Consider the following 120542-nt stretch of genomic DNA (forward strand, 5'->3'; position numbering starts at 1 on the left):
GGCAGGCCGGGGGGCGCCTGGGGGCAGCCCTCAGCCCAGAGCATTACCTGTGGGTCAGGGCACGGGTGCAGATCTGGGGGAAGGCAGAGCTCTCATGAGAACTCAAGCCCCACGTGGAAAAAAACAAGCAGGAGAAAGTCCTCTCCCCTCAAATATTAAAGCATGCCAAAACCCCAAATGCAACCACACAAATAATCCCCCCAAAACACCCTTTCAGGAAGTCTTATACACAGTAAGCAAAAAATGGTATAAACCTCTCTTTTACCTTTGCAAGTTAAATTTAGTACGGTGCTATCAAAGGACTGTCAAGCAATATTAAAACATCAATGTTTTCTAGTGTATTTGCAGTTCTGCACTTTTTAAAATAAAATGGTCTAATAAGCCATACATTTACATTTCTTAAGTTACCCTGTCTGGCTCCCTTAACAAAATGACTGCAATACAATACATAATAGCAGTGTAAATCTGTAAAACTGTAGACCTCCAAATATTAATCAAAAGCTTTCATAACAGAAATTAATAAATGGAAGTCCAGAAATTTAATAAGGAATGAAGTTTCACAAGCTGCTAAAAGACCAGCAAAGACAGATTTAATAATATTTTATAGGGCATCTAAAGTAAGTTCAATACTTTCAATGACATTATGAAACAAAAATCACTTAACTGACTGTAGGGTTGAGACATGCCTCAGTTCAAGGTCGGTATTACAGCACAGCTTGTCTTGTTTGCTGAGGTGACAATCTTGAACCTCAGCTGGTAGTGCAAATGCCTCTGGAAAGCACGGGACCTAAAAAGAAAGAGGTAGCAAAGGAAGTACTAACACCCAATGGAGATGACTCTGGGATAATCTGAAGATACAATCGCAACCGAGACAATTTCAGAGGAAAAAATTGCAAAGCCTATATAAGCAAGCATGGAGAATAATGTGGAATATGTCTTTCAATACTCATCACTATGTTCTCATCTATGATACTGTGGAATAATTGAGATTATTGTAATAATTGCCTCTCCATTATACAGATTTTCTCTCCATTTGCTTCTTGCTGTCATATACAGTTGCTGACAGGGTGCTGATAAACACTTTCTTGAATGGTTGCAGCATATCTATCCTTCTATTAGCCTGACTCATGAGTGGGGCCACTAAGATGCAACCACAATACAAGTAAGTAATGAAACAATCATGAAAAAATAACAGCAACTTGTAGCAATCCTTTCTTTAGTGCAATAGAGATATTATTGGTTTTCTTTGTACACAAAATCAGAACTCAGTCGTATTTTTCCTTCGGTTTGGATTAGCCCACATGATGGCAATCTCTGTCATTAACATACGGTGAGTTCTTCCTTCAAACACTGACAGTTTAACATATGCTTCGTTTGTGCAATACCAAAAAATAAGACAAGAAAATCTGCTTGGCTTTCTTCAAGTATATGAAACAGCCAAGAGTTTTCCTGACAAATAACAAATAGCATGTAACACCACAAAGGTGAACCTTTCATAGAGACTTCAGCACAATGCTCCGGCATAGAGGAGAGAAAAGCAAACGGCGGGATCTGTAGAAGCTGTGCCACTGCTGCACCCATTTCACGTGCTGTGCTTCACCAAAACTGTCCCTTCGGAGCTGGACAATGACTAGAAAGCTGAAAATGCTACAGATCAGGTGTCTTGCTGCCATCTCAGCCTTCAGGCAGGAGCAGTTGAAACAAGTGAGAAAGGGAAAAAAAGGCCAACTACACACAGTCGGATAAATCAAAGGAACTGAAACGGAACTTTATTATAATCTTTTTAAAAAGTATTCTACAATAATGGCTCAGAATACTACCACAATGTACAGGGACAAGGCAGTGCTCTGGGCTATGACTGTAGATTACTCTAGTATATATATATTTGTAAGAGCTTAAGAAAGGTTGAAGCTGGGCAGTTCAACATTTCTTAAGCACATATTTAATAATTTTAACATTTTCTAGATCTCTCATAGCAGAATTTATCAAATGCAATGTAGTCACAGAAGTCTTGCATAAATACAAATATCAATACTTTACCTTGAATATTGTATAGGCTAGAAATTCTTCCTGACCTTTAAAAAAATCTCCAGATCATTATGTGACCTGAGAGTCTTTCCTTTTCTTTCTCTTTAAGAGTTTTTAAATATATATATTTTTATATATTTGCTATCATACATCAAAGTATATATGAATCCCATCATTTCTGTTATATTTTCTGCAGACATGGTCTGAAACAAAATCACCAACAACTAAATCAAAAGCTTCCTGGTTAACATAGGAAAGCCAAAGAGGATCTTTCCTCTTTTTTTTTTTCTGTTTCAGTAGTAGTATTTTTTTTAAACTTGTAAGGATTCTTCATAAACTAGAGGTCCATAGATCATTTAAAGCAGTCTTTATAAGCAAATATACACACTTTGACATGCTTTTGTGAGGCAGTTAGTATCAAAATCCAATAGTATTTCTTACAGAACCACATGACATTCTGCGATGCAGATATACATTTCTAAAAAGCCACAGTTCTTTTTCTACATCTGCTCTCATCAAATCCCCAGGATTCATTCATAAAACTGCTGCTGTTCCAAATGCTGAGGCTGTTATCCCTGCTGTGGATTAAGATGTACACCCAATCTGGTGACATCAGCGTGTGAAAGATTGATAAGTAGGAAAATACCCTCCCCAAATCCACAGGTAGTCTTTTCTATCTCTAAATCCGCATGTTTCATGTCACTCAACAGTGCAATGCAACGAAGATGTGTCTCTGTGCAGGCTAAGGGTCTTCTTCCATCAAAGGAATCTCTAGGGGAAAGAAAGAAATAGCATTGATTGCTGATTGTAACTTCCCTTTACACTTTTGCAGAGCATATTAGCAATTCTGCAAAACCAGAAATTGATGGTGCAGAAATCTGAACAAGACATATGGTGTCTCCAATTCTAGACTCAGGCTCTAACACCTATATGAAAACTAACCTATTAATATCAAAACCACACAGATTTTCTAAAACAAGTTAGGCCCACAAAAACCTGAATGCAAACATCCTTTCTACTACATTAATCCCTGGAACAGCATTCACAGTAGGCAGAGACTTTTAGTGGCATTATCGTAATTTCTCCCTCCTCCTAGCTGTCCTCATCCCCTTGTGATGCCGTTACAAGTGAGCCCCAGCCCTCTGGAGCAGGAAGGCTTCCTCCACCCAGAGCTTCAGCTACACTGAGTTGAGGACACTGAGCTTCAGCTTTTTTACAATGAGGGTGGTGAAACACTGGCCTAGGTTGCCCAGAGAGGTGGTAGATGCCCCATCCCTGGAGACATTCCAGGCCAGGTTGCTCTGAGCAACCTGATCTAGTTGAAGATGCCCCTGCTCATTGCAGGGGGTTGGACTAGATGGGCTTTGCAGGTGCCTTCCAACTCAAACTATTAATGATTGATTCTATGGCACTCTCCCTTCTCATACGTGGTCCGGTGGGTACGTTCCCCTTACTCTGTGACTCCCATGTCCATGGCTTAATGCGTACTTGCCTCAGACCGAACAGTTTGCTGTATGCACAGACATGATAAGTTTGTTAATGAAGGCTGCTAATTTTGGCTAAGTATGAAAACATAATTTGCTTTCCATTTTAAGGAGAAAATCCTGTTCTTTGCTGTGAACGCCATGGTATGTGAGGGAGTTGTGAGAGTTGGAGCTGAGGAACAGATGAACAAACCAACACAGGCAAGCTTTGCTACTGACATCGCTGTTGATGACACTGCTGTTACGGGGTCTGGAGAGAAACCTGGCCTGTCCCACCCTCCAGCAGTCAAATCCCTTGCACCGCAGCTAGCAAGGACATATCTCAGACATGAAGCTATATGAACATGGAGTAGTATGGTTTAAAAACAGATGGAGAAAGCAGGAGCAAGTCAGCTGGGTTTATTCCTGCTCTGGCAGTGCAAACAAATGATGGCTCCTGTTTACAGACTCATCTATTGCACCTTTGCAAGACTCACCATCTGCAATATCGATCCGCGGACTTGTGGACGCAGCATCCCCGGCAGCACTATGGGATACATCAGTTCGATCTGAACCGGGAAGCACTGCCGCTTGGCACGCTGGGGAGAGGTACAAACTTTGGAGCAGTTCAGAGGAGCCTGACCTATTGTCACAGGTCTCAAATTCACTAGGCATCGTGTCTGTAATCTGGGGACCAGGGTAAGCAGGAGGATTCTGATCTTCTGTCTGCAAAATATGCCCCTGGTCTGTGGTAGCTGAGTATCCGGGTGCCAGAGCATTCAAGCCGCTGCTTACAGCTTCATCGTAGGAAGGCAGCATGACAGGAACGCCATCCACCACCACAAAGTCGGGGTCACCCATGGAGCCCTCCTGGTTGCCTCTATGTCAAACACAGACAAGTTATCACAGAGAGCAGGAGCATGTCAGAAGCATCTCAGAGCCACCACTGAACTTAAGTAAACACAGCACTTTCCTAATCATCCAAAATAAAGCTACAGAGTCATTAGCATTCACAGAAATGTTTGCTTCACAGGTTTGCAAAAGTCAGTTCAGGTTGACAGGCGGAATCTGTTGCAATTGGAAAAATGAAACCAGTAACGTGAAGAATGGTTTTGGGAGGGGAAGGAAAGCAGGTGCTTGGAAGAGATAAGGAGCACCATTTGCTGTGCTGTGCACAGTGGGTATCATGGATATAAAACCACAGATGTAGTTCACCAGTCAAAAGTGTCTGCACGCCTGGAAAGATGTGTGCTAGAGAAAAAAAGTGTCTACAGCCCACGTAAACAGGCACTGAGATGACTACTACTGGATGACAGGGTTTTGGTGGCCAGATCTGTGGCCTCCTTCAGGTCTTACTTCCAAAGATGAAGGCTTCCTTAACCAGTACTAAGCTGGCTTCTTTTAAAACAAATCTTTTCTATTATATTGGAAAGGTCTGTTAAACCCTAAGGTATCTGTTTAGTAGCCAATTAAATCACAGTAGAGTCCTATCAGGAAGGAATTGGTCCCAGGTACCTGTAGGACATGAAAACCTCTGAAAAGGAGAGGACAGAACGCCATTTCAATAAGCCAGACAAGTATGAGCTATAAAGCTACCCATAGTGCAACCTGCTACCCTTGAGATCTTCCTAGTTATATACGTATATGTATACTACTCCCCCTTTACTGTATATATGCATATAAATTCACACATTACATACATAATCTGTATACTTCTATGTACACATTTCTTTAACATTAAAATCACCAAGTCCTTTCTGCTGCATGTATTTAGTGACATACAGCTTTTTTACCTCTGTTTTCTGCGTGTGGCAGAATAGACACGAGAAAAAGCAAGTGAGGCAGAGGAGTCACACAGTAAAGGTCCATAGCAAACTGAGCAGACTGAAAACCAAAAAGAAGTCTAAACCCAGATATAGTAGTAGCTTTGCCTAAAACTCTGCATGCCTGCCTTTGTTTTTCCAGTTGTAAGATAATAATAATACCCACCTAACTCTCTCATGAGGAGTGCTGTGAGAATCAATGACAAATGCTCACAGCTGCATGATATTTTATGGAAATAAAGGAAGATGTAGGAGATATTTATGAATTATGATGAAAATAATACTTATGAAGGGAAAGCAAACTTTTAATATAAATTTGTCCATAGAGAAAAAGAAACTCACGTTTAAAACTTACATTACTAAGTCTACAGTAGTTAAAAAATTAATTCCCCCAGCACCTGAAAATGAGTCTTTAAAAATATTGTCAGCTATTTTTACAGGCAGAAGCAGCAATTTTCAGTAGTAGAGCTGTAATTATTCCCAAAGTGAATCTGGCAAACTTTGCCTATTATCTTAGTTGCAGAATGGACTACTGCAGGTTTTTGGGGGTGCCTTTCCACACTGGGGGTTCAGAGACCTCTGCTCAGTGCAGAAGAAGGTATCTGCAAGGCTCGTGAGCTGCTGTGTCTCCTCAGTAAGGAGTGTTGAGTGTAAAAACTGAGTCAAGGTCCTCAATCTTTTTTAGAAAAAATAAATTTAAAAAAAAGAGTACAAACCTTGGAAGGAAATGTGTCTTAAATTTGGTCTGGAACATCCTGGCTAAAATAACCAGTAGCAGTACTAATAAAACGCTGGTAGCAGTAAATGCCACTATTTTCCATGTAGTCAGGAGAGTCTCCTGTGTATTTGGCCAGGTTTGTTCTGTAACATAAAGGCAATACAAGAGTTGTGCTTGATTGTTACTGTTACTATTTTGTATTAATACTTCACAATACTCAGATCTTTTATATGTGTGCTGTATAAATACACATGAACCCAATCCCAGATACCAAAAGCAACCTTAACATTAAGCTTGCTTTTTCTCCTTGACTTTTTTTATACAAGCAATCATGAATTTAGCTTTGATACATATAAAAATATCCAGAAGATGCTAAAAAATACATTTGAAGAGCTTACAATTGAAATGGTTTAGGATCATTCTTGGAAATAAAAATATACTGTATTTAATAACATCTTAAAATCAATGTTCATCACTTAACCCTAAAACAGATGAAGTTCACCAGGCATTATAGACCAACAAATTTGCTCTAAAAAAAAGGGTGGAAATAATGCCATTGCTGTTCCCTTACCTGTTTTGACACAGTATACTTGGTAGGAGGGGAACCACTCTCCGTACTGGCAGGTGATGTACTTGTAGTCGTTGGTGAGGGTGTAACCAGGATCACAGTAGAACTCCACCACCGTCCCGTGGTTGTAGCGCTCGCAAGGCCGCGGGTGGCAGATGTAGTCTCCATGACTCACCATTGGAGGTAGTGGACAAACTTGGGCAAGGAAACAAAGAGAAAAGGAGAAAGACGTTAACGCCAGCACCCCACTGCTGGGTAGCTTCAGTGTGTCAAAATACATAGAATCCCTTTCAGGGTCACAGCAGTTTTGGGGTTCATCTCAGCAGTACCAGACCGCTGCTGGGGGATCACCAGCGGATAGATGTACACACCTCCGGGAGGGCAACGCCTGTTGGGTGACTTTTGGCTCTCACCGACACCAGCAAGCTCTGCTGTCACCTGCTTATTTAAAGGCCTCAGAGATGAGATCTGGGAAGATTCCCAATTTCTGGGGGAAGGTGAAGGCGAGAGGAAAATAAAAGGGGAAACATATGCCTATATGGGGATGGAGGGGGACAGTCAAAATAAGGACAATCCCTCTCCTTATGAGGCATCTCGAATTCACCTGTAACATCCCATTTTTTGTTTCATTAACATAATTAAATTGTTATATGCACTAATTAAATTTCTAAATATTCACTTTTAAAAATCAGCTTGTCATCAACACAATGCACAATGTCGCTTAAGCACTTACAGTCTGTACCACTGTAAAATTTTTAAGCTGGGCTCGGACTCTACCAGCGCTATTTGTGTTTTGTTATCTCTGAGCAGCCCTACGGATCTTGGTGGGATCGCTGGTGGAGTGAGGTCCTAAACTGAACAGAGGCTGAGCCTGTGTTAATTAAGTACAGTGGTTTACATAAGGTCATGTAAATAAGACAGAATTGCAATATAAACATGTGGAACTTTAATTGTAGGCCCTGAAATGATAAGAAACGTCTGAGCAGACGAATTCAATGGAGAGGCAAGGGAGTACTCTCTAGGAAACAGCAGTGGGAAAGCAGCTCGCAAGCAGTATTTTTATGAGAGGAAACTTTGCCACTAAGTGTTAGTTGATAAATATTTTCTTAAGTGCTCCTAACACAGAGGAAAAAAAACCCTACAAAGTGTAATGATGTCTCAAATGGCTACATACTGACCCGAAAAGGGCTTAAATTACTGGTTGACTTGTTTTATTTCCCTTCAGAGGCAGGAACTGACTGGCTCAGTGCCCCATCTACAGGCTGTTCCCTTCGCCTCCTGCCTGCCTCATGCAGGCAAGACCTACTGCATTGATTTAAATAATCAAAATGCCATCTCTCGGAAGAAGAATCTTCCCAGAAATTACAATTCAGCTGCTTCTCTCTGTGAATCTTGTTACATGAATAATGCATTTTATAAAAAAAAATACACAAGATATTAAATGAATCTTCAAGAGAGGCTGATTACGATGTGTACCAATGTCTATTCCACATCCCCTGGAGACATGGCTTTGTTTGCATTTTCACTGGCAAGGCTTAATAATAACTTGAAATCAGAGCAAGTAATTCACATAAAAATTCACATCCTCAATACTCTGCATGCTTTCCAAACTCTCTGGGGCCATAAGAAAGAGGAATGCTTTACTGGGAAGTCAACTCAAGATTGAAAACAATTTTCTTAAGACTAGGGCAAAGGTGTCAGACTGAAATAGTAGAAAAGCACCTGTTGTCCATATCAGGGCTGGCTTCTATATGAAAAAGAAAATGATCAGTGAAAGCAATGATTCTGGCTGGCCATAAGGAAACCTGGTATGGTTTTATTCTGTACACTCAGAGCATGAGAACGAAGGAAGACAGCAGTCTGAGCTTCTTTGCAACTGAGTTTTGCCAAGCTACAGCAGGCTGCAAGAGATGTGTGGATGCCCAGGACCTTTCCAGCAATGAACAACTAGAGCACACCTCATCACAAAGAGCAACACTCGGAGAAACAGATTTTCCTCTCCAGCAATGTACCTGATGTCTCGTCCCTCACCTCTTAATGTCATTAAGAACCAAAGCAGCCTGCTGAATAAAAAAAGCCTCAAAGCTGGTGTCCCAGCAATGTGGATCAGATCAGGAATGACACATTTCCAGGCAGATTGAAAACTACACTCTGCGGACAACCCAGGTAGGGAACTGTCTGTCTGTTTACAAATAGAGAGCTATTTTATAAAACCTGACAACAAGAGCATCACTCTTCGTGTGGAATATGTCTCCAGTGCTAAAAAAGAGTGCCACTCCTTCCCTTGACACCCGCCATATTTCAAGGGAAATGCTCACGTGGTTGGTGCTGCCTGGAAACTTCTGCAAACATTTATTTAATCGACTGCCAAGCAGTCATCATGAACTGCAGTCAAGTTTTAAGCAGTCGTACGTGCCAACAGCTCTGAATTCAACACACTTAAAACTAGCAGATGCAATGGAGCAGGTCTGAAAACTTTATGTTCATCCAGTTTCAGGATTTCCCAACATTATCATGGGCAAACTGGCCCCCATGTGCAATCAATAATGCTTGAGTTCAGAGCCTCTTTTTCCAAATCAAGTCAAATGAGATACATCACAACCAAAAATGAATTTGCTTTGAGCTTTGGGCAGTTAGTTGTACCCGCCCATCCCTTTCTCAACTCGCTCCACTCCCATGGTCACCCTGCCCAAGATCCTTTAAAATCAGTGGACGGACAGTCATGGAATGGCCTTGGTTTCGATCATACAAAAAGCAAGATTACTAAAGTCTGGAGGGCCACTGAACACTCTTGGCTCCCAAAGACAGACGATTTTTTAGTGCAGAACTAGTAATTTTACAGGGTCACATCCCTTATTTATGCTGAATACCACTGTATGATACTGGTCCCACAGGTTAAAGGAATGTGCCAGATCAAACAAGGAGGAAAACCTAAGCCCACTGAAGTTTTCTAGGAAAGTTAAAATTCTAGCATTCCCAGTGATCAACCCTAATTGTATTTGGAAATTACAGGCCATGGACTTCAGGCAAATGCATCAAACTCAGAGAATGAAAATAGCCACAAGCTGATTAAAATAAAGGTGTGTCTGACAAGTGCATTTTAACTGTCAAAGCTCACAGCAGTATGAATGGTAAATAATCATAGAAACAAGTGAATTCTAATTCAGGAAGTTCTTACACCTTAAAAATGCCCTAGGTGCTGTTCTTAAATATGACACTAAATCTTTACTACCAATGGCTTTCAGCATCTTCACTTTACCAAGCTTCTGAGACTTTAATGCACTAATTACAACATCCAGCATGGATAATTCAGTATTATCTTCTGACAACCAACATTAAAAGACCACATGTGTGTGTCCTTAGCTTTGGAGCTTGTCAGAGTGATGGACATAATTCAGGCAGTGTTTACTGATGGTTCTGCAGCACATGATCCTGGGTGTCCGAACCTGTCTTTGTAGAGTGATTGGCCCCAGACTGTAAGGGGACTTACAGGAACTTTACAGAGCAGAATTCTCAGCTGAAAAGCTGAATCATTAATTGAAAAGAAAGAACAAGTGTGTTTATATGGCAAACAGATCCCTTCCGGGATGCTCAAGATACCTGTTACTCCAGGCAGTTGGAGGGACTCCTGATGGATTTGATGGACCTCCCTGCCTGCTCTTAGGAGCTGCTGAAGCTGATGGCTCTCCTCTGAGAGGAGCTATAGGCTTTCTGCCCTGATTTTAATGCAAATTTAGTCTTCTTAGGAAGAACTTAAAACCTGGAGAGTTACAAACATACAGCGTTACAAACACTGTCCCATACTGGCTTGGAACAGCGGCAAAGGCAGGTCTGCCCCACCATGTGCTCCCTTCATCACAGCCTCCGCAGTGCAACAGCTGCATCCCTTGGACCAGGGTCACAGCGAGGGTGACACCAGCCGCGGGCACCTAATGCCCAGACACTGGAGGAATACATGGGGTTCACCCAGTAATTTTTCCTACCCATTATGGTCAAGAAGCTTTTTAAATGCTGCCCAGAGCATGCCACAGTAATTCTGTACTGTTGACACTGGAACTGTAGGAGGGAGGGAAGGTTTTTTGGCATTAGCATATTCTCAATTAACATTGATGGCACAGAATAAAGATGTCACATCACTTTTTAAAAGCGACTGGTAGAGAGATAACAGTGGAGTTACAGATATTTATGGTGCTTAAAACCTTCTTTTTAGTTAGTCAGTTCAATTACTAGTTGGTTTAGTCTTTTGTCAAAGTAGGCGGGAGGTAAATTATTCAGGTTTTGCCCAGCTTTTACACATGAGCCAAAAAATAAAAGAAAAATGTCTTGAAATATGTTCTATTATAAAAAAAGGGGTAGGAATAAGCAGGAAGCTTATTTTCTACTTTCGATTTTTTGAATAGCAGGTTTTCCTCTCTAGCTACTAGTCTGCCTTTCATGCAGTACATTAGTTGTTCATCTAGCTGGGTTAGTAGATAAACCCAGCACGAAACCAGCCATTTTCTGCTTGACACAGGGCTGGACAGAGTTAGCGACATTTGTACGTAATCAAAAATAACACTTCATCCAAACACATCGTGAATGCCTGCTTATTATGCAAAGAGTGAGAAAATATTAAGATGAAACTTCTTGATGAGAAAGACACAGATAAAAACCTGCCAGTTCCAATGTGCAGGGAAAATGCTTGTGTATCTTGCTAGATAGCAATCAGAAAGGTGGGCCCACTGGTTCCTACACAAACTGGAAGAGAACAAGAGCTTCTTCTGCCCCTCACTTGTTCTTGTACATATCAATTAACAGCAGAAGTCTGGACACCTGTCACCTGGCTACTGCCATTGATTCTCCATGAGAACGCAGCAGTATGTGTCCCCAGCAAGTCTGACTCTTCCCATCCAGGGTGGCTTGGTCCCCACCTGAGACTTTACCAGCTGGAGTCTGAGGCCTCAGTATGGATCCTTTTCCAGATATTACCTTCATACAAACACATGCTTCGGTACATAGGATCTGAAAATTCTTTTTTTTTTTTTACAGGAACACAGAAGATGAAGATTATTTTTGTTCCTTTTCCTGCTTCATTATGAATACTGTGCTAATAAGACTTGGCTCCTTGGTTACTTCAGGGTCATCACCCTTCAGACCTTCAGAATAACATAAATAATCAACCAAGAAGCCTTTCTCTCATATACCTCAACAATTTCTGCCCAGTTCACCTGTCAGACCTGGCCATTTCCACAGCCGTTACCAGCACATGAATCACACTGGCACGCACCGTAGAGAGCTAATTTCAACATCTTTGTCCTCTCACATATACATAACAACACATTATAAGATAGTCAGTATGGAGGGGAATGTAATGCCTATATCCTATATTCAGTTGACGGAACACTGGTATCAGCACCTTTCACAACGGAAAATGTTTCTTAATAGTTACGAGTTTGCGAAAAACAACAAACAAAAAGAAAATAAATTAGTGGTGTTCAAAAAAATAGCTGTTAGTTGTGGATTTTTAAACTCTATATACTGTTTAGAGAATTTACCAATTTATTTGTTAGCCAAAATATCTCAAGACAAAAACTCATAGACAAAAATTGGTATTTCTAGTGCAATATCAAATAGGAAAATTCATGGGAGAAAGAGGAGTGGATGGCCAACAGGAAGAAGAGGAGGCAAAGGAAATTACTTCTGAATTTTAAATATTAATTAAAATGATTTCTTATTATTAGATTTCGATTTATAGTAATATTTTTTAAAAGTATTTTAATTCTAAAATTGCAAAACAAAAATTGCCATTAAATTGTCCGATATTGTAAGTAGGATTGAAGAAAAACTGTTGGACTCAACCACTTGTATCTAGTTGAGAGCTTGAAGAAGAAATTAAGAGGTTTTTTAAAGGAAGGAAGTAGCAAACCCACTTGCTTTAAAATAAGCCCTGTCAAAACATCTCTGTCTAGAACAGCTGCTTAAGGAGACTTTATTTTTAATGACACTCTTCAGAAATGTAAGCAGAGCAGGAAGCATTACTAAAGTAACTTTTCATTTACTGTGAACATCAGCTTAACAATATCCTAATGATACATTCCTATAACAAGTGGTGCTGGCATTGTGAAGGGAGACACAGTGCTTATTATAGCTGTACTGGAACAAGTGAGAAAAACATTGAGGTCATTGGATGTGTGTTTTGAAAGTGAAGACAGGCTTTGAGGAACTTTTCTAATTACTTATTCCCACACCAAAACAACAGCACTCATAGTAATACCAGACTAGAAAGTTTAGTGGAAACAACTAAGTGAGCACTAATATATAGAGCAACTCCTATTAAGCCTGATGGTAAACATAACTTAAAGTAACAAAGATACAAGATGCTTATTTTGAACTCTGAAGTTGCCAGCAAATTTATTTCTTGAAAACCTACAGCAAGAATTATTTAAAATACTGTATTCTTAGCCAGTAATTTCCAAATTCTTTCCAATCTTAACCTTTCTCAATTACTTAAGCCTTCACAATGCCACTTATGTGTTTTGTTCTGAAAAGACACCTAACAGTTAAGCAAATTCTTCTTGACCATTCAGCAAGTCAATGTTCAAGCAGCGAGGAATATACCCCAGAAGTTGCTTGGTCAACCCTAGATGACCATCCCTGGGTAATTCTGTAATAGCTACAATAGCGAGGTGGGCCTTTCAATGTGTGCACAGTGAGAAGCACTTTTCACCTTCTATGAAGTGTGAAATGAATGGAACAATTAAGTTTTTAATGAAAAGCTACTTCTCTGCTCTAGCTTTGACAAACACCATCTTGCTGTAAATTGCTATCACTGACACCAGCTGTATGAGCCTAAATGAAACATTATAAAACTAGTTTCAAGCTTATTTTAATAATCGTTTAACATTAGTTGATTCCTAAATAGAAACAGAAGGTGATTTACAATTACTTATTGTACACAGGGCTTCCTCGTTACTGGAGTTACAAATTACGGAGCCTGTTTTGCAGTTCCATTCAGCCGAGTTCCTGGAGGAGCATCACACCAAATTCACACTCATCCTCAAGAATCCTGCTGTTCCCAGCACAGCAACCCGTGAAGTATTGATCTTAATGCCAGAGTCTTCCGTTTCAAATGCATTTCACAACAGACACAGGATGAAACACACCCCAAGTGATCCTATAAATTTGAAGTTTAAAAGTGCAATTTTCATTTAAACTACAAAAAATGACAAGCTTGCAGCAATAGAGAGTGAGAAGTTCTTTTAGCAAGAGGCCCATAATTAAGGAAATATTTACACTCGTTATTCACATGGGAGTCCTTGGAGCACTGTGGTCTCATTTACAGCAGACCATTTAAGCTTTCTTCATCACTTGCTTTTAGGTTTTTTTTCTTCCTTTTCTCATGAGTGGTTGACTTTATGATCAATAATGGTCTTTTTAGGACATTGAGAAGCAGACACTGGGGACTGCAGAGACACCTAACAGGAAAGAATCAGAGAGCTTCAAAATAATTCAAGGCTTGGGTATTTGACAAGCAACACACGATAACCCCAGACCTGGAAAAGGTCGAAGTGCTTAGAAGTTGAAGGGAAGTGGAGGAGGGAGAGAGAGAGCTGCTGGGAAGGTGGCTTAGAAAACCAGGCAGATAAAAGCACCTGACAGGGGTGTCCAAAGAAGCCAGTGCTCACCGTGAGCTGGACAGATCGGTGTTTTTATGTTATTTTAATCCCTCTTTCTTTAATAGCCTCTTCCTCTTTGCTTATAAACAAGAATCCCTTGAGCCTGTGTGTGGTCACCTATACCAGTCATCAGGGATTGACAGAGAGGAAGAATGCCAAATCCAGCGGGACCTGCTGGCGTAGACAAACTGTATTCCAGGGCTTAGCTGAAGGCTGAGGAAATCAAACTATACCACCTGGGAGAAGGAAGAGCATGAGACCACATTCTCAAAGGAGTGCTCCTAGGGAAAAAAACAATGGGGAGGAAAACCAGCAAGTTATTCTAGCACCGTAATACCACAAGCCAGCTCTCAAGACTAGGGAGGTGTGGAAGAGTATCCATTTCTGTTATTTATGTTATCAAGTGCCTGCCTACACTAATTGGTAAAAATGCCACCCTTTAAATATCAGGTTTTACCTCTGGAAGTGAACAAACCTACACAGCAAGTAGGCTTCCTAATGCATAGAGACTGTAGCTACATTTCCCTCCATTTCTGGAAGATGTTCCGTGATTGCACTGTGCTGCCACTTCTAATGAATGTGTCCATAAAGCACAAAGGTACTTAATTTCAAGGTATACAATGCAGTGTGCCTTTCCTTCCCAAAGAGCCCTGCCACATACAGTTAAAGATTAATATTATAAAACAGGCTTCAGGGAGAAATTTTGTCTGCTTTCCCCCACCTAATCATTAGCATATTTAAAGCACCGTGAATAAAATACCACATGCATCTGGCAGCTAGTGTGGAACTTCAGGGCAGGAATTATGGCTCCATAAAAAAGTTGGGATGTCTGGCTGATTCTGGAAATGCTAAAGAGTTTCTGAAGTGTACACAGGCGATAGAGCAGGTGTAAAACAGTGATTTACTGCCAACAGTTCTGTGCATCGAGCAGAAACACAAGACATAAAAGAAACAGATTACAAGTTGTTGTTCTGTTGCTTTCTTGAAAAACTAGGAACAGTGGAGAAGGCATCTATTTCAATCACAGCCAAGATCAAAGAAGATTTCTGCAATGCAGAAGAGGAGCAGTTACTTAGAAATACAATAGTATTTATCTTCTTCAAACGATGTCTTCAACTTGGAGACCGTTCTCTAAACCTCCATAAAAAGAGCTGTAAAATGGCCACAGCTGTGTATCATTCTGTCTTGAAATGTGGTCTGGTTTTCTTTCCGTTCCACTTTGCAATACGCTTGCTGGAGCTAAGAGATTGTATTAAGCAGTATGTCCACAGAAGAATATGACTTATCTGCCTAGTATTTCATGTCACTGTGCTCTTTCTGAATTCAGTTCTTTTCCATGCCTCTTCAGCTGTGGGTAAAGGGATACAGATGAATTTCAGCACAAAAATCCAAAAATTCCAAGTCACCTATGAGCAGCTCCTTAAAGTGTTAAACTCACTCATAGAGAGTGGCCTGACATGTATCATTTCTGCAGTCTCAGGTGATGAATGAATTAACTGTCTGCAGTACAGAAACACGTAGAGTTATTGACTGACTTTTTTTAAAGAAAACTAACCTTTAAACTTTCTTCATCACACTTGTTTTCTGTGACTCAGTCACCCCCAAGGGTGAAAGACTTTCAACCTATTTCATCCTTTGGCCATCAGTTTAAAGGTGTCACCATTGTTGAGGTGTTGCCCAAGTAAAAGTGCTTACAAATACTGTTGGCTGCTGCTGTTTGAGCGTTTATTGCCGGTTGTCATTCCTGAATTGCAAGAAGTATTGCTGTAGGCAGTGAATATATTCTGAAACGCCACTCTAGTCACAGCTATTAAAACCAAGGCCATCAATGCGTCTTATGTTAACATTAACTCAGTTAACTTGGATGACCTCTTTGGCAATTGAGCAATATTTATTCTCCCTCCTGCCTGCAAGCTGAGTAGGTGTAAACATAGAACAGAATCCTGGTATCTACCTGTCTTAATTTCTTAACACTACAATGTTTCACAACTGGCTTGTGTTGCTGCCCTCTGCTCTCTACACGATTTTCATCTGTTGGAGATCTGCTGCATCAACATTATCTTCCCTGAGGATACGCATCAGTCTGTCATGTTGGAATTTATCTAAAGCCTTCTCAATGTCAACAAAGAAACACAGAGAGAAATCCATTCATACCAACGTACAATATCTCAAGCTTAGGATTGCTTACTTTATTCTGAGTCCTGAACATAAACTGATGACAGGCTGACTTGTATCTTTTTTCTCAGTGTATTGGTGTATGTTCCATCAAGAATATAAAATATTTTAAGGTCACGGCTTATCAAATGTATAGCTTGGTGTCAACTACAGTTTATGGCATTAGCAATTGTTATATAAAATGAAGATTTTTTTAAGCTTTCCTTCAAAGTATCCTGCATGTAGTTGGTTAAAAAGTTTAAGCTACTTTGTTTTGAAATATTACACGGTTATGGCATTTCACGTGTAATATTGCCCTCCTCCAGTGCTCTTTCACGCTCTTTATTTTCCAAGGTCTATGTCAGAAATATCAGACCCTCCCTATGAGTGTCCTCAGGTTTATGAACAGAATAATTTTAAAGCTGTCCTGTATTGTTGCCTGTCTTTCCAGAATATTTTTTTATTTGTAGCATACTTTGCTGGTTTTAATTCTCATATGACTAACCCTCTCTTATTCTTCAGAAATTTCCTGGTGCTCTACGTGGGGTTTGCCTTGCACTTCTTCTGGTTTGTTGTGCAATTTTCTTAAACCCTTCCTTCTCCTATATTTCTTTCATAGTTTCTATAACTTTCAGGATCCCTTCTGTAATCAGTTGTTAGCTTAGTGTTACATCTTTACATGTCCCCCCACAATGAGGTGGTTTTATATACCATAGTTCTGAAATGCCTTCAGTTTTCCTCTATGTTTTTCTTCTCTTCTACTCATCAAATCTCCCCTTTGACGTCCAGTCTTCATGTTTGTTTCGTTTTTATTTTGAATCTACCTGCAAAAATTTGAAATATTTTCTATTTAACATTCTTTCAAGCCTAACCTCAGCTAGAGAGTCTGTTGATTCTAGGATGTAGAATGAAGTTTTGATATTGCAATGTATCTGATTTCCTGCAGGACTGGCTTTTGTATTCAGCTGGGATGATGCTGAAACCAGACATTCCAGATAACAGGATCATGTCTGTTGCTTGCAAATTCCATCAACCTGTTTTTCCTTTTACTCTTAAATACAAAGTCAGGAATTCCCAATTACACTATCCATGAAACTGCTTTATCTCCTAGGATTAGCACAATGATCAAATTCTCCCAGCCTTTCCTCTCTCTCTCTGCTTTCCCCCTTCAGTTCTTTATAAGAACTATTCATTAACATCTTCTTGGAAATGTTCTGAAGGGCATGAAAGATTAAAATGCAGAGTCCAGATGGCAAGGTGTGTAATCATATGCAGATCACGTTCCCAAAGTAATAATGGCAAGACTTTTGGTTTTTTAATTTCTCCAAATCCTGTGGTTTTTATTCACCTTAAAGTTATCATATCATAAATAATCTGCAGTTTTTTACGTTTCATTCCACAGAGTTCCATAACAGCATGTTTTCTAGTGTTTGCTCTCCTTCAATGTTTCTGGAAGCCACCTGATTTTCCAAATAATGTTTATACTCCATGTAGTAATCTTCAGTTTAAGTTCTGCTCCCCCTGTCTTCTGCATATCTGATTTTACAGAAGGCAACCACTACCTCACATTAATTTCTAGAGATGAATGATTAACCCCAAATTGGTAAGTTAAAAATCATATAAATAAGTAAATTAACATTTTCCTTAGATCCTTGAAGTGTCTAACAAGTTTCAGTAGAAATTTTAAAAGCTTTTGCAGAATTATGGAATTCCACTAGAAAAAAAGGATATTAAAAAACTTCAAGATGTAAATCAAGGAATTAAAGGAGAAGAAAATTTAGTATTAAGATGCGTCATCTTATTCTCTAAATGATTGTAAAATTTTCTAACGCTGCTAAAACAACACAATTTCCTCTACCGTCATTCTTAGAGGTAGCTGAACAATTTCAACTGAAGCTTCCCGAATGATCCAGCTTGAGACAGGCGCTCAAAAATTAATCCGAATGGTTTAAATTTGGCAAATGTACAAGCATTTAAGAAGAGGATCTCATACCAGTAAATACTTGGCAGTCTGAGCTAGAGGCATCCTTATTTGCCCGAGCTACAACAACTTCCCTGCAAACAGCTGTTTCTGAGAAGCCGCTGCAAAGCACGGCAGTGTTCGCTGCACTTCAGTACCAGGTAACACAATTTTTTTGCACTGCTGTGAATAAAGCAACAGTGATAAAATAAAGTCTTCCCTATCAGCAAAAATTAGTGTCTCACAAGGGCTAGTGGAAGCTCTGTGCTTGGTAATACTGAAAGTAAGACTGGCCTGAGCATTAGAAATCATGCTGTAGGATGGGAGCTGTGTGGTCTCTAGTGTAACTATTTATTTACATGGAGCTACAAACCCTTCATTCAGAATTTATTTGGCCTAACAAAGAGCGAAAAATTCACGTGATTGACATATAGTATTTATGTGATTTATGTGATTACACGCACATTTAAGGAACTCTTGCTGTGAAGGCTTCAAGAAGAACATGTATCAAAACGAGAAAGCTGTGAGGAGCTTACAGCGGAGTAAAAGCTCTAAAATAGTCTGTGATAGCTTCAAAACAACCATTTGCTTTTAATCATTGCTGTATTAAAATACTGAGCAGGAAATGTCATTAGAATAAATTTTGAATTGATCATGGAAATAAATAAATTGAATTAATTTGTTATTTGCAGATTTCCTCTCTGAAAAATACTGCTTGGTGACCTTATACCTCACACGTGAAAGGAATGCTGAAAAATGAGCTTGACATCGGCATGCAAGGTGCAGCATAAAAAATATGCAGGGAGGGAGTTTAGTCTGCTAATTGAGAGTAGTGGATTGCAACAGGATTCCTGGCGTCTAGCACTCCTTGCATAAATCACTTGAACAAACACTTTCAAACGAGGGCATCCCAAGTTGATTCACCCTATCTGGATTTAATTTTGAAGTCCTCTGCATGCCAGCTGAAGTGTCCCTACAAAAGAGTTCACAAGGGAAGTTGCCAGGGGTGACCTTTTAGGGATGCTGCTGCCTGGAGCTCCAAAGCTGAGGAGAACCTGCTCTTGCAAGCATTATCCTTGTGCTGGTTTGACTGAAAACGGGTTAATTTTCTTCATGCAGTTAGAAGCCTTTCTTTTTCATAGCTAGCATGCTCATTATTTGGACTTAGTTTGAGAGCAAGCAGATAACACCCCAGCACAGAGTTAATGTTTTTAATTGCTCTGGTCTGAGAGCCAAGCACATTCTGAGCGCTCTGCCCACAGGTGTGAGGCAGCTGGGAAGTGGGGCATGGATGGGGCAGAGCTTGACTGACATCCAGACTGATCAATAAGAATATCCCATTAGCATCATGCTAATTATTTAAGGAGAGTTGGGAGCTGGGATCTTCCAGTTTTGCTCTTCCACTTGCTTGCTTGCTTGCTCTTTTTTTGTCGAAGCCAGGGGAGTTTTTGGTGCGGGACGTTTACTCCAGCTTCTGCCGTTTTGCAGAGGCTTCTGAGCCTTTCCGCCTTTTTCCTCTCTTTTCTATCTCTGGGATCGGCTGTTTGGACCAGATGTGGCTTGCTGGGACTGGCTGCTCAGTTGTGGACAGAGTTCGTGAGGAATTGCCTTGAGTATCTTTTATTTCTATTATATATATATATATATTTTTACTAGTAGCGTATTAGTATTTTGTTATTTTATTAAACTGTGTTTATCTCAATCCAAGTTTCTCCCTTCCCTTTTGATTCTCTCCCCTATTGGGAGGAAGGGGGTGGAGGAGGAGGGGGTGAGCGAGCGGCTATCGTGGTTATATTGCTAGCTTGGGTTAAAACCACGACATCCTCTAGACTTCGGTCTCCTGTGGTTCACTCAACACATGGACAGATGGGACGCCAACACGAAATCACCACAGAAAGTTTTAACATTTAAAGAGAGCAGTAAGAAAGTGATTAAAAGGGAGGCTGGATCTAAACCAAGACTCAGGAGGCCTCCCAGATGGCCTTGACCCAGCGGCTGACATACACTGACTCCCCCCATCACAAATCATTGTTGTTCACTGGGCTGATAACTTCTGACATGTTATTTAAAATGTAGAACTGTCAGGGCAGCAGTTCTGATCTCATGCTTTAAATTAGCAAGAAAAAAGAGCCTCTCCATGACTTTATAATACAAGCAATAAACAATGAGCACATGAGTTTTCTCGGGAATTTGATAGGAGCTGGAATGCTCGCTTGTGTTAAGAGAGAGTAAGACTCAACTTTTTCTGCTTCATACACTTGAGCTTCTGTATTTTAATGCTCTTATCTTCGTAACTGGCTAATTGTCATTTTTACCAAAACAGTTACACTGTTTGGATTAAGCCTAACAGGGCCCTTCTGATTTTTAAATGTATTTTCCATGCTGTGAACAACAACAAACAAACCTTCCAAAAATGTCATACACAGAGCTCATTTGGGATTAATCAGTTATGTCATTCCAAAATTGCAAAGGCATTTTTTAATTTTGGAACTTGAATTGTCAGTTAAAAGTAAGGATCATTTTATTACTTTTGTGCAGTATATCACGTTGTTGATGCTGTTGGCAAAGTTCTACACTTCCCGACTGCTTAGCATTTAGCTCAGTGACATAAGCATCACATATGAATTCCTATAATTGCTTTTAGCTAAATTCTACATACGGATAGCTTCCTTATGGGCTTGAAATAGAGCAAAAATGTAGTCCTTTTAGGGGAATGAAATGCAGAGGATTCTGATGCCTTCCTAGGGTGTTTCATTCAAGATGCAGTATGAAGATGGAGGAAGGCAGTTAACAAGGTTTTGACAGTATATGGAGCAATCCATTTGGTATCTTTGTTTTAAATGTATGGGATGCAAATACAAATGCACTACAACATCCTCCATTCCAGCACTGCAGACAGAGTCACAAATTATTCCTTTGGCTTAGTACGATTTAGCTCTGTTTCACACTGAATGCTTTTTATGTTCTTAATCAATAAATTAGCTCAGTCATTTTAGTTTCAAATCCTTCCTTAAGGTTAACTACTATGAGAGATAACAAATATTCAAACGTGCAGCATCACGTAGCACTCCGACCATCTGCACACAAATGTGAATGACATAACTTCCTCAGTATTTCAATTAGAAAAGCTGCAAAGAATTTACATTTTGAGGGCAAAGCAATCATTGTTAAGAGCTTCCCCTCTTGCATGTCGGACACCGAGAGAGCAAACATGAGTTAGGGAACACCAGGAGCTAACAGTGCAGTGAGCCACACTAGGTTGCACGCAACAAAACCCAGATACACTCTGCATGGCCTGCAGAAACATTATATATAGCATAACTGTGTTTATAGCCCTGAGTTAAAATCATATAGAGCATGCTGATTTTTCAAAATTGAAAGAAAAACAAACAAGACGACATTTACCTTCCACATCAAGGCACCTAGGTGGGCTATCTGACCAGATAAGGTTATACATGCACTCAAGGAACTCTGCCCCTTCTAGTTTATATCCAGGAAAGCACTGATAATACACCACTGTTCCTACGGGGAAGGAGGACTCGAACTCAGATATGTTAATGTAACTATGAGGAAGAACCAATGGCCTCAGGCAACCTGCAAATTAAGAAAAGGGAGGTATCTTTTATTATAACGTGCTTGTCTCAGACATCTTAACACATCTTTGTTACAATTCCTAAATCAAGGAGTGCAATACTTTTCATCTTTCCTACTATGAATGGTATGCCTGCATGAGCTCCCTCAGATACATGTGTCTCATTATCCTGTTTCAAACACTTTTGTTGTTTAGCCAACACGCTTTGCTAGCGTGGAATTCACTCTCAGCATTTTGTTTCACAAACAGTCACTGCTTTAGCAGATGGCAATTTCTTTTTGAGGTAGAATCTTTAATAAATAAAGATAGTCATTTATATAAACCATGAGTTATATTCTCCTCTTAAAATTGACAGGCATGCCTAACAACTTTAATATTAAAACTACTCCTGTGACAACTGTAAAAGATTTGAAGACAGAATTAATGATTTTGAAATTCCAGTTCAAGAAAGTCAAAAGGGACATGACTTCCTATGAGCAGTCCCATGATAAACACTGAACGAGGTCCCAGATTAGGTTATCAAAAAGTTAAGGTACCTGTTATCACCAGAGATTGTAAATGTAGTCAGAGACTACGTTCTACTTCTGGAATTATTTCTGAGGGATTTGTACCATGTATGGCACTGAGCGGTGACAGTTAAATGGTCACCAACCCTATTTGGTGCAAGAAAGAGCAGTGAATTAAGTAGATGACATGATTTCATAACATGTCATTCACATATATTCAGAATCTGTTTTGAGCTGGTATTTAGATAAGAGTTTGTACTAGAGAAAAAAAAAATCCTCATGGTCTTAGAAATGACCCTCTGGGTAATACTTAATACTGTTGATTTTTTAATTTGCAGCAATGTGAAGGAAAGATGATTAGTAATCAGGGAATGAAAAACAATATTATAAAGCTATGAGACTAATAGGATCTGTGTTATGGCAATCCATAAATAGGTCTCTTGCTACTACTAGGAATTTGTGAAGGATGTTCACAGGACTCTCCTAATTTTAAGTCTGAAGGGGAAACTAAAACCAGTCTGAGAACTTATTTTAAGATCCCAGCATCTACCTTGGCAGCACTTCAACAGGTTATTTCCTTGCAATGGTCTTTTGAGGGAGAGGGATGAAAGCAAAGAAAACGACAGAAAAAGCTTGAAAGGTTTTTATAGTACAGGGTGCCACCAGCGCAATGGTTTTGATAGCTGTTTTACTAGCTGCTCAAATAAAGCTTCAAGCATCCTATCTACAGGCTAGTGCTGGTAGCCCTGATCAAGTATGCCCCACACGTAACACACCAGCTCCTGCAAACCGAGCAGCCCACTGAGCAGGACGATATAAACAGCCTCCAGTGGGACAGAAAGAGAGAGCGCAGGCTGCCCAAGCAAGGCTGAGCTTACTCTCCTCTGAACTGTATCAGGGAAAATTTCATCCTGCTGGCTCAGAATTTTAATGCTCATTGAGAGCAGGACAGAGATTGACTTGAATTCGCATGAGAGCCAAGTGTTTGTGCAAATCCCCGGGCCTCCAAACACCTCAAGCTGCTTGAAAACTTCATTTTGACAGTTTTTTGCCAAGTAATTAATATTATTCCAGATCAGTAACTATCATTATCTCGTGGCAAAAATAGTTTGAGGTTGGATCCTTATGCACCGAACAACCCTTTCCTACTGCTCTGACAGAAAAAAAGACATCTTAGTGTCATGAGACTCCCCTGCCTGTTGTAATCAAAGGGCCACAGAAATGTAATGGACAGCCTGCCTAGTGAAAGTAGACAAGTGCCTTTGATATTATTAGTGCTTGACATTGCAAAAAAAAAAAAAAAATCTGGAGTCCATTTTGGAACAGGTTTATAGAATTTGGCAAAATATGGCAGATACTTGAATCTGAATTGCCTATTCTCTACCTGTTTGGTAGTTACAGCACTTTGCTCTTGTGCAATTGATTTCACAACTTCTGTTAGCACTGCTTTTATTTTTAAAAGCAGTTAATGTTGAATATTGAGTAGCAGCAATTCACTGTGTTTCATAGTATAAATACAGCAACAGAAGAAAGCAACAAGCCAAGGGGCACTTGGAGTACTTTTTCTTACATAGTTAATACTCTCTTCCACAAAATTTCCACCTGGATCTGTGGCAATACAGTACCTACAAATTAATCTTATGAGCATTCAGCTCACCTAACTGCAAGAATCTTCAATTTACCTTAATTAGATGTGAGGTGCACCCACTTCCAAAAATGGGCTGTGTACTTCATACTGCCACACCCTATGGCATTGCTGATCAGATACCCTAAAACTAGCGCCCACTTTTTAATGCGTTTGTGAATCCTGTAATATGCCTAAGTTTCTACATGCCTGTACCATCGGCTATGACAAGACCTTCAGACACAGTTTGACATGCCCCAAACTGAGGGTGCCAGCTGTGGAGACCCATACAAATGAAGCTCCTGTAACTTCGGACTCTGGTGCCCATCAATCTCATCGCTTCATAGCAGAAACACCAGTCCAGGACTTCTGTGTCTTGCCCTGCCACCATCACTCCTGAGGTGTCCCAGCTCCCCTGCCTGCCCTGACTCTGCAAATTGATGTGATGCTGTAGGTGCCTGTAGAGTACTGTCAGCTTTAGGAGGCAGCAGATGGGTTTGAGGAAATTTAATCATAACTCAGTCCTCTTCTTAGCACAGATAGTTAAAATCTCTCGATGCTGTTCAGCTGGTCAAGCTTGTTACCAAAAGGTCAAGTGATTAAAACCAAGTCAATGGTACTAACCCATGCGTGTTAGAAACACAGAGGTAACAGCAGTGCAGGGTTATGGAATTTCCATTCACTAAAGCTGGCTTACCCCCAGCCACCGCAGCCTAAGCAAAGCTGGGATCCCATGCTACGAATACTACTAGTTCTGTGGCTAATGGATTTTCTGGCCAAAATCACTCCTGTGCACATCCTGAATTTTCAGTCAACATCTATGGGTTTAATAGACTGTGAACCTCATTGACAACTCTGCTGAAAACTCCAGTAGAAGAACAAGTTCCACCCTCTCTCCTCTACGCCTGCCCGCTGCACAAGGCAAAAAAGGTAAAATTGCAGTCAGAAGCTCAAATCTTTCCAGAAATTAATTGGTGCAAAAATGTCAGGTGCCCATCAGATCTTTTGCTGAACTTTTGGCCAATTTAACCCTGATTTTTAAAAAAATGCACTGTATCTGTGTCAGATTTTAGACTAGCAAACAAAAAGCAATATTTAAAGTAGTATTTTAAGTATTGATATGTTCAGAAAGTGGCATCTTCTTTCCTTCAGTGAGCAATGGGGAAGAGAAATAAAAATCTTAGCAGCAGCAGCAGCACTATTCAAATACAGTACAGTGAAGCTTATCAAATCAGTGACATCCTTACAGCTATAGAGAAAAATATTGGCAAACTATCACAAGGTGCATGAGCTATAAAACAGGATGTGCTGGTGTACTAAACCTTGACAAATGGGCAGATTATCCCATGTTCCATCGTCTTGACATATTGAAACCATGTTGTCTAAGTCAGGGTAACGGATCTGGAATCCTTCATGACAGCTGATTATTAACTTATCGCCAGTCCTGTATGTCTTGTTATGAATCTCTGCATCTTCAACATGTGGAACAAGGCAATCTGTGACTTCATGAAAAAAAAAATAGGAACTTCATTAAAAAATCATGACTAGCTACTCAATAATCAAGCTCTTAAGCAAAAGTTATCAGTTAAAGTAAGTGGTCTGCCTTAACTGCTTGGAAAATACATGCATTTCAGTAAATACGTCCTTTCCCTAGTTACAAAGTCTATAGCACTGTAGTAGAAGCTGACATGCTGCAATAATGGATCACTCCCCCAGACTTTTTAAACAAACAAAATTAAGAGCATTTAGGAAGACTTTTACATTTTGTCCTTCCATTCAGCATTTGTGCAAATTACACCACAAAGTCTGACTATCCTGAAGTCTCAACGAAGGCAGATTCTTTGACAGCACTAAGGACAGGACGAAAGAAAAGATAAAATACAGACACGGCATGAGGAACACAGAAAAACTGCTGTTTTGGCAGAGAGACAGATGAAAATCTGGTACATTTACAAGGGTTTATCCAGCTCCATTCTACAGAGTTCATTATGACAATGTCTTCACTTTAATCTCATTGATTCTGTTTTAAATCAGATAATTTTATGTGCCTGAATTCATATGCCTTCAGAAGCCACGATTTTTAAGGCTCTGAGCAGCATCTCAAGTGCTGGTAGAAGACTCTCAGCAAGGGAAATAAGTGCAAACCTCTAGTGATGTACAGGAATGTACCTGCCTGCGATACGTGTATCCGACAGTCTTATATTTCACTATATATACCAGTGCCAAAGACAACGAAGTACAAAATAAAACCCAGGAGTCTAAAAAAATGAAAGGTGGTGTGGGAAGTGGAAGGAAAGGGTGAGGCAGGGTAAAAACCCCTCTTCTAATGCTGAATAATGAAGAGAGAAGCCAAGAGGATATAAAGGGATAGTCCAGGTGACTCAGAGTTCATCGTCCTCATAAATACAAAGTGAGATTAAACAGAAGAGAGAAAAAGACTAAATATAAGGAAAATATAATCAAAATTATAATGTGTTTGTCTGCCAGCGAGCAATCCATGAGAGAGATAGTGATAGAAACTTCCAGGCATCAAAACCCATGAAGTGTTTCAAATAAAAGCAAGACAGTAAAAATATTAGCCTGTTTTATGCTGGCTTTTTTGTTTTTTCCCCAACACTTGTGGTAACAAGACACAATTGTCTTCATTTAGGAATGCAATATTTATAAAAAAAGCTTCAGAAGTCCTTTGAGACTTGCATGAAACAGAAAGATTCTGCCATTTTCATCGGTAATTCTCACTAAAGATGAAGAGGTAACTCTAAATTTGTATTTAGCAATTAATTGTGAGCATCCACGAAACAAAGCGAAAACAACAGCTTGCTTGTTTGCTTCAAAGCGCAACTAGAAGCAAGATAAACTGTCATTTAGCACAGCACACGCAAACTACTAAGAGAAAATGTATTTCATAATGTATTTATTTATTTAGGCAAACTAGGGGATCTATTATTCTGAAAACCCATCACTACATTTCACTAATATGAAGTGGAAGAGTGTGCTTCCCCAGCTAAAACAAATTTTCCTTTGTACCTTCCTGTTACAGGGATGTTTTCTAAAATACATTGTACTTAGTTAACTTTTTTATGGGGCCTGGACATATTATTAGTCAAAAATTCTCCCATTTCACTTGTTACTGTGAGCTCCTTGGCTGCTGCTGCAGGTACCTCCTGCTGCCTGTACCAGGAAGGGCTGGCAGTCTGCCAGGTGCTCTGAGAACCTGCACCAAGAACTTCTATTAGAATTTATTCATTTATTAATGCGCAAGTCTGGGAGGATGCATACGCTAACAGAAGGATATAAAATGCACTGTGATGAGGGTGCAGCCATCACCTTTGAAGACTGCACAATTTTCTCCCTCTCTCTGGCAAGTTAATCACAGAATCATGGAATCAGGGAACAGTTTGGGTTGGAATGGACCTTCAAAGCCCATCTAGTCCAACGCCCCTGCAATGAGCAGGGACATCTTCAACCAGATCAGGTTGCTCAGAGCCCCGTCCAGCCTGGCCTGGAATGTCTCCAGGGATGGGGCATCCACCGCCTCTCTGGGCAACCTGGGCCAGTGTTTCACCACCTGCATTGTAAAACATTTCTTCCTCATGTCTAGCCTGAATCTCTCCTCCTTTAGTTTAAAACCATTACTCCTCGTCCTGTCGCAACAGGCCCTGCTAAAAACTCTGTCCCCATCTTTCTTACAGGCCCCTTTTAAGTATCAGCAGAGAATGCTCTGTAAGAGCAGTCTGATGCTAAGCCCTCAATGCTGTCACGAAGAGGCTGCCCTGGGCACCCCCAAGGATGGGATGAGATAGGTGGGGGACCCTGCTCTGTTGCCACACAGGAGGAGGTCGGAGATTGATGTCAGAAGATATCAATGAACAGCTCACTTTCTTGGCGTAACAGCTTTCTGTTGCTATACAAACAAAAGAGGTGTGTATACACAGACTACAGTAAAATATGAGATTTCACTTTCGAAGCGGGGCAAATTGATTCTGTAACAATGCTCTATTACAGTGACTTCATCCCCATTATTCCAAGTAACAGCCATAGATCGAATCACTTTAATCGGCTCGATGTTGGCATGGAACAGCGATAAGTTGCTGACTGCACCATCCTTCGCCCACGACATCCTGGCTGACGTTGATAACAGGTCTGTCACAAGCCCCGGCTAAACATGAGACCAGTGGGCCACAGTATTACAGCTCTTTTTCCTCATGCCTTGTAAGCAAATGCGTTCCTGCTGGCTGAATTTGTATTGTTTAGGAATTAGCCAGGCATAAATTGAAGTAGCCACCTCTCCTTTAATAACTGGATTAGGTGATACAAATTCTGCTTGGAAAAGCTGAGAATAAGTGACTGACTTTTAAAATATCCTGTCCTAGAAAATAAACCGCTTTATTCGAAGGACTTTTCAGCAAATCCCTGGAAGCTGCTAAACCATTCAAGGGAATACATGGTCTTTAACCAGCATCAAACAGCAATGGCTGTGACTTATGCTCCTCTCTGGCAGTTTTACACAAGCTGCTGATATCTACAGTGGATCAGCCAAAAGAATGCCCAAGTTAGGAACACATATCTTATCTTGCAGAGGCACAAAGAGGTGGGGTGCAGCCAGATGCAAGAGCTCATGTTGACGTAACTTTCAAGTAGATGCAGCTTTGTACATTAGGAGCTCTTTGCTTTAGCAAGCCACATCTCCCTCCATCACAGGAGGATTTTTTTTTTGGTCTGAAGAGTAGAATTTGTTGAACATTATAGTCATAGTGCTTTAGTTTATGCATATGTAAATCATGCATCATCTCTCAGAACTGTTTTTTCCAGCCCATGGGGAAGGAGGACCATCCTCCCTCCTCACAAGAGCAGCTGCACCATAAAGGCAATGCAGAAGAAAGGCATGACCTGGACACTATGGAGATAGCCACAGCATCCATGGGTACCAGCTGGCTTGGCATGGCTTCTGTCTATGCAGGTGAACTCTTACCCTCCAAAAATTGTCCCGGGTCCATGCTAATCCACAGGGTGCTTGCAGGAATTGCTTGGGAAGCACTGCTTGACCTTGGCCAAAACCCTGTCAGGGACCCTTCTAACACTGTAACAGTATATGCAGTTGCACAGCTGTGCCCTGGCCCGTGCTCTGCCACTGTTTTGTGTACTAATCTATATGTAAAGTCAAATGCAGAGGTTCAGTGCTCCTATGTATCTCACTGTGGAGCGGTCTCTGAATTAGTCTTGACCACATCTAGCCACAACACTGACAGGCTGGAACGGAGAGCAACAGGGAGGAAGGATGAGAGGAACATCATAAAGGATGGGTTGGATGCTGGGACAACTCAAATGCACCCTGTCCTTTTAAAAGTAAACATTGAAGATCAATATTGTCTGTTTTGTGGTTTGGTTTTTTTTGTTTGGTTGGGGGTTTTTTTGTTTGTTTTTGTTTGGTTGGTTTTTTTGTTTGGTTTTTTTGGTGGTTTTGGGGGGTTTTTTTAGTAGTGTTAAATCCATAGTACTGTGTTAGTACAGTAGTTCTGTGGATGATAAACACGGTATTTCAGCACCTACTAAATAACACCTTCCCTTTATTGTCTTTGCTTGTATTACAAGAGTGCACAGAGGCTTCGCCTGAGATCTGTGGCCATTGTGCTAAGCACAGGTTACAATCATTGTATAGTGCTTGCAACCAGGCTTAAGAATCAGCAAACACTGGGCAAGACAGACAAGAGATGGAGAAATAAAAATATTTCAGTTGTCTCTCAGATCCAGCGACAAAGAGAAATGAGCATTAAATGTCATACAGGAAAACTGTAGCCAAATGATGCTCTAGTCCACTACTTTTATGGCAGGTTTATCATCCCTGTCAGTGGGAGGATGAGACACTGAGGACATCTCACAGGCATCTGCTTGCAGAAGCACTGGAAGAGAAGGGGACAGCTCTTTGCTTGGTTGCCAGCCTCATGTAGACTGTAAATTTAGATTAAATCTCAGAGGGAAGAGGTCACATTTGTTCCACGTAGGGCAACAGTCTCAGCAGCCACATTATCACAGTGGAAGAAGATTAGATTAAAGTTTGAACAACATGACATATTGTTCTTAAACACTAAATACAAAATTCCTACCTTAGAGCTTTGGTATTTATGTGCACAACCTTATTAGAATTGATGGAAGTGACAGTCACAACACGGAGTAGATCAACAGGAGAACATAACTCTAAGCACACGGATTTTTGACGGGGCATTTATTGGGCACCCAGTCATGCAACTTCATTCTCATACTGACACTTAACATCTCCCGGCTCTTAATGAGAAATGACAGACCTATAAAACCAAATTGGTTGGATGAAGAGCTCCAGGCAAATGTATTAGTTTTAAAATCAATTACATTCTGAAACAGGTTGCTTTGCTTCCTTTAGTTAATAGCATTTGTTTGTGATTAGAGATCGTTCTAGTAAACACATAACTACAACTAAATATGCATAAGATATAGACATAAAATTATATATAACCATCCTTAGTTGAATCCAAACTTCTGAGATTAATTTAAAATGAACTACAGTATCAGCTGGCAATATCTAACATCCGCACATACTGTGATGAGAGGTATGTATAGCACACCACAGCACACATGGCAATCAGCCCCTGCCTTAAATGAGTAACTGCAACACAAAGTTTATTTCACCTTGTGATAGCTAACGATGAATGTCAAAACATTAACTTCTTACTTCTCCAGTAGTTGCTAAAAATTTCAGATTTCTTTTTATACATCATTACAGAATTTCTGCAATGAAGACTTTTATGTATGTTATTAGGCAGCTGAGAATTACAAACTGTTATAATTCCTCTTTAACTGCTCTCCAGATGTGCCACCTCCCTGCTGTGCCCATCTTGCATCATTCTTCTCCCAGTACACAAAAGGATCACTCTAAAAAGCACTTAAGCAAATGCTTAGGTCTCATGGATTGCCACTGAACCTTTGCTTAGTATTTGTTCTGAATCGATGCTTATATTGTGCTTTGGAAAGAAGAATTAATTCCATCTTCTATTTTTTTTTCCCATTGCTAAACCCTAGGATTGTTTTAATAATACCTGAGGTATTATTCTACCATTAACCAGGAAAGTAATTAAGCACTTGCTTCACTGAATCCTAAATCAGGTTTCTGCTCTTCAGTCCAAATAATTTTGAGCACAGAACTTTAACAAGACTAATCACATAATTACAGTTATGCTCAAGCTTAAGTGCTTTGCTTGATCAGAGCATTGGCTTGCAATCTTTTTTAAGTGTTCTGTGCTGCAAAGTAATGATTATCTCTTAAGCAACTGTTGTCACATCATCCATCACATCCTCATCTTCCAATTTCTTCCTTTTTTGAAAACACCTGGCTTGAGCGTTGATCACACTGACATCAGTGGCAGTTCTGCTGTTGATGGCACCGTGATCAGAAGCTTCTCCACAGATGTCCACTGGACTGGGTGGTCTGGGAAGAGGCTTGAATATTCAATAAAACATGCTAATGCTTATTTTAACAACTGCAGTGGATGACAGAGGTACTATTTCAAAGATGCGCATCAAAATTCCTAGAAGTTACCTGCAATGGTAGATTTTTCCAAGCATTACAGCTTTTTCTAGTAGTCTGAATACCCAGTTTAGACATATTCTGCTGTCACTCTACATGTATTTTTTCTTAAATAGCCATGAGGTGAGAGACAAGGGTGTTTACAAAAGGTGGCTGTAATGGGAATGGGCATGAATTTCATACATACATTATTTTCCAAGGCATCAGGTTGTTTCTTTGACGTTGCCCCATGCCACCATTATGACCAGATGTTATTGGCCCCAATTGCCTTTACGTTCTGCACATCAGCTGTCGTCTCAGTGCATACCCTGAGACAGCTCCAATCTCTCATGCACCCCTTTCACACAGACCATTGTTTAGGCTTGTGTCCTTCACGTGTGTCTCCTGAGCATGGTCCTCCCAGACCCTGCTTGCTCCTGTTGTGGCACATCCCTTCATGCAGCCCTGTCCTGGCACAGAAATCTCATACCCACCCACCCATCAGCATGAACAAGTACTTGCAGTTTTTATACATGCTGAGTGATGCGTGATCCTATGTAGGAAATGTGGTTATTAGCCCATAAGTCTTCATTTACTTTTGAATGAAGTCCATATATCTATCTGACTTTAAATGACAGAAGGCATCCTGAAACAGACTTTATCTTGCTCCACCTTGAAGACAATGAGGCCATGGCTAATGACTTCAGTAGAGAAACCACAACACTAAAATGTATGCACTTGATTTAACTAACGCTTTTCATGTCTGTTGATTTTAATAGCTCTGTTGACAAAAAATAAATCAACAAAAATAACAAGTTATATCTATAATATACTTAGTGAAATAAATTGTTTGTGCTGCTATGTGCTATTCTGGCCAAAATTTACACTTATGACATTCAAATTAATCCTGCCTCTGTCTAACTCCTAGAAGAAGAAAGTAATTTAACATCCTAATTATTTAAAACCAAATATAATTTCAAAAATGCAATATGATAAAAATAAATTGGTTTATGCTATAATAGTTGAATTATCTCAAAGTAAACTTCTACTGTGACCTTAAACTTCTGCAGTCCATGTGTGTTTGATTTTACTACTTGAATCACACATACATCATAAAATGTAGTCATTTAAAACTGCTGATTAGCAGGAACGGTAGTACTGGAAATTACTTATATTTTCCCAGTAAAATATTGCATAAAGGATTATTAAGTGGGTAGCTTTAATGAATAGTTACAAACAGTTTACTTATACTGGAGGATGTTTTCTCTCTCTGCATCAATTTTTAACAAGCTAAAAGGAGAAATGTATTATCTTTTTTTCTTCAGATTTCTTTATGTCCCTTTCAACACATGCATGCACACACACAACCTCTCACGGTATAAATTTAACTGACAAATGGGGATTATGGATGGGATGGATGGGAAACTAAAACACGTATCAGATAAGACACAGTAAAACGGACTCCAGTCTTTTGTCCTGAGACACACGGACATGGTACATGGACAACTGAGAAGAACTGACGCTGGTGAAATGCTTTAAGAAAACTGACTTACCTTCTTGTAGGCACACAGGTTTATCACTGGGTTTCCAGCTCAGGGAGCCATTAAAGTGTCTCACACAAAGTTTTTTTGAAGTACCATTAAGCCTGTATCCTTCTTGGCAATGGAACCGGACTACCACGCTTTCAAAGAAAACACCTGCGCTGGGTGTCTTGTATCCATGTTCAGGAGCTCCAGGATCAGCACAAGCATGTAGGTCATCAAACCCTGTGTCAGGCAAAGAAACAATCAAACTGTGTTCACTTACTCCACATGCAGCTGTAGCTGCGCTTTTTCTACTTTTTTCCATTTGATGTTTAATCTGCATGGGGGGCTCATATCTTCCATTACTGACCGCTAGCAAGCCAGGGGAGGTTTAGGCTGGACATTAGGAAAAGGCTCTTCCCCCAGAGGGTGCTGGAGCACTGGAACAGGCTCCCCAGGCAGGTGTCACGGCCCCAAGCCTGACAGTGTTCAAGAAGAGACTGGACAACACCCTCAGACACATGGTGTGAACTGTGGGGTTGTCATGTGCAGGGACAGGAGTTGGACTCGATGATACTTGTGGGTCCCTTCCAACTCAGGACGTTCTATGATCCTATGATACTTGGTAATGGGTACTCCAGACTCAGGAGAGGAGCAACCTCCAGCTACAGCAGAAATACTCCGGTGACAGAAATATTCCTGTTGTGTTGTGCAGCTACTGAGGAAGCAAAATCAACCACACTCCTCAGCAGCTGACCTGGAAAAAAGATAAAGCACTTGACCCAGCCTACCAGTGGGGATTGCACAGTAATGTGTCTGTAATTACTCTTGGGAACTATGGGATTTTGGAGGTCTAGTACAGTCACTGGAAAGAATAATAGTGTGTCAGAAGCAGAGAGGAAGAGGAAATAAAGAAAAGAGTATGAAAACTAACTGCTATCCAAAGGCATAGTAACTAAAACAGAGGATGAGCTGCTAGGTACAGGGAGATTTTGAGCTGGGAGGGAGCTCTATCATAGGGAAAAAGGACACTGTAATGTTGGATGTAAGTGATCCCCCTATCACCTTGGCTTGGTGGTGCTACCGAATTCTTAAAATACTGTTATGGGAGCTCTGTATTACTGCACTGATACCAGAAAGGAGTTTGTAAAGCCCTTTACTTCCACAAAATTAACTGTAAAATAACAAACAAAAACCCAACAGTTGCAATCATAAAGTGTGACTGTGTATCACTTCATCAAACTCATTTCAATGACATTTGCATAAAATGAAACTTTTTTTACTGCAAAGCAACAAAGGTTTAGAGCAGCACTGAACAAGTACTGCACACTGAAAGAGCAAATAGCTTTGCAACAGGAACAGCGGGGGGGCAATTAATGCCAGTGGGAGGGATGCCTGGAAATTTGAAAATCATTGCACTGTAACTTTAATATTTTGATTTAAAAGAACAGTATCAGGGAGCTACTTCCTGCATTATAAGGATGAAGTGCCTCCATGGTACAGTCAGAGTGAAGGATGATATTACAGTAGAAGACTTTTAAAAATAAATCCCTGTTTCCCAAGGCCAAGTCATTCCCTCCGCCAAAGGGCTCGGTGTGACGGTGTGGCAGCCAAATGGAAAGCACTGAAGGTGATAAAGGGCTCTAGCACTTGAACACTTAATTTCTCCCTTCAGCCCCCTGGCTGAAGGCTGTTAGTGCAGAACACAAGAAGCACATGCCGAGCAACTGTGTTGTACGTCTGACTAGCTGCTCCTGCTCGCAGAGGCAGGGCACAGCGCTGGGTCACCAGAGGGGTTTGCATCTTCCCGACTCTATCCACGGCTGATTTTATGTGAGTCTGGATCACTGCGCTGAACTCCCCAACCAGGCTACAATTTCCAGAAGGTGACCTGATGGCCAGAACTCAGCCCAAATACCTACGTGCCATGCCATGGTGAGACCCCACCTGGAGTCCTGCATCCAGCTCTGGAGCCCTCAGTACAGGAAAGACATGGACCTGTTGGAGAGGGGCCAGAGGAGCCACAGAAATGATCAGAGGGCTGGAACAGCTCTGCTGTGGGGACAGGCTGAGAGAGTTGGGGCTGTTCAGGGAAGAGAAGGCTCTGGACAGAACTTATTACAGCCTTTCAGTACTTAAAAGGGGCTTATAAGAAAGATGGGGACAGACTTCTCAGCAGGGCCTGTTGTGATAGGACAAGGAGTAATGGTTTTCAACTGAAGGAGAGGAGGTTCAGACTAGACATGAGGAAGAAATTTTTTACAATGAGGATGGCAAATACCGAAGCAGGTTGCCCAGAGAGGTGGTAGATGCCCTGTCCCTGGAGACATTCCAGGCCAGGCTGGACGGGGCTCTGAGCAACCTGATCTGGTTGAAGATGTCCCTGCTCATTGCAGGGGCGTCGGACTAGATGGGCTTTGAAGGTCCCTTCCAACCCAAACTATTCTGTGAGTCTATGTGTGCTGGAAAGAGCCATCACCTACAGCCGCACTCTGCACCTCTGCAGTGCCCCAATAGCCAGCGCTCTTCACCTACAGAGATTTCACTTTTAACAGTTTCTGCTTTCTTTGCGGAAGCAGCACAAGAACAGCAGAGCAGCTGCTCTTAGGTGGTTTTACTCCTCCAGCCAGTGAAGTTTATCACGAGAAGCGAAGGGTCAGTGCAGTAGCCAAGTCAAAACAATCAAAATCTCTGAACTTCACATCCCTCATCTGCCGCATGGCTGAAGATCTCCAGTGCAAATTGCCCAAGACCCTCTGTTATTTGCTAATATGACAAACAAAGAGAAACACAGCATTATGTTCATGGGAATACATACTGTAGGCAATACTTAATAATAGAGGAGGGCTGTCCATTTTTACTGGAGATTAAAAAGAAGCTTCTTACGCTTCAGGCACCAAACTCACATCCTTCAATAAAGTCAGTGATGATCCTAATTATTTTCCACTAAACCAAGGGATAACATGACATTTAGCTCAATTTTGTTACTTGGGTAATCTCAGAGTTTGCAGTCAGGCAAGGAATATCATAACCCACCTTGAAATATGTGTCCTTTCTTATTAGCTGCATCGGGGAAATGTACACAACTGCCTAATACTGTGACTCTGCAATAACAAAACAAAACAAAACAAAAAAGGTGCCGAGGTCACATAAAATTTGCCAGGTAAAAAAATGAGCCCAGCTATTTTCTCAGTTTTCATTAAGTCAAATATGCAAAGTTAGAGATTTTGGGACTATCAGCACAAAACTCAATATAGAAGGCAAGAATGTCTTTCTCCCTGGTGCAGCCTTATTCAGTGACCATGCTGCCACTTTTCTGGTGACCTTTGACAAGCAAAGATTTTCATTCCTCCTAGGAATCATTTTGCAGCAGGTTGATCTCTTAGGTTATTTTCTTGAGCACAGTTTGTGAGCAGACAAATCTATCCCCAAGAGGAATTCCCAAGAAGGAACTGGAACATGAATAGAAAAATTGAATTATGTACTCCCTAGTTTCTACAAAGCCAGCAGCCAGCTGTTATTCAGCTACTGAATAAGAGATGACACATAGAATCAGCACAGGACCGCTGCTTCTGTGCAGCATTTCCACTGCTTGTTCCTGAAGCAAGGAAGAAGGAAAAAGCCTCAGAGAATAGCCAGTTCGGTGGATTACACAAAATATGGCAAGTTCTCATGCTAAGACCATAAAGGCAAAGCAAACAAAATCCCAGCCCCATCTTTTCTCCACCTATATCGACAGTAGGCTTGACCCAAATCTTGGCCGCGCTACAATCAGTGGAAGTTACTTCCATGGCGATCTTCTTTGTGAAGATGTGCGTGATCCAGGCGCCAAGCAGTGAAGCCGGTGCTGGCCGCCTTTTCCTGCAATTTGCCTGAGGAGGAGGTGAGGACCTGAGGGAGGAACACCGATGCTGGCATCTCCTGGTACTCTGAGGGTACCACAGGCGTTTTGAAGGGGCCACTACAACCTAGAGAAGCCAAGAACTGCCCTAATTTTCACCAAGGTTGCTCCTCTCTTGCACGAGAGGTGTGTTGAGTATTTGACAGCTTAGTCAGCTGAGAGCTAAGTCCATCAGTCATCTCCAATTTAAGTATGAAACTTCCAGGACAATATTCAAGAACAACAATGCTGAAACAACCCTGAGAATTGCCATCTTCCAGTTGTCCTTAATGAGATAAGACTTGGACCTTTACATAATAATCCTTTTCATATCATCTCACCTAGTTAAGTTCCACCCTATCCTGTTAAAAATGAGTAAATGCATATCTTCAGTGAAATACAGCTTGGTATATTAAGTCTTTTATTCCCATGATCTTTAGTTTCTTTCCTTTTTCAAAGCTATGCTTTTAAGAGCAGCTACTCAAAGTTACAATATAGTATTTTTATAATGGTAGGAGTAATCCCTTGTTATAGACAGGACATCTTTTGCTTTTGTCCCTTTAGAACCTGATTAAACCAGCCAAAATAGTTTTCAGCCTAAGTCATAAGATAAGTCTTCAGAAAGAACCACAAAAGTTACATAAATGGGAAAGCAAATCACTTGATTATAACAGAAAGGTGTTATCCTGCAGGAAAAAATATATCAAATAAGATTTAAAAACTACTTAGAACTACAATGGATTCTATTTCTTTATAAATCCTCCAATTATTCTTTGGGGAGGAAACGAATGAAATTTTACTTTGACTTCTGCACTTTTTCTCATGGTTACAGAGGGAAGAGGCACCTACTAGTAAAAATTATACAACACACTTGTCCTATAAAGCAGTAAATTTTCATGTTACCTATAACAGCAAAAAATCAGTAAGGTCAGCAGCCATCATCATAACACTGCATCACTAGAACAACTTTACGGGATGCTACTGTAAGGCTTTAAATCCCCAAAGTAAAACTGCAAAATTAGTGCTGAAATGGACTATTTCAGTAATCAGAACAACTTAATATTCAATCTGCCTTGAAGTTTCATGGTACCTCTAAGGGATGTTGTATAAATGAGCAATAACACCTTCTGGCAAGAGTCTGGTCATCGTCACCAGTAACACATGCAGTTGATACAGAACATATTTCTACTTCTGGACCAACAGGAGGTCATCAGAAAATAGTAGCACTCTTAACCTGGATAAAACACAAGCATTTTATGTGGGTTCCTATTTTACTTAAACTACTTGTTATTGTCAGTCAGATAAAAATGATGTCAAATTAATCAGAAGACTGAAAAATAAGCAATGCCCTCCTTGGGGTGTAAAATGAACCATTATAATGCATCTGACTGGACTGTATTTCTAGCATTCTGCATTGTATGTTCTCAAACATATAATGATTAATCTTGTCCCTGATTAAAAGCTTGAAACTTCAGAAGCCAGGGCAAAATTACATATTTATGATCATAAGAAATGATGATAGCCACAGCTGAATTTCAGACACTCCTGAAAAAAACGGAGGAGGAGGAGGAATCCCTCAGCTTTTCACATCATTCTATTTCTCTGCACCTTTTTCTCACTTTCCTGTTTTGTTTTTCTTGTTTCCCCTCTTTCCTCACCTCTGTTCTTACAGCTCTCTGTAAATTCATGGTGCTGGCGAGGTGATTTGATGGACTTCTTTGCTTCTAAAACTGTTATATAGCATTTCACTGACAAACTGCTGATGCAAGTTAGGTCAGAAATGGCTGCACTCATTCCTGAACAGAGACATCACTCTCTTTCCAGTTTGTTACATACACACAGTGAAGGAAAAGTGACATATAATGTGTAATAATATTAAAGACATAGCGAATTTTCAGCATTTGTCTTCAGTACGATGCAGAATGGGCTTCTGGTACAGCAACACCTGTATTTGGGTTCACTAAATCAGCAAGTCTTTTCTCTCTCAGTCGGTGGTAGGCAGAGGCTTTGCAGCTTGTGGCAGGACCAGGCTGCCTGCACGCATATTTGACAAGGAGCCTGTAAACACTGCAGGAGCAGGTTATCTTAGGCCAGCTCTCAGTTAAAAGCTATACTAGGACTAAAGCAGAAGGGCCAGAAGCGCAAACATGCTGAGGGCTTGCTTGTCTCTTACAAAGGAAAAGTCATTTCGATCCCTTTAAGAGTTTCTGCCCTGTTTTTGCTGAAGCCACACATGCACCGCATTTTGTGCCATTGACTGTTCATGCTTCCTCACTGTTGATGATGTTAATTGAACTATCCACGTACCCCATAACAAGAAAAGGAAGGATGTGGTTCAGTTAGCATCTAGCCTTGGAAGTGAAGTGAAATGAAATTATAAACCTGTGATTTCATTAGTGAAACGCCTGCTAAAATCGAAACTCTCTTCGATCCCTTAAGGGTCACTAATGCTTAAGCTTCTCTGAGACTTCAGCAGCTTTGTAAAACCCTGCCCTGTTTAAGATGTGAATCGCAACCTCTTTTGCTATCCTTGCAAAACATACTCCCAACTCCCAGCGCTGTTGGACATCCCTCCTCACTCAGCTGAGCCTTCTCCAGGGCAGCCTAACAAGCCACTGGAAGAAAGAGAGAAGTTCGAATTACTTTGTAGGAGAAAGAAAAGAACAAATAAGACCTCCAGGGGGTGAGTACTTTGCTTAAGCCACAAGCAGATCTATAAGATAAAGAACACCATTAAGCTTCATTCTTCATATAACCCAAGAGTATCGTAGCAGAAAAAAATAAAATCAGAGTGTAATGCAGTTCATGATCACCAAAACCACCCATATGCAACAAAAAATGAACACGCAAGCCCTGCATGAAGGGCAACAGGCTCCAAGAGAGGCAACTGATCATTCAAAAGGCTGAAAGGTTGCCTCATTTGCAAGTCCCCATTTATCTTATTTTTCCATTTCGCACCCTCCCACCTGTGCTCTCCACCCTCCTTCATACCAATCCACCCAAGCCAACCCACCACCTGTCCTTGCACCCTCCTACTAAGACCTCCAGGCTTCCAAATCTTGCCCACCACCATGCTCACCACCTCTCCTCTTCCCAGCGTGTGCTTGGAAAGGAGCTGTCACTCACAGAGGCTCCTGAGAGCGATGGGTCAGCTCAACCTTGAAATCCCTACTCAGGCATGACAAGTCCCTGGGCATTTCTGTGCTAAATCGAACTGACATCTCCCTGGAAAGCCCAAGGATTGCTGCTTCTTCCAGAGAGGGCACAGGAGAGGGAATGCAAGGAGCTATAAGCAGGACAAAGCACATACCGGGGGGCAAAAAGAGTTCTCCAGGAGCCAGGCTGGAGCTACTTCTGCCTGGGAACCTCACCGGGAGAAAGGGGACAAAGCCGCAGTGTCAGCAGGGCAGTTCCAAGGGCCCTGCATAGATGATTGCAGATGTAACAACGGCATCTTTATTTCAGGTGTCATGCCTCCTATTAGTTACTCCAATTACCGTTCAACACTCAGGGATGATAGCACACCCCAGCTGGTGCTTGACCTGAATTTTCTACCCATGGAGGTGATCACCATTTTTAATTTTGAATGTGAACCTTGATACAGGATTCATTTATTGCCTTGACATTAGGCTAATGCAGGAGGCAAAACTGCTTAAGACTGCTGGGAAAGGAAGATGGTTTAGAATATAGTTAGCAGAGCACCTCAGCAAACCCACAGCAAAGTAAAAAAGAGATGCATTTGTTTCTTCTGGAAAATGAGTTTCTTCTAATTAACATCTTAAACAGCACAGGCCTGCCCCTTTAATCATATCTTCTCACAATTAATATAGCTATGCCATCTTTGTAAATAAGCCATTTCATTTATAATGCAAGAAGCACTTGTTGCTTCCAGCCTTTTGTAATCCAACAAGTCCGACTGCATAATTTATGAACCCTTATGAAATGTCATATGCTACTGCGTGATCCTCTGAACCTCCCGTCACTTAAATGAAAAACAAAGGGCAGAAAGTACATCCGCTGGTGGTTCTGCTGGCAGAGCTCAGCTCTTTTATGTTTTTATTACAGAAAGTTACCGTGGCTATCCTGAGGTATGATTTAGGGTGAATAAAAGCCAATTTACCACACCAGAAATCCCACGACCTCCTCCCAGTTCCTAAATATTTAAACTGGAAATACCGTTTTTGAACAAAGCCACTGAAAATTATAACACTTCCACACTGAGGCCTAAACTGAGGCCAGTTCCAATCCAGCATTAGGCAGAAAAAAACCTAAAAACCTGAAGCCAGAGTTTGTTTTGCCTTCTGCAAATATAAGGTGAATATTTTCTTCATTTCCATTTATTCAGCTAGTTTGGCTTAATGACTAGTCCTATTCAAGCTGCAAACTCTACCCGGAGTTCAAAACATATGAAATGATGTTTTTCTTTTCAGTTCTGTGAAAAAGAACCAGGTGAGAGGGAATGACTTCTTCCATTTTCTTGTTACAGACAATATTTCACAATTCTAAGCCAATTTTTAATACTAAGTGTGCTTAGATAAACTTATTTTAATGCCTATTTACTACACTTAAGGTAACTTTAATTACTTTTAAATGGTTATTCTTTAGAATGGTAGTTCCACGCTTATTATCTGAACCCTGAATATCTATGAATTCTAACTGCACAATACACAGTTTGAAATAGATGATGAGCTTTTGAAACAATCAAATAAAAAAAAATCAAAATACATATTTTACCATAATAGAAACAAGGATACAGTAAATGCACACTAAGCTCTATATACTTCAATAAATGGGCAAATACCTAACACATCGTCCTATTCATTATGCTGATTACGCACTGTAATAAAGATGATACTTGCCAACATACGCTTGTTGACTGGTGACCCATAAGAAACATCATAAGGAATATGTACAAATCCAAAACATATTACTGTATCACTTATGCCAAGATTTCTTTTTTTATGATTTAAATTGATATGTGAGCTCATTTAAATCAACCGATCTCACTTATATTTTCATCCTCATATGTAACATTTCATATATTATATGTCTAAGGATTTCATTAGGGTTGCAATATTGTTGATGTGGGAATCCAGCCTTAGATCACTAAACAGGATTAATAACAACATAGAAACTACTAATAAAAAAAGTGCCTAGTAAAATAAAACTATACTTCCATAATTTCAAGAATGTTATGGGCCTGCTGTGTTTTAAAAAGCAGTATCTAAGTAGTGTTGTTTATCAGTCCCATATTTTTAGCACTCTGGAAAAATTAATTACTGTTACTAAGAGTTAGCTTAAACATTTGTAGTCTAGACATGCATCCCTTAGGAAATACAGCAAAAAACATAAAAAATGAATAATGAGCTAGTTACTATAGTAATATTTCTTCTAGGCCGATAGCATATAATATTATTCATCATAGCAAATCCAAAGTAATGAAATGTCACACTGTTCAGCAGAGGTCCTTGTTTCTGTAAGATGCAGGAATCAAAGACTCAGAGGTATGAGTTGGGGGTTTGATATTTATGCTCTAATCGACTACAGACTTCCCTAGATAATGCTATATTTTTATTGCACGCAACAGTATGGTAATCCAACCATTTTTGCTTTTCAGCTGCAGTATAGAAATTGATCTTATGCTTTCCAAATAACAGGCAGAATTGGATACAGGGACAATCAGGATTAATGTGTGAGCATTATAATATTACACTTCTAAATAATGTGCTCTCTAGAGAAGACTGAGAGACAAGGGATTTTAAAAGCTGGTACATACTTAAAGCAGGAGAGCAGAGAGACATATTTTCCAGCTTTTGTGCTTGATTCCTTATCACAAATCCTCTGATGCTTCTGGATATTCTGACAGCTCATGCCCTACAGTGATTTTTCTCTATATGCACCTACCCATGAAACTGTGCCCTCCCCTCTTAGATGGGGGACCTCACTGCAGCCATCAATTTTTTATTCACCTTTTCCTCTCTGGATGTTTTGCTTGCTGGTACTTATTTAGTTAGCCTTGCAAAGCTGGGGCATTATTTTGCTGGTTGACTAGGTATTTTCCACATGACAACTGCAACTGTGCCTTTTATATTTGATTTGGATCACACCACAAAACACTTCTATGCAGGTAAAGCTTTTAGAAAGCAAGCAGATAATAGTAACTGGAAAAAAATACCCTGACTGATTTTAGTCCTAATCTGGACTCAAGGAGAACTTTTCATTTTCTTCTATATTGAAAAGTGGCTTTCCGTTCCTATATTTTGCTAGTACTGTTAGCATTAAGCACAGGTTTCAGTCTGTTTTTTCCCTTCATGAGAATGCATTCACTGACGAAAAATGAAACAATGTTGGCTTGTTATTTTCCAAAAATGAGACAAACCCGCAAAACTGTATAGAAAGGAAGCAGGAATCCAGTTGGGTACTGACAATTAACCGCTGTCATCATACCAAAATGCTTTTTACTTAAATTACTCATTTAAAATGCTCTGTCCTGTGAGTTATTATTTCCATACTGAAAAGACTGGAAAAATCAGTAGTAGGTTAAGATGATACAGAAGCATATTTCTTTTCCTTTTGTTTTGATTCATAATTGTGTTCAATTGAATACCTCAATACAGGGTGAAACCCCTAAAATTTGCTCTGTTTAAACAGCTGGTCAGGAGTGGGACTGTAACAGCAGAGAATCCAATTGCGGGGCTGTCTCCACTAAAACTCCTTTCACAGGTGCAGTCCTACCCAAGGACCCCCAATGGCTGGAATGTGATGGCAGCCTGTTCGCAGCATCAGAACAAGCAAATTAAGCAACAAAGTCACAGAAGAGCTAGCGAGCAAGATGGAAGCATTTATAATTAAAACATTGTGCCACTACAGAGCCATCATATTTAACGCCCTAAAAACGAAAAATCAAGCAAAATGTCTGTGACGAATTTCACCGGTGTGCTCTCAATTCTTGAAGCATCATCAAAAAATCATCAGCCTGTCAAGTCCCCTCTGGTCCAATATTTCCCCTTTCAACACAATCTGTTTCCTCTCTAGCCAGTTTCTGCAATTCTTCTATTAATCCAAATCTTCACATATACTTTCCCTGGTGGCAGTTTACCAAAGTCAAGATAGACAATATCTTCTGCATTACCCTTCCATGGGAAGCCAGCTGCTGTCTCAGGAGATTAACAGATTAGTCTGACACAATCTTTCTTTAATACATCTATGCTTTATTTTATATCATACTCCCAAGACCTTTAATCTCTCTACCTTAAAATACATCTAAAAGCTTGAGAATTATTGAAGTGAGAGAGAACCAAGTCCCTGATTGCCTAGATCATGGGGTTTTCTTTCTTTTTAAAAAAATTTTATTTCTTTAATCTGTGGGTATTAGAGGTAGTGTCTTAGGACACTACTGGAAGTCACTCCCTTTCAGTTATGGATATGGCAGTGAAGGAGGAGGAAAGAGGAGGAAGCTGAAGACAGAAGAGAAACTGAAGAAACTGGAGCAGGAACAGCAGGAGCAACTTGGCAAAGGTACAGAGATGGGATGTAGTGACATACAACCATGTTAGCCTGGAAGCTGACTGACAGCTGTTTGGATGGTGACATCACTAGAAGATAAGAGAGAAGGAGATGGGAATACAAGCAGCAGCCCAACAGGGTTCCCAGTAGGCTAAAATGGGGAGCTAGAGCGGGACAAGAGGGAAGAGACGGGGAAACCCCGAGTCACAGGCAGCAGGAGTGAGAGGATGGGCAGTGCCTGGAACAAGAACAGGGCATCAATGCCAGGAAGATGCCTGGCAGAACAATTTTGGAGGCTGGAAATACCCTATGAGAGCCTTCCCAAGGGTTAATGGCCTATCCTTTTGGAACAGAAGAACCTGATTTTTTTTTTTTTATTCTGCTGACACCTTTGAAAACAACCGACTCCATAATGTACTCTGCATTGATGACACTGAAGTTGAGACTGCCAGATGAAATCTAATACACTTTATATAATGTACACACACTGCTACTAGTCAGTTGAAAGACTGGGAGTTATGGCATTGATGTGCACAGATAATAGGTAATGCTGAGCTACCTGATGCTCAAAATATTTTCATAAAAGCCAATCTGAAAATCACGTATACTAGTTAAATTTAAAGACTATGGGCTTCTGTTCTTTAGAAAGTATTCATATCCCTTTCTGTCATGAAAATAGATTCTCATCATTTTGAAGGACTAGAGGAAGAATGAGCTGTTATTAAATTTTTCATGGTACTGTACATTGGTTAGCTGGGAGCTAGGAAAGGTTTAGAACTAGCAGAGAGATGGTTCTTTGTTCTTTTCAAGGGGTAAGAGTTTTAACCACATAAACAAGCAATATATTTTAAACTTATTTATGTTAACAGATTATTAATTTGAGGATTTCTGAGGCTTCTCTTTCCCCGGAGTGTTGAATTGTTCTTTTCAGAGCAACAGCTGCAGCAAACCTAGTTAAAATAAAAAGCAGGCGGTACACAGATCCATACATATACTTTGCAAGAAATAGGCAGCATACGCAGATTTATATGTGTGTCAGTCCCCTAGGATGTCATAATTGTGTTTGTTCTTTTAATAACATTAGGCTCCAGTGATCAGAATAAAAATTCTATGCTGAAGCTAATGCTTCATCCTTAGTTCACCTCACTACCCTGAATTGTATGGTAAGCAGACTTAAATAAATGCGGGAGTCTGGCTCTCTCCTCACACCGTAGACTCCAGCCACGCACATAATGGGTTGCCTGATTTAATTCAGGGTCTCTCTTTTCAAATCTTACTTTGTTTTTACAAAATATTTGGCTCAGCCATTTCTTTTTATAACTGGACAGATTTTCAAGCCTGCCTTCCAGTGTTAAGCAAATTGCAGTCTCCACTGATACAAGCAACACATCAAGCTTCCTGACTTGCAAGAACAGGTGGGTTATTTAGACAATTATGTTATTCCTAATTATTATATCTACACTTACCATCTACATCCTCTTTCTATAAATGTAGCCCAAAATACTGAGTTAGTTAAGTAGCTTATTAAGTAGGTATGGCCTTTCAATAGCTACTGTGATTACAGCATGCCAGTACTAATTTTATGATAATAAATGACTTTTTACTCCTATAACCAGACTCCAGATCACCCTATAATGAAGACAGGCACACATATTACTAGTTGACATGAGGGGCACTGAGATAAATAGAAGTAGGTCATAAACAGCACAGACTAATGGTATAGCCAAACTCCAGTCAGCCACTACCTTGTCCAATATTCCTTACTACATGACGGTTAAATATGAGCTGAACGTGCCTAAATATACTGCCACTTTCAGTTTCTGACCACGTTAGAAATATTTTTTTCATAATCTGACACCATCTTGAGCCTCATTTGAGACTAGAGGTGAACTGCTTTAGGAAGATCAGGTGATTCTTGCAGGCCTCACTGGATTAGGCAAGACCAATAGCCTTGTTTTGTTATGCACAAAATTCATGGGTATTTTTTGCCTCCAATAACTCAAAACCAGTTTCACGATAAAACTCTGAAACTGGCTGTTGATAATGCTGGTGTAAGAAGAACATTGATGTCATCTCTGCTCCAGTTCCCTGAGCATTATGCTATCTTTCCCCTTTGCTCTTCATCATTACCAGTTTAACTGTCCTCTCAAGAACAATAATGACCCTTTCTTCCCATATCTCCTTTACCCTCACCCAGCTTTCTTTCCTGACTCTCTTGGGTGCCACTTTCCAAAAACCTCTCTTAAAATCTTTTCCTTTCTGTCTTCCCATTATAACTGGCAGGAGTCATCCACCATGACTTGGCATATAGCGTTTGGTGCCAAAAAGGCCTTCCTAGAGCTGCCCCAAAGCCCACGTCTCCTCACTATTCCCACTAACATCTCTGCTCTTGTGTCAATCTCTGCCAGGACCCTGAGGGTATTGATAGGCTTTAATGGCACTGACTGGCCTCACCTGGGACCCCCACTGACACCCTCTGCCCATGGCCCAGGAGCTCCAGGTCGCCCAGGCCTGGGCACCCAGACCTTGCCTGGGTTATGCTGTAGTTGTGCCTGTCTCCGGCCCTGTCTCTGGCCTCATCTTCTGGGTGGACCTTGGATCCACGTTGTAGATCCATCTCCTGCTTCTCTGACTGGGTGGTCCCTGGACCTTGTTCATCCCCTGGCTGGGTCTGGAGCTGTTGATGGACCCCAGTACCAGCACCCAGCTCTGCTGAGACCCTGCGGAACTGCATCCTGACCAGTGAGGGCACAGCCGTGCTGGGGTCACCCTTGGCTCCTGGGTTGTCCTCCTCTGTGGAGCAGCCCCGCTCCCACTGCTCCCTGACATTCCAGCCAGCACACACATACCCCCATCTCCCTTCACTGCTTTCCTTTCCTTTCTTTGTGAAGTTCAAGGCCCTCATCCTGTTGTTCCTCACCATACGCCTCTGTTCTCTATTCTTTCTGTACCCTGCATTTCTTCTACATTCTCTCTGGGATATACTTTTTTAGCTGCTTTGTTTTTCTCTCGGACTTGAATTTATCTTTTTGTGACACCTCCCTATCCCCTCAATTCTCTCCATTCATGTCCTGTTTTCTTTTAAACTTCTTCTCAAAACCCCACTTATTTCATTTATCCTTCACCAGGCCCAGCTGCTTTCCACTTTGAGGGTTGTTCTCCATGAAGTCTTTGAGTTTAGGCTATAAAATCCAAAGACAAGAAAGCATCTTTCCACACTTGGTGGTCTCTTACATAGTCTGCCCTAACTGTGGCCTGAAAATGTTCATCTTTTAATTATTTTGTGTTCCTGAAAAAAAAGCCACAGGCACCTTCTGAAATTTCCTCATCTGTCATTAATTTTCTATGAATATGTTGCAATACCTAAAACCAGAGAGACTGCCATTGATCTGATCTGCCTTATTATTAAGAAATACTTGTTCCCAATATGAAAAGAAGTATCTCTGCTCCTGATTTCTGACTCAAGCCATTTCATAGCCCACATGCTGCTCAGCAAAGATGCATCAGTCATCACACATCAGGCAGGAGTGACCTCCACACGTAGTTACGAGTTCCCAGGCTGAGATGTTGTTATGCGGTGTGAAGCGTATAGCTTGACCTAAAGATCTTTCCCACTCAAAAAAACATGCCTGTCCACCATGCGTGTAGAACTACTGCTCTCCTAAAATGCAGTGTCTTGTGCCCCATCAGCGCCATGTTGAAACTAGGCATGGTTATAGGAAGGAGAACTTCAGATTGTTTTGATAAAGTTAAGATTAAATGAAAGGCTAAAGGACATATATACAACACTGTAAAGGAATAAATGCCAACTTCATGTTTAGTAGCTGTGTTAATATGGGAGAGGCAACTTACCCCTTAGTCCAGATACTACTCAGCCATTAAGAATAGGGCCAATGTCATTTATTACCCCTTGTCAAAGCGGTCTCTTGGAGGAGCAACCTGAATGTTTTGATGTGCTAGGATTAGGCCTGACTGTAAGCACAGCTCTGCATTGTCTCATAGAGGGCCTGTGATGAAGATCAGAGCATGCACACCACATGTGCACATACACATGCACATACATAAACATACCCTGGGCTTTAGCTTAAATCGAAACAGAGGATTGAAGGATTCTCTCAGGGACCTCACCCTTCTTCCTGCCTAGCTAATTCATTTATATTGCACATTTAAACTTCTTAAACTCAGTTGAAAAGGAACTTCCTCAGAAAACATGCCAACTAGGCAATGTTATCAATTGCACTTGATTCTCTGAGGGAAATACAAAAGCTAAGTTCTCTTGCACGTCCAGCACTTCATAAACCAATCCACTCTGTAGCTTACTTGATGCCTTACTAGACATAATGCCTTATAGCTCTGCTATCTTAATGAAAATAACTATGTATACATATGTCCTTATACGTCTTAAAACTCAGCATGCTTCCTTTGTCATAGATACAATTATGCATACAGCACAGCACTTACATAAGCCTAAATGGAAATGCAGGGAAGATTGAGGTAAACAGACTGTATCCCACGGAAAAATCAAGGAAACTGCTACTCCTCAAAGCCTCTGTATGCATTTCTGGCTTGAAACACCTCAGCTTTCTTTTAGGTGGCAAGGGATGCTGTTTCAACATTATCAGCTGTTCTACATGGTATAGAGAAGGTACAAGAACAAACAAGCCAAATTGAGATGAATTCAGCAATTTTAAAAAAATTCATTTAATCGGTAATCAGGTAAACTTAATCTGACACAAAACCCCCACATCTTGCTCACTTACTTTTGAAATACAGCATACCCAAACTGGGAGGAAATTGTTTTAGTGTGATTTATAACAGTACTGAAGAGTTATATTTTTTTTTGTAATGACATTGTGAGATACATTTTCTCTTTTGGGAGTAAGCTTCTGAAGTATTTTAATCTGTCTCATCTTCCGTTACAGACTTCAGCAAAACTGTGAAATCCTCATGAGAACCAGGCCTCTATATAAATCTGATAATAACCCATGATCATCTCTCCATTTTTGTTTTATTTACGTTGTAGACACTAGGCTTCTTCAAACTTCCACCAACCAGTGGAAATTAGCCAAATATATAACCCAGTGGGCCATTTAAAGGGATTTTGCTGCAAGTTATGACTGCTACGTTTGTGGGCAGCTTTCAGTACCAGAGAGTGCAAGGTGAGAGGCAGAATCTGAAGACCGGGGAGTGCAGCTTCCAACCTGAAACCTTCCGAGTATTAGTTCATGACCTACAGAAAATGGATGAACTGGACAGCATGAGGTCTCTGTGTACAAGTGGGAAGGGCACTACTTAAAACCAGTCCTTGCTTTGGCAGCTGGGAGAGATGTCAATTCTGCCTCTTAGGCTGGCAGAGGCTGCCTAGAGCCTGGTTTAAGCTGGTGTCTGTACAATCAAGCTATCGGGGCTTAACTAGGTAGCATGTGGCAGCTGAGCGGCAGCGACAGGCTGTGCATGCTCTTTGCACATGAGATGAAATGCATTAGCTTTAACTTCTTGCATCCAGACTATTTGCCAGATGGATTCCTAACAAACAACAGAACCAAACTGCTGAATTATTTTACATATGCTTGGAAAGCTTGGGAAAAAGTAAGCACACAAAAGAAGTAACTAATGGGAACTGAGTGATGCATTTTTGAGCGCAACGGACTCCATCATTATTTCGAAAAACATCTGTACATTACAATTCTATTAAAAAAAACCAGTCAAAAGTCAAAGTAGTTTCCCATTTCCAAGTGAGAAAACAGGTCCAATTTTTTAGATAATCAAAAAGACAGGCTGTATTTTGACTGAGTAGATCTCACGTGTTGTTCCTATCTGAGCATATTGCTCAATAGCAATGGTGTACGAATGTGTTAAATTAAAGCTCATACTGTGCTGCAAATCCTTTAGCTATCTCTGCAAGAAATCACCTTTTCCCTCTTCAGTATGAATCTACATTGCTGCTCCTGTACAACAGATGTGTTATTATTATTATTGTTTCTTTTGGTATGGGCTTCCAGTCCTACAGGGTATTCTGCCCTTTTAATCTTTCTTTAAAAAAAAAAGGCAAAACCCCCCCCAAACCAAATTAAGATAACCAGCCACCAGAGGGAGCCTCTGATATCTTTCTAGAGAAGAAAAAAACGATTGAAAGCGACAGACAAATTAATGAAAATAATTATAGTTGAGAAATTGGGTTCCAAAGAAGCAGCAGATTTGCCTTAGGACCAAATCCTATATCAGTGTAAGGTTTTGTAAAAAGATGTAATTTACAGCATAACTGGCTCCTTTCAATTTGGAAAGCATGCTGAGGAAGGACAAGAATCAGACTGGGATAAGAACGACTTTGATTAACAGTTGCCTCACCTAAAAATACAGCAACTCTTCAGTCTCAATGAGTAGCTAGAAGCAATTCAGATTACTCAAGAGAGCTAGCCTTTTGCAACCAAATGTTAATATATAAATACACTAATGTAATAGATTAGTATCAAATATTCACTACCCATACATAAACTTTTAAATGGATTTGCAAAACAAAACATATAACTTGTGTCCTCTGTATGGAACCTGTGTGTACACAGGTTTTATATGCACCACAGCTGCCTTGCCGAGCAGATGGATGAAAGCCGCGTTCTTCAGAAAAGGCAGCAGAGCTTTTTCAGATCTCTCATCATCTTCCACAATCCCCCTCATGTTCCCTAGACAGCTGACCTTCAAAATGTCATTAAATATATGAAATATTAAAAATACGCTACTACAGAGTAGCATCTGTGTTTTATATCCCATTCCTTCCATGGCTCTTCAGAAGAAATCTGCCTTAAAGCATATATTGCTTGGAGGATGAAAAAGGATACAGTATGTTTGTATCTGGTATCTCCAAAAGTACATTTATTGAAATATTCATCACTTGTTCCAGTCCCTGAACTACTTCTGAATTGCTTATGCTGTCTTTGAATAGATGCTTGCCATATAAAGACTTTGTGTTGTTATTCTTAACTATCATCCTTCTAACCAAGAAAACTTGCCAGAGGGCAATTTACTTCACAATGACAAGAATTTATGCTTTAGTTTACTTAGTCTGGAACTGGGATGTTTCCCTTTCTCTTCCTACTAATAGAAGAAAATGTTGCCGAGCAGACCGATTGCTAGATAATGCATGGTATTTAGCCTCTCAAGATGCCTCTCTTGTATGCTAAGGGACTTCGGTTCTGGATTTTTCTTTTCTATAACTGAAGAAAATATGCTACTGGAATCAACACTGGTAACACTGATCATTTGAAGTTATCTTTCTTTCACATATCTGAAATAACTCTACACAGGCAACCTGGGTTAAAATAAATGATAGCCTTGAGAAAGATCACACATGTCTGTAACAGGCTCAGATATAAAGGACTGGAAGAATGGCCTTATGAGCAAGCCTAACTTCAGCATTTTGTAACCTGAGGATTTTGCAGTCCAATGTCCTTTCAACCTCTTCAGGTATGTCTTTAACTGAGTATGACTTTAAGAAGGCAGACTGATGCTTTCCTTCATGTGGCTCCGTTCTGACCAACACTCTTCTGAGTACAAGAGTAGCTCCGGCCTCAGACTCAAGCCCAGTTACTCCTTCCCTCAGGTTACAAAGGGGAGGCTACACCTCTCTCCTGCAACCTGAAGCTCTAGGTGCATGGGGCAGGATAACATGCAGTCTAGGAATACTGACATACTTTTGCAAGCACCTAAATGCCTTTTGAGCATTTGCAAACTCTGACAACTAATTAATGCAAAAAAGTAACACACTGGGCACAATTAGGTATTATTAAAATCTTGTTCTAACATTTCCTGAAATCCTAAGTTATGAAGTCAGAGCTAAAACAAGCATCGAAAATTTCAGCTTAACACTTATGAAGTTATAGGGTTTATAATTCTTTTAAGGATTCGTGCTGAAGCAGCGCTAGCTACAGGCATCACCACCAACTCCACCTTTCCAACACAGCACAGCACAGCCCCTCTCGACAACACAGCAGCTCATCACACCTAATATGATCATGGTTATATAACCAACCCCAGCACAAGGCACTTGCTATAAATGTTGACGTCACAGTGATTTTGAAAAACAACATTTCTATTAACATTCTGTCTCCAGCTTTCCCAGCTGGCCAACTGCAGACCATTTCCCAGGATGTTCCGGTTCCTCCCTGCAGAGCTCTCTCATGTATTTTAATTCACAACATTTCTATTGCACCTTTCACTTTGACTCCCACTGACATATTCAGCTGTGACTTTCAGAGCAGCAAGTAATACTGTTGTAGCTGTGATTGCCTTCACGACACATCACAGCAACATTTGTAGGGAAAAGAAATATATTTTGCTAGACCAATTAAGTTAATTATAAAAAAATGGACCATCTCAGAGTCATACAAGGCCCTCCTCACAAAGTCTGCTGTATTGTCTCTACTACAATTATAAACTAGAAAATACCCATTTAATGCCATGCTGGCCAAAAGATTTAATTGATTGGCAATATAACCTAAAAAGGTTGCAGGAGTTAAAAGTTTGCAAAGATTTTATATTTAGAACCAGGAGCAAAATCTAATCAAGCTAGAATCATATTTTCAAATGCATCTTTCCTCTCCCTCCCACTATTAGTCTCTTCAGTGACCTTTTCCCCCTTTTGATATATATATGGATCAGTGAGTAATTACTTAAGTTTTATGCATAAAATTAAGAGACTAAGAAATATGTGTCAGAACAAAGACAGATCAATCCAATGCAACAGCAATAAAAATGAAAACGAGAAGAAGTCAGATCTGTTCCTAGCATTTTTTTCCCTGAGTTTCAGGAACAAGTACAGTAAGCAATCACATGCTGACATATATTAGTCTACATCTAGCAGCATACATACAAGGCCAAAATAAGGTAAGCAAACATCAGTGAATATAGTCCAAAAAGCATAAAAAGGATGCAAAGTGCTAGAAAGTAAAATACTAGCATACTTAGTGGATGGGGATTACATATTTCTTCCACAGCCTCAGCAGCACCTCTCCAGCCCCACGTAGTTAACTTCTACGACCAGGCACTTTTTTGACTTCCAAGATCTCATCTAAAACTGGCATCTCTGCTGAGATTGTGAAAGGTCATGAGGAGAACAAGTGTGATCCAAACACTTGAGCAACCATAAAATCCATTTTACGTTTGTGAAGTCATTTAATACCTATTTAGATGGCAGCAATATTTTGTCACTATTGAACTAAAGTCACTGAATCAGGAGCTTAATATATAATTGTTTCTTTAACACCCTCGCCAGATTCAAGGTTTCAAGGCCATTGTGGATTTTATGTAAGCAAGTATGAGATGCTGCCAACAGAGCATTTTATTGCTATACAATGAAAATATTGGCTCTACATGTTCAGACTGAGATCTGGGAAGAAATGTCTCAAAATGCAGGTCTCTGAAACCAGATATTTTGTATCTTACTTTTAAAAACCATTCAATCCATTTCTGTGCCACATATGCTTCCCATACTGGAGAGACCTTTGATCCTCTATGGGCAAAGGAGGAGAAGTACATCTAGGATTGATTGTTAAACAACAAGTAACTGTAATAGCCAGCATATTCCAACAAAAGCCAGTTCATATGACCTTTTGCATCTTTGTTTCAACCAAGCCAAGAACACTCCTGCTAAGCCATCTGTTCCTATAATGAAAGCAGCAACACAAGGACGTTGAAGAATGTGAGCTGTGCCGTAGCAGTTTGGTCCTACTTGCGCCAAGGCAGCATACGGTCACGTTGTGTGTTCATGAAGACACCAATGCAACAAACTGTTCCCCTAATTTCAGTGGAGGATAGTAGCCAGGCTATGTTAAAACCAACTATGTCAGTCATAATAGCAATAACAGTGATGATAATAGTAATAACAGACCACAATAGCACTGCCATACATAATGTCTCTATAGTTTTCTTGTTTTCTAATGGTCATTCGCTTTACTTACATTGCACTATAGACATTTAACTCTGTATTGAAAGGGTTGTTACATTATTTCACCTTGATCCAGTACTACATTCGTTCTAGACTGAAGTAAGAAGAGTTACGAAAGAAAGGGGAGGAAAGGAAGATTATATGCTGCCAGAATAAAGTATTTCTTAGACCATATTTTCAGTTTGGAATCATTCAGGCTCTTGAACATAAGCAAAATGTCCACATGTGTACTATACTTGTTGGATACACTTCAAAAATTCAAACAGCGGGTCTCAGATTTTCAGCTGCTTCTTTGTGTTAGGAACACGCCTCAGCCTCGCACTCAACTTGCTCCAAGTCCATGCACTTTGGACACGACCTGTGCATCATATTCAGTTATTCCACGACTGTATAATGTCTGTATAACAGAGTGCGTCTCACACACTTCCCATGTCCTTGACAGGATTGATAGACAAGTCTGATAGGGAGGCTTCCTCTGATGGGTGTTGCTACGTGGTATATCACAGAATAACATGCTGACTAACAGGATTTGTAAGCACCTGAAAATGAACTCCCCTTTAAAATGTGTGCCTGTGTAACACCAGACGTGGATGTAGATGCACAAATAACAAAAAAAGGTACTGTACACTAGGGTGGGCAGTGGAATTTGTTACAGCTGCCTATGAACTGTTGATGAGTCAAACATGAGCCAAAGTGGAGAGCTCGGCTTGCACTACCCTGACTTACAACATTCCTCTCAGACATTCGCATAGGATCAGAACAGACAGCTAGTCTTCTGCTTTGAAAACATCTCCCTGGTGTAGTTTAGTAAGATTCAATTCTCTCCTGTATAACAAAAGGAGATAAATTTCCAGTGAAGGCTGTGAGGTTTTATGTCTCCTGTGACACACAGCTGATACTCTACTTTGTACATCCATCATTTCAAACACGCAGATGAAACTTTCACTGAACTATCCTGATTCTCAGGTCTGGCCAAGGAAGAATTGAATCCTTGAAAAGGAAAATATTTTAAAGAAGTTGCTATATTGTGAAGGTTGCTTCCTATCAGAGGCACATGGTAGGTAGTCTGTTGCAGTCTGGAGTGTCTTCTGGATTCTTTACTTGGTATGCACACGGTTTCTGTAATTATAAATACTTCTTCCATTGTTGAGTCACTTATTACTTGAAGTCACTGCCAAAGCATCTTTCTCATCTTCTGGCTTAACTACCATATCACACTATACATGGAGACAGATGAGAAAGCTACAGAGATTATAACTAAGGGGAAAGAAGAACATATTCCCAATGACCCAGCATGCCATGTTTGTTTCAGGACCCCGAATCAAACTGATCTTCCAAATCTCAAAGTGAGAAGGTTCCACCCTCTCCTGCAACTGCCTCTATATGGCCACAGCAGCTGCAATCTCTCAGTGTCCCTAGGACCGAGATGCCAAAGACAAGACCTGCGACTACAAGAGATGAGGGTGACAAAGGCTGTCAGAATTTCACCTCTTCTGCGGAGCTCTCACCTATGGAATATGATTGTGATCTCAAAACTTACTGTTACCAGAACAAAACAAAAGAGTCATGTCACAATATAGGTTTTTTTCTATAGGAATTTTCTCAATGAGAACAAGTGGAAAAAGCATCAAGAAAAAATATAGCCCTGTTGCACTCTTGCTTTATGCACTGCAGAAAAGGGGAATATATATGGTCAGTGATTGCTTTTTTGACTTTTTTCTGCACAGAAAGCTTTAGTATTCTGTGTTTAGTATTCTTTAGTTTACAGATTAGACAGATGCACAAGGGCAAATTGAGCTTAAAAATGTTAAAGCCAAAGTGCACGATTCACATTACTTCTGCAGTTCTCTCTCAATGCAAAATTCCACTGCAAACCAGTCAGATTAAATCTTTTGTTGGAAAATGCATGCAGGATTGATTATGAATGACCTCAATGCATCTCAAACAACTCAACCTAGTACAAGGACAGATGGGAAGCTACAAGTGATCAGATCCTCCTTCCAGGAGATTTAGAAGACTATGATGCACAGAGGGTTAGTTTTCAAGAAGCACTCAAAACAACAAATAGCTTGAATCTTAAGTTTTGAGGATGTTCCTAAGGAAAAATGTGCTTTATTTCAGCTATTTCACAATTTAAATCTTAAAATTTCATCAACTCCTGACCCATTATACAAGGCAGAACTTTCCAGCGTCAGAAATAGAACAGAAAGAAACCAGATGTGTGAATGATTGTTTAGAAAACCAAAATGTTGTATGAAACACATGCAGGGCATTACGGAAAATGAGGCAGGAGACCAGCTCCACTAATTTCTTCAGCCCACACAGACACATGCCCAAAGGATGAAACAATCATCTGCTACATGTTATATCTATTCTGTACCATTATAATTCAGAAACAGTCAGATATTTTGCCTAAGGAGTCTTCCCAGCTGGCAATGCTAGCACATCACTGAAAAATCATATATCCGTTTCAAAACTAAAGAGAAATACAATTTGGTAACAATTACTTCAGCTATTTATTCCTCCAGATTTCACATATGAAGACACAGCTTTCCATCCCTGAAATAAACTCACCCTGCAGGCAGGACATGGGTGAGGGGTTCTCACCACTGTGTCCCAGTGAATGGAGATGCACAGAGACATCTCAGCTGCTTCTGTATGACAAGTCCAACATGCAGTGGAATCGCAGTGGCTCAGCTCATTTGAGGTAGACTACGGGCAGGCATTGCCTTTATTTCACACAGCAGCTTTTAGATGTGGTCGTACAAGCTGTAGAAGGAGACAAAGCCAACGCTACGCCTACTGATTCCAAGGGTACCTGTAGCACAAGCAGTGCTTGAAGAAGCCACGTGGTGAGGCCATAGCAGGGACAGTATCTGGGAGCAAGAGTGGTGACCACTTTGGAATGAGAGGAATGCTCTCCTGCATGTACAGAAGACACACTCACACAGGCTTTGAACAAGGGAGAGATGTTCATCCTGAATAATCAGTCTTAGGAACTGTCACCTGCACTGGCAGAGTGGACAGAAGATCCATGCTTAAATAAATATATCTTGTTTGATTTCACTGCCTCCAGCAAATGCTTCAGTATATATTTACATGAAGAACTGAGGAATGAGTAGGTAGATTACAATACTCCACTCCATTCCAGAAGTATGTTGCATGAAAACCCCACAAACCCAAGTGTGGAGCAACGTTAAGACTATTTTTCTGCCTACTAAAACCCTGTAACTTTGCTGTTAAACTTGACATTTTGAGAAGATTCATTAATGGTCTAACAAGAAGTGAATCCACTCATATGGCACATGTGTTTTCAGTAGCAAGGGATGCATGACCTCACCCAGAGGCTGTGGGAGAGGTTTTCAGTTCAGAGCACCCGGGGGACAAACCCAAGCGTCAGGAGCTGGACTCCAAAGCAAGAGGACAACATTAAGGGCCACTACGGTTAAAAGAGCACGATGATACAGGCACTGCCCTCATTTAGCAGGCACCCAAGTCTCTGAGCAGTTTTGCAGCCAGAATAACCAGGGGATCAGACTGCAGCTCTCGTGTGTAGCTCCAGTTCTTAAACTTTACCCATTTAGAAACCTTTTTGTCTTAGCTCATTCAACTCGTAGCATATACAGCACTATCTATTGACAAATAACCTTTACAACATATAGGCATAGGAGAACATATACTAACAAACTGTCAGATTCAATATTTGCTTGGTTGTAGTTGACTCATTATGCAACTTGAACTTTTTATTTAAATACAGTGTGTGCGCACAGTATGTCTCTTGGTATTTGCTTTGTTTTTTGAAATATGCTGTTAAGTGAAGAATGTTCTGCTGTACAAACCAAAGATGTTGAACACAGTAAGCTACTGTCAGTCTTAAAATACATACTAATTTTTCTAACAGCTACATTGCATAAATAGATATTTAGAGTCTGTTTAAAAACAGATTATTTATATAACAGTTCATAATAAACCCTGTAGCAACAGTACCATTTTCATGCTAATTTGTACTCCTTTTGTCTAATATTCTTGTTCAAAGGTAAAACAGTTCCGAAGACAAAGCACTATTTAGTGATGTAGTTTTTCATCTACATAAATTCTTACCAATATCAATGTTATAAATATAATGGACTAAATTCAACTGTGTTATAAATCCACAGCTTTCAGAATATTCTATAATTAATATTTCTTGCCTTTGCAGAACACTGGGCAGATGGTCACATTTTAAAGAAATTTCAGTACAGTGGCAAGAAGTCATTCCCCACTAATGGTGCCGTATGATTAAGGTGTCTTAGGTCAGGGTCCAGTTTTGAAAGATGGTACAAAATCACAACTTTCAAGGACTTTTACTAGAAACTTGGGGTAAACCAGCTCTGAAAATGAAGTACTTTGATTAAACTGGTGGTCTTCAGTGCTTCTCTTTATGTCAATAACATTTGATCGTGGGATGCTGCCTCATGTGTCAGGGCTCAGCCCCAGGCAAAGATTTTACATTAAATGGTAAAATAAATGCTTAGAGGACAAACTCCAGAACCTAAAAGAAACACAAGCCACCAGTTGTCCAAATAAACTGCGGTCACAATACAATCTTCAGAAGGCCAGTGGGTCTCCCCTGCTCAGTTTTATAAGTTACACGATCAGGTAGGGCAGAAAAATTTTGCTGTGTAGGCGTTAGCCTAACACAGCTGAAGTCTATTGAATAGAAATATGAATTTCTAAATTGGTATTAAGATTTTAAAAAATGAAGTAAGCTAAATGTTATATTTTAAAATGTCTTCAATGTTTACACAGTATCTCCAGAAGTATGATCCTGCAAGGAAAATTTGGCAATTGAACTCCTCTACTTAATTGTGACATTTTACTTCTGATGCAATCCAAAGCATAACTCCTCTGGTCTTCACTGAACCAGGTTAACATTCAGAAAATACATAGGAGAGGCCACAGCACCAGCCTTGTGTGACAACTGGCTGCTAAATGTAAAACTTTCAGGCGCAGGTGAAAAATTCGCTCTCTTTGCCTGTTCAGTACTGGCTTTCCCTTCAAAACTGACAGCAATTATCAGGATATTAGTGCCAAGCGACCTGGGGCTATGAGACAGGTAGGTATCCCACAAGAGTACAGTAAGAGAAGGCCCTCAGGTGAAAGCAACTTCAGATTTGGAGCTAACAAGCGATGACCTATTGAAAGAAAAAGGATCGATGACCAAGTACAAATCCCTGTTGTACTCAGCCCTCTTGAACATATCCCATTCAATATTCATTTTTTAATTTTTTTACAAGTCAAAAAGTCCTATTTCTGGCTGCTTAACTTTGCACTCTGTATTACGCATGTGTAAAGAACATGATTATTGTGTACAAGTATATGTTTTCCTCGAGCAATGCATGAAGGAGTTGGTGTTCACATATGTGTAAGGCATATGTGTGAGCATTCATCCATATTAACATTTTTGGTTTGTCAGTGACTAGGTCTGTGTGCAAGTAATCAAAAGACAGGTTGAGACACAACAAGGAAATCTGTCCCTTCTGCAAAATTGAATCAATCATGTGCTGTCAACAGAGATTTAGCTCACAAAGAGCTTGAGTCTTACAACATGTTATTGCCTTAAAGGCCATGCTGTTAAAGAAAATTATATAGATTAAGTCATTTCTCACCACAGTATTACATCCTTTATTTAAATGTCTAACAAAGGAAGAAACAAACGAAAACCGTAGCTGTCAAAAAATTTTACCATCTAGGTCTGTAACTCAATGACCACTGCTAAAACCAAGGTGGCTGGGAGCCTTTCTGTAACCTGTCATACACATGTCAAGGATATTATATTTTTTTTTTCCTGACAGCTCTTTTTTTTTTTTTCTTGTTTTTTTGTTTTGTTGGGGGTTTTTTTTGCATCCAAGCAGTGTATTGCAGTTGACACAATTTCTTTTCTCTGAAGAGCAGAGAGAGCAGAAGTCATCTGAGTTTCGTTTCTCTGCCTGCTCAGGGGATCTGAGGAAACAGGGAGAACAGATGGGCAAAGTAGCATGTGCAAAAGTATCTCTGAACCCAGCAACTCACTTGACAGAAGACCTAAAAGAGACACTTCAGCTGTCACACTCCCTAAGGTATCAGGTAACATTTTTGGTGTTGTTTTTTTCGTTGTTGTTGGGGGAGATTGTTGTTGTATGGTTGCCTTTGCTTGTTTTCGGGGTTTCTTCGTGGGTTTTGTGTGTGTTTGTTTTTGTTTGTGGGTGGTTTTTTGTGTGGTTTTTTTCCTGTGGTTTGTGGGGGTTTTGTGGTTTTGTTTTGGTTGGTTTGTTTTTTGTGTTTGTTTGTTTGTTTGTTTGTTTTAAATCACAGGCATTTTAATATATGAAGCCTGAAAGGAGAACATCTGTGGGACTTTTGGTATTGACAGCATTCTGTTAGTCCAAGAAACCAAAAGGCTCTGTCCACCGGGCCAAATTCATGACCTTCTAGAAAAGGGCTTGGATTATGGTGTGACTGAAGAGCTGCCCAATTCCACTAATAGAAACCACTACAATTAGTGCAGGGTAAGTACAACTGAGCTCTGTTCCCACCATGGAACTTTATTTCCTGAGTCTGGGTAGCTCCTCATAAGAAAAAGGATTTACATCCTAGCAGCATATAACACCCACGGGCCCTGACAGATTTAGTAAGAGGTACAGTGATTCAGTACAGAGAGGAGGGATTAAAAATAGTGACGTTGTGGCTAAATTGCCTCCACTGTGTCTCTAAACACTGACAACCTCAAAGCAGCCACTTATGACACTTAAAAACCACCTGTGCAATTGCAATTGTGTGTCCACAAGCATGGATCATGAAGCATTCCCTGGAGGTGAAAGCAACAAGGCCAAGAAAAAGACGACCCAGAAAAAAAGCCCGCTTGTGCAGGAAGTTAGTGAACTAAACCAATATTTTGTGTTCCAAGCACTACAGCTTTAAAAAGGAATGAGTCAAAAAAGCAAGAATAGAGAGGCATAGCATAAGCTCAGTGCATCACTGTGCCCCAGAATATCATTTAATGGATACAGAAGAGCTCAAATATACAGAGAGACTGATTCTACTTCCACTACCTGCAATCAGTATGTTTGTTCTGGGATAAAACAAACATCCATAATCAATACTGAAGGAATACTTGAGCAACTGATCAAGGAATAATTCATCCCTGTGCAAAGCTTACCCTTGTAAGTCTGCCAAGGTCAGTGTCACTTCAGGTTATCAGCTGCTAGAAGTGCTGGCTAAGTTAAAACTGCCTAGAGCAAGCTTTGAACTTACATACCCGACTTCTTTGACAAAATGTATGTCTTACTTTATCTGAGTTTGCAATCCCCTGATAACGCAAGGCACATTCTTCCCCCATATTCCTTATTCTCTGCCTTTACTTCCCTTTTCGGCTCAGACAAATCTTCCACGTGTAGCAGAACAAAGCTTGATTACAGAGAACATACTAGTATTGCTCAGTTGACATTCACCATCATATGTCCTTCTTAAGAAATAGTTCAAATTAGGTTTAAATACTACTAAGTTTTTGGTGGGTTTTGTTTTGGTTTGTTTGTTTGTTTTCCAGGAAAAGGTTTCTGTATGTGCAGTTTCCCACTGTGATTTAAACCAAAAAAAAAAAAACAACTTTTCTTCAACTTAACATTCAAGCAGTAATCTCCTTATCAAATATGCTGCATCACCATTATGAGCTACAGTCTGAAGAAGACGGAAACCTCATGTAATCTGAACGCGGGTTTTTGCTTTGGTCATACTCTTAGCAAGTACCCCAAAGGCAGCAGCACCTCTCTGATCTGTCCCCTTCCTTCGCAGCAGCTCATGGCCTTTTTTCCACTGAAAGTTTATGGACTTAAGTTTACTTCAGTGCCTCAGCCAATTCTAAAGCAGTTCTTAAACTTCAAAGTCACTTAAGTGCTTCTTTTTTAAGATGTAAGCATGTTCTTTTTCTTCCAAATCTTGACAGTACCACTGCTTGCCTTTACTTAGAAATTCAGTGTTAGAAGCTGGAACTGCTTGGATACCACATGAGGTTTTAATGCCAGTTAATTTCCCAGGTAATCCAGGCACGAACGCAGAGGCCATGCAACCTGCTGGGCTTTGCAGCACTCTGCAAGACTAGGAGCAAAAGCTTTCCAAAATCAGTGTAACTTTCCAAACTGAATCTCGATCACTTATCCCACAGGAAAATGTGATTCTTCTTTTATTGCATCAGTACTGCTAAACATTCCATGTCTGAAAATTACTCTTTAAACATAAAATAATTAGCATTCTGAAGAGAAACGGAGAAAATATTTATGCTTTGACTAGCACAAACCCAATCCAAAGACTTCTGTGTTGCTGTTTCAATTAAATCGGTCACCTTTTCTATTTCAGCTATTTCTAGCAACAGTTCAAGTTGCAAAGTCTCTCTCCTTAGAAATACTAAGCAAGGACCCATACTGTACAAGAAGAGCAGAGAGACATTCTCTCAAGGAGCGAGCCTATTGTGAAAAGAAACCAGATACATAACATCTTGCAGAAATCTGATTAAAACAGAAACATGAAGGTTAAACCTCTCAGCAATATCAGATTGTTTAACAAAAGACGCAGCTGGTATGGAAAGATGAACCTTTGCTCTACTGTCTCCCCTTCAGAGCTAAAAATAATAGCGAGTCATGCCAGTAGCTGTGTTGCTATTTAGCTTTACAAATTCAGGTCATGAGGCTTATATGTACAAAATCATTCCTTTCCTACCACGAATCATGAAATGATAGTAAGGACACAAGCACTCAGGAATTGGGCACCAACCAGCCCTTGGTTTTAAAACCGAGCAGGATAGTGCAGGAATAAACAAAATTAATACAGTCAAGTTCAATAAGAGAGTCGAGACTGAAATCACCATTACAACCAGGAAGAAAAGGGAAGCCGTACATAAACCTCTGAATAGTACATCACTCAATCCCTTTTTTCCCCATCTAGTACATCGCTGTTTTTCCTTTTCTGGCATTTTTTGGTATTTCAGATCAAGGCAAAAGGTTACAAAGTGTATGTGAATAATTTTTTTAAAGCTAGCTGATCTAGACAGATACACCAGATGTTCTGTAGAAGGCTGCACAGGAGCCAAATTACAAAAGAAACATATTAAACACTTTTTAAGTGCCTTGTAGCTTCACAGAGAATCTCCCAGAAAAGGCACTACCAGTCCACCTGTTCATTTTATTTTCAGGGAAGTACTTTTGAAAATAGGTCAGAGGAGGAGATAAGCATGGACTAAGGCTGTAAGGGAGCAAGAATGAGTGGTCTTCAGCTGCTGAAAGGAGAGGCTGTATATCCAACCAGAAGGACCAGCATCATCTTGTGTTCTAGAAATATGAGATTTTCTTCATCCCTGCATGTAAACTGAGGTGAGGCATTGTTTTAGAACTGTTTCATAAGGCCAAATATCTTCATCTCATACAACCTCCGCTTACCCCTACCTGCTTCATTCCCAAGGTCATGTGTAGGAGATAAAACAGAGGATCCAGATTTGCTCTCGTAGGAAATTTGGCAGCATCCCTGGCAATCAGAGCCCCCATGGCCTGAATGACTACCTCGGAACGAGAAAGGAAATTCACTAGAGAAATGGAAAGCTGATGAATAGGAAAATCCCTACATCATCCGATTTCCAAAGACATTCAGATTAGGGAAAAAACGTCAAATGGTATTTCCAAGTAACAAACAGCAGCATTGTGTTAATATTCACAGTAAGCTGTCAGTCTCATTGGCTCCTGAAACTCTGCTGCAGCTCCCCGGACTGCTTTGGTTTTGTAATTCAGAGGAGATTTTATTATAACAGCATCACTTGACTGCAAAGACAGAAAAAAATCAGCATATGGAAAATAATGTTTTTCTAACAATATACATATAGATAGACTATCAAAGGACTTTTTCCTCTCCATCAAAACAACCGAAGAATTAAATTGAGATTAAGTATGCCAAAAAGTGATCATAAACAACAGTTGCTAAGATGACTATACAGTTGCAACTGGGAACTGTTACTTTTTTCCTTGGAAAAAAATATTATCAGACCTCAGATCAGATTTATAACTATTTCATCTGAAAGTTTGCATTTGTAAATCAGAGCTTTAAACAGGCCTGAATGGCAACTGTAATGAATCATTTACCTGTGATACTAATGCACTGTGGCAAAATCTCTTCAGCTGACATAATCCTGAGCTACTTTAAATCAGTGTCCCCTTATATTTTTTTATATTCTAATAATGCTAGCACTCTTAAAAAAAATGCTTTCAGTAAAATTTTTTGTCAGTCTGCTTTATCAAGCTAGATTCCTGTAAACTTGGCCTGGCCAACAAACTAACTTTCTGAGCTGCACAGATCTACTTGCTCTGAGCACGAGGTTTCTCAGATGGCCTGCACAAATAACCAAGACAACGCTATCACATGCAGAACCCAGAGTTAAACATGTACCCATTAGCATCCAGGAAACACACCTCCCATCACATCAAGGCTACTGCAAAAAGGCATCTTTCATCCTGGTTTTGACAAAATCCCTCTCCCCACAGTGAATGCAATTTATCTGATAGATTTCTCTTTGAAATGAGGAATGAAGTCCTTCTCTGTAATGTTACTGTATATGAAATAAAAATGAAATAGAATCTAAATATACGCAACACTACTGTGCTCTCCTTCCCTCATATTAATGCAATATCATTCTTGCACCTAAACAGAAGCATTAGAAGCAACACTCATCCATTTTGCAGGGTAAAAAGCAACCTTGTAAATGTTAAGAACAAGCATAAGAACCTTGAAAATGACTGTCAGTGAGAGTAGCATATACTTTACAATGTCATTGTTGTTTTGGTTTGGTTTGGTTTTTCTAGTTTCTTACTCATGTCCAGCATATATGCAAATATCTATCTATCTATCTATCTGTCTCCATGTGTGACAACCTTGAAGCACTCCCCCCCTTAGCAGAACAAAGGACCGTGTTATGCCTTAAACATCTAAGTTTTGTTACTTTGGGAGGATCAGACAGATGGCTGTGGAGGCAGACATCTTGTCTTTCCCAAGGTTTTGTGTTTGGTGGAAGAGATAGATGGTTGTGGTGGCAGACACCTTGTCAGATAAAGGCAATCAACAGTGTTGCTGTGAAGGCCTCACGGCCTAACTGGAATGATAAAGGTGAACCATTTGTCAGACAACCAATTATCAATAAGAAACCATGAACCAACAGCTACTCCTGACGGGCAAAACAACTCACTTCTGGTCAGTACCGTGAACTTTCCCCTAGTCTGAAGACCCCACACCCATTTCTAGAAGAGTCTTCCTAATTAGCATGAAGAGCAAACAGAGGGAGGAGATGAACCACCCACAAGTAAATGAACTGGGTTATAAAATGACCCCACGTGTGGCATCAGTTGTGGCATGTATATGCTTTACAGCGTGACCGAAGTCCTCAACGCGACCACCCTCTCTCCCTAGGACATCACCACTGGACCGATAATCTGTGCAGTGGTGATATCTTTCTCTCTGATATCTTAGTCTTCCTTCTCTCTCTTTTTTTTTCTCTTGCTTTTCTTGAACATATACAAGTAATATCATTTTAAGTTCTGCTACTGAAGTTTTGTTAAGTTTTGCGTTACAGTTACTAATTGTTCCCAATCCACCATTTTTAGAAGGACTTTTACTGTCAATGTATTGATAAGTCTAGTGATATTATAACATACTTTTGCCAAGTCACTAATCACTGTAATTTGTATTCCACTACGTGCTTTTAGTAAATTCATAATTGAATTGGACCCCTGGAGTGATTGTCTGCCATTCACTTCGCATTACCGTGCAGAAATACCCAGAGTTTACTCACACCTGATCTCATCTGTTGGGTCAGGGTGCGTGTCACTTTCAGAGTTAACTCATCCCTCATCCCATCTGTTGGGACAGGACACCATGTAAGATTAATAAGGCCACACTTAAGTGTATCAGAGTATGGGTGCCTTCATCCCTCCTTGATAAGCAGATGCCCCTGCTAGACCATGTGCCCTTTCCTGCAATTTCTTCCACTGCACCTCTTACAGCTGGTGTGCAGTGGTGTGTCCCATCATGACCCAGTTTCAAAGAGAACATGGGTATAATGGAGTTTGATTTCATCTATACACATTTTACAATAATTTGCAGATTTTGTTTGGTGAATATTTTCACTGGGATATTCCCTTTGGATTAAAATATCCTAGCCTCTGCAAGCCAGCCTAGTCTTGGTAAAATCAGTCCCAGACTGTACTTTCCTCATGCTGGTCTGCAAGACAGACACACTGGATAAGGGCAACAGTGACAGATGACACACAGGCTATCAGCAGTGAATGGCTCTGCTAGATTTGAAAGACTAATTCTTCCATCTGCGCAACCATTTCTGATTGTCATTCTTCAAAAAGAGAAGGGGCTAAAGCCTGAAACAACAAACCTGCTCTCAGGGATGTGAATCATATAGGGAGAGAGAGAGAGAGAGTTTTAAAATGTGGGTAGTACACTGGGAGAGGTACCTGAGTGCTGTCAAGTGACCAGACTACAGCGGCATAAATTGCACAGCACCACACAAGACACAAAAGTTTTGTAAACTAAGGATTTTGTTGCTTCTGATAAATCTACAACATTGATGCTTCCAGGCAGAAGTAGGGCTTATTTGCTCTGTTTCTTGCCTGCTGCTGTGACTGAAGGGCTTGCTGAGGAGCTCAAAGGAAGGTGGGACACCAGATGATTGCACTCCTAGGCTGGCTACAGCCAGGTGGGGTGGGAGGCTGTGCTGCCACAACCATGTCACACCCTTCAGCCCACCCCTGTAAGTCCAGGTGGTATTAACCTGGAGTTACATTTAATTAAAAGAGAGGCTGCATACTCCATACATCACAGACTGGTTGGGGTTGGAAGGGATTTCTGGAGATCATCCAGTCCGACCCAGCTGCTAAAGCAGGTTCACCCAGAGCAGATCACACAGGAATGTGTCCAGGAGGGTTTTGAATGTCTCCAGAGAAGGAGACTCCACAACCTCTCTGGGCAGCCTGTTCCAGGGCTCTGGCACCCTCACAGGAAAGAAGTTTCTCCTCATGTTTAGATGGAACCTCCTGTGCTTCAGTCTGTGCCCATTGCCCCTCATCCTGTCATTGGGCACCACTGAAAGGAGTCTGGTCCCAACTTCGTGACACCCACCCTTGAGATATTTTTAAGCATAAAAAGATACTTCTTCCCTGGCCTCATAGAAGAACCTCAGGTCTCAGAGAAGAGAGCAAACAAGGAGCACAAAAATGGGAGCATGTGCTTGTTTGAGTCAGCAGTGGGAAGAACTGCCCAGGATGGTGTCTCTGAAGCTAAGGAGGGATAGAGTGGGAGTTAGTGTTGCAATCAAGCAGTGTGGTGCTCCCCCAGAATGGCTGCGAATGTACTTTTTAGGGGTTGTGGTCCCCCTTCAGAAGAGAGAGAGATGTTCTGCATTTTACAAGACCAAGACGAATATCTGTGTGTTCTCATTTTTGCTATTGCTCATGATAATGCCATTTTATCCTCGTTCCTTCAAGATTACTGCAAATCTGGTAATTGCAATCAAGCTATTTTATAAGCCAAATTTACAGGAGATCAAATTATTTTTTATTTATTTTCAGTTCTAAGTAGATCATTTGTGTTTTCGCTGAGTAATATGATGTGTACAAAATATCCCTAAAAATGTCAGCTGAGTGGAGAGATACAGAAAAATCACTGTCTGTCTCATAAGTACCCATGGCTTTCAGAATACGAATCATTACTATGCAAACACAGGAATACCATCGCAGGCTTACACAGAGTACTAGAAACAGATAAAAGACATACTCTATGCCATGAAGTTCTTCGAGCTAAAAGATTTACTCAAGGAAGTAGCCCTGTTGACTTAAATCCCACATCATCACAGTCCTCCTCCTGCTAATTCAGCTTTTAGCATACCTCTAAATCTCTCAAACTTCTATTTTAGCTGAAAAAAGCCACTCCTCCCTGCACACTCCCTAATACACCCCCTGTGCCACTCCAGATTACAGAATGACACAATCTTTCTGGATACCCACCAGCAGCACCCATTTTACTGGGAATGGGAATGCAGGCACTGGAGGTGACAGCTGTAAGTAGCTGCTTGTCAAATTTCCTGTTAAAATTGTTATTTGCAAACACACATGGAAGTCTTAAGCTACTGATTGGCTTTTGTGTGGATCTAATCTATTACCATGGGGCTAGTCAGTATACACAACTCCACTCAGTCTACAGAAGGAAAATATGAATTCACTTGGGTGCAATTTAGTGTGGCAATAACCATACTGTTTACATGACGATCAAGTACAAAGAGTAGGTCTAATATCCCCAAGGAGAACAGACTGTGTAAATAAGCATCTTTTACAGGAGGACTCTGAGATTTATTCCTGATTCTTTCCAATAGTGACTTTGGAAAATCCTTGCAAGCCTTTCCAAACTAGCAAGACAAAGCTGACCTTTCTGATAGCTGCTGGTAAGACACCTGATCTCGTGTTAAATATGAACTTAGCTGCGACCTTCACTAAACTAGCGAAACATAAGTTCCACCCTGAAGAATCACAATGGTACCAACGTATGAACAGAGGGCAGTTACAGCTAAACCTCAGCTCCCAGACCGTTAACTAATACCTAACTTTTCAGAGACACTTTGCTGGGCTGGAGCAGCCAGGATTCTTCCCACCCTGCCCCAGGGCAGGAGTAGCTGGAGTCAGGATGGCCAAACACACAGCACCAGTGGGTTTGCACTGACAGGCAGCACAGTGGAGGAAGTAAAAATTGAGAGTCCTACACCAGAGACATAAATCCTCAGAGAGTCCTATGTTACAGCAAAGCAGATTCAAATTAGACTTCAGAAAAACCTTTTTGATGGCTAAGAGAGTGAAGCACTGGGATAGATACTTGTAGAGTTTCCAACACAAAGTCTTGAACGATAACTGCCCTGAGGTATGTATGCGGGTCCTGTTCTGGGCAGGAGGATGAACCATACGTGCTTCTGAGGTCTCTTCCAGCCCTATTTCTGTGACGCTGCTCTCAAGTCCATTGTCTCACCTCCAGAAAGATGGAAGTGAGTTTTTTCTTCCATAGCTTTTTTTCAGTCCACGCATTCACTGGTGCTAATGACAGAAGTGAGAAAAGAACGCCACGTTTACAGCCTTCCACTTCTGAGCATCTTCTCCTCCCCCCAGCACGTATGGGAGCTTTACTTGAATCTGTATGGTGCTCTCCAGTCTCCTGACAGACCAACAACCATACATGCTGCTGCCTTTCTGCAGTGTCAAAAAAAGATCTGAAGGCTTTGCATGTTCAAAGACAACCTCTTCTTTTTAGTGTATTCTCTAGGTCTCCGGAATGGGAGTCCAGTGATATAACAATTCCCCTGTTTCATGTGCATGCTGTATTCCACTTTTTCTTTAGCAGTGTACAAGAGAGTTTATTTTTAGGACGCTATCCCACGATACCCTTAATAACGCAACTTCTACATAATCTAACCCTCAGTAACTTATTTTCTTCTTCAATCTATTGTAAGCCCTGTCTCCTCTTTTCAGTTGCCAAGCAAACTTTTTTTCTTCCAGATTTAGTAAATTTTTATGAAGTGCAGAACTTGGCTTTACGCAAAAACTCTGCTGCACCCTTAGCCCTGGTATGCTTCCCAGCTCTGCATTTTGCACAGCTTCACCATCAGCAAACGAACCAGCAATGGACTAGGCACTATACCTATTTCATCCTTCTGTGTCCTTTACATTACACCTTACGTTTTCATGAGCAAATGGTTGCAAGCTGAACTCATTTTTGACATTTTTACATTATATATCCACTGATTTCTAAACTGCAATGAGCAGTATAAGGCAATGGCACTCATGACACAGTCTTCACAGAGCTATCTGGTCATGCAATGCTCTTCTCCTCTCTAACCACTCAAGTATGTTAGAATTATTTAAAAATGATATGCAACACTTTTCTAATGTTGCCCTTTCATGTAAACTATGGTCACAAACCACATGATTGAATAAAGCAGAAATATTCCTGCCAATGCATGCTTTTCACGATGAGAAACTGCATGAGACCATTTTTCAGTGCTCAACCTTAACTTATAACATTTTATTTTCTTTTTCATTATTCAAAAGAAGATGTTTTCAGTGTCTGGAAAAATACCATGTGCTATCTCAGACATAAAGGAGTAAGGCAAAAAAAACCCCACACTGGAAAAACTCCCTCTGTGATTTGCTTAAGTGGCAATTTATGTGGATAGAAATTCTGCTGCTCATTTCAGTTAGAAGAGAGTCACAGCCTAAAAAAATCCTGTTATAAAGGCCGTATCACACAAACGTGGATTAGGAATTTCCCTAAATTCTATTTACAGAAGAACGTGCTGGATGAAGATCCAGAGGGTCTCTTCCCAGTCTATCGCGAGATCTGTTTCTTACGTGAAAAGTGTCTTTAAGTATTTTATCTTTCTATAGTTATTTTCCCATCTGCAAAGGGACATAATAAAACTTATTTTTTCTTTATAAAGTGCTGTGGACCCTATTGATGAAAAGGGCTATACTAAAAACAAGTCACATTTGTACCATTACCATTACTATTAACCTATTACGAGCAAGAATATTTGTCAACTTCTAGGTTTAATGGGATATGCTTATCAAAAGTAAGTAGTGACACTGGCAGAAAAGACCCATATGCTACTTTCTAAAGCTGGTCATACTGACAAAAACCAAGGTTTGTTTAATACAAAAATGTTCCTGATACATTCTGGAGCTTCCCTACAGAGCAAAAACTTAGTATAATCCCTTAATAACGAGCAGAAGAGCAAACCAGCTTGGCCACTATCCAATTTAAAAGCTGATATGATTCAGGGGTCATCCATCACAATCCATCCATCGCACTATTTTTACTATGTAGAGAAAGAAATGCCCCGACTCAGATAAACCCCATCAGCAGCCCGGCTGTTCAGGAAAAGCCATCGGGAGCCCCCTGCAAAAAACAGGTGGCCAAAGTGGCTGTGGTCAGAAGGTGTGGACATCAAAAGCTGCTGCTATAAACCACTCCACTGTGAAATCTAGTCAATGCACAGCCTGTAATTGGTTTCAGAATGCTATGCTTGTGCCACGCTGAAGAAAGTAGCTGAGAAGGTGTAAAACCAAGTGAGGAGATGTTGGTTTCACAGTTAAATTGCTGAATTCGGTAAGACGCATGTACCTTCAGCCCACTTAATATGTTATTAAAGCAAATTTTTACACTTAACAGAATCAAATTGTACACACTACACCACTTCATCCCTTGAGCTCATTTTCTGACTAAGTTACATTCACCACTAAGCGCAGCCCAGGTTTTCATTCACATTTGCACCAGCATATGGCAAATATGAATTCAGGCCACACTTTGTTGTCTTTTTCACACCTAAAACCTCACTGAAATGCACAGCACAAGTGCAAGGTTTTCTGCTTTTGTGTGTTGTAAAAATACGAATCGCAATCCAAGGTACGCAATATTTAGAAAAAAACTGAAGTACACGATCAACACTATAGAAAAAATCCACAAGCTGTAAAAGTCAAAAAGGATAACATCTTAATTCTGGTAAGTATATTAGATTATGAATCCACACAGCAAAAAAAATGAATGTTAGAGAACCTGCTACTTTGGTAAAATTTAGTTTATACTTTGTTAAAATCCCTATTTCTCACTCTGTAACATTTTCTTTGGGAGGTTCTCAAACTACCTCATAACACGCCCATGAAATACATCGCTTATCTGCTTTACAGATGAGAAAATCAAGCAAAGCATAATTAATTAATTCTTCTAAAGTTGTAATCATCCCTAATACAGAGATCAAAGATACTCTACTGTAACTCTGGGAATAAGGGAGCAAAGTAGAGAAGTGAAGTTCACCTCAGTCTCTGAATTCCATGGTAAATCAGAAATAAACCTCCTGCTTACGTGGTGCTAAGTAACCAATTTCAGATTAATTTATCAAATATGCCCACCTCTCACAAGGTTGTAGGCAGAAGGATGTGCCACTGAGACAAACAATGAGCCACCTATGATGTCGGTGGCTTTGCCGCTTGCAATCAGAATAGCTACAAAATGGTACTTAACTACTAACTTAAATCTGCAGAGAGGGGGTCAAAGGTTGTATGACAGAGATCTGGGATTGAGAATAAGATTGTGTGATGGTGTGAAAAACCTGTTCCTCCCAAAATCCTCAACACCTCCAATAAGCTGGAGATTAAAAACAATCCTGCAAAATAACTGATGATTCCATCAAATATACAGAGACCTCTAGGCTGAACTGCCTATTTGACTTGATAAGTGAAGCAGACACACTGAGAGGGAGGAAGTAAAATACATTAGCCACAGACTTAGCAAGAGGTATCCAAAAACATTCTGATTTTTCAGAATTTTTTTTTATAATGTCAAGTGTATGCAGTGCAGTTAGAGGGAATCTTTGGTTGGGTTCTCTTGCAAAGAACAACTGCAGGTGGACAAAAAGTAAGGCCTATGGTGGGCCCATCATCAGCACAAACAAAAACCTGTATGACCCCAGGGAAACAAGTCCACCATCCTTAGAAACTTGAGGGATGTGGGTTTGGTAAATACTACATCCAAAGGCTGTGGTTAGATACTATAACCAAGGCATAACCAAGACTTCAATTAAAAGCAATAAAACCATGGAGCAGTAAAAATTCAGCTTTGGTCTAGAAAAAACAAAAACAAAAAACCAAAACGAAACACAAACAAACAAAAAACCCTTACCCCTCACTATTTTGCATGGTATTGCATTCAATATCAAAGTCACATTCGATGCATGGTAACATCCAATACAGCATTAAAGGCTTCACAACATGCCAGATTTCTTTACCATCATGCACGATGTACAGTACTACCCATCTTTAAAGCACCCACTGATGTTAAGGGATGCTGCCTGCGGGACATGAGACCAGGGTTACCAGGCAAACTGATTGCAACACCAAAAAAAGCAGAAATACGGGATGGGAACAACTGCCAGGTAGCAGCCCTGCAGGAACAAGCCTGGGAGTTACAAGGAATCACGAATATAAACCAGCGGCAACGTATAATTACAGCAAAGGTAGCTGGGATGCCTGAATGGCAGCAGAGCCTCTAAGGCACGGGCGGCTACGCCTCCGCTCTGTTCAGCACCGGTGAGGCTGTTGGGCAGCATATTCCACACGGACATGGCTGCACAGGAGCAAGTTCATGGTCTGAATGATCAGCAATCCAAAAAGTATGATGTAGATTTAGGAAAAGTTTGGAGAAACTGGAGCCATCCAGTCTTTGGATGAACTGGAGTCCGTCTTTCTGCAGCAGAAGACTAAAGAGATGGAACAGAACATGAAAGAGAGACACAAAGCTGAGGAGGACTAGCTCTGCTGAACATCTGCCACGAACAGGATGGGAAATAGCAGGCTTAGACAGCAGCAAGGATGCTCCAGGTTAGACCTTAGGAAAAACTTTATAGTGTGAAGGACGATAAAGCAGTGGCAGAGGGTGCTTAAAGGAGAGCTGGAGACTTTTAAAGAAGGTTAAACAAGCATCTTGCAAGAAGAATACGAGTACACCTGACCCTGCTTGAGGCCAGCAGGCAAGATAAGGTGACACCACGCAGCCCCACCCCAGCCTAGGGAGAAGGGTGTTGCAGGCCTGAGCCTCTCCAGGGCGCCATGCAGAAGACACTGCAGGCAAACAGAGCTCACCCAGCTGATATAGGACAATAAAGCAGCCATGTGCCCAGGAGACATCTGGGTACAATGACAAAATTCTAAGGCCACATAAACCTCAAAACCAGAAGCTTACTGAACTTTTTCCTCTCCTACTTTTTTGACTTCCCTCCCTTGCAATTTTAATATAATTCCAGGAATTTAAAATATATGTAAAAACGTATCATTCCCCTGTACTCGGCGCTGGTGAGGGCCCACCTCTAATCCTGTGTTCAGTTTTGGGCCCCTCACTACAGGAAAGACACTGAGGTGCTGGAGAGAGTTCAGAGAAGGGCAACGAAGCTGGTGAGGGGTCTGGGGCACAAGTGTGATGAGGAGCGGTGAGGGAACTGGGGCTGTTCAGCCTGGAGAAAAGGAGGCTGAGGGGAGACCTGATCGCTGTCTGCAACTGCCTGAAAGGAGGTTGGAGCGTGGAGGGGGTTGGGCTCTTCTCCCAAGTAACAAGTGATAGGACAAGAGCAAATGGCCTCAAGTTGCTCCAAGGGAGGTTCAGATTGGATATTAGGAAAAATTTCTTCACAGAAAGGTTTGTGAAGCACTGGAACAGGGTGCCCAGGGAAGTGGTGGAGTCACCATCCCTGGAGGTGTTTAAAAGATGCAGAGATGAGGCTCTTAGGGACATGGTTTAGTGCCAGAGTTAGGTTATGGTTGCATTTGATGATCTTGAGGGTCTCTCCCAACCAAAATGATTCTATGATTCTATATCCTTACAGCTACAACAATGTTCAAACTCAATGATCTCAAAGGTCTTTTCCAACCAAAATGATTCTATGATATTATGATTTTATTATCTCCATACTACAGGTTTAACACTGAGCTCTACAACTATAGAACTCTGAAATAACTTATCATCAGCTTCATCCACTTGCGCATTTCATTTTTCTTCTTACTAGCCTTCCCACTCTGCTCCTATTTTCTTACTTTTTTTTCCCCCTCTACATCATGGAATTATAGCAAAAAGCAAGATACACAAAAATGATTAGACAAAAGCCGCAAGCTGAAGTATGGGAGATTTACTTTATCCTTGGTATCAGCAGAGTTAAACACATCAGGGAGGAATGAGGTATATCGATAGCTGAAAGGTTTTTTGATTTGAGTTCTATTCTACAGAAAATTTTCTGCTAGATCCACTTTTGAGAAAGAGTGTAATAAACAGAGTTATTCTCCGTAGGGTTATTGACAAGAAAAAAAGGGTTATAAGTAGTATTGATTTAGGGTGGAATGGTAGAACGCAACAATCAATAGAGCTTAGTCAGATATAAAATAGGAGTGACACAAGTCATGACAGGATTATTACAAGAGCCAAATCCTGATACCAGCTAAGAAAGAGAGGAAGCTCTAAATGGGATCCAAAATGTAAGCCATGGATTGCTTTATAGAAAAAAAAATAACCCTAAACTATTTATTTTCATTTTGTAATATGTGAGATAGCTTTTATTTCAGCATATTGTCACTGCTGTTTTTCTAAAGCTTTTGAAATAAATTCTTTCCACCTCCATAGTATTTTCATTAAATGTCATCAAAGCTCTTTTTAAATCTCTGAGAGAAGTATGATTATCCTTATTTAACAGATAATGAGAAGATAGAAAGAGATTTGGGCTACATTTTCCGAAGCAGTAATGTCTCTGCCTTCTGTCTGAATACACAAATCCATAAACCAAGAGTCCTACAGACATGAAATTTTCAAAAGTCCTGGGAAACTACAACTTTGGTTGATGCCAATGGCTGCTTACAAGTTCTCAAACTCTGGGTCACAGGCTGGGAAGTCAAAAGCTGAGCCTTCAGGGCAAGCTGTGTGAACACAGCAAGCTCACTCACAGATACAACAGAGCCTAAAATGGGAGGGATTCTAATTTACAGTCCTCTATTCTAATTACAAAGCTCATTATTTTTATCACTCAAATGACTCAGGGTGAAAAAACCCCAACAACCATATATTCTACCACATGAAAGATCTATACATTTACCAGTATTTATATAGTACTTAGCTTCCGAGCACAATCACACTGGGAAATAATAGCAATAATAACTTGCGAACAGCAATGAATATTTTTCACTGGTTATTTTAACCATGCACAATCGTTCAGTGCATTCCCATTTCCTAGACTCTGGACCAAAAAACCCCACACCTCTTGAAAGATCCTGAAATGCCTCGCAAATGGAATTTGATATAAATTAGTTACACTACCAAGGCGTAAGGCAGTGGTGTTAATAACGATCAACATCACACATGAATTTACTGCAGGCATTGATGAAAACATTCAAGGGAGACACAAGCCATATTTTGAAGAACCTCTTGCACAAATCAGCTACATAAATGCCAACAATCAAACTGCAGGATATACACAGCCTCAGGGAGGAGGGGGCCTTGAATCAGTCTCATTTTTATGAATGGAGCCATTAGAAGGGGGCTAGAGAACGACAGGAGCTCACGCAACTCCAGTTGCGAGGAACGCACAAGACAGGCAGAATGGCATCACCACACTGAAACACGAGCTGGCCAGGAAACCAAGGGTAACGCAGTTGCAGGGGGAAAAAAAAAAAAAAAGCCATCGATTTCTAAAGAGGGATTCTTAGAGACTGCAATAGTTTAAAAGCTTGTTTAGCTGGAATCACATTTGCAGTCATGGGATTTCTATTGGAAAATGGCATTATAGCCTCGAGATAGAAAATTAGGACTGAATCACATCAGGAGGAAGATGGACAAGACGACCTCTTGAGGTCCTCTTCAGCTGTATTTCTGTAAGTCTATGTTTAGTGACAGAAAACACATTTGGATCAGAGCTGCTTGGGCTTAGGCATTCAAGTTAGAAAATTTTGGCATAAGTCTCTGGCATGAGAAGAAGCGCTTGCAATTTTTATATTGGACTCTGCCATTAGTAATGCAATTCAATCATAAAATGGCTTATTCCCCCAACGCAAATATATAATACCACAGTAGAAATGTGAAGCTTCTTTCATTATCACAGCTAAGTTCATTTTACAGCAAAGCAGTTTACTTTAAGACTTTTCCAGCAATCCAAGTCTAATTATGGAACGAATTTAAAGCAATTTTGTAATTAAATGTACCTGCTGAAAATATCTCACAGGCTCAATAATTTAAAATGATAGTGTAAAAATGTAATTAAAATGAAAAAGGCCAAATAAGACTGGGTCGCTCCTCCACGAGGAGAGCGCTGAAGGACGTTCCGATCGTTCTGTTTTCAGACCCAAATCGCCTGTTTCCTCCCCAAATTTCTGTTTTCCCCAGCTGCGTGGAGATTTAGCACCAAGAGTCACCTGAGAGACCTCCGAGTGGACCGCGGAGGAGGGGAGGCTTTTTTTTTTTTTTTTTTTAAATAATAAATCAACACGCTGTTTCAAAATCCTGCTGTACTTACACGGAGCTACTGCTCCCTAGCAGGGGCCAGGCTGAGGCTCCCTCCTCCCGGGGGTCCGTACGCGGGGGGCCGGAGGCTGCGCACCCCCGCGGCGGGCAGGGGGGCCTGGGATGGGGCGGGGGGGGGGCACAGGACGGAGCGGCACTCCGCTCCCCTCGGAGGGGGCGCCGGGCGCTGGGGGAGGAAGTTTCCCCGCTCCCCCCACCGCGGGGCTGCGGGGCGGCGGGGGTGGGGATGGCTCGGCCCGGGTACCGGGTAGAGGAGGGGGCCGGGGTCGCTCACTCACCGCCCGCCGCCGGCCCCTGGCCGATGCTCAGCGCCAGCTGCAGCCACAGCGCCGCGGCCAGCGCCCGCCGCCGCGCCGCCGGGAGGGCACCGCCGCCGCTCGCCTGCTTCCCATGACACATCTTCTGCCCGCCAAAGGCATCCGGTTCGCCGCCGCCTGCAACGAGAGAGCCGCTCCGCCTCGCCGGTTGCCCGGGGCTCGGCGCCGGTTTCGCGGCTCGCCCCCGCCGCCCCCTCCCCGCCCGCCCCGGGGCACGCACCTGCCCGGCCCCGCAGCTCCGCCGGCCGTGCGCCCCCGCACTCCCCCGCCGCACTGCCCGCCCCCGCCGCCGCTACCTGCGGGGGCCCCGCCGCCAGCGCCGGCGGGCACCTCCGCGGCTGCTGCCGCCGCCTCCGCCGCTGCGGCTCGGCAGCCTGCCGGGGCCGGGCGGGCGCGCACAGACACGCACACACACACACAGACACGCAGAGACACGCACACGCAGGCACGGCTGCCCCCGCCTGGGAGCGGGGCAGCGGGCAGCCGCAGCGCGCACCTGCCCGGCCCGCCCGGCCGCGGGCGCGGAGCGGAGCGCCGCCGCGGGGAGCCCTGCGCTGCGGGACCGCCGGCGCCCAGCGGCAGCGCGGGCAGCCCCGCCGCGGCGCACACGCATGGCAGCCGCGGGCAGGGCTGCGGCGGCTCTCCGCGGCGCGGCGCGGCGCGGCGTGGGTGTCCCGCCGGGTGGCAGCCGGAGAGGGGGGCTGCCGGCGGGGAGGCCGGGCGGACGCGGCGGGGGGACTCTCACTGCCCTGCTCCGGGGGGCACCGAAACACTTCCTCGTAGTTTCTGGTCGTTTTCAAAAGGGGGTTCGTGGTGGGCAGCTCTGAGGGAACACCTTTCAGATGTCTTGTGCTTCATCGGATAGGCATAACGTTAGATATGAGATAGGGCTTATCAACGCCGATGCCAGTGCCGCATCATTCACAGTTCGTGGGAGTGAGAAGGGGTATAACACAGCGCTCTCGCCCATCAGCTGATGTTGAGGAAAGGCAGTACGCCCAGGCCTGCCGGCTGAAGCAATTTCCCTGTTGGGAAGCAGCACCCAGCTGGATTTAGTCAATCTGTGAAATTCACTGCCACAAATCACTGAATGAGACACTGTCTCGTGGCTTAAACAGCTGCAGTATAGCTCCGTGCCTCCTGGTGCCATCTACAGTGACTGAGTCAGGGGTATTGCTCCTTCATCCTCAGCTGGGCATTCCAAGCCTTCCCTCAGTCAGAGGCAATTGAAGCTCTCTGCTAACTGAGGAGGTTGCAGAGATGGTGTTTGTGAAGTGGATTAAGGTGTGCGGCACATTCCTGGGACACAGAAAGGGGAAGAAAACCAGCGACAAGAGAAGGCACATTTGTGACAAAACATATCTGGGTTCAATGCAAAATCATGCCCAAAGATACACGGTGCTCCTACTTACAGCACGTGGAAATAGCACATCCTGATGCTTCAAAGCTGAGAGTCAATATTGGTAAATGGATATGTACAGGTGGAGTTGCTTTCGAGTATCTCAGCTACCTGTTGCTGTCTCCTCCAAGTTAAAACTTAAGGCTTTTCAAGAGGGATTTTAGCTCAACTCAGTGCATCACGTGTCCGTTCAAAGAGCAGTGTAAACAGCATAGTTCTTTCTCTCTCTACTCTCCCCTGGAGAAAAGGGACATCTTGTAGTGAAATGCAGGTCTTCCATTAAGAAAGGAGAAAAGTATGTGGCTGATTTTCACCTGAGAGAGTGTTTTGTCTCTGAGATACCTTTGCTGCTCCTTTTAAACAGGAAAATTTGGGAACTATAGAGCCTTTGCACCCAAGCGTCATTACCTGACCAGGTGAGTTTTCACCTCCCCAGTCCAGCCCAAAGATAGAGTTCAGGTTAGTAACAGGCACCTTTAAGCCAAGCAAATACAACGTAGAGACAATTACATGATAGAGGTGGTTCTTCTAAGGCAATAAGCTGCTGGCTGCTACAAGTGACAGGACAGAGCAATAATGCAGCAATTCCTATTATCTGTAATAGGAGGATATTTATTTTTATGTCACTGGTTTGATAACTTTAATTTTTGAAATCAAAATAGCAAAAGATACTGTCCCTAGTGAGCTAGCACTATTCCTGTTTTGCACCGATTAAAATGCGAAGTGCTGGCTGTTCAATCTATGTTCAGCATGGATGGGAGCATTACACCCTGATACACTCACCTTCTGAAGAGGAAAAGACTAATGAAATAATGCCCATCAGTGTCGATGGGTACTACTTAACTCTCGTTACTGCAGTTTGCTCCTTTCCTCACCTGTGTGCGGCTGTGCTCCTGATGCTGTTCAGACTGAGAAAGGACAACCAAGCACTCTGGGCATCCATCAGCCACCCCAGGCGAGTGGGAGTACATTTGACCTTTGCTTGTGTAGCAGCTCTTCTTCAAAATATTAATGAGTTGTAAAAATTTACCTCTTGCCAAGCAGCCTGTAGATGCAGGATGTAAGATGGAGATGGCAGTTGAAGGGCTGGAGGGGCTGGCCCCCAGGGCGTCAAGTAGTTTGGCGAGCATTCCTGTCAGCCAAGAGTGGGAAAGGACTCCCGCAGCCTCGGAAAGCCCAAAATGAGGCAGGAGCAGCAAGAGGTGGAGAAGGATGGAGCCTGAGGCAAGCATGACCACAGAGAGGCAGAGGGGAACGAGCTGCTCCTCGTTGGCTTGGACTTTGTTTCTGGAAAGTTTAGATTGCCTGAAGGGCTACAACAGCTCAGTGACCAGGACTGACGTCTGTAATCAATTTTAGTGCATCCCCCTGAGCTGAAGCGGGGCCAGGACAGTAATCAGCAGGCCAGATCTAGAGCTCTGAGCTGCCGTTACACTGCACAGATTGTAAAATACAGGAGGATTTCTCCCCTGACGATCCCTCCCAGTGTTTCACAGCCACAGATTTTGTGATTTTGTGCCTTCCCACACTTGGTCGCCCCTCCGCTATTTACTTTAAGCAAGTTTGTAAACTGTGCCTCAAACATGTAGGGTCTAATTGCCTCTGGGGGAAATAACCCCTCATCAGCGCTGGCACAGATAGACTGGAAGTAAGTCAGAAACATTACATGAGGTTGGTTTTTTTTTTTTCTCTGTACATCCTCAGAGCTGCCTCCATCTCCCCACACCACAGTTGTGGCTAAAATCGCCTCTCGTTAGCAGCCATCCCCCAGAATGAAGAAGAAAACACCAGCGCCTATCTGCGCCCACCAAAAGCAGATTCCTGCTATTTGGGTCCATAAACATCAAGGTGGTGGTGGTGGCAGGGGGAGATCTCCGCTTCCTCTCAGCAGGTCGTAGGTGCTGCCATGTGATGTGAGGCGTTTCTAGCTGGCTTTGCCCTCGTCGGAGGGAAAGGGCTTCAGCTCCCCTCCAGCTGCTGCGCACAGCCGGCTCCTGGCTGCTTCTATTATAGCAAGTGTGGGGTGGGCATCCCAGCTAGATTCTGGCTGTTTGTGGACTTACCGCTTATCTTCTCCCAGAGCTTCATGATCTTCTTCATGAGTAAAACATTGTGCGCATATTTCAAGTCACAGGATTTTCTTTTTATCTTGCCGTGCACACTCATTTATTTAATTTGCTTATTTTTATCTGCGCACTCAGTTATTTGATTATCTTATTCTGAGATCTATGCTGAACAAAAGGCTAGATTAAAAAGTGCAGCTGAGTGCATCCAGCCCAAAAAGTGGCCCCTCACTCCAGGCCAAGTGACAAGAGCAGTCACATTGACTCTTCTCAGGAGTAGAGAACGTGAAGACCATGCCCACCCTAAATAGCACTGGGCCCTGAATCCTTAATAGAATATAATTCTTCTCTCTCTGTGTGTGTGAACGTGGAAGAAGTTCCGTTCAAAGCATCCAAGACAACACAAGAGTCTGTGCCGTTGCCCGTCGGAGTGGTGCTCCTGCAGCGTGAACCCGATGGTTGGTGTTGCATAGCGGTGCTGCAGCACAGGAAAGTGCTCAAGGATGCTCGAAGATGCAAAGCCAGGACAAAAGGGGGGCAGGGGGAGCAAAATCTGGTGTAGTTACATTCACAGTGCTTATTGGGAAAGTCTGTGGAGTAAATTATTTTCAGAACTGCAGACAGGTATTGTTTCAAAAGGAACAAATTCATTCACTCCAAAAAAATTGCAAGGGAATGAGTTAACATATGTGCAGTATGGACAATCTGGGACCAAGACCTGTGAGTGAAAATAGAGCAGACACATCCAAAGAGCTCTTCAGTACCTAAGGTAGGAGTCAGATGGAAGGGAGGCATTTAAGTCCAAATTTGCAATACAGCTTTCCTCCCATAACCAAACCAGCTATTTCTTAGCCTGGGATATGCCAAAATTCATGTGGTTCTTCCTTTTTTTACCTGAAGCTTTGGACACTCACTGCTGCAGTTATTCCAGCATTGTCCCATGCTCAGCAGCTCAAGAGCCTGAACCTGTTCAGGACCAGGAGACACAGATGGGGCCACGTGTGACCTGCACCATCAGCGCCCTCCTTGATGCCAGACAGCTCGCGCTCTCCACAGAGCAAACTGTGTGCAAACTAGGTGAGAGTAATGTGGTTCTGTCCATCTTTGCTGGACAACATAACAGTTAGAGCTCTCATCCAGGCACTGGGAAACTAAATTCCTTGGTCTGATAGAGCTTAAATCTCTATCTCTTTGCTTTTCTCAGTGTACAGATGCTATAGACACTGAAGCTACATCTACATAAGTAAATTAAACAGTTCTAGGACACCCCATCCCTGGGAACATTCAAGGCCAGGCTGGACAGGGCTCTGAGCAACCTCATCTAGTTGAAGATGTCCCTGCTTGTTGCAGGGGGGTCGGACTAGATGACCTTTGAAGGTCCCTTCCAACCCAAACTGTTCTATGATTCTGTGACACCAAATGTCATTTCTCTGTATTGTTAATTTTTTATCGCAGCATTAGCTTGGGCTGCCTAACACTCTTCCAAGCCTGGTTCGGGAGACGCTGTGCGCCAGAGACTGTTCCCCATAGGTGGTTTGTGTACAGCTTCTCAATTCTGGAAAGCAAAGAATTTTAATGATATGGACATGAACCATTCTGTGCTGGTTGGCCTCACTGCATGAGAGCAATCATGAACACCTTTAATTTGCTAGCAAAAATGTAACCCAAAATGTTGGGTACTGTGTCTTTGTGTGATTAATTATTTGGCGGTGGTGGTGGTTTCAGATTGTTTGTTTTTCATTTTTATATATATATGTGTATATATATATTCCATTAAGATATTCCTTCTCTGTATTTTACCTGCTCAAACACATGGTCAGAAGGAATTGTCCTAGTGATGTGGCTGTTTGCTTGGTAAGTTTAGTCCTTTAGTTAGATTCCAGCTGGGGTGAAAAGGATGTAGTGATTGTAGCTGAGGGTAACGAGGGAATTTATTCGTGACAGTATGAGACAATAAAAAAGACACCAGGGCAAGTTAGTTGCAGTTGAATGAGTGTAGGGGTGGTCAGTCCATGGGGAAAAGAACAGCTTAACACACAAGTCTGCAATTAATTATTTCAAAATATAAAATGGCAATGACTAGCATTGAGATTTGGCTGGCAGAACATCATTCCAGGCTCTAAGTACATATTGTTGCAATACATCCTCCAGACCTCCTGGCCACAGCCCAGCTTCCTTTTCATCAACCACGAGGAAGGACTATTGCTTCCCAGCCCCTCAGCCCACAGGTATCATGTTGTTAAACACAATTCTACATGTAAAAGAAGAAAAAAAATTCAAGCATCATCAAATGAAATGCAGGAGTGTGTTAAGGGGAGTTCTGCATGCGGTGTAAGGCACAAAACTATTAAGCGCCAAGATTTAATAATGACCTTTTCATGTCCTTATGGCAGATAAAAGCCTAAGATATGTGGCATTTCTTATATTTTTAACAGGTTCAAGTTTTCAAGCATTTTCAAATAAACACGTGACTGCTGATGTTACTCATTTGTTAAACCCCCCTATAAATCAGATAAGCCATTCAGACAATTTCTTCATACCTAGAGTATGCTAGATTTCTGTTTTAACTTAAAAATATTAGTAAGCCAAGATGTCACAAAAAGAAGATGTGCCTGGGTGACTCAGGGAGGCATACATTATTAAACACAGATGCTTTCAAAGAAAGGTTTTATCTTCTTAGGTGTTAATGTCGATGTCTTACTGTTAATATTCACGAATGAATGAGTTCCTGAATATTTTCCAATATATTTCCAAGTGTACTTTTGTCACTACCTGGAGACCCTCCTCTTCACTGTGAGATTGCCTTTGCTTGACTTTGCAAGAGGATACCCCTCAACACCTCTCTGGGTAGATTTGTATCAGAAATCTTGATTTCATCACTCCATTTCATCCCCGTCTAAAAAGGCCAGCATTCTCACCTACATCTGCCTGAAGAAGGTGATTGCCGTCCATTCAGTAATTGCAGGAAAGCAATTATTCTAAACAGAATACTTTAAGGTGATTGCTTAGAGAGAGGCTTGCCTCATAAGTGTGCTTTCAAGAACAGGTATGCAATTAGGAGGATAATTATTTTGATAAATTCTGAACCACTAACAATTATGATGGCTCAAGAAAAGCAGCCCTAAAATAGTTGACTCCTGGTTCTGCAGATGCTAAGTACGGGCTGCTTTCAACTCCTACCAAATTCAGATGAGAGTTGAAGGCATTTAGTTTCTCACAAAGTCAGGATTCAAGAAGCAGCTTTCCCTTCCCTAAACATAATCACTCTTTTTTGAAGGTGGGAGGACACCCTGAAGGAAATGACAGGAATATGAAAGGAGAATTATTTTTCCTTCACTGAGCACTGACAGGCGTAAAACCACATCTGGGACCAATACACAAACATTAATAACCAGCCATCGGTGTAGTTTTACCAATTAGTGCTAATTACATTTCATTAGAAAAACTGGCAGCATAGGGAGGGTGGAGTTTGAACTACTTTTTTGTTTTGTACTGACCTATATAACTAATGAAAAGTTTTAATTAACAGAAAAATATACTTTATTTTTATTACCGTCAACACAGTTTGGAGGAGATTCCAGGAAAAAAATGATACCTGGCTAATTGGAGAACTGGACTACATAAGACTTAGCAGGACATCTGTTCTTCAGCTGAACATGTGGAGATTTTTGTACTTTTCTGATTATAGCTAAATTGTACTTGCCACTAGTCCTCTGACTACATTTGGCCCTTGATTTTCATTAGACAGTAATTTACAGTGGAAGAATGTGAAGTGAAAAAATTCCAGGACCTGAAACAATTTAAATTGTTTATGACTGCCTTTCTTTTCATCCCCCGGACAAGAAGAGGCTAGCAAATATGAAGTGCAATATGCAGTGTTTGATTTGCAACACCATTCCGAGCATGAATGGTATTCATCACCCTTAAGTATAAACTCATGATTAATTTTTCTATGCCTACAGCACACTTGACACAGTTAATTTTCTTCGTATTATGATACCTGAAGTTCTGCTTAAGGGTGCCCAGCGTCTTTCACCTCCAGCTCACAAATTCATTACTGAAGGCTGGTCTGTGTAAATTAAGGTGCTCAGCCCCATTCATGTTCCCACTGGAAAAGTTCCAAAAATCACACTTTCTGTCCCTTTTTGCCAGTTTGGCAGAGGCAGCCAAGAGCAGAATGAGAAGGCACACATTCGACTTCCACCACGCCGTTGGGGTGGGCAGCACAGCCCCGGTACATAGGGACCCATACAGGGACAGCAGGACACAAATCCCTTCCTAACACTGAACTTACAGCTATTATACAAGCAAGTCCCTTGGACTCCGCTCCCCTAAAGGACACTTAAATTCAAAATTGCAATCTCCAGACTCCTGCTCAGCTGCAATTTGACTCAAAGGCACTTCACTGTTTCTTAGAAAAATTTCCCAGGGGTTTGGGGGTTGTGTTTCTGGGTGTGGGCTCAGCCTCAGCAGCAGGGATCTTGTGCTTGCCTAGGAAGTGCTGTACCTCCCTGTGCTGGATTGACAGGAGCATGTAGCAAAATGCAGTCTCTTTCAAACCAGAAGGGATGCGCCTTCCCTTATCCAAGCTGAGCAGCTGAGCTTTCCACCCAGGTGCAGAAGAAATCTGCTTCCATGGCCCAGGGGGATCCAGGCCCTTGTGTCTCATGTCTCTGCAGGGTTGGTGTAGACACAGCATGTTTGCCTAGAGGTATTTAATTAACCATGTAAAAAGCGAAAAAATGGCACTACCTTTTTCCTCGCAGAAAGAGCAGCTTTATATATTCCTTCAGGACACAAGGAAAGAAGGAGGAATCGGAATGGAGTCCCCATGAGAGAGGAGAATGAAAGAGCTGAAGTGGGTGCATTCACAAGTATTCTTGGAAAGGCTATGGCATGAATAGAGCTGATGTTTGAGAATGCTTCCCGTGCAAATACCTCTACCTTTACAATCCTGAAAGCAGAATAGCAGAAAAAGGTAATGATACAATTTTATAGCACTACGTAATAGCTCTTTAAGTTGTTTAGATTTTTTTATATTGGTTCCTAACCAAATGCCATGCAAATCCGTAGCTTAATAACATGTGGTCAAATATGAATTTGGGAAGAACTGATTTACCCGCATCTTATATATTCCATACCTATGCATTTTTATGTTTCTTGATAGAGATACAGCAGTTTGTGTTAACTTCATTTGGTAACAAAGTCATGCGAAAGCTACAAAAGGATAATTGTGTCATTGTTACACCAGCATTTTTGTAAATTTATTTGGGATCTGTTCTGATGCACATCTTAAAACCACAGTATCAAGTTGCAAAACATTTATAAAAATCTCCAATGTAAAGCACCAGCCATACAACATGAATTAGTGCAGCCAGAAGAAAGGGACCAGAGAGAAAAACCTACTAGACAGCATTCAGCATTAGGAGGCTTTGAAGAAGCAGAGATTTGGATCTGAGCTGTTCTCCTCCCTTATTTCTGTGTTTATTTTCTGCTTTTTTCATGTAGTCACAAAAATAACTCAATTCAGCTATAGCCGCATTACCACTGAATTGTGCCAATTGTATCAGCTGCTCATTTGGCTCTCAGTGCAGGCAACAGTTCAGATTTGTTCAGGTTTCTCCCTGCATGTGATCCTTTTTTCCTTTTTGGTGCTACATTTTTGTAGTTGATTATCTGTCAGCTCTTACCAGGTGAGACAATAACAAATCTAAAGCTGTCTAGAAAAAGCATGATCACCATTACTGCATACTGTTGCCACGCTGAAATTCAGAGCAACAGCAGGATTAGTTTGAATTGAAGACTAAACTAGATTAGGCTGGATTAGCTATTCTCCCTTATCTTAAAAAAACCAAACCAAAACAACCAACCAAACAAAAAAAACCCAAACAAACAAAACCGCGCCCCCCCCCAACAACAAAAACCCCCCAAACCCCAAAGAACAAACCAGAAGAAAATCAGCAGTTCTTAAAAGGGGGGGGATGAAATAAAATCAGGATAAGTCCGTGCTGGTATGTGCCAGGGTGTGTGACTTTGGTGGCAGTCCTTCCCTTCTGTACTCCATGGAGGGGAAGCTGTGGGTCAAGAGCAACTGGGCAGGTAAAGGCAGGAGAAGAAGGGTGAGGAAAAAAAGGGCTTGTTTGGAATTGGGGTGAGTTACCCTGCGACAATCTGTTTGGGAACAGAAGAGATGAGAGAGGGAGCAAGACCTCTGTAGCCCGGAGAAGGAGAGGGCAGCAGTCTGCCAATGACACTTTGCATGTGGCAACAGTGTGGATTGGAAAAGCCTCTGCAATGATACTGCCTTCCTCTTTTCTTCATGTTCCTGCCTTTTTCACACAAGGTCTACTGCACCCTCCAGGGACAGAAGCTCCCCAGAGCAAGGGCTGAAACTCTACTTAGCTACACAGGAGGAGGAGTTCTGTCTTTTTTTTCTGAGTAAGATGACTTTCAGGTATTCGGATCCCCATGGGAGTAATTTAACTCTTCATGCGTGCTCATGAAAAGCAAATCCATCCAGGTCTATTCTTCATTAACAGGTTAGTTGCCATAATATTAATTGTTCCTTTTTATTAAGTTTAGTGCCATTTAAAAGCTTTGCCCGTCTTTGTAATTAGGCGTTAAGGTTATATTATTTGTATGAGGTGATTGCTTTCTTTGAAGTGTAGAACACAAACTGAAACATAAACTAATTTCTCTGGTATAGTAATGTCAACACATTTTTGGTGCATAAAGCATCAGGTATTATATAGATGGACGGGACCATGTAGGGTGGTAAAGATGGCAAGAGCTTCAGATGACAGGATTTCAAAATCTAATGCCGTGGCAGATGCACTGCCCTTTCCCCCAAACCCCAAAAACCCTTCTAGGCTGATGAACCACTATGGTCATGCACATGTCCCTTGGCTGACAGAAAGGGCCCTTGACCAATGAAACACCTTGGTTGAGACAAGTTTCTGGACCACAACCATAAAAAGCCACAGCTCAGATTCAGCTAGAGTATAGATGGAGCCTGCCGGAGAACCCCTTTGATATGGTCTTCCTTTGAGCAGCAGGCACGTAGTGGAAGGCTCCGCTCCTTAGACTGGCTGTCTAAGGAACGTTCCTTGAGGACTGAGGCGCCTTGCTGAACTGGTAAGCGATCTTCGGGGTACCTTTGAGAGTCCGTCCTTTGTAAGAGTGGGAAGGATGCACATTTTGATTCATCACTCTAGAATTTGGGATCTAATCCCTTGAGTTTGAATTGGCTGTGTAGAAATTGAACTCCTAACCAGTATCCAAACCTGTGGTTTACAATGTTGTCAGAGTTTTGAATAATTTTGGATAAATCCTGTTTCTGGTTGCTTTTCTGCTAAACAGTTCTGTTAGAATAAAGTCTGTTTGGAGCTTATTGCCTACCTAAATTGACTTTTGGGGTGCCTCCATGACAAATGCTAATTTGATCTTCAGCTGATCAGACCTTCTATGTCTCCCTGACCACTACATTTCTCACAATTGCCCCAGTACATTGTGTATGCTGAAGCATTAGTGTCGGTTAAACCTAAGTTTCCAGAAGGGAAGTTGTCCAGTTGTCTTGTGGCAGTTTGTTCAGACAGTTAATTACTTGCCATGTGAAAATAAGATCTCCAACTATCCAACTTCATTTTGTCAACTTCAGCTCCCAAACGATGATTTCTCAGAGCCTTTTTCATCTGAACTTCATCGCCCTTCATAACTGTACTTTTTCCCATGAAAATACTTCAATACCACATTCGAACCACTTCATGAGATTCTTTAAGGAAAGCTCAGCAGACTGAGCTCTTTTACATTTCTCACTCCGAGGGTATTAAAGGGGAGCTTGTTGGAGCAGCTTCAGGGCCACCTGGCACATGGGGAGACTGAGCAGGGACAGGGTCCCCAGGTGACAGGGACACGCCAGGCTGCCTGGTCCCAGCTGCCTGAGCTGCTGGTCCATGCTTGGGAGGGAGAAGCCCGTGGTGGGGTGGAAAAGGCTGGGAGAAAGGGCAGGGAGAAATGGACAGTCTGGTCTTGGAAGGTGGTTCCTTCTTTTCTTTGGAGCAACAAGCTTCAGGCTTGCTTTCCCTGTTGAGAAGCTCGTAGTAGCCCACAACCCTTGTGAAAGGGATTGCTCCGTGCTGGGTGATGACAGTCACCAACCCCAATGCTGGCTTTGTACAAAGCTCTTAGTGAAAAGCCCAAACTGCCTTGTGCTCAACCAGAAAGGAACAGAAATAATCCACTGTCATGTCTTTTTGTCCCCTCTCCCTTCCCCACACTTCAGAAATTCTCATCTATATTTGATTGTTATACGTTACCCTTTTTAACTGATTGTACATCACTGCTTATTCCTAATTGCTACTTTAATTTTTTCACAGAGTCTGGATGGCCTTTCAGGCAATGCTGTCATCTTTCTTGGCACTGGAACCAAAGGTTTTTTGGCTATTTAATGAGCTCTTCTTGAAGGAGCTCACAGTTCTCTATCACATTTGTTCCTTCTGATTTTTTTTCTTATAATCAGTCTCACCATTTTTTCTTCATCTTTGGGAAACTAGTCCTTCTGAAACACTAAAAACATGTAAAAGTCTGTTCTCTTTTTGCCCATTTTGAATATTTGTAAGCAATGAATACTGTTCCCTGGTTGTCCACTTAGCTTTACCTGTCACAGAAGGGTCCAGAATAGGTTTGGTGTAGGGTAGGTGTTCTAGATTAGGAAGTCACCCTTGTACCTTTTAGGAAAAATGCCCTCCGAATAGTCTCAGAAGATATTGCAGTTCTTTCCATACACAAAAGTTGTGAAGAAAAGAGGAATCATACACATGAAATTTTGTTGCAACTGATTGGAATCCAGGAGTTCTTGTTCAGTCCATCGTAGTCAAGCCAGAAATTATTTTTCTAACATTTGAGAGTGTTTGGGTAGCAGGTTGTATTTCAGCTGATGATTTACTTATGAATCCGAGAAAAAAATATTATTTATGACTGCAAATGTGAGATAAATCGTAAAATTTTACCTGTATCCAAAATCAAATCACAAAACTTCATCCTATATTTTATTCACAAGCTTCCTTCCTAATATGTTATTTAGCAAACATAACATTATCTCATTATATGTGGTCTTTGCCCCAAAGAGTTCGCAATGTCATTCAGGCACCAAAGATTTTTTAGCAGACGAAAGCATAATGAAGTAATTACTTTTGAAATAAACAGACATCATTTCAGATTAGAGAGGATGCACTTTAATTAAGGCATCATCCAGAAAACTCCATCTGCAAGGCACACATTCTGCACCGGTGATGGCAAATGATATTACGCAAAGGACTTCACCAAAGCGAAAACCAGCCCTTTTAGATTATGACAGTGACATAATTTTGCCCATGCCTAGGTCATAGGTCCATCAACAAAACACAAAAGACAATGATTTTAAAATGTTCTGTTTCATTTTCCTTGCGATATGCTGAGCACATTTCCCTGCGGTTTGATTTTGCTGGGAACTGAAACCATTAAGGTGCAGGGTCCTCAGGCAGAGTGACAGTGCTGAGAATTATTCCACCACAGTTCAGTGCAATTTACCATGTCTCATAATGCCTGAATACAGGCAGCCTGTGAATGCAAATGAGGAGAATAATTTCATTAAATTATTTTTATAACTGCATAATTTTAGTAATTAAAACCTTTACTTATACTGATTCAGGAGCGAACAGAATATTATACTAATGCACTGCACTTACTAAATTTTTAAGGTTGACTAGTAAATTTGTGGGCGATGCAAGCTGTAGTTAAAAAGCTTTGAGGAGAAAAATGGTCAAACAGCATTTTGATTAGTACAAATATATCTATAGGAATTGTCTCCACAAATTCAGCTTGATGGGAACAGATGGACTTTTTCACATACCTGATTCTATGGCTATTTTACTGTGCTTCAGATGTTTCTGAGGAACAGGTGTTTCTAGGCAACATTTGCTGAATTCCCTGAGGGAAAATATCAGCATAGGAAAAGCAAAACTAAAAAGTGCCTGACCCAGGAGCTGCACTGAGTTAGCCTGTTGCCCAGTTCTTCACCTATGTAAGGTCAAAGAAATAGGCTTATTTAGTTCTTCAGACCTCGGGTCAAGCTTTTAGGTTATGATCTGCCAAACCAGAAACTCAAATTGAGCAAAGCCAAGACATATGTGAGGAAGCACTGAAAATAAGTTATTCATCAAATACTGATAGTCATTCAGTCATGTCCATAAGCATGCTCAGGACAAGGAAAACAAATACAGCAAAACGCGTGCATTACAGGAAAATTCTGATTTTATGTATATTTTATCCTGCCAAAGAACCTTCATATCCCACCAAAAAATACATGTAAGGGAGCAGGGCTCTGTACAGATTTAATCACAGTGTCTGGTGCCAGGCTAGCTTAGAGGAAAAAGAGAGGAGTCATCTTTCAGAATTCATTAGAAATGTAAGTTAGACACTACAATTGATCCAGAATAGTACATGACACTTTTTTCACTGTCTTTTCTCTATTTCTCTGCCAGAAAGCTCTTATATCTCAGCTTCTTACAAGATTGTTAAATTACGAGTCAGAAGAACAAACCTTTCAAAAGATTTAGAGGTTTTACCTTCTGGATTATATACCATGGTGATTTAATGCTAACGTGCTGCGGTGCTGACTAGGGCAATTTCATTTATAAGAATTTATGGGCTGCTCAGAATATATCCCAAACGATTATTATAATTATCTGACAAGTTGCTCTGTGAGCAGGGGGACTGATGTTGGCTCTGTGTCCCTCAAGCCCTCTCCCATCCCAGGCATCCCATCTCTGCCTCCTCCAGCAGCCCCTGGCTGTGGCTGCAAATGTCCCAGCCGTTGCCACTGGTGCCACACAAAACCTGCAATAGGTTCTACACGTAAAACCAGCATGCACAAAAGAAGAAACAACTGGCTAATTGTCTTGGTAGAGAGAGGCTTTCTTTTCCTGGTGCCTTCAGAAGTCTGTTTATTCTCACTGCTATCCAAGCAAAGGCAGATTTGCCCCACAGCTTTAGGGACCTGCTGGAAACCAAGATCACAGGTCCTTTGCAATTCATCAGGGTTTGCCTTTGACCTCAGTAGTTAAAAGGATCGTTATTGAAATCTTTAGGCTCTCTGCTTGCTCCCGTTTGTACTCGAACAGGTCGTGTTGACAATGATATCTCCTGTGCGTGATCGCAGGTAAGTACACAGACCAGCATCACAAACCAGGAAGTCCCGGCTGAGAACATACTATTCACAGTTTCCCCTTATCTATGCTCTGCTGTGACTGTGAGGTAACAAATCATAAAGAAAAAGACATGACAACAAAAAAAGGAGTACAGGGGGGTGAAATTCTCTTTTCTCACCATGGAATCACTGTCTGGAGCTAGGCAGCTAAAGTAAGCGGATTTACACTCAAGTAGATTAGAGCAGATAATAGTTCCTGGACCATCACCTGTATCTGCCTCTTACCATTATCATGGTTGTACTATACTATTTAAAACTGTCGAGGAATGATACCTCCATTTAACACTGCCCACAAATCTGTAATTTCAACTGCACAAAAGCAAGGTTTTAACTGCTGCTGAATTTGGCCTCTACTTTGGTTCTTTAAGAAAAAAGGTGTTCATAGCCCTAGTATTTTCCTAAGCAACATCCATAGCGTTGCTCACTCACATTAGCACTAATTTCACTTCAACTCTGATCAAGCAACATCTTGAATACCTTTAAAGAAGGAGACAAAGTTGCTTCTGATCTTCCTAATAGCAGAGCAAATCAGGAACCGCCCCATAAGTGATTTGAATTATTCCAATTGAAAACTGCCGTTAGGCCAACTCCTAAGATGGGGAATAGTAGCTAAGTACACACTACTGATGGTAAAGAGGATGATCTCACACACCTATACGTTGTTTCTAGCAATCATAGGCAATAAGGTTGTAAAGAACCCCAAGAGGTCCTCTGTGACGTTTGTGAATCATTGATACATGATTCTGTGCTTTCCTACAGAACCTTGTGCCATTCACTGTGGATGTGAAAAACTGATTTTTCTCACCATTTTTGCATCTGCTCGCTACGTAGTAACTGAAGACTGTTACAGTGTCTTACTTCAGCCTTCTCCGGAGTGACATCCCCTGTTCCTTTAATATTTTCTTACATGTAATTTTTTTCTCGATCTTTGATCATTGTCTTTGCCGCCTTTTAAGCTCTCACCAGTTGGGCTAGATTTGTTTGAACTATGGTGCAAGAAGCTGAACACAGAAGCTTGAAAGCAAAACGCCAGTGAACCCTACTAGGTGTGGCTGCCTTTGTGGAGAGCACGGTCCTAGGCATGTGTCTAGAAGACAGCATCATTGGTCTTCTGATCTAAGTGGCTTTCTTCTCAGCCTCTGCAGTACCTCTGTCACCTCTGGCTGTTATATTATATATCCACCTGTGATAATAATGCTGGGGTCATCGTAAGCTCTTATTTCATGGTTTTCAGGTGCATTTTTTGTCAGTAATTCTAAAATAGAAGAGTTTCAGCATTCTGAGAAGCTAAACTGGTTAATGCCCTGACATTGTGTCTCCTGACTGAATTCGCTTGGTATTTAAACTGTCCCTGCTCTCCACTGGAAAGTTTACTAGCTTTATTTGTCAGAGACTGCAATAATTAATTTCCTATTACTTTCCTGTGACAATGGATTAACCTATTTAAGGATCTGAAGGAAGACTCCAGCTGTGAAAAGAAAAGGAGAACCACAGTGAGCATTGCTGTTGTGGGCACCAGGGAAGTCTAAGAGTTTGTTGCCTGCTCAGAGAAATCCATAAGTGGGCATTTTCATGTAAAGTGCATCTAAAAACCAAGGCTTCATGCCACACTCAATTGCCTAGAATTACAGATTGGAAAGTTAAAAGCTGTCAGAAAAAATAAAAGCTTCTATGTCAGAAAAAATAAAAGTTTCTGTGCATAACAGAAGAAATACTTGACTACTGTACAGTATCGGTGGGAGAAATAATCTGCAATCCCATTCAAACTGCAGAAGGAGGAAATCCATTAACACCAAATCACATTAGGGTGTTTATACTTATGTCTTGCATAAATGTCTCGCTTTCTATAAAGTTTGACTCTGATGAGAAGGAAAGCTGTGGGAGGAATGATTATGTGCTTATTTTCATAGAAACGATCGACCATTTTCTGATGAAAACAACATAGAAGCATGCTTGAAAGATACCAGCTCTGACATCAGCTCGCTACACTAATTTTCTTCTATGAATACTGAACTCTTGAGATAAATCTCAAGGTGCTTTAGTCACTTAGGAAAATGAACAAAGTTGTGGAATGGTAAGTTTGATATTGAAAATTCAACAAGCTACAGAACAGCATCCTTTTGTGACAATACTTGGGTTTATGTGTTTTTTGGGGTACGGTCACTGAAGAATCTGATCTATCACAGCAAAGCCGATAAGTCATCCTTTACACAGCAGTCTGACATGCATTCATTGTGGGAGAGAAGCTGGCAAGGTACTGATTCTCTCTCTTCACTCTGTCCCTACTGTCTAAAACACATAATAGCAAAAAAACCCCACCCCAAGCCCCAGAACTATACAAAACATTTATCTTAAATAAGGATTCATTCAAAACCTTACAAGCTGTCATATCCAGCAGCACTAAAAAGCCTAATGCAGAAAACACATGAAGAAATCGTGACTCACATCCAGGTGCAAAAGGATGCTGTTATGCATGTGCAGTTCACTAACATTTATTGAAATAACTTACGAAAACACAGCCCCACATTATACTGTGAATCCCAGCACAAAGAGTAAAAAGATTACTTCAATATATCTCAACAACCTCATCTGGTTTGGCTTGAAGAGAATAAGGTATTTTTCTAGGTATCTTGGACAGAATATCCAAAATGTAAATCCGTACAAGGTCATTAGGCATCTTGGAAAATTTCAACATTTTCCTCACTCGTCTTTAATGTTTTGTCTACAGTAAATAATGGGAGATCTCATCCTCCTTGGTGCTGAGATCTTGGTCTTCTCCTAGATAATGCCCTGCAGGTTTTCTGGACTGGGAGATAAGTCTCCAGCTTCTTGTGGTGTATATCACTCTTCCCACTGCTATGAGGATACTCACTGTGTACATGAATATTTTTCTGTATTGTAGTAGGGGATCTGAATAGCTCAGTACTCGGGCCATTTATTTCCTTTCAAAATCTGTATGGCTGAATTATGTGCCACAGAACAAATATTTTCTATTTAAATATATTAAAGAGGGAATGCCACAGTGGTATGGTAAAATTAATTTGTTTTTTATAACAGGAACATTGTTTATTAGAACCATTTCAATAGAAAGATAACTGGATGAGCTTGCATGTTGTGGGAAAGCCTAGTGTGCCGATTGATAACGTATTTTACTTTGCCTTTATGTAGTGAGCTTGAGTTTTCTTTCATTGAATCCCTAAACAGCAGGAGAACTAGTTCAGCTGAACTGGCCATGCTGAATCGTAACAATTCAAAAGTTGAGCAGGCAGAAATCTAATTATCCCATGGCCCTCACCATAGATCAAATCTGCCTGGGCAAAGGTTGGTGGGTATGATTAAATGATGGTGAAAATCTTATCCATTCAGATCCTTCTAGCTAGTTACTGCTCTAGGGATCAAGTAATGGTCCCAAACTCCAGCTTTCACATTGCCTCCTGCAGTTTCAAAGTAACTAGCTGTAATCTGAACAGGTATCATTTTTACATCATGGCATTCTGCAAATTACATCTGCTTTATCCAAGAAATTTGCAGCCAAGAGGAATCATGTACTTAAAACTATCAAATTAGTGTGGGTGTCTCTTCAAGGGCCATGTAGCTAACATGCAAGGCAAATTACATCAGTGGAGCAGTTCACTGTAAACCAAACACTTCAAAGTGCTCATGCCTCCTTGTGAATGTTCAACAGGTCAGATCAGGCTCATTTTCAGAAATCCTCTCTCCTCTCTCTTTGAGATTGATCACCAGACCTGGCATGCAACCCAGCACTTACAGCAAGACTGATACTTACTCCCAATGGCTTCTTTGTCGTCTGGACACTTCTATAAACAAAACCCTAAAATAAAGAATCACTGACCTTGAGAAACTTCAGACCCTCTGGCTGACATGTCTGGAAGATGTGGAGTAAGAGGCAGCTTTGAATAGAGTCGGGGAATAGAATCAAGTAAAGCACCCTCTGAACTACTCTTTATTATGTTGGCCTACTCAAGAAGACATGTGTCTGTTTCTAAAGGTGGGATTCTTGGGTCTCATCACTCAGCCCAGCAGCCTGGGTGCTGCCTGTGTCACACGACAGAGCAGAGTGGAGCACCAGCAGCTATGGAAGATGCCCTGGTGTGCTGGGAGAGGTCTGTACAGTGCATCTTTGCAGTCCTTGCTGAGCCAGGAGTGAACCCACTCATACTCCAAACTAGCATAGAGGCACAGTGTTACCTCTCAGCAGAATTTAATAATACAGGCCTATTTCAGACAAGTCGGAACACCAGACAAGTTATGTCGTATACCTGCCCACACAAGAACAAGCAGACTTACTCTGGCCATGTGAAATATGAGGAAAATGCTGACTCCCTCTGAATAAGGATCCTTGAGCCAACCCAGTTACTTACCACAGAAACTAATGGTAGTTTCCTGGACATCTGGGGTTTCACTAGGAGTCTGACTCAAAAAGTAGCCAGGCACTGCTCTTCATTTGGAAATGTAATGACAAAATGATATAAACATCTTCAGGAGAGGAGCTGAAGGTGTTGCTTGCTAGCTTTGTCTGCAAAGTGATTTTCTGCTCATATCCAAGACACAGAGACATACAGAAACAATAGAGTATTAGCAAGATCATCATTCTAACCTGAGGGCTTCATGAAGCTCAGTGTAGAAGAGTAATTTTTGTGACTGAAATTTGAGATGACACAAAATGGAAGGATGTGAGCAAGAAAAGAAAAGCATAAGATTAAAAACTTCCTCCTGCTTAGCTGTCCCCTCAGATTCCTCTCTGTTTAACCTTAATTAGTTGATTAACTTCCCATGGGTGTCCTAGGACAAGTTAAGCTAGAGGACAGATTTGGAGACCGGTCAATCTACATTGGGGGACCACCCAAGCATCCTGATGTTGTCTGCTGAAGGTCTGAGAAGGTGTTAAGATCCTTGGAAGAAAAGCAAATAAACAACATGTAAAATCTGAAGTACGTCGCTGACATCTAATTAGAAAAATGTCCCACCTCAAAAAAAGGTGTTTTCCAACACTCCTGCAGTTTCCTAAGATATCTGTGATGTCTGCTGTAGTACACAGATCACTATGCTTTGCTCCTAATGGTCAGTGACCATTAATTAAAATTTCACTGTATACCCATCTTTTGAAGGATGTCTCCTCAGCTTGCCATCTGGAAGGTTAATAACAGACAGAATTGCAGGCCCTACTGCAACACTCAGATTCAAAGATGAATTTCAAACACTTCTGATAGCAGCAGCTGTTCAGATCTGCATTTTTAGGATGGTTCTCAAAGAAAGGGCCCCTTCTGAAAGCTTGGGTACCGTGTTAAGTCTTTAACAGGGTAATAAGGGATTCTCTGAGTCTCCTTGATGGACACCACCCAAGGCCACTTCGCCAAGCGAACCGCTTCAGCCAATATTTGCTGCCATCTTCCCTTATATGATGTTGAGCCTCAGGCCTGGAATTCAGGTACAAGTAATAACACAGGAAGGTTACAGCTCCTCTTTTAGCATCAGAGAGAGAAAGATTAGCAAAAGCTTCCTGGACAATGAACTTCTATGCCTTCTCTGTTTTGGGAGTTTGTTTTGGGAGAATAGCTGGTGACATGTTCACAGCTATGACAGCCATGGGTTGGTGTTCATAAACATGCTTAACTACTTCAATGGTCTCGGCTCTCTCTTTTCCAAAGAACATCCCACTTCATTATATCTTTTAGAATTAAATAACTGGTGTTTGCTTGTGCCTGGCATTTGTAAAGGCCTCAGAATCAACAAATCCTGTGCTTTAATCTTAGTGTGTGGCTTTGACTTACTCTTACGACCTCAACTAATTTAAACATTCTTTGCATACAAGCCATTGCCTAAGAGGTGCAGAGGAGCACAATGACATATAACCAAGGTATGCTGTTCATGCTTGGAAAATGAAGTTGCATTCTGCACCCTATAATCCATGTAGGGCTGTAGTCTTTCACCACACACAGACTAGGAGCTGCTAAAGGGCAAAAACGCCTGATCAAGCTGAGCTGTCCTATGTGCATGGTGTCTTGTTTCCTGGTAACATGTCGCAGCCCATACAATAGAAGACTAGCACTCAGAACTGTAGGCAATGTCCCCCGGAGAAGAAGAATTTACAGCTAGAGAAAAGGCTGTTACTTGGTACAATATTCTGACACTGCTTAGCATTTTGATCTAGTTCTGTTTGGGAAGACATCTCTTAATGGAGAATGTCTCACATTTTGAGTGATGGACAGCAGCTGCTGCAGAGGGACGAGAGGTCTTTAGGTGATCAGCTGCACTGGGAATAACTCGAAGAGATGAGAGTTAATTAGTTAAGGGTAAACCAAGCAGGGATCTGATTAGCCAGAGTACTAAAAACCAATTAATTCCAGAGCACAGCTAAATGGCTTTACTTAGCTAAGAAAAGACAGCATCCGATAGCTTTTCCAACACGTGAGCTCTGATCACTAAAAAAATGACCTTTTCTTGCCCTCCCCTAGAAAATGTAACTCTGGATGAGGGCAAATTTGAGAGGGGTTTTGCATTTTTTTTTTTAGTAATTTCTTCAAGGGTTTGCAAGATACTCAGCTGCTCATGAGCAGGGTTTAATGTGGAGAAAAGCTCATCACCATGAAGCAGAATCTTTTGGAGAACCGCTATTAGAAGCAAACTGATCTTCCTTGCAAACTGGAGTTGTCCCTTCTTCAAGTAGGGTTTGCTGTCAGGCAATCTGGCCACCCTGGGAAGAGCATCAGGTTAGCCTCCCACCAGCTGGTCCCCTCTTCTCTGTCCTGTATATAACTAAGAACCCAATTATTTCCTTCCCATGGATTGCACATTAAAATATATAAGAGCTCTGCTTGTGGTCTTAACCCATTGCTGGAACATTAAGAAGTGCATTTCTGGACATTCTAACACATTCAATAGCTTGCATTACATTTATAGAAAAACAAAAGCACTCTCAAGGCAGGCAAAGCTAAGAATGTGAGCAAGAAGTGGACCATCTGTGGGCTTGTGTGTGGCTGCCTCTGTGGCTGCTAACACTCAATTCCAGCTGGACCTGTCAGCTCCTTTCTTGTAAGCATGCTGTCAATGCAAATTGACAAGAATCCCCGGGCTTCAAGCCTCAGAACATATTCCCTTATGCAACGCTAATTGTTCACAACAGGAGAGATATCGCAGGAGAGGATGTTTGACTAATTGCATATCAAATTGCACCCAAGCCAAAAACCAGTCACAGAAGAGGCAGTATGTAATTTCAGATAGAGGGAAATGGGATCATGTGAATGCATGAGCTCAGCCACTTAGATTCTGCTTCAATTCTCACTAAATATTCAGCAGAATTTGCAAGACCATAAGCCGATGCTCTGCGTGAATGTGAATCGCATCCATAGCACGTGTAGAACTCTGTCTTGTATAATTCATGAGAATAGCCACACAGGGTCGTACCAAAGGCTCATTGAGCTCAGCATCTTGTCTCTGAGTCTGAACAGTGAAGGATATGTAGGAAAAAAGCCTAAGAAATAAGAACAGCATAGCATGGTTCTTCTCCTGCTGTACCCTCCATCTACTGACAGTCACTAGCTCAGGGATTTCTGGAGGCTGTCGTTGCTTCCCAGAGCTTAACGGCCCTTGAGAGACCTTTCTTCCCCAATTCTCTCTGATTGCTTCTTCAGCCCATTCATACTTGTGATATCAAAAACATCTTGTGGCAAGGAGGTGCACAATTTAATTATGTATTGTGTGCAGATGTTCTTCCTTTCATTTATTATGATTAATAATTTCATGTGTTGCCTTCTAATTCCTGTTTTATAAGAAAGAGCAAACAATCTTTCCTTACTCTTTTTTTTTTTTTTGCAATTTTCACTTCCTTCCATAGATGGCTGATTATTGTTTGGAGAAAATTTAACCTTGAACTGACTCATCTCAAATATTAAGATGATAAGAGATCACATCTACTTGTCAACTTCCAGCTGTATCTTAATAGGGGACCTTTTCTGAATTCCAGGTACAAGAAATGGTGTCTCTGTAGTGTTCAGGCTTTGAATACAAATTACAGCATGAATCCGCTTCCAGCACTAGTATCTGTTGGGCTACTGGGATTTAGAAACTGTATCTTGACTGGTAACTATGGCCATTCTCAGAGTCTCTTATTTCTATACTCTGTAGCAGATCTGTAAGTATAAGGCTATGCTTTGGGTTGCCTTTAAAGGTATACAGCATTTCAAAGTAAATGTCCATGTTCAGACACAGAGGTTTTGGCAGACCCCCAGATGTGAAGACCAAAAAAACCCCAAAACCTTGGGTCTAACAGAAAGAGAATGACAACCCTGTCCCCACTTTCTCCTTGTCTTCACATATAACATCATAAATGCTGCTATGAAGATGTCTCTCTCCAACTGCTCCACCCATCATTGGCTTCTCCATCTTATTCAAAGTCCCATGTATATCTAGTCTCATTTTATCCCATGTACTCTGCTCATCCTTCTGATTGCTTGCCATGGGTAAGCTTCTTGTTTTTGAAGCCCCTTGTATGAAATGCACAGTGGGTGTGAAATGACAGAAAATCAGAGCACTTGCACTTTGTATTCACCCAGTGCTAGTCTGAGTGGCTGTAAAAAACCACGAGCCTGGAGTTTTCAGGTCCCCAGCTCTCAGTACTCTCATAGCTTTGTTTCTGTTATATACTTTTTTCCCCTTGCCATGTCTGAATTTTACTGGAAGTTCTCAAAGGTAGGAAGAGAGTGATATTTACAGTGCTGCTTTTTTTTAATTGCCAGTGTCTGGGACAATTAACAAGTAAGTGCTCCCTGACAATGGTTCACTTCAAGTATGGAGCATTAACGTTCTCATCAAGGGGGAAGAACCTAGTGCAGTTTCCAAGAGCTCGGGTTTTTTAAGCTCCTTTTTAAAATGTCATTTCTGTAGACAACAGAACATTTAGTTGAGTCATTCCCATGCAAACTGAATGAAATCTTCCTGTTGCAGCTCTGTGCAATCAATAGGGAGTGCATCGTTTCAGGGGAGTATTTATATAGCTCAGCATGGTAGTTTGGTTTGTAGCATTGCTACAAGTGAGGAGATTCTGGAAAAACTGCCCAGCAAACAGTAAGCAAGGATGACGGCCTCGTGGGACAGCAAGCTGTGGGTGACGATGGCTGCATAAGGACCTTCAGCCCTTCCTGGCCACCCTGCCCTGCGCACATTTTGCTCTCATTCTCACCTCATGGCTCTGCTCCCAGCATACATCAGGCCTTAGCAGGAGCTGTGTGTTAGACAAAATCCAAGCAGGAGCTGAGTGAACATTCCCACCTCCAGAGGTCCTGTCCGACCTCCATCCTCCTGTGTGACCCTCTGCTGTGGTTTGACTCCTAAAACACCTGAACTCTGCCCTGATGCCTGCTAGAAGGGATGCTAGGACAAGGGATGTTCCCAAATTCCTCCCTGAGGAGGAATTCATCACCAAACAACATCTACCTGGTCCAGAATATTGTATGGCAGAGATAGTCAGAAGACGGAAAAGATAATTTATTGTGCACGTCGGCTGTGGGGGCTCGGAAGTCACAGCGGATCATCTGGAGAAAATGAATTGGCACCTGCAATGACAGTCAGAAAGCTCTGATAAAGGCCTCGAGGAAGGAAAAGATGGGATTTCATTCTGCTTTCTTCGAGAAACCCAGTTTATGAGGAATTTTTCGTGGCCCAGAAGAGAGCGCTGTTGCAGGCATTGACTACAGGCTGGCTCTGTCACCTTCTCCACATGGGGAATGCCCTGAGAGACCCGTGCATGTGCAGAGGTGCCCAGTGCCCCATTCACAGGATGGCGTGGGCATGGTTGGGAACCTCTCCTGCCCAACAGTGCAATGTGGCACCAGAACTCACCCAAAACTGGCAATGCGGGAGTCAGTGGGCCAGATGAAGATGAGGGAGGTCTTGTCCTCATTGCTGCCTTCCTTTTCCTCCTCCTCTTCATCCTCCCCTGCTGCCTCCTTCTTGCCTCTCAGCACCCACAGCTGCTCCAGGGCCAGGCGGAGCCGTAGGCACAGGGTGGTGCCACGTCTGCAGAGGAGAGGCAGGCGGTGAGCTGGAGGTGGCCTCCTTGGGGACCCACTTGCCCTTGGGACAAACATTGGTGCATCCAGCACCAAGGTCCCAGGGCCTGGGGCTGGTGCCAGGGTGTCCCTGCCCTGGTCCCAGGGCCAGGGATGGGGAAAAGGCAGCCGGGCTCTGAGGCTCTTACTGCAACTTGGCGATGACCAGTTCCTCCTGGAGGAGGAGAAGGCGCCTCTCACTCCTCTTGCAGCCCTGTCTCAGCCTCACATCTACTCTCAGCACCAGCTCAGTGTCAGTGAGACCCTCCCTGTCGAGTGGAGAGTGGTGGGCATGAGAAATGCTGCTGCTATGGAGCCCGGCTGTGCCCACATGAACCCAACCCAAAGTGGGGAGTCACCTGGAGCCCAGAGCAGGACACAACAGATGGGAAGGATCACCTCCTTCCACCTGCTGCCAATGCCCCTTGCCTTGGCCTTCACTGCTGGTTCCTGACCTCCAACTAGACTTGGTCAACCCCTTCTGGGCCCAGCTGCTCAGCCAGTTTTTCTCCCTGTCTGCTTATCCAACGCATGCTTTTTCAGCTTCTCCATGAGGCTCCTCTAGCAGACAGTGTGGAAAGCCTTCCTGAAGTCTGAGTGTACAATGACTGCTACCCTCCCCTCACTTCCCAAGCCAGTCATTCCACTATAGAAGGTTATCAGGTTTTGCAAGCAGGCTTTCCCTTGCTGAGTCCATGCTGACTCCTAGTCCCATTCACCTTCCTATCCTTCACGTTTCCAGGAAATGCTGTGGTGTCCCTAGCACCTCCATGAATATAGGATCCCCTTTTCTTATCAAATATGATAAGTTCGGGTACCTGGTCATACCTAAAGCTGTTACTGAAATGGTTGTGTGCTCGGCTCTGATTTTGCGTGGTTTTTCTTTCAAGCCTGTCTAAAAATGTGACTATGAACATTACAGCAAACTTTTAAGAAGATGTGCAGGCTCTGTCCTCATTAGTCTAAACAAGAGAGGAGATGCAGCAGATGCATCCAGAGCGGGCATTGCTGAATGACATGAAGTTAATTTGATCTTGGATGAAGGGAGCCTTTGACTGGCAGCCAGCCCTAGGTACTAAAGGGCACTGATGTGAACCAGCATGTGAGCCCTCAGACACATTGCATTGAATCTTGCTGCAGTGTCCTTCATCGCAATTCCCATTTTGAAACACCCGAAAAAGCCAAGGGCAACTGGAACAGGAATTTTAAATCAACATGTCACCGTAGCCATTTTAAACCTGAATTCACCTTGTGTTTGAGAGCATATTTCCTTAAGATATGTTCACAGCGCCCAGTATGATGATGTTCATGCAGGTCATTTTTTGTCTTGCAGGCTTGCTGTACCCACGTTTTACAGAAAAGCACTCGTTTTACAGAAAGGAAACCGAGATACCAGAGGAGACTTGCTCAAGGTCAGAGTAGGCTGGTGTGGTGGAAACGGCAAAAGCACAAAGACAATGTGGAAAAGCTATGTCTGGTCTAAACAGGAGGGACTTAAATGACAGTGATATTGCAAGTATTTATACCAAAGATGAAAGGAAAACACAGTGTCAAGACTATTTACAGTATCTCTTCTTTTTATTCTTAATATTGGCAATGATGTGGCTTGAAAATAGAATTACTCTGACCTTAAACATTGCACCATACTTCAGATACACTACGTGTGATATTTTCCTTAGGGATTTTTAAATTCTGATTATTATTCCTTACACTTTCTCATCTCCTCTTTCTCCTTCTCAATTTAACTGTCATTTATTTATGGCACTACCCACCTCTGACCAGTCAGGATGTCTCATCCGAGCAATACTCCCAAAGTAAATTCCACTGAGGCTTAGGAGCACACCTCTTCCTTAATCTAGCCACAGCTGCCTCTCTTTATTACAAGAAAATCCAAATACAGTCACTATTTTCAGACAAATTCATGAACCCAAAGAGGTTGCATGCAGTATTTTGTACGAAACCATTAAAAGAGACAGCCTCCTTGACCTGTGTGTTGTTTAGCTCAGAGGCAGGTTGAATTCAGTCCTGTACACAAGGCTCTGTGACATGCCACAGTTCTGTCCAGTATAAGAGGACTTCTCAAGGAGTACCTGGGGCTAGCTAGTGCTGTTGCACATAACAGTCCTGTACACAGTGGCCCCACCTCGAATCCTGTGTTCAGTTTTGGGCCCCTCACTACAGGAAAGACATTGAGGTGCTGGAGAGAGTTCAGAGAAGGGCAACGAAGCTGGTGAGGGGTCTGGAGCACAAGTGTGATGAGGAGCGGTGAGGGAACTGGGGCTGTTCAGCCTGGAGAAAAGGAGGCTGAGGGGAGACCTGATCGCTGTCTGCAACTGCCTGAAAGGAGGTTGTAGCGTGGAGGGTGTTGGGCTCTTCTCCCAAGTAGCAAGTGATAGGACAAGAGGAAACAGCCTCAAGTTGTGCTGGGGAGGTTCAGATTGGATATTAGGAAAAAATTCTTCCCAGAAAGGGTTGTCAGGCATTGGAGCAGGCTGCCCAGGGAAGTGGTGGAGTCACCATCCCTGGAGATGTTTAAAAGACATGTAGACAAGGTTCTTAGGTACGTGGTTTAGTGCCAGAGTTAGGTTATGGCTGGGCCCGATGATCTTGAGGGTCTCTTCCAAACAAAATGATTCTATGACTCTATGAAAGAAAACCCACTTTGGTGAATAAAACCAAGGATACGGTCATCAACTGTGAGGTGCTTTGAGTCCCCCTGCCAGGCACTACATCATGCCACCAGTGACAGTCCAGAACCAACAGCGGTGCAGGTCTTACCCTCAGACTCTTTGTAAGAACCTGGAGATTTGAATATAGACTCCTGATCCAAGCCTCGAGACTGAAACTGTCTCTGTTTTCTTGGGTAGATCTCTCTAAGCCACAGATGATATGGCAAAAATCCCAGATGAAAAAAGATAAAAGCACATGAAAACTATGTGGCCTAGAGAGCAGAAGAATGAGAAAGGCCTTCGGTAATGCTACAGAGAAGACCACTGCGCTGTGTGGAGCAGCTAACTAAAAAACATACGTTTTAAATAGGTCCCTTGGCAAATGTATGGTTCTTGTCCAGTCCTGCTGCACAGGCCACAAATCATCAGCCTGGACCCTGTAGATCCTCAGCACATTCTGTAAAAGAGCCATTTGGCAAATATCCCAAAAATATGTTAGCAGGTAGAGAGAAGAAGTCAGAGGGTCACAGCATCTCTCTGTTTCACTTCTTTTCCTGATGCAGAGAGCCTGTGGGATTACATGAGCTAGAACACGAGTCAGAGTAGCTCCTAGCACCTTTTCAGTTACCAGTTTGGACTGTTCAGGCCTCCCATGAACTCAAAAACCAATGTGATACGTGGTGAGAGTTTGTTGATTTGTGTAACTTCAGGGGCTTTGGTAAAATCATGTTATCTTGAAAATCTTTCCCCAGGCTTGAAGTAAAAGTAGTCTTTATTACAGTGTAGGCTTAGCCAACTGTGCAGTGCCTCTCTGGATGTGTTCTTAACTAAGGCAGTACACAGAGGTGGAGTAAGTGTAAAGTGACCTTGCCTGGAGAAAGTCAGTCTTACTAAAAAGAAACCCGAACATAAGTACTCCTTTTACCAGAAGTCCGTTGTCATGGGACAACATGTATCTCTCTGTTAAGTCTGAGTTAGACACAGTTTTCATACTTGGTCTAGGAAATTAAGTCAGCAATTTAATTCTGATGGTAAATAACCATTTTTCCTCCTGTAAGAAGTCTTTGCTCTCATCAGCTGTTATACTGCCTGGTTCACATTAATCACGACCAAATTCCTGAAACCTGTTTCCTTCAACTGGAGACTTGGATCTATCATTTACTCCTGCTACTATCAACCTTGAATTCAGATCAAATTCTTTGAGAACATCTAATAGCAGTTGCCAATTAAATCATTAGGCTCAGTTATCTTAAATAGATGCAAGTGTAACTGGGAAAACTATAAAGTAAACAGCTATTAAGAGAGGAGATCTCTTATACTACAAGTGATAAAATATTTCTAATTGAGCAATTTTTCATTTTCCTAGGGTGAAAATACGACTGCTGGGAGGATATAAATCTTGAGGAATTTGGGTGTGATTCCTGTGGATCTTCTTAACTACTGTGTCTCTTGAGCTTTGACACCCTCTCTCTTCAAAGAAAAACATCTGCAAAAGGAGGCAACATTAGTTAAACTTGTGTTTCCCTTATAGCCCATCAGCAAGCAGGATTAATGTTCTGAAGACCAGAGGAAATCTGTCTTAGCAGGGGCCCAAAGAATGACCTGAAGGATTGCTGTAATTTAGTGTCTCATAAGTGGTTTGTGACGGCATCTACTTGCCCCTATTTGTACTTACAGGTATAGTTTCAACACTAGCTTAAGATTGGTCATTTTTTTTTTTCATGATAGCATAGTTTAGCACCTCACAGAGCATTTAGGGATTGCCTTTTCTTCTTGACTGCATGCAGGACACATTGCCTTAGAGAACATGCTGGGGGAGAAAATCCTGCATATTGTGTCCGTTGGTTAGTGGCACCCTATAATTCCCCTGGAGAAGGCAAATGCTTGTCCAATGTGAGAGGCTGAGCAGTGGCAGCCTGGTTAGGCCACTGTTTGGAGTATGACATGCTGTTACGCACGTTCCTCAGCTCCTCCTTAGTGGCAGTGGATTCTTAGCCAAGCTTTTTCTTTCTTGTGCTTGACCTCATGGGTTTGTCTTTTTCCTTCTCAAGAATCCAGCTTCTCATCTGCCTGCCTTTCATCTTCCCAAACACAGATGGACTAAAAATGTAGAGTGAAATTTGCAGCACACGTAGTAATCCCAGATTCCCCCTCTAAGTATCACTCTCCCCAGGTCTTACTAAACTACTCCTTCACAGGTGGCATCCTGATTTGCCATGCAAGTCCCTGAACACATTTTCTTTGAAGTATTGGCCAATGTTTTCAACAAAAGCAGGACTTGATTTCATTGCTATTCTCCCCTTTAGCAAATCCTGCTATTTAGGAGCTACCATTTGTTATCACTCACCAGTGCACTATGACATGAAAAAGAAAATTGCATAGATGTACTGGGAATGCATTAACACCTGGCATCTCCATTCTCTCTTCCTTTCTCTCACCCTGGGCATGTGGATTGTCGTGCTTTATCCTAGAAAACAGAGCGGAGATGAACAAGGCTGGAGGAGGTCATATGCCTTTGGCTCGGAAGTCTCTGAAGGCTGGACCTTTCATGGATTAGGAGGATCTCTAAGGTGTATATTCAACTAGACTATTGAAACTACTTCCACAATCGAAACTTGTGTCCGGTTTGTAGTGTGCCAGGCCATAATCAGTGGGGAAATTTTTGCTGCCCCAAGAGAATTGCCATTACTTTGAACGTCCCTGTTCCTCCTTTATTCTAAATTGAGGTTTAAAAGCAAAAACCGTGAGGGTTTTTTTTGCTTGAAGATGGTATTACAATCATGTCAACATTTTGATTTCAAACATTTTTCTTGTAAACTAAAATTTTGAGGAAAAAAAATAATCAAATCAATTCATTGATATTCCCATCCTGCCTCAGCTCCACTCTGAGACTGAAACTGCAGTAGATGTGATTTGTTTCAACACAGAGGCACTTTCTGACAAAAAGAGCATTTTGAAGAAATGTTTCTCAAGTTGCTGTTACAGAGGCAGCCTGACAGCTTTCCAGCATCTCCCTTTGCCCATTCTGCTACCTGCCCATTACTCCAACCCTCCTCTAAGCAGCTTGTCAGTGCCATTCATGTCGTTGGGATATCAAAATAAAAGGGCTACTTTATCAACAGGCAGACTCTGGGCTTATCTAAGTCGTTGAGGGAGCTGCCTTGGAGCATATTTACATGGAGGAGGGTCAAGTTGCAAGCTCCAGGCATGCATTGGGATTATGCCTTGAGATAAACTGGCATAGCTGAGGTGACTGCAAGAACAACCTCAATGGGAAGTGTGCGCAGCTGCGGGATGGCATCTTGCAGTACAAAATGAGAAGGGGAAAATGCTCTGGCTTTCCCTTCCCAGTGGGTCTTGTTCATCAGGATTTCAGGAGGTCAGAGAGGTGCAGATAGTAGGTGACACAGAGAGACACTCAGCATCAGCTGGTGTGCAAGCACACACAGCTTTATTTGTGAAATTAATATATTCAATCCTGACATAGTAATCCAAGATAAGAGAGGAGTCAACTAGAGCTGGTCTTATTAGGATGCAATATAATTAATTTAAAATTACTCATTTAGTGAAACTGTGATGATCACTGTTATCTCTCCAGATGACAGGGTTATTAGCTTCAGGCTGCCTGAGGGTATGAAGTAAGAACCAACTGTAGTTAAATAGCAGGCATGTACATGTCACGTTTAACACATTAGCACCCCCTCCCTGTTTTCTCCCCATCATGCCCCCTGGCCATACCTCCTTGGTCTTTGACTTGTTTGACCTCTGGCATGTATTTAAAAACTACTGACAATCAAGGGTCAGTACAGTCGCTATCGGTTGTAAACAATATTAATCAGAATTTCATTTCAGCTGCTGCAACATGGTGTGAGATACAAGCACTTTCTTCAAATACCTCCTCATTTTCTATCCCAGCCTCCCAGATTTCATTAAAATTACCCAGCTGAACTTTATCTTGCAGTGTTCAAGTCAGGTACACAAAATGTTTATCAAATAAGCAAAACCAGCCCCAAACCAACCCCAAATAAAAACAGACTAAGAAATGAATATAAGAAGGACATGAAATGTCAGCCTTGGGGCACAGCAAAAGCATAGAGAGGGATTCAAATCAGCAATAAAAAATATTCTGTTTATTCTTCAAAACATAAACGTTTTTCAGATAGACATTCAGCTGCTTATAAAAAACAACACTAGAATCCTCAGAGTGCGTCTAACGATACTCCTTGGTACTCCCTCAACCCAAATCTCTGAACATGCAGGCTCAGTCCTTGCTTCCTCTCGCCAAGCCATGCTCCAGGGCTCACCCAAAGCCTGTGCCTGGGCACAGGTTTGCATGAAAGCAGTTGATGCAAGTCGGAATCAGTCCCGTGCTGCGAGTTTGATTCTGCACTGAGGTGTCTCTGTAAGACAGCTCCAGCAGGCGGGCATGGGTGGGAATCACTGGCAGCACAACTGTAATGAATACAAAGTTAGGAGCACCCCTTTCTAGCTGGAAGTAAAGGATGCAACCACCTGGAAAACGAGAGGCAATGCTTTATTCCAAATTATTCCACCTGTCACTTTAAGGTTTTTTTTCCTAAAGAGAAAAAGATATGCATCTCCATAATATTCAAATTCAGTTATCATAAGGTTTATGTTTTTATTTGAAATGGTACCTACCAATTTTACTATGTTTAAATGGTGTCCTTTTTTAAAATAAATTCACAACATTTTTTGCATGTTCTCAGAAATTAGCTCAAATTTAAAGTTCAGTGTCAACAAAATCAATACCTAGTAGCTTTTGCAATCTGTCCGTGTCTCTTTAGAGACCGAAAATACTGCATTCAGGATAGAAATGGACATAATGTATTCCACATGTAAAAAAGAAACAGAGATAATTTGCATTTCAACAGCAAAAACAAGACCATTTCAGCAAGGATAGATCAGACTGTCACTCAGAAGTCTCTCTGGGAGAGGAGATACTTGCAACACCTCTCCATCACTCATACATCTTTGGCTCATTCTGGCCATGTTTCTTAAACAGGTTTCTCAGCTGAGGACCTTTAAAAATGGGGTGGACATGCCTGTAAGGGTCTTTCACCTTGATTCTCCTCTGATACCGCTTCTTCTGAACTCCAAGACAGCCCATATCTCCCCAGTGCCACCAGGCACCAACCAGTTGCGAGCACCTCGCAGCACTTTATGGCAGAGCCCGAGGGGAGATGAAGTTTTCCTCTACTTGTGAGCAACTGAGCTGGAAAGAAAACTTACAGAAAAGCTCTGCTTAAAAATGTCCAGGCTCTGCCAAAAGGAGCTGGCGCATTATCATTTCAGTAGTCCTGCCATGCACAATACTCACAGTATCTCTGCAGTTAAACAGTTCCAGCCTTGAAATTGCTTTTGAAAACAAGTGATACTAATGCTTTCATCTGAGTATGAGCTGCTGATAACCGTTTGACCCTTCCCCATGTAGTGAGTCATGATCCTCATAGTTCAACTCATGTCCAAAACTGAAATGAATCATGCTTATTATTTTTAGAGCTAGCCACGGGCACTGGCATATGTGAGTATATCCAACAAGGATGTTTTGAGGATTAAAACACCCTCCTAATCTGAACTGGAAAGAATGAACTGTTTTATTAGCTGATCTGGCCTTTGCTTGTGTTAGAGTCAAAGTTGTGACTTCGATAATAACTCATTTTTTATTGCCTTTTATTCCTCTTGCTCCTATAAACCCTGAAAAGTGTGGTCCAGATTTTATTTCCCTTCTAATATCACCAGCAGAATCATGTACTGAGTTCCCAAACATTTATACGTTGCAAATTCACTTGACGCAAAGATGCCACTCAGGGTCTAGGCTGAAAAAAATACCAGGGCCTATTTTGTTTGGTGGAACCTGTATTCATCACGATGGTCTGGGACACCCACTCAGGTTGATGGGTGCCACTGAGAAAGCTAACAACTCTTTTGTTTGGAAACTGAGCATGTAATTTTGTATGGATATCGTGGGTGACAGAAGGCAGAGGGCTCTGCCAGTCTGCGTGCAGAGGAACTTTCCATGTTTAAGAGAGGACTTGCAGGGTTGGCATGGTGCTGCCTTTCCAGTATGGCAGACTGTCACACACAGAGATCCCAACACGATGTCATTTGTGACACAACTGGGAGTCCAACCCAAGTCTCCCAAGTCCCAGTCTAACAGCACCTGCATGAGAATCCTCTGTCATCTTCCATTCACAACCTTAGGAAGCACGATGGTAGGAAAGCCACCGGCAGCACCAGTGTGAAGTGCATTGCAGAGGGCAAGCAGTGAGATGGATTCTGAGGCTCAGGCAGCCCTCGCTGTTGTTTTATACTGGTTCTAATCAGGCTGTGCTGAAAGGCAATTTTTGGATTTCATTGTTTGTGCAGTGCTCATGAATGCAGCACCTGGTACACGTCTTATCCAATTTGAAAGCAGATCTGTCTCACAGATCTTGGTCGCTGGAATGGATGACAGGGAGAAACTCAGGCTGAAGCCATGTGTTGCTGTGATTGCGTTAAAAGGGCTAGATGAAAAGCAGGCATTACAGCTTGTATACCATCATCACTAAGAAGCATGTATGCAGACAGAAATATTTGTCCCTTTGGGTACCCAGCTGCTTCCCCTTTGGGGACTGATCTCTATCAGTACAGCTATTTAGAATTCTAGTGGGTTTTTATTAAATCGCGCAAGTAATTTTCTAGAGCTGTTAGAAAACAGGAATTATGAAGGGATGTTTTTGGGTGATCTGTGGACTACAGTCACCATTACCATCAGGTATGGGTTGTCTCTATGCTGCACTTCTTAGGGGAGCCCTAGGGACCCAGAGAGGATTTCACAATTGGCAGAGAGCAGGATTATGTGAAATATTTTCAATACATGCCTTAGTGACCTCAAGCCCACACATTGTAAGTTATTTTTATAGAAAAAGACAATTACAATTTTATAGGTTGCCCTTTGCTTTAGAGTAATTGTTACTGGTCAAACATATTTCAGACAATTCAAAAACTGGCCAGAACTGTGCTTTGCAAATACTTTTCACAGTCTCCATTGCCTTATAAGTCTATAAATAAAGATTAAACATAACTTACCACTCAGTTGCATTTACTTAGGATGCAGTAAAAGCAGCAAAGGAAGGAGGAGGAAAAGTGAAATCGTTCTGGGAAGGGCACAAGTTCCTTCTGCTCTGCGACACGTCAACTCCACTCTGCTCAGCAGAGCAGAAGCTGACATTGGGCTCCTGGCAGCACGGAGAGGTGAAGTACAAAGCGCCAGTGGTAACTGCACAGCAGATGAGCACAAGTCTGTTTGATATAATGTGAAGCAAACACTGGTATCCTGGAAGTGATCTGTGTTCCATCCAGTGGACAATTGTGTCTCAAAGTGTCCAAGATCGAGTGTTTTGGAATAGCCACACAGATGAAGGGATATTTTAAGGGATAATGAAGGGATATCAGCACCATCCAGCGACAATAAGCTCTGCATTTTAATCAGCATTTTAAAAAATATATTTCCTTTGATCAGTTTTAAATGTATTACTTCGATATTATATTTAACATCTTCTCCTGGCATGAAGCAGATTTTCTGGGGGAGAGGTCCTGGTAAAACTATTGGCTAAGAAGTCAGGTTTTACAAAATTTGAAAACAACGGAGGAAAGGAGATACAAAATCTAGCAAGCATTATGAAATTTTTGGTTGGTTTCAGCAAAAGATTAGGATAGGGCAAAAAAGATCCAGACCCCAGCTACTTCCCAGTGGTGGTGGAAACTCAGAGGAACCAACGCTGTGTTAAAGGACATCTATGCCATTGAAAAATGTGGAATACACTTCAGGTGTTTAACCTCAGTCACGTGTGTAGCTGTGTGAAACAAAAAGTGCACTGCTGCCTGGCAGATGTATTTGACAGTACTGGGATGTGTGTTCCTTCAAAACCAGACTCCTCACACTGGGATTTTGCTTTGCCTGTCTTTTTACTGCTTGATCGTAATTACTCTGGCATGGTTTTATTACATACCTGCCCATTCCATTCTGTATGCCAGTTACAATGATGGGTAAATGAAGGCAGCCGGGGGTATGGGTTCATCATTTCTGTCAGCATCACGTGAAAATGGCTAATTTGGGGGCTGATTGTGCTCCCTGTTTCAGGAGCATGCCATCTGTTGATAAAGAATTAGTTACTCCCCAAATTAGATGGCACTCAAGAACATGTAGTCTAGCTCCTGGGTATTGTAGGGCCAATAAAACTGTGGATGTGCACTGCGAATGGCTTCCTCTGGCTGTTGGTTTTAGGAGCTCTGAACGAGACCCTTACATCAAGCAGTAAGTGTCTCCACAGTAGTCCCACTGATTTCAATGGCACTACTCAAGTAGTAAGTCTCTGTGAATAAGGGTATCCATCTGGTCCTCAGAGATGTAGCTGCATCAGCTGAAGGCTCTATCAAGCATTCCCCAAGCAGTTTGTGCTCATAGACATACAGGCTAGCGCAAAATTAGGCCAGGGAGTATGCTGACAGAGCAACAGCCAGAATAATCTTAGCAGTAGATAAAGACTCTGTAACAATCCAAGAGTGGTTCCCCAGTGTAATTAGGAAGTGCACTGCTATGCAATTAAGAAAATTAATTAGAACTAAAAGTTTAGGGAGTGTCGGTTGAAGACATGTTGCAGCACAGTCTTGTCTAGCTCTTTTAAGATCTGCTGGTGGTATAATTGCTTTTACAGTGTCGCTGAATGAGTTGTATTCCCAGACTTCTCTCTTGACCACTGCAGTGGCATGAAGCCTAATTTACTACATATATCGGAATACTTCAGCCCACCAAAACCAGTAGCAAGATATGCTGTTCACTTGTTGCTCAACACAGTTGAACCTCTTTGGTCTAGCCAGGTTCATTCATCTTCTAGCTAAGTTCTGATTTAGCTGTCTCCATCCATCCATGCAATGATCTTGAATTTAGGGATGGAAACATTTCCTCACCAAGTATCCTCAAGCTTATTATCACTCTGTTGCCAGCTACTTTTAAATGAAATAAAGGAGATGTGGCCAAGAGTATTCTAGTTACCTTTTTTTTTTCCCCAGGAATCCCAAACCAGAAGTGTTCATTCAGAGTAAAAAAAAAAAAAAAAAAGCTGAAACAAAAGAAAATAGTATTCCTGGTATTTGAGGACATTTAATCTCTACTATGTGTAGGAATTCAGAGAAGCTACATCTTGGTTTGACAAATACCTTGATTTTTCAAGACATGCTCATATATATGCTGTTCTGAAAATGCACCTTGTCTTAAAAAAAAAAAAAAAAAGAACTTATATCCCTATTGACAATAGGGCATCACCATTACATAGCTCCATTACATCACAGAATGGTGGTAGGACATGAGGTACTGAAGGAGATAACCTTCAAATTAGAATATTATTGGCAGTTCTATGGGCAGAGCTAGCTCAAGGATTCTTATGAGGACAGGCAAAATTAAGTCTGTCAGTGCCAGGATCACTGGGACCCCCTGAGATGCAGAAGTCATAGACCTTTGCCAATGAGTCATCTGTGTTGAGCTCCCACCTATGAGCAGCACTTTTTTTGGGGCTCAGACCTCAGTCCACACTGCTCCATGGAGGAGATCAGAGTGCTCTATCTCACCCAGACTTTCTGTATTCCTGACATGTAAACATTCAAATTTATTTTGTAGAGTGGTATAACTTCCAGAGGAAGAATGGAGAGACACCTCCACTCCAATGCCACCCCCTGGGCTAGGGCCCCTCCTGGGGATGCAGATGCTGACTTGCATCATCTAAAGAGAAAGGGCCTCGAAGGAGAGCTTCTCGCATCCATTCTAGTTAAACACTTAAATCACTACACCACCATCTATGGGAGGAGAGCAAAAGTCACAGGGAAACAACTCCACAGGCTTATTTCAGATGAAAGCAGTGCTATTCACTGTGTTTCAAAAAGAACTGGATCCTCCTGAGATGCTTTAGGCATCCTCAGAGATGTCTCCTGGACTGAGTGTCTCAGAGGACTCTTTCCTAGAGAAACATCTAGTACTTGGAACCTGGTTAGCTTTGAGTCTGAGACAGATGCCAAAACCTGAAAACTGTCAAAACTTAAATATTTCCGCACCTTTAGAGAAACATAACTTGCAGGGACCTCAGCAGCTTCAGTACGAGATCTGCAGCACCTCTGAGTGGAGGTATCTCCACAGGCAGGCAGCAGCTGAACACAGGCAAGCCTGAGCAGTGCAGCTTTGGAGTTGGGGTCTAAATGCAGGTGGGGGCCAGTTTAAGTGAGTACCCCAACGATACCCTGGAAGTCACTAGTGAAGAGAATGGAATCTCAGGCTCCTAGTTCAGAAGGCTGCACTTCACCTTTCTACTAACTTGATAGAACATACAGGAAATCCCATGTGTGACGCACATAATTTTTAAAGTCATTATTTTTTCATGTTACTCATGTTACTGGTATCACCATACAATGCAGGGCATGAACTGTGAAATTCATTTTACTTTCTCTCTCCATAAAGCTTCTTCATTGTTTGTGCTCTAGTTAGCTTGGACACTAAAATTTGGTTAGATAATTTCTCGTTCAAGCTTTCACGCACCAGACCAGCATGTCTGAATTTCAAACGTCATCAGCATGTATGAAAGCACGCACACAAAAATCCCAACCCAAAACTGAGACGAGTTCAAATTAAATTAACATGTAGATGGCTGGCACTCTCTGCTGGAATTGACTTCATTATTATTAAGTTCACAACTGCTGCTTCAGGTAGCTCCTTCTCTCAGGATTTTGACTAAAGGTGCTTTACAAATTAGAGGTCAGGTTGGTACTTTATCATTTTCTCTCTTTTTTTTTTTTTTTAAATCTCCTTCTGTTTAATTAATTCCATGCTGATTCTTTCCGAAACTGAAAATATTCTCCTAGTTTTCTTTATTCACAGTTACCATCTCCCAGGCGAGGCTTTCCCAGCAGAAGGTGCCACCCAAGGCAGAGGGGAGCATCCTTCGTGTAACACAACCTGCACCCCAGCACAGCCCCCAAGGATGCTGCTGCCCCCCAGCACAGACACCCCGCGGGATGCCCCGCTGCCTGCCGAAACGCCAGTCACCACCAGTAATCAACGCTCCGTTTGATGAGCACCATGTTTCCTGAGCTCCAGCTCTCTGCAATTTAATGAGCAAATATGATGAGCTTTTAAAATGTAGCAAAACACAATTTGCCATAAATGGTGTTGGTCATAAAGCCCCTTTAAACTCCCAAGAGATCATACCTGCTTTGGCATGTGTGCTGGGTAAATTTACACAGCAGTCTAAGAGCGTGATTACAGCTTGGGAAAACACACACAGTTTTACAAACGCATACAGTTTTAAGCTAGCTAGCTTAGTGACCATGCCAGATATCTTACTGGTATCAACTACCAAACAAATATCTTTAAATAAAATGAAAGATCTGCTATTCCAGTCAAGCCTACGTGGATGACATTGAAGTCCAAATATCCAGAGAGCTGTGCCCAAGAACTGGCTTAGGAGTGCTGGCTAATTAGGCAGTTAAGGTGTGCAGAGAAAATAAGACACAGAAATGAAAATTCTCTGGAAATCCCAAATCCTGTGCTGTCTGTAGCTAAGCTGTGGCAAAAGGATTTAATTCATTATTAAAGAGAGCACTGATGATTTTATAATTGAAGCAACGCCACACTGTCCTGGTCTACTCTCTTTTTCTTTGAAAAGCTTCAGCAGACAAAGAAGTAGCCTGACTTCTTTCGGAGGTGTGAAAGGCAGCAAGAGCTGTGGGTACCTAGTAATAAATCAGTTTCTTTGCTTTTATATCTAAATTCAGACCCCCAATGGCAGGGAGGTCAGCCGCTTATTTTCTCTTCGCAGTCTGTGATGTCACTGCCAGGCCAGTGGCATTCAGGGTGGGAAGTTCAGTGGTGTCCCCATGGATCTACAGGGTTGAGCAAAGACACAGAGAAAACACCCACTTACATTGAAATGTGCTTAAAGTACTCAAGTGTTTACGAGGCAATGATGACACATCTTTGGAAAGATTTGTGGTGTTTTCTCCACAGATAGCCTAGCGGTTTTCCCGGGGACCCCATGCCCCACGTAACTTCAAAGGGGTTCATGGCTTCAGCAGAGCACCGGGATGATGTTGCCCTTGCCAGTGATTACAGCTATTCCTGCTGCTCCACCTCAAAAACTGGTGGTAATGGACCGGGTCTGGAGCACCAGTATAGACCCTGTTATCTGGGTACGGCTTGAATCTTAGCTAGCAGGGAGTGAACAACTGAGAAGGACAATGGAAATTCTGCTTCAGTGGTTTTTTACATATAGCAGAGGAACACTGAAACATTTTACCATATCGGCTGACAAGAAGCATGCAGCAGAGATAAAAATGTGACCATCTGTGCAGTTAGGAGAATAAGAGAGAGAATATCAAAAAAGATGTGGGAATGTAGGGAAATCTGAAATGCTTTAAAGCATAGGACACTGTTATTTTCTGTATAAGAGCTAGATCAGGTTATTCCATTTAAACTAGCCTAGGTAAACCTCATTGGGTGAGGGAGCAGACCAGCTAGCATGAACTTAAAGAAAGCATCACTGTTTTGTTTTTATTGGTTTGGCGTTGTTTGTTTTGGTGGTGGGGCTTTTTTCTTTTTGTTTTTTAATGAATAGGAAGTGGGTTAGAAGAAATACATGAATGGAATACATGAATAGACAAAACCAGCACTGTTTTATAGAGTTTACTGAATAAGAGAAGGGCATTTGTTTCTCTAAGTGAGCCCTGCATATTATAAAGAGAGTGCACACACCTTCTTCCCTGAAAGCAGCAAGAGTCAAAGAAGAAACCGTTTTCTCCAGCTCCTGACATCGTTCAGCTCCTGCATGGACAAAAAGCTGATTTGTTCAGCTTCTTCCTGGCTGCTATCCCAGTATTTTTCAGGTGCTTCTTCAGTCCATCTCGCAGATCTGTTCCTACCAATTATTTTCTGCTTCTTGCTCTTTCTCTTCCAACACAACCCTCCCCAAGAACCACGCTGGCCAAGCCCTCCCACCCATGCAGGCAGGTGATGCTGTGTTGATGGGGGTCTGCACTTCAGGTGAGAGCTGCATCAAAGATTTCAAAGACAGAGGAAGGAGTTAATGAGCGGCCAACAGTAACAAGTGAAGTAATTTGCTCTATTAAAAAAAAGAGAGGATTTTGTGCTGTACGTGCCAGTTATACAGAGAGAGACAGACACCATGGCAACAAGCTTGTCAGGCAGTAGCAGGGCACTACTTTAAGATTAACTATCACTGGGGACATCATTAGTGGTGGAGAAACTTCAAAAGCTCTGGAATTTGGGTTCCTTCCACGCCCAGAATCTCACTTGCTTTTATGGTCTTTATTTGTATCTCCTGTCTATAAGCTTAGGCTGGGACAACAACAACAACAACAGGCTGGGATTTTGGATGCATCCTGAATAAGATGGAAAGAAGAAACGTGCCCACAGTATCTCAGCTCTTCCAGGCCTGCCAGGTTGTCTGAACTGTATGGAAATTAAGAACTAAAACATACCGCTGAGTCAGGTTCAGCGGGATTGTCTGAAGTAAAGAACGAAAAGGAGTTTGAAAAGGACTGCTCCTTCTGTGCTGATTCATAAGCCATGGATCTGATCATTAGCCTGCAGTGATGGAAAGGAAAGATCACTCTGAAAATCTCACCTTCTGGGAGGATGAGCAGGTGGCAGATAATTGCATGTACAAGGTTGATTCTTTTTATCCTCCTAGCTTGTAGGCAGAATCCCAAATCCCCATGATTGTCTTGCACCTCATGCAGACATTTACTCTGGTGCAAAGCTGGTGTCAGATGCTGATGTGGTAGGATTTATATCGACAGCAAGTTCCTCTATAGGCAACCACAAGACAATTAATGCACAAGGAGTTTGGAACTCTGAACATGGTCTAATGTGAATCACATTTTACAGGAGCAATGTACAGAGTTCAGGTTTTCAGTTCATGAGGCTGTAGTGCAAATGAAAACATTTCTATGGGGAAGTGAAGACAGAAGGGAAAGCTCTGAAGAGCACAGTTTTCATAGTGACAGGGAACGTATCACAAATTCATGAACCTTAGTGACTTGCCTCCGTGACTGAGCTACTCAAATCTACTGGGAGCTGCAGTGCTTCACAGCTCCAAAAATGAAACATGGCCAATATGCAGGGTGTAAGAGCGCAAAGAGTCCAGATGCCCAAGCCCTGGCTCAGCCCACCATGCCCCACTGCTTCCACAGGACCTGCTGCAGGCATTTTAGTCAAAAGGACTAACTGAGAGAACTGATGGGTGCCGACATTTGTTCAGCATGGAACACAAGGAAGCAAAATGAAGTGGACGTTCATAGTCTTTTTGCAGATGCGTCAAGTAAAAAGAAGAAATGCTTTCAATCCCATGAAAAGGCTTATTCTGAGCAGTTGTTCTCTGAGACCTGATAGCCAAGTGCTATGCTCAAAGAGCAAATGAAAGAGGAGGTGGCTCCTCTGGAGCTGCCTGCTTCCCAAAGATAAAGGAAGATGAAGAGCAGCACTCTGCCCATCCTGTACAGGCAGGTGAGAGCCATTGAGATAACTATGAGAATTACTGTGGTGGGGGCATTTTGCTTAAAGGGAGAAGAACTGGGAGCATGCAATGGATTTCTGTGTATATTTGAGTTTTCCCAGCCCTGTGGAGAGAGGCCTCTCTCTGATCATAATTGGAATGAACTCATGAACAGCATATGTGAGCAGAAAGCAAATCTGAAGCTGCAAGCAGTTAGCTCACCCTGCTGCATGGTTAGTAAGGAGATGTGTTGCATACTCAAGATATAGGGCAGGGAAAGACAAGTTCATCTTACTGAACAGGCAGAGCATTCACTGGAAAATTCTCAAGGTTTTGGAAACCTCAGTTTGCCCCAGGTAGATGTGTCTTTCAGGCAGGTGGAGGTATGTAGATGTCTATTGTTGGTCAGCAGGCAAATATCTACCATGAGAAACTGGTGGCAATATATGGCAGCTGCCTGCGTGACAGTGATATGTGCACAGGAACAGCAGGGGAAAGCCTCGCTGGCTGTTTCTATCCTGCAACCTGAACCAAGAAGTATTTATTTCTCTTTTACTGGGAGAGGACCCCTAAATGAGAGCAGCAAAATGTCAGGTCATACATCC

General features: G+C 41.7%; 1 protein-coding gene across 1 annotated transcript; it reads right to left on the reverse strand.

The window, feature by feature from the left end:
* Positions 1 to 2770: 2770 nt before the first annotated feature.
* SUSD4 (sushi domain containing 4) lies at positions 2771 to 47460 on the reverse strand. Its single transcript, XM_065631507.1, has 8 exons — positions 46992 to 47460; positions 33182 to 33394; positions 25414 to 25593; positions 21775 to 21963; positions 6604 to 6795; positions 6031 to 6175; positions 3989 to 4371; positions 2771 to 2799 (listed from the first exon to the last, which is right to left on the reverse strand). The coding sequence occupies exons 1-8, from the start codon at positions 47458 to 47460 to the stop codon at positions 2771 to 2773; spliced, it is 1800 nt and encodes a 599-aa protein (XP_065487579.1).
* Between the last annotated feature and the right edge of the window lie 73082 nt (positions 47461 to 120542).

The sequence above is a fragment of the Caloenas nicobarica genome, chromosome 3 (genome assembly GCF_036013445.1).
Source record: "Caloenas nicobarica isolate bCalNic1 chromosome 3, bCalNic1.hap1, whole genome shotgun sequence".
Classification (NCBI taxonomy): domain Eukaryota; kingdom Metazoa; phylum Chordata; class Aves; order Columbiformes; family Columbidae; genus Caloenas; species Caloenas nicobarica.

Bases quoted from the DNA above. Each gene is read 5' to 3' on its own strand.
- SUSD4 (XM_065631507.1), bottom strand. From the start codon at position 47,460: ATGGTGAGGAACAACAGGATGAGGGCCTTGAACTTCACAAAGAAAGGA. The intron at 25,594-33,181 runs GTAAGTCAGTTT...TTTTTCATGAAG, and splicing joins ACCTGTGTGCCTACAAGAAG to TCACAGATTGCCTTGTTCCA. The intron at 2,800-3,988 runs GTGAGTCTTGCA...TCTTTCCCCTAG, and splicing joins GCGGATCGATATTGCAGATG to AGATTCCTTTGATGGAAGAA.